Below are 121,896 nucleotides of genomic sequence, written 5' to 3'. Positions count from 1 at the left end.
AGTTCCCAGTTTGGAAGGTTTGGAAGGGGAAGAAACCCCCCTCCCTCTGGCCGCTCAGGTCAGCACCTCCCTCCCTGCAGCACTGCCCCCGAGGCCTGAGTCAGGAATCCTGCCCACCCAGGTGAGCCCAGGGGCCACAAATGCTAGGAATCTCATCTCTGCCAGCTCCCACCCATCCCTCTCCCTCCCCCCAACTGTCCCTGGAACACAGCCCAGGGAGAAACCAAAGCAAACTGAAAGGTAAAACAAGGCCGGCTACAAGTGCTTTTCCTTCCCACACGTGCACACGTGGGCACCACCGCCACCAGACACGCAGCTTCGCCCTCCCCAGCCGCCGCTTCTCCCAGGTGTTTTGCGCAGGGGGGCACATCTGGGTGCCTCTGTTGTTGTGTTTTGTTAGGCCCAGTATGTATTGCACTTCGTTGCTGAGTTTGTATTGGTTTTCCTCGTGCTTGTTGGAGAATGGTATTGACCGGTTGGAAATCAGGAAACCGCTCACAGCGCCAGCCTCCTTCCAGCTCCAGTCCTGCCCCCAGGCCCCTCAAGGCACCCCCCCCCCACCACCTGCCCTCTGGCCCCTGGGGTGCCTCCATGCCTCCCCACACCTGCTCCCCAGATGGCGTCCTGTCAGGGGCGGCCCTCCCCGGCCCCTGCTCTCCTCGCTCTTGTGCGTGCGTGTGTGGTCACAGCTCCCTCCCAGGTCTCTCCTCTCACACCGTCGTGACCCTCATGACCAGCTCTCGGCTGCCGCCCTGGGGGGTCCGCTGTTCATGAGGTCTTAAGTGACTCAAGATGTGCAGGATGGTGTAAGCACAGTGGTGATCGGACAGAGGGCCTGAGGGGTGGCCGGCCGCCCGGGCGGGGCCTTCCTCAGGGGCAGGGGTGCCCGCAGCCTCCTCTCCGGCAGGGGGCGCGTTGGCCTGGGTGGACGAGGACATCCGGGCGTTGGTCCTGCCTCCTGCCTTTTGATCCTCCAGGTCTTTCGTCTTGTCGTAGTTCAGCACTTTCCATTGCTGGTTGACAGCCTGCCACCGTTTAAAGATGCGGTACACGGAGGGCCCCTCGTGGATGATGAGGCCTGGGCAGCAGGGAGAAGAGAAAAACGAAGGCGAGTAAGAGACAGCAGCTCACCGCCGGGAGAAACGAGCCTCCCTCTGTTTGTAAGTGAGTATAGGCATTGGGTAAGCCAGATTTATATTGGTTTGATTTGTTCTTTTCAAACCTACCTTTCAGCTCTGGGCCACATGGCAACATCCTTACATTTCTAGGCTCAGCAAGTCTTTGGAAGTATGTGGAAGGCCGCCACACCGAGGGCGTGAAATAGTCGGGCACCTACATGCAGTGCTTTTTCCTCTGCCTCTGCTCTATCCCTCCTACTCCTTGGCCTGACAAAATCCAAATTCATTGTCCATTAAGGCGTAATACAAGTATCTTTTTCTCCCTCTGTCCTGTGTCTGTGGCACCTGGCACTTAGCAGATGTTGACTGAATCCTGTGCCTTTACCATAAAAGAAACCCTATGGTCATTCCATACCTGCTGAATGTCCGAAATTCCACTGATTACCTCTTGACTATTTAACAGAAAGCCCAGTGCTGCTAATATACACACATTGCTGGCAGAGCGAACTCTGGCATGGTGCTGTGGGCCAGGGGCAGTGCAGAGTCAGAAACGAGCTGTGTCAGACAACCAGGAAACTAAATATTGTGTGCCTACTCTGTGCTAAGCACTAGGGATAGCGCAGTGAACAGGACAGGCAGAGGCCTGCCCTCAGAGAGCTGGCATTCTAGTGGAGAGACACAGGACAGACACGGAAACAAACCAATAAGACTATTTCAGGCACGGACACATGCTGTGAGGAAGATAAAACAGGGGGAAGTAGCCACTGCCTGCAGACACTGAGAGTCCTCTTTGATGGAGACGGTAGTAAGGGCTTGTGAGGGAGGTGATATCTGAGTTGAGACTTACTTTCTTCTTTTTTTCGTTTTCTTTCTTTTTCTTTTTTTTTTCCGGCTGGGCCACGCAGCTTGTGGGATCTTAGTTCCCCGACCAGGGATTGAACCTGGGCCACAGCCATGAAAGCGCTTAATCCTAACCACCGGACCACCAGGGAATTCCCTTGAGTTGAGACTTAAATGATGAGAAGGAGGGATCCATGCAAAGTCTGGAGAGAGAGCACGTTAGTGGTAAGAGCCGTAGGCACAAAGGCCAGGAAGTGGGAATGGAAGGCAGCCGGCTCAGAAAGGAGGTCAGTGTGGCCAGGGCGCAGGGAATGAGTGAATGAGTGGGCAGTGCAGGGAGATGGGGGTCAGAGGCCAGTCTATGGTAAGGCCTTATAGGCCATGGCAAGGGATTTATATTCTATCTTGAGTATAAGGGGAAGCCATTGAAGGGCTGTAATAGGAGGACGATGTGGTCTGATATACCCTTCAGAAAGGCCATCCTGGTTCCTGTGAAACAATAGACTGAAGAGGGACCAAGAGTAGGTGCCGAAGACCGAGGAAGTGATGCAGTGATGCAACTCGGCAATGACGGACGCTTAGACTGAGGTGTAGCGGCGGAGGAAGTGAGAGGCCACTGGAGTCAGGATGTATGTCGGGGGCAGAGCTGACAGACTTGCTGGCAGGTGAGGTGAGTCAAGAGAAAACTCTGAAGCTGCTGGCCTCAGCAGCTAGATGAGTATTGGTGTCATTGACTGAGGTGTGGTAGGCATGAGGGTCAGGGGTGTGGATCTGTGTGGTGGTGGCAGCCACTGTATTAGTTTCCAATTGTTGCTGTAACAGATCACCACATATTCAGTGGCTTGAAACCACACAGATGTATTCTCCTGCAGTTCTGAAGATCAGAAGTCTGAAAATCAGTGTCACTGGGCTCAAGTGAAAGTGTCAGCAGGGCTGTTTTTTCTCTGGTGGCTTTGAGGGGAGAATCTATTTCCTTGCCTTTTTTCAGCTTTTAGAAGTTGCCTGTGTTCCTTGCCACTTCCTGGCATCACCGCCCTTTTCTTCTGATGTCACATCTCCTACTCCTCTCCTGTCATTGAGTCTCCCTCTGCCTTTCTCTTATGAGAACACTTTGATTACATTGGGTACACCTGAATAATCCATGAAACTCTACCTGTTACAAGATTCTTAGATTAGTCACATCTGCAAAGTCCCCTTTGCCATATAAGGTAACATTAACAGGGACTAGGACCTGGGTGTCTTGGGGGACCATTATTCAGCCTACTGCATTCATTAATAGTTATATTTTGGTTATGGTAAATTTAAGACACCTGATAGGAATCTCAATAGAAGGGCTAGGTAGGCAGTTGGACATATGAGTCTGAAGCTTAGGGAGAGGTCTTGCCTGAAGCTTCTGGTAATATGGAGGTTTGGTGGAGGCAGAGCCGGGAAGGGAGTTTCTGAAGGAGCAATAAATAGTGTCGAAGCAAGACCAGCAAGTGTGGAGACCCAGAAGTCTAGAGAAGGGCATGTTTCATGAAAGAGAGTGTGATAACTCCTTGAAATGCTGTTGAGAGGTCAGCTCAAGTGCAATGAGGATGAAATTAGCTTGGTGGGCACAGAGGAGGTAGGAGGAAAGATGCAATAGTGGGAAAATCAGGTAGTTCTCATCCAAGTGCACCTTTTTCTTCCATGAAGTCGTCAGCTAAGGTGGGAAGGGATAAGGCAGGAAAGTATTGAAGATTTGTGGGGAGAAGAGAAGGTGGAAAATAATTATCTTGCAGAGTGAGAGAATGAATTTACAAGGGAGAGGAGGTAGAATTATCTGACAGTGTTGAGCACCTATTTGAGATTTGTGGCCACAATTTAAAGTGGGTCTAGTCATTGGTTGGGTGGTTTTAATTAGCATAGACTGTCTTTCCAGGTAAGTATGGCAGGAGAGAGAGTGGGACATGAGAATTATGGATGTTTGCAAAGGGAGCTGTTATCACGTTGGCCCATGGAGTCTAGACCGGGAAGGAGGGAAGTAAGAACACAAAGGGATAAGGAATAATGAAAATGGAGAAGTGGAAAGTGATAGGGTCAATGCCAAGAGGTTTCTATGGATTTGGAGAATTGCTAGAGTCAGTGAACTACAAGGATAGGGGGTGATGATCAGAGAGTGGGGTGTTTAAATCCAGATTTTGAAGGGATGGGGTCCTTGGTGATGATGAGCACTAGGGAGTGACCACTTGAACGGGGCTGAGGTGGGCTGGAGGGAAAGTTCTGGAATAATGAGGAAGGCAGGGAGTGGGATAGATTATTTGCATCAGCCATCCTCATCCTCTGATAGAATATCCTCAGTTCTATCAGACCAAATGCCCCCTTTTTATAACAAATTATAACAAATATATTTTAATATCCCCTTTTCTGTTCCCAAATGAAACTTACAAAATAATCCAAGCTACTATGGTTTCTTTTTTTAATTAATATAATGCCCTAACAGATTCTGTAAAGAAGAACAAAGGGGACGTCATTTTATAACATGATAATATAAATTTCAATATAAATGCTGGGGCACAGCCACTTTAGAAAAGAAATCAAAAACCTCATACATTTGCAAAATGCCCCCTAGGGGCTGGGAACACCTCTTCCAAGGACCACTGATCTACAGAGATGCTGAGACAGGTATGGTGGGAGGGAGTGTGTGAGCCAGGTGCACAGGGGATGTGAGGAGTGAGTAGGCAGTCATCAGCCAGCAGCATCAAGAAGGTCAAAGGGCTGGTGAAGTATGATGACATTCACTTCAAAGGAGCTGGGGCTTCTGAAAGATAAAGGAAGAGAGGCAGTTTGCAGATGGTAATGGGGAGCAAGGAGGACTCAGCCCACCTCCAGGCCCCCAGGATACAGTGTCCTGGAGACAGGGCAGCCACCACTTAAGACAGCCATGCAAGAAACAATGTCCTCAGGAGACAGCTTTATTTCAATTAAAGGATGAGGAAAGGAACGCTGGGAGGAGAGGTTGCCAGTGGTGGACGATAAAGTCCAGAGGGCATGTGGAAGGGCTGGGAAGAAAGGGCCAGTAAAAGGATGAGAAACATAGGAAAGGGGTGATTGTCCATATGGTGAAGACGGTTTGGGAGGCTGGACTCACAGTGAGGGAGATGACTGGGGATGAGGTACAGTGGGATTCTCTTGCATCCCTGTAAATTCAGGGGCGGCTGGTCTGTCCCCTGCGAGGAAGAGCTGATTCATAGGAGCGAACAGCAATGAGTCACTCCAGCCAACTCCACGTCAAGCAAAGAGACTGGATGGGAACATCTCAAAGCCTCTGCAACCTCCAACACGCCGTGATTCTAGGAGACGAGACAGCCGCCCACTGCTACTCTTTCCTCCGGGACTCCGACAGCTCCTAAGATTGTACTTTGTACAGCAGGTCTTCGAGGGTTCACTGAAGGAGAGACAGCCTCCCTGTAGCCCAGTTGTTCCTAATCTTTTGGATCATGTGCCCCTTTGAGGATCTGATGAAAGCTAAGGACCACATTCCTGGAAAAAAACCCAGACACGTGAACTGTCGTTATGATTTTACTGGGTTCATAAATCTCCTTTGGACCACCTGTGGACCCCTTGATCTCCTGCCTGGCTCTGGACAAGGAGACTTCCTCTCTGCCCACTTTCTCACCCTCTCCCGATGTGCCAACTCTCATCGCTTCCTTCAACCTTTTGAATACATGCCTATGCACGCTTGGCACTGCAGTGCTCACTTGTTCATTTATCTCACAAGCCTTGTTTGAACACTGTTATGCCCTTTCCCCTAGATTGTAAGCCCGTCGAGGACAGGGATCAGATATGGTTGAGGCTTGGGCAGCTAATACAGTATTGGGAGCTTAATGAAGCCTTGGTGATGATGGAGGACATAGGGGTCTTTGCGGGGGTTGGGGGGAATCAGGATTTTTTGAAGCCCCAAACTCACTGTTTCCAATAAGAGTCACTACACTTGATTCTTAATTAGCTTCTTAATCAGACAATTTTACCCTGATTGAAGAGCGTGGCTTAAATTTCTGGTCTGAATGCTACCTCCTAATTATCTGTCTAGTGTTCAGGAAATAATTAAACCATTTTAATGGATAGATGGCTGAAGGGAAGGAAGGTGCACCTGTTTTTGTAGATAGTGCTTGTTTGGCAAAAGTTGGAAAAGCACAAACTACCTCATTCGCATCCACTCCCTAGCCCTCCCTCTGCTTCCTGCTCTACAGATTACTTATCCATTCCTTGAGTCGCAGAATCTTTTTTTTTTTTTTTTTTTTTTTCTTTTTTGCGGTACGCAAGCATGTGGGATCTTCCTGGACCGGGGCACGAACCCGTGTCCCCTGCATCGGCAGGCAGACTCTCAATCACTGCGCCGCCGGGGAAGCCCCACAGAATCTTTTTTAATGAGGGAAGATGGGTGGCACTCATTTGATAGGGACAGGTCAAGTGGGCAAAGTTGAAGAGATGGGAGAGAAAGAAGATGAATGGGAAAATGGATAGAGAGAAAGAGAGACTAAAGTTAGAACAGGAGGAAAGAAGGCTATTGGTGAATGGAGGCAGGGAAGTAGTAGAAAAACAAAATAGAAAATTAGAATACATGGCAATATCAGAAATTCAACACATTTTGATTCAGTCCCTTTCTGGGGTTTTCTATTTAATTTATCTAGTACCCACCTAACAAGGTGCCCAACCCTGGGCTGTATTCACTGATACAGTTCTAGAAGAACATTTTTTTCTCTGGAAACCAGCTGATTCTACACATGTCCCAAATATTCCTCTTTCTCACGTCTCCATCTTTCAGGGGCCCTCTTCCTGTAGGCTCCATAGGATGTTGGAAGCCTTCATTTGTCATCGTATCTTTCCCCGAGCCTCCAGCTGAAATGGCCCTTTGCTCGGCCCATGAGGATGGGAGGGAAGGTGGCCATTGTGAGCAGGTTGTCCTGCCTGCACAGCCCCCCTGCCCCTAACTCACCACAGTGCTGTCAGGGAGTTCTCCCTGACGTGGTATCCCAATCCTCCGCTGCTGAATTTTGGCCTTTGGTTCTTGCTGTGTGCATAGCGATGAGATACAATTTAATTCTGTTTAGTTAGCATTTCCTGAACCTACTGTGTGTTTCTATGAGCACATGTGATGGAACAAAAACAGATTCCCATAATGTATGGAGTTAATAGGCCAAGGCTGACTGAGAAGTATGCAGAGAAGAGCTCTGGTCCCCTCAGTGACACCAAATCCTGCTTCCCACCCTCACCTCTTCTCCTACTAGGATCCTAGTTTAAGTGGCATAAAGGTTGCAGACAACTAACTCTACAACAGCGCTTCTCAAACCGGAGAGTTTATGAAAACACAGATTCCTGGGCGCCACCCCCAGACAATCTGACTCAGTAGGTCTGGGATGAGGACTAAGAATTTGCATTTCTAAGAAGCTCTCAGGTGATGCTGATGTGTGGACCACACTTGAGCAGCACTGCTGAGAACATGGTCCTTATCCGGACCTACTGCCTCACGGAAGGCTCCGAATTTTGATCAAAGAGCTATAGGTAATTTAAAAAAATACTCTATTTCCAGATGTGACAGACAAGAAAAGCTCAGGCAGCTGAAGAAATGGATACTTCCTCTCCTAGACCCAAAGACTTTTGGGTCCCACCATTGAGGGTCAACTCACTGATGAACACGTATTGAACACTCAGAGTACCTACCACTTACTAGCCTTGTGGCTTGAGGTAAGTTAATTCCTCTTTCTGAGCCTCGGTTTCCTCATCAGAAAGTGGGGGCTGCTATCCCCTTGCTTATAGGGTAGTTATGAGATTAAATGAGGTAATGAATCCTGTATGCTGATGCTTGCACTGTGCTGGGCATACAGTTACACTCAATGCCACATGAGATTGATTGTTTGAGGGAAATTACAGGACAGAAAAAGTCCACTCATATCTCCTCCTCCTTTATTGCCAACCCCATTCCCAGCGACAAGCACCTGTTCTTCTGTCTCCTAAGTGTCCTTCCCAATCCTCACTCATTGTTTATAGATGAATAACATGCTAGACCTGAAAGGAGCTCTGGAAACCAGCTGATTCTACACATGTCCCAAATATCCTTGCATTGGTGTAATTGAGAGGTCCGTTCCTGGAAGTGTGTTTCTGAAGCTCTGCCCTAAGATACTGGAGATTTTTTTTCCTGTGGGTTTTTTATGAGGCTTAGATACTAACAGATACTAACAGAACTGCATTTCTCAGCCACGCTGGGTGGTGACGGTGAAGGTCATGGTGATGGTGACGGTGATGGTGATGACGGTGTTGGTGATGAGAGTCAATATTTACTGAATGTTTACCATGTCCTATCACTAAAAGGGCTTTGCAAATATGGTCAACTTGTCTCGCAAACCCAATAAAGGAGGTGATATTATCTCCACCTTACAGAACAGGAAACCGAGCTCAGAGAGCCCTCTGCACTCGGGTGGAGCTAGGTGACTGGCACTGAATGTAAGCATGAGTGAAGCCAGGATTTAAGAAATGGGTACTGAGGGGAAAAGCGTATGTGTGCGTGTGTGTGGTGTGTGCTCGTGCGCGCGCACGCACCTTATCCATGCCCTCTTGTATTTTCTATTAGATGGAGATAAAAGATTCAAAAGCCTAAGGAACTGTGAAGCCACAAGATGCTAGGGTCTTCGGTCCCTGAATCACTGTGTGGAGGAGAACCCCCCACTGACAGGAACTTCTGCTGGGTTAAAACACTGAATTTGGGGGTTTCATTTTTTTCTATCTACTGGAGTTACCCTAACTGAAATACCTTCAGTGCTAGATCAGGGGCCACAGAGAAAAGCAGTTGTGGCTCAATGGCACATTTCACGTGGTCCCCAAAATATATTAGCTGGCTGGAGCGTCCACTTTATTTACCGGATTGCCGCTATTTCTAGCCACAAACCCACCATCAACGGACAGACTTGCCACTTCTGAATCTATCCCAAAATGCGCTGCAGGCACTCAAGGCAGTTCCTAAGAGCTGTTCCTGAAATATCTGAGCCTTGTCAGCATAACTGGAATAACTGAACTGCCTCCCAAGGGGTCTCCTTGGAGGGGGGCAGTGAGTGCTTGGCGTGTCTACTTCTACATCGGTCACCTTCATCCTCCGAGCATCCAGCAGCTCAGGTGTGGAGAAGGGTGACCACGCGCAGGAAGCGGGGGTGGGGGGATGGAGGGGAGGTGCTTAAGGAAGGGGGTGGGGCGACATGTGTTAACAGTTAATCCAGGAAGTTGGATAAGCCACACGCAGGTAACGGAACATGGACTGAGCATCGTCTGGCCCATTTCTGTGGCGGATGCTTATGGGCGGTTCGGCCTGGCCCAGCAGTATTGGCCATCCCCGCAGTCACGATTGTCAACCTCCGACAGTCATGACCTCTCGCGATGGAAGTAATTCAAAAATCCTGGGATGTCAGACCTGAAAGGACCTTGTAGGTTATCAGGTTCAACCCTCTCGGTTTATAGGTATGTCAGCTGAGTTGTAGAGAGAGGCAGTAACTTGCCCCAGGTCACAGAGGTAGCTGGTAGCTTATCTGCTCATCAGATCTAGGTCTTCTGCTGCCTAGTCTCTTCTGCTGCACCAGGCTGCCTCCTCCATATTTTCAGTTTCCTAATCAGGGAATTAAGAGGTTTGACAGGTGAGGTCATTTCTACCCAGAAGGAGGGAGGGAGGGAGGGAAGGAATCCTTGCGGCATATATGTGTTTTTTTGTTAATGTGAAAATTAAGTTTGAAAAGCAGTGTTTTCACAGCCCTGCTGCCCCGACCCCCTGCCCACTTGCTGTAAACTGGGATTTGAATCCCTTTATCTCAGAGGGCAGGTATCAGGTACCTCTAAATCATAGGGAAGTTACTCAGTATACTGCACACAGAGGAAGTTTTAACAAAACCTTTCTATAACTTCATCAATTACCCTAAGCCACTGTTTGAAAGATTTGGAGCTGCTTCAGAATCTTGCTCGCTTTCCTTACCCTGACCCTATTTCACTCACAAGCGAAAAACAAACATGATGAGGATGAGGTCCTCATTTTTGCAGAGTTGACTTCTTGGTGGCCAATCTCTTGGGTCTGTGGAGTGAAAAAAAAATGTTTTTGGTGCCAGAGACCTTAATTAATTTGCTCTTGTTAAATCCTAATAACTTGACCCACTGGAGCAGAGAATGTCCCATTTGTTTCCTGGGTGGCTCTGTCAACTTCTCTGCCGGGGAAGACAGCGTCATTAGAGATGACGGAAGAGTAGGCAGGTGGAACGAGGACGCTCGATGTAATCAGATCTTCTCATTGAGGGGACACGGGTGAGGGAGCCTAAACCTTCCAGAAGAGGCACTGCTCCAAATAACAGCTGGTTCTCAATTATGGGAGGACTCCGGGTCAGCCTCTCCAGGCTGTGGCTGGATTCAGGTTTTAACTGTTTTGGCATACCTTTATTGAGTGTCTACCTCGAGGGAAATCTACCCTGACCAAGTACCTCCTACCCTGGTCACTGATACGTATAAGTGCCTGCTCCTTTACATGTGCCATCTTATTCAATCCTCTCAACAAACCTCTGAAGACAGTATTATCAGCCCATTTCACAGATGGGAAGACAAAAGCAGAGAGAGGTTATGCAAGTCACTTAAGGTCAAAAGGTTAGTAAGAAACTGAGCAACATGCAGTCCCAGACCATTATGTAGCACCACGCCTGCCACTTCGGAGACCCAGCTCTCTGGGTTTTGTGGCTCAGTCTCTCCTGCTGTTTTCTCATCTTCTGTCTCCTTCCATCCCGTAAGTGTTTAATGTTGCCCAGGTCTCTGTCCTTAGTTATCTACTCTCTGAACATTCCTCCTAAGTTATCTATTCAAAATCCACATCTTCAAACACCTCTGATTGTTGCCTTCCAAATCTGTCTTCAACTGCCTACTTTCCTTACCTGTCCCCCTTCCTATCATTTACCAGCCCTAGTCAGAAATGGTTCAATGCCCTCTACATCTTCCTCTATGTCACAGGAGGGGACCACCTGTGCACTGAAAGAAAGCCTTTCCCTCTTTCTACCCCAGCAAAGAGACACCTTCCTGGCCTTGCATTCTCCTCTTTGCAGATAATGTCCTCCACGTGCCTTGCATCTCTCCTACTGCAAACTCTTGACTTAGCAACTGCCTCTTGCCCCTCTGCCTAGATTTTAGGTTTAGGATGGTCCTTTTTTTTTTTCTGCTGCCTTTGCTGAAGACATGTACTTTGTTTCCCATTTGTTTCATCCATTGCCCACCCCATTCTCATGCTCAGCAATGGCGCCTAGTCCCCACTCGAGCCAGAGCCCCGGGGCTCCCACTTGCCTGAAGGAGTTCAGACAGTCCTATCAAGTCCACATCCTATGTGCTACTCAAGGTCATCCCATACACTTCTTCCCCATTGCCACTGTTTTGCATCTCTTTCCTTCTTGCTCAGACTATTACAAGCATGTTTCCAGCTGGCCTCTCCCAATGTCTAGTCTGTCCAGCTCTGATCCATCCTCCCCACAGCTACCAGAGCTGTCTCTTTAAAACACACATCTGGTCATAATTCTTCTCCGTATAAAATCTTATCAATCCCTCCCCATCACCAACAGGGTAGTCTGAGCTGCTTAGCACGTGATTCGTGATCTGTGAGATCTGGTTCTTACCAACCTCCCCATCCCCATGACCCACCTCTCCACCCTGGCTCTTTGCACCAAGCCATATAAATCTGCCCAAAGTTTCCTAAGCACACCTTTTTCTCACATGTTTCTGTGTCTCTACACATGTTCTGCCTGGAAAGTTCTCCACTTTTCTGGATAAATTTTTTTTTTTTTTTTGCGGTACACGGGGCTCTCACTGTTGTGGCCTCTCCCGTTGCGGAGCACTCCAGACGCGCAGTCTCAGCGGCCATGGCTCACGGGCCCAGCCGCTCTGCAGCATGTGGGATCTTCCCGGACCGGGGCACGAACCTGTGTCCCCTGCATCGGCAGGCAGACTCTCAACCACTGCGCCACCAGGGAAGCCCCGGGATAAATTTTGACATATCTTTTAAAATTAGCTCAAGGTTAGGGTTCCTTCCTTTAGAAACCCTTCTTGGACACCTCTAAGAGAGAGTTAATTGCTCTCTGCTCGGTTCTACCTTCCTCTATATCTTGTAAAACTCCTGCTGTGTTGTGATTTATTTGTAGACTGTGAGCTCCTTGAGGGCAGGGACTGTGTCTCATTCATCTCTGTGTTAATATTCCCTAGTTTCAGGAACAAAACAAGACATCCAACAAATGATACTGAATGAATGGATCTGACCATCCCAAGCCCACTCTGATTCAGTCATTTCCTGTGCTCACTCATCTCTGTGTCCCAGCTCTTATTATTGCCATTAGTAATCACCTTGTCTGCATCCCCAGTGAAGTGTAAGATCCTTGAGAGCAGGTGCCCTTTCAATAAATATTTCTGAGGAAGGAGTGGATTCCCTAATTCCATGCTAACCAGTAAATTTAGCCACCCACATCCCAAGTACCTTTCACCAGAATGTCATGGGGAGACAAACTACCCAAATTTCATCTCAACTTCTCAAGCCTCCCTCTCAGCTGGTGTCAGAACAGCACTGATTAAAAGGGAGGTACAACAACGGCTAACCTCCAAAACCCTGAGTATGGGACAGGAGCAGCTGGGGCTCACTGAATTTCTTATTGTTACCAGCCATTACTCTATGGGTCAAGGTATTACTGGACCAATTTCCCCTCAACCTGCCTCCTCATCCAATCCCTGCATCTGCAATTTCACAGCACAATCAGAGATGAAACAGGCGGTAAAAAGTGCCCAGGAATTGGAGCCAGGAGTTCGTGGTCCGGTCCTCAGCTCTGCCATCTCTTAGTTATGTTACCTGGAGCCCAACTGCTTTAAACCTATTCTCACCTGTTAAATATGGATAATACTTACCTTGCTTATCTTTTAGAGTTGTTGGCCCCTTTCTCAGTTCCTCTCTGTTGCAGGGGTTTGGTGGTTTGCTCTGTCTGCAGCAACTTACATCTGACTTTCACAGTGGCACAGATTGGTCTAGGGAGTTAGGACTGTAAGCCAACTGTAGAGGCAGCCCATAGCCCAGAATATACAACCCTCTGATAGGACCAAGTCCAGAGACATTGTCCACAACCCTGGACCCATGCTGCATCAAACAGAGAATCCGGGCCTTCCTGGAAACCATTTCAGGCAAAATCCTTTGGTGAGAACCAAAGGCCATTGTCTGATAGTCACTGCCTTCACTGATTGACCTGGAGGCCAGCCAGGTGGACACAGCCATGGATGGGGCTGACGTAGCTTCACAAACAGCAAGCTGACCATGTCCCAGACTCTGCGTCCTCTTAGCTTCATGGCAGAGAATATCTGCTGAGCTGGTGTTGGTGCTCAGTGGAGTTTCTCCTCATGTGCCTCTCCCACTCTCACCAACTTTCCCTTAGCACACCACTCTGATAGAAAAGCGAAATACATTTTTAAGGATTAATTAAACCTCTATATTATGTTAACTCAGATTTATACTATCTGAGGCCATTTAACAGTCTAGGGGATAGACCAAGGTGTCTGAAGAGTAGAGAAAGTTCAAGGAATTATTTTAACGAACGGTCTTATTCCTTTCTTACTCCACCTCTTGAGTTCACACGGGGCTAGACTCATTTTCCTTTCTCCCGAGGATAAAATTTCTATCCAGGTACTAAATTGCTCCATCTATCCAGGCAGCTTGGGTCTATGGACATGGGTTCTTTCCGTCAACATTTTTATTTGCCCAACATCTCTTGAAAACACCCACCTCCCTCATTTCCACTTCCACCCACTCTCTGGTGAGGATCCCGCCCTTCCTCCGCCCACCTTTTCATATCATCTTCTTCCACTCTCCCAGGACTTCTGGAAGGAAAGTTTCTTCTTTTCCAATGGAAGTGAGCTCAATGATTGAGTTTTAAAGCTGGTGACTGCCTCAGAAGCCTGTAGGTGCCCCCCCGTGGCTCTCTGTGGTTTCCATCTTTGTGCAGTAAAAGGACCACATCGTGCCTCCTCCTGGCTGGCCCAGCCTGGTCGCTGTCCCTGTTCTAGCTTCTCTGCCTCCCATTGGTTCAGTGAATCAGGCCAGAAGTGCAGATTCGTGAATGGAGGCAGGAGGTGTAGGAGAGAAATTACGGCACACTCTCCTTCTAGAGGAACAGACTGGACCCTGGGTTGGCATTCTGGTTTGTCGCCCCTGAAAACCTGCTGAAGGTGGAGCGTCAGCTGGGTTATAACATTGCCTAAGTTGGAGGTGACCCCTGACGGGTGGGCGCTTTACCGTGAAGACTGCTGGGAGGCTGTAGCATTGGGCTTTCTGAGTCCAGTGACTCTGGTGAATAAGTGTGGCTTTTGCGGGGACCCTGGACACTAGGCCAAGATGGACCCACTGTTGTGGATCTCATCTCCTCGTTTCTGAACTATCATTTGGGGGCTGAGAGACTAGCCCTACACTAGGATCGAGAGTGTGGCGAGGACTCGCCTGCAGAGGTAAGCTGGACCTGCCTTATGGAGGCTGTGGGTCCTGTCCTGCATTCCTCTAGGTGAATCTCATGCTCTCCTGTAGCTCCGTAAGTCTGAATGTCTAGTTAAGCCTAAAAATAAAGAGGCTCCACCTGACTTTCCCTTCCAGAGAGCCCTTAAAAGCTGACATTTTTACACCCACTTTTTTTTTTTTTTGCGGTACGTGGGACTTACACCCACTTTTGCAGTGCTGTGTGTTCCCCCCGCCTCCACTGCAACTGACCAGAACATGGTAGAGGAGAAGTGTCTCGTGCTTGAACTTCACCCTTACAACCACCATCATTACTCTTGATCATCATCATCATCAAAATCATCATCATCGCAACCACCACAAGAATGTGTGCCTTCCAGCTCCGGCCCATCACCTCCCACTCTCTTAACTAGATCACATATTACTTCCTTTTTAACTTTGTCTCCCAGCGTTTTCTCCTATGGACAGCATCTCTTAAAACAAACAAACAAACAAACAAACAGGGCTTCCCTGGTGGCTCAGTGGTTGAGAGTCCGCCTGCCGATGCAGGGGACATGGGTTCGTGCCCCGGTCCGGGAAGATCCCACATGCCGCGGAGCGGCTGGGCCCGTGAGCCATGGCCGCTGAGCCTGCGCGTCCGGAGCCTGTGCTCCGCAACGGGAGAGGCCACAACAGTGAGAGGCCCGTGTACTGCAAAAAACAAACAAACAAAAAAACCCTGAACCCTGAAATGAGAGCCCTACCGTGCTGCCTGAATTAACCTAAGACAAATTCTTCAGTCTCAGAGTTTCACCATCCGAAAAATGGGGGGAATAATCATTGCCCCTGGGGACACGCTTCTGAAACAGAATTACCTCCAGTTAGAATCAATAAAATAATAGAGCAGTCTGAACTTTTTAAAGGTGAGATAGTCTAAATCTAAATATATCTGACCACTTTTGGACGGCACCGAAAGCGATTAGGGTCCCTATGCATGCCCCTTCTATCCACTGGCTGTCTCCAAGCAGTCGCTGGCTGCCTGAGCAGAGTGGATAGTTCATGGTGTGGCTGTACACCTGGGAAAGGATGCTCTCCTGAGAGCTTGGAAGGAAGGACAGCAATGTGAACACTCTCAGTACATGGCTCCCTCTGCGTCTCCCATAAACGGAGTGACTGAGTGCCACGTGTATACAAGAAGAGAGAGAAAAGTGGGCCGGGGGCAGGCAGGTAGATATCGGGGCCAGGAAGAGACAGAGGAGATGGAGCTGAGGACCCCTCCTCAGGGGAGACCCCATGAGCACTGGGCAGGTCCGAGTAGGGGTGCTGGGTAGCTCAGAGCCCCAGGGAGCAGGCCTGCGGTGAAGGCCCCTCCTGTAAGTGGGCCCAGGTGCCTTCAAAGTCATAGGTGGCATCTGTAGGTACTCCACAAGTGACTCTGCAGGATTCCTGGTATCTGATGCAAGGATAATGGAAAGAGTATTAGACCGCCAGCTGGGAGACCTTGCTGCTAATCCCAGCTGAGCAATCTTGAGAAGATTACTTCCCTTCCCTGGGCCCCTGTTCTCTCAACTTCAAAACAAGGGAGTTGCACTGGTCGATCACATGACCAATTCTCTCCTATGTCCTGTTCTCTCCGCTTTCAAATCTATGGAGCCCTGACTGGGAGGTGGTATTTATGTTTCTCTCTCTCACCCACGCTCCCTCCAGGGGAGGAGCTTACTGGTGACTTCACTGGCCCATGGGCTGTGGGCAGAAGGGACAGGGTGCCAGTACTGAGCAGAAGCTTTGAGAAGCGCTGCAAGTTTCCACCCATACTCCTGTGCTCCTGTGCTTGGCTAGAAGAACACACCCCAGTAGTCCCTGCTCCTTTAGCCTGGGCCCCAACATGAGGAGAAGGCCTGAACCCAATACACAGTCAGAAGCTAAGTCCAGCCAAGCCCAGCAGAACCAAACCACCTTGCAGACCCATGAATGGGACATAGATGCTTGTTGGGAGGCAGTGCGATTTTGGAGCTGTTTGTTACTGCAGCCAAAGCTTATCCATACACCACGTGACAGGAAAGCATGTCTCACAGATGCGCACACCAGGGACTGATCAAAAGCCTGCCTGAAGGAGAACGAAGGGCAGCTGGAAGGGCCCCTACAGGAAGGCTTCCACTGCTTCCACCTCCATGCCGGAGCCACACACCTCCATATGGAGACGCACCTGGTTTTTGGCATCTACAGCCTGTGCCCCAGCAGGAGTAGGAAAGGAGTCTGGTAGGAGAGGGAACTGAATTAGAACGCCTCAAAGTCAAATTCCTCCCCCTCCACAGTCCTCTCTCTTGCACAGGCCTCCAAGCCTGGGCGGTCTGTTGCTTTCACTGCCTACGGGCCGGGCCGGGCCGTGTTTAAAAGGCTCTTGAACTTAGGGGGGAGGTACTTAGGGGGGAGTTTAGCCAGCAGGGAGAGGCAGCAAGACGCTTAGACAAGTTTACAAGTTCCAGCATCACTGGTCTCTGGCTGCTGTAATCGGTATGCAATTCTCCAGGCCTCTCTGATTCCCAGTATTAAAGGACCCCAAAGAAAATGAACACCCTCTCAGCCCAATTCTAGCTAATAGATGTTTTCTTGCCAAACAGAGTAGTGTAGCATATTTGACATCATACACAGACTGATGTGCGGCGAGGACAACTGTGGAGCTCTGGTACTCTCAGCCCTGCAGCCTGGGGGCTAACCTGAGAGGTCCAGGTTGGGGTGTGTGACCAGGGCTTGAGCATGCTTCATTCACTCAGAGAAAACCGGGGTCATTCCCCACCTCCTCAGTCACTTGGATGAAGACTTCAGAGTTGACAGCCACAGTCATCTGTTGGGAAAAACAGAGAGCCCTCCACCAACCAACCTGACATAATGGAAGAGGAGGGAACGTACATTTGGGAAAGGCATAAGGAAACAAGCAGGAACGGCAGTGGTGGGTTTCCAACCTTTTGCTAAAACACTGAAGGTTTTAAAACAAAACCTTACCTGGAACAGACACATATATAAACAGATGAAAGTGCAGAAGCTCAGGGTGAGGCAGGGGTGAAGTTTCAGAGCCTGTCTGTATAGCATTTCATTCTCCAGTCCTAACAGTGGCTCCTGAAGTTGTGTGTGGAACCCCAGGACTATATACACTTTGCAAACCACTAGGCTAGAGAAAGCTTGGGCATTAATAGGCTTAAAGAAAGCTGGGAAATGAAGGGAGCAGGTATCGTCATGGCTGTTTCTGGGCGTTTTGCTGTGAAGAGAACGGAATTAAATGTACAGGCATCCTTTGTCATGACTTGGCAACGGTGGTGCACACAACAGATAAGAGGCCTTCCACAACTTGCTTGAGGCAGGTAGACTGACCAACCTACCTTTCTCAGATATTTTTAGGACAAGGTTCCTTATTCTTATATTCAACTGGGAAGGGCAGATTTGCTTGGGAATCACTTAGATCTTCCTCCTTTGCTCTGCTTCCTCCTACTCTCTACTCACCCCTCAAATCTAAGCCTCTGGCCCCTCCCGAGCTCACAGGTCTCAAGCCTGGTGCCCTCTCTGCTTTGACCTTCAAGGGGGAGGGACCCTGAGGGATATGTGTAACTCATCAGTATGCAGCTCCCCATTTCCGGTAGAGACCAGCCCCAGACCCACCTATGCACACCACATCCATGAATCCATACATCCCGTAGCAGATCTGGAAGAGGAGGTCTTGGCGCTGCCATTTTGCTGAGGGGCTGAAGGTCGACCAGATGAGCCAAGAGATACTGGCGATGAGGAAGAGGGAACCCAGGATGGCAGCTGCGATCTGAACCTTCTCAATGACTGTCAGAGAGATGGCCTGCCACTGCAGAGAAGAGAACGGCGGGTTAGCGGTTGCTTGGATGCCCTCACCCCACGTCCATCCCATTCCCATCCGTCCTCCTTCTGCTGCCCCAACCTCTCGCCTCTGGATTTAAACCTGGGCTTTCCAACTTGTAATGCGATGGCTATATTTGCAAGTTCCTGAGGCTGACACTGCTTTTGATGTGGAGGAAACCTGTATCACACTAGATGATCGGAAGCCTTTACAGGGAGGGGGTTCTGGGCGGGCATGGCTGGGAAGGAAGGCCTTTGTGGTTGATGAGGATACAGACAGAAAAATGGGAAGAAAAAGTGGAAATGCAGAGTGTGGGTGGTGTTCCGGGTCCCCAGGATATTCTTTTCTGAGCAGCACATTATTTTCTCACTAACAGGTGCTGAGAGGGCACAGGACATTTTTATTGTTATTATTTTTTTCACTTGTTTTCTACAACACCACTTGGCATGTCATTTAATATACATGCTAGAGATTCCCAATTCAACAGACAAAGACAGGACACAGGATGTGGGGGAGAGGTAAGAAAAACAGTATAATTTACTGACCGTATATGAACACTGAGATTTCGGGGGTTTTTTTAAACAGAAAAAAGCACTATGCTAATAGCAGTATTGATGGATGGGTTGAAGGCTAGGGTGTGGGTGGGTTTCTACTCCAAAATTCTATGAGTCAATGGCTGGCCCAGGTAGCATAGGCCTAGATGAGCCATGAGTTGGATTTTGGTTTGGAATTTATTCATACTGTTGCTCAGCAAATATGTACTGGGTATTCTCTCTGTGCCAGGCATCCTGCTAGGTGCTGAAGACAAGGCAGTAAGCAAAAACATACAAGACTTCTGCCTTCACAGGGCTTTTCATCTAGGGAACACAGACAACCAAAGAATTATTTACTACAGCAATTCATCTGGAGTAAGAAAGGGAGGTACATGGCATGTGAGAGCCTACAATAGGGGGTTTCACTTCCCACAGGAAGCAATGAGTTGACTGGGAATTTACTGGGCAAAGAGAGGAGGGAGGCATGCTCCGCAGAGGGAAGAGCATGTGCAAAGGCCCTGTGACAGCAGAAAGCATGGTGAACATGAAAACCTGGAAGAAGACCAGAGAGGCGGGGAGCAGAGAGCAGGGAGTATGGGGTGAGACGACTGGGAAAGTAAGAAGGGAAGACCACGTGGGAGCTTGAAGAACATGCACAGATTTTTGACTTTATCATAAGAGTAAACATGATGCTCTTGAACAGTTTTTTTTTTGCGGTAAGTGGGCCTCTCACTGTTGTGGCCTCTCCCGTTGCGGAGCACAGGCTCCAGACGCGCAGGCTCAGCGGCCATGGCCCACGGGCCCAGCCGCTCCGCGGCATGTGGGATCTTCCCGGACCGGGGCACGGACCCGTGTCCTCTGCATTTGCAGACGGACCCTTAACCACTGCGCCACCAAGGAAGCCCTCTTGAACAGTTTTAAGAAGGGAAGTGACAGGATCTGGTTTGGGAAGGTGGAGGGAAGGACTATCTCCTGACTGTAGCAGTTTGCATAATGCCCTGCAGAGAGCATCCCCAGAAGGCATTTCAGGAGACATTTCAGGAGGCATTTCAGAACTCTCAAGGAAAGGCAGACAACCTTCCTTCTGCCAACAGTGAGCCTTCCCTGCACATTAAATGGCCTGGATGGAAGCACTGATTCTGGCTCCAGCCAGGACTGACCAGACGCCCCTAAGGAACTGTAACTACTGGAAAACATTTTGCTTGCTAGTCTAGATGTAGGACATTAGCCTTTGCACTTAATTATACAGATCGCATCCCATCACAGGTAATTGGGCCTTTACATTTTCCACTCTCCAGCCTAGGGTTACACATAACAAAGGCATTTTCCAGAAGATGGCCTGATCCGACAGGCTCCTCTCTTAGAGGACAAATGCTTCTTCCAGAGCCTGCCTCCTGACTGAGCTTTTTGTTTCCACCACTGTGACATCAATACCCTCCCTTTCTGCTCCAGATTTCACAAACCCCAAATGGAGAGGCACAGGAAGCTCCCCTTAATCCCTAAAGCCCCTTCCTACCAGCCCCTAAGCCACCTGAGGAAACGAAACAGCGCTCCCGACTACAATTTGAAGCAGGAAGAAGAAAGAACAGGACGGGGTGATATGCACAAGGCTCTCCTCCTGTCTGTCCGATGGGAGGCTCCACAGAGCTGCAAGGAGAAAGCAGAGGACAGGAGAGCTCTGCAATCTCCCAGGGAGGCTGGGAAGGGGAGAAGGGCTCCAGAGGCACCAGGCTGTGCCACCAGGCTGTGCCACCGCCAGACACCCAGAGCTTCGTCCCCAGCGAGATCCCGATCGCAGTGTCCTGAGATTTCTCCGTGCCCTGCTGTGCAGCAAATGGAGAGACAAAGAGGAAAGCGCATGAAGACGGGATGATTCCTTCCTTATAACAGGACGGGGAAGTGAGCAAGGGCCAGGCGACCAAATCCTAACCCAGCTCTTCTCCAGCTTGTGGACTGTGACCTGGGAGAAGTTAATAAATCATCAAGGGGACTTCCCTCGTGGTGCAGTGGTTGGGAATCCACCTGCCAATGCAGGGGACACGGGTTCGAGCCCTGGTCCGGGAAGATCCTACAGGCCACGGAGCAACTAAGCCCATGCACCACAACTACTGAGCCTGTGCTCTGGAGCCCGCAAGCCACAACTGCTGAGCCCGTGTGCTGCAACGGCTGAAGCCCGTGCACCTAGGCCCTGTGCTCTGCACCAAGAGAAGCCACCACAATGAGAAGCCCATGTACCACAATGAGGAGGGGCCCCGGCTCACCACAACTAGAGAAAGCCCACGCGGCAACGAAGACCCAACACAGCCAAAAGTAAATAAATAAATAAATACATTTACAAAAAAATATATATTTAAAAAAAAATCATCAAGACTTCCAAAAAGTGGAGATAGTTGGTACCTCCTGCTTCCTAGAGTATTGTGATGGTTAAGTGAAATTAATCAGTGCTCTGAAGGGTACACGCTGCCATCATTTCTGTTCTTCATTATGTTTCAGCAAAAGTACAGCTATGCATGTCAGGGTGGGCCTACTTATAACTGTACTTAGCAAACTCCGTGCTGGGCACTGCAGGATAGAGGTTAAGGGCCAGACTCAGAAGTCAGACCCCTTGGATGTAACCCTGCTCCACCAGGGTGACCTTGGACAAACTGCTGACCCCTCTGTGCCTCTACTGTCTCATCTGTAAACTGGGAATAATAATAGTGCATTGGGTTGTTTTCAGTATTAAATGTGATAATGTATGGGAATACCTAGAACATTGACTGGTCCCCAGTTAGCACTAACTAAATGTTCATTAATATGATGGCAGTTCAGGCGTAGCAAAGAGGATGAGAAGCAGCCACAGAGCCTTGAGGCCACAAGGCTGCCCTGAAACGCCTCCTTTCTCAGGGGCTCTTTCTAGAAACAGAGCTTGCGGAGGGTCACCGAGATAACGTGCTGTCTTGTCCACGGTTTCTCACAGCATCGTATGGGGCATGAACCAAGAGGTGAGAGATCTGAGACCTGGAAGAAACGTTCCTACTCTGACGGCAGAGGTCGCTCCGGCACCCCATCCATTGCTCTGCTCGCTCGTGGTAGGGCCTGCCTGCTCCATCCTGTACCACAGATGGTCGGGCTCGCCTGGGAGAGCAGAAGTTGCCCCGCCACGGCTGAGCAAGCAGCCGTCTCACACCTGGCTGAGCCCGAGCCCAGGACATGCAATTGGGACAATCTGGGCCACAATCACACAACACTGCTGCCAGTCCGGACTACATCCTTCTTCCGGTACTATCTGGAAAAGTGAAATGGCATTTACTGAGCACACACCATTGAATGCAATGGTCCGCTCCCAATCCAGAAGTAACAGAATCAGAGAGTCTCCAGTGACTAAAAACCCATAGTTAAAGGCACGGTAGTAACTTAAGAATAAAGCCATAGATCAAATTTGTCAATACTGCCATCTGCTTACCGCACTTATGAGATTAGAATGACCTTTTCTTATCTTTTCTTTACCCCCAGGAAAAAGTTATCCCTAAATGGTTCTTCATTTTTTGTGTCGAGGGCTGATTCCTGTTTATGAGCCAAGGGCGGGGCCAAGGGGGCACTTGGGGGTGAGTTTGTGGGTTTGGACTCTGACCCTTTTCCAAGGTTTGAATCAGCTGAGAAGGAAGGGAAGAGTTAACGCACTCCAGGGCGTGGAGTCAGCTGCCTCACGGCACTGCTATTTTAAGACACTTCAAGATTTTGGAATGAACGGCTAAAGATGGAACCAGCGCAGGGAGAAGCACTTCTTATTCTGACCCCTTGGTACACTGTCAGGATGGCCGAGGTGCCTGGGGGCTCTAATGCCTCCTTTCGGAAATAAGCCTCCCCGCTGGCCCGCACGTGCGGACACCGCAACGCCAGGTGTTTCCAGCTGCCCTTCACGCAAAGATCCCATGCCACCATCACCCCCAGAGCGCTCGCCCTCCTGGGGCTGCAGGATTGACTCCCTCCCACCCCCTCGGAGAGGAGGAGAGAGACAACGGCTGCCAAGCTGCTGAGTTCCCGCCCTCACTAGCGCGCCGGTTCATTGATTATGTGCAGCTTAACTGGCTGACCGTGCGTTTGTGGAGGTATTTTCAGAAGCAAAGCGCCCTCTCTCTCTGTGCCTCGCGGGGGGAGCTGTGTGATTCGGAGGATTTACGACATGGTGCAGGGCCTGCCAGCTGCTTGGGGGTGATGGATGTATCCGGGCAGGGCGGCAGGGTTCGGGGAGGACGGTGGGGGAGCCCTTAGTTCTGATGGGTCCAGCCCTGTGTGAATTTGTTTCGCAGAGCCCACCCGAGCCCTGCCCTCCCTGCCCTGGCCCTTCACAGACAACTCTTCAGAGTCTCTCCCATTTCTTTCTTCCTTGCCCCCTCTTCTCTTTTCCTCTGCTTCCCTCTCCTGTCTCGTCTCCATTTTTCTCTAATCCCTTATCACAGGAAGGATGGTCTGTGGGCCAGCCACATCCGCATCATTCGATAGCTTGTTAGAAACACGGGATCTCAGGCCCCACCCCACGTGCCTGAATCACAGTCTGTGTTTTGACCAGGTTCCAGGTGAAGGACACATTCAAGTTTGGGAAGTACCACTGAGTCTCCTCTCTCTCTGTTTCTTCTTTTCCGCCCGTAGCTTTACCACTGTCTTTCTCCTCACCCTCCCACCCTACCTTTTTCCCCTCCTGCACTCGTCTGTCCTCTGCTCTTCCTTGTTTTTTCCTCCCTCCTTCCCTTCCTCCCCTCTTTTCTTCCTATTCCTTTTCCTTATCTTTCTGATTTCATCCATTCATTCAGTCATCCATTAGCTCACTTATTCTCTCTCTCCCATCTGATTCTCCACATTTCTTTCCCTCTATATCTATTTCTCTCTCTTGGCCCCAATCCCTTTCTCCTCTTCTGGCTGAGCCTTAAGAGAAAACACAAAAATTCTTTCACCCCCTCCTGCCCGGTTGCCATCTGCCGTCTCGCCCACCTGGCCCATCTCGTTCTTTTTCTCCAAACCGCCCAGACTCTAAGGTGAAGTCGTCCTCCCGCCGAAAAGCAGGGGGTGTGGGAAAGCCCGGGCCGGAGCCCCAGCGTCCCAGCGGGCAGCCCCCGGTTGTACCTGCAGAGGGTTCTTTGTGCTGATGGCGATGACGTGGTACTTGTAGTAGCACAGCTCGCAGCTCCAGCAGCCCCGCTCGCTGATCCACTTGATGAGGCAAGGCTGGTGCGTGCACTTGACCGAGCCGTCGCAGCGGCACGGGCTCAGCAGCTCCCCCTGCAGGGAGAGAGGCGGAGGGTGGTGAGGCCCGAGCCCCGCCGTCTGGGGGGTGGCGTTGGGGGTCTGGCCTCCTGAGTGCTGGTTTGCCCCCCGGCCCTCCCCGTCTCGGGGCAGGCCAGACCACAGGCTTAGTTGGGAGGCCCCAGACACTAGCGCGGAGGCCTGGCCTCCAGATCCCCAGCTTCCGTGAAGTCAGCTAACGATTCTGAGCCCCCGGCTCCTACTCGGTACTGCCCAAGTCCCAGGATTTCTGCGGAAATGAGTCGGGGGCTTTCTGTGGAAGCCCTCTGCCATCCAAAGGGGGTGTCAGCCTAGACAGGCTTCTCTTTAAAGGCTCAGCCAGGGGTCTCAAACTCAAATGCTCTCAGGGCCAGACAGGCGACACAAGTGACAGAAGCCAGCTGGTGGAGATTAGGACGGATCGGAGGGCCCAGACCCCAGTTGCAGGGACAGCCATTACCGGCTGTACATGTGGGAATCTAGGTGGCACTTTTCAACGTAAAACATGCCCACAGTCAAATGTCAACAGCGAATCCGCGTTTTGAATACGGTGTATCGTGAGGATCATTTTGCCTGAGTCCGGAGCTCCGGTCCTGAGCTTTCGCACTCTTCTGAAGGACGGCCCGTAGAGACCCAGGTCCGCTCTGTGAAGCCTCTTGCCCCTGGTCCCAGAGTGACAAAAACAGCAGGCAGGCCTGAATCCTGGGGACCTAGGAGGCTGGGCAGATGCCCTCTCGGAAGGCCTGGGGCCCTCCGGGCACGTCCCTCGGGCCGGGTTGGGAGTGACTGGGAAGCCCAGTCTGGCGCAGGCCTCGAAGCAGGGAGGCAAAGGCGGTGGCTGGTTTTGAAGCCCCTTGTGAGTGGACCGCAGAGCTGAGTTCAGTTTCCAGAGCACCCCGCGATCACACGTCACATGACCATGACTGAAGCCTGCGTCTGCTTCCTGCTGGGCCTGATGCTGCAGCCCCAGAGGACCTCCTTGAGCCTCCCTCGCTGACTCCTCTTCTCTCCTCTCTCCTCCCTTTCCCCTCTCTCCCCCTGTGTGTTCGTTTTCTCCCTCCTCACTCAGGGTCTATCATTTCTTCTTGCTGACTCCTGTCCACCCAATGCCTTCATATACCTTCTCAGGGACTTCAGAAGTGGGGCCCACCCAACTCCCCACCCTGTGCTCCCTTCTGACCTATCCCATGGCCTCCCCCTTCCTTACTTCCTATGCCCTCCCTCCCCCAACTCATCTATTTTGGGAAAATGTCTTCTGCCTCACTCCTATCAAAGGACCCAGGAGCTGCCATGCACAGCCCCGTTCCCTACTCCCCACGCTGATGTATTTGAGATACGGCCACTTAAGCCATGTCTCTGTTAGTTTGGGGATTTCACTATTCAGGAAACCACATCTTGTTCCCAACTTTGAATAAACAGGCACAGGAGCTCCTGACCTATGGGTTACAGAGCTTCATTTGTATATTTAATCATGCTCTTGGCTGTAAACTGTAGAACCAGCCATTTTCTCCCAAGATGCTTGGAATCATCTTTCACTTCAATTTCTATCATTCAAAGACTGCCCCTTGGCCTGGATGTGTTCTAGAGTGTCCTTTGGCACCTGGTATACCTGTCAAACTGCTTCTCTGTCTTCATGATGGTTCCAAAGCCACCTCCTACAGGGAGTCATCCCTGATTTCTCTAGGTTGAGTGCAATGCCTTGATCGCTGAGGGCCTTATCAGCACAACCTTATGAGGCTCTCTGCATATGCCTGTCTACCTCCCAGAGGAAGCCTGGAAGGCAGGTATGGTGGGGGTCATTCATCTTTGCACCCCATTCCCCCAGCGCCTAGCTTACTCTCAGCAGGTCCTCAACAACCTTTGTGTTTGAGTGAGTGAAAACATAAGTCAGGTGTCTGCTCAGGTTTCCTGCCTGGCCCTGAGGAGCGGGGATGAGACTGCCCACTCCATAAGAATGGGAACCATGTCCATCTTGTTGACCTTGGGACCCCAGCACCCCACTCAGTGCCCAGCACTCCCTGTATATATGTACAATGAAGGAACATGGTGGCAGATATGCTCAGGGTGCCTCATCCCCATAAAGTCCTCCCTGTTTCCCCACTCTGATCCTCCAGTGTTAACAGGCCCCCTCACTGTGGCTGAAAGCCTGGAGCCTTCCTATACCCGCTGTGAGAGCACTTCCCCCGTGTGTCTCTGGGTCACTACAGTGTGACCCTTCACAGAAGCAATTGTATCTTATATCCATCTTTGCACCCTTAGCACTTAGTACAGTGCCTGAAACAATTAGACAATCCATCCTACTTTTTTTTTTTGTGGCCATGTCCCATGGCATGTGGGGTCCGAATTCCCCGACCAGAGATCGAACCTGCGCCCCCTGCAGTGGAAGCACAGAGTCTTAACCACTGGACCGCCAGGGAAATCCCACACTCCATCCAACTTTAACAGTGCAGTGCACACACAGCTGTTTGATGAATAAGAGGTTTTGCTCCTCTAGGACACGGCCAGCCTCTGGCTCCAGGTGGGCAGTGGTGGCTCCAGGGAGAGAAGTAGAACAGGCAGGAGATGCCCACATTGCTGGGCACTCACCACAGCCATTGAGGCCCTTGGTATTGAGAAGCTGCTGTGTGGTTCTGAGAAAAAAATAGGAGGGGGAGGTTGGGGAGAGGTGCTGAGGGAGAGGCAAAAGCCCTCGTTATTCATGGAAGTATCTCTTAGGCTCGTTCATTCTAAAGGATGAGCTGGGTTTGATTAATCGGGTTGTTAAGCAGCCATGTCAAATTGCCAATCAAGTAAGAGACATTACTTCCGGTCCCTGGCAACAGTGCCAAACAACAGCAAAGGCCGTTCTCCTCGCTTTCCAAACGGCAGCCACGAGACAAGGGAGGAAGAGCCGCTGGCCAGGCATAACTGATGACAAGACCTGGGCTCTCCATCGTGGCTGTGGATGTGGGACCATCACTGGAGCCCCCGAGTTATCTAGAGAAGGAGGCAGCATGACCTGGCCTGGTCCCAGTGCCTGGCCACAGGCCGAGAGGCCAAAGGTATGCTGTTTCCCCTGGAGCTCCCGGTCCCCCACGCTCTCCCTTGGCACCAGTCAACCCAAAAGGCAGGACGGGGACTTGCTTTCTTGGTGCCACGAATATTAGAAAGCAAGGACACCAAAGCTGTTAGAAAAGTTTACCTTCGATGAAGGAAGCAATCCAGGATTTTAGATAGGAGAACCTGCAGAGAAGCTCTTTTAACCTTGGCGTTCACGTAAGCTTTTTACCTTACGATTTAGCATATTTTCATGTACATTGGGGTGGAGGGCCATAATCTTTTTTGTGTTTAGGACTTCTAAGAGGTCTGAACCTGGACACTGTACCATCTTTGACTGGTCAACCTGTGCTTCTTCAAGAAAGGAAAAATGGAAATGAGCCAATAGCCAGACAGGTTCAGGTTAGACTGAAGGAAGGTGTTCTTTGCAGTAAACTCTATTAAAAGTTAAAATGGTGGAACGTGGAAATTGAGGTGATAAACATCTCTCAGTATAACAGAGACGCCTATTGAAAAGGTTAAATGACCAACTCAAGGTTACTCAGCCAGGGGCTTCCCTGGTGGCACAGTGGTTAAGAATCTGCCTGCCGATGCAGGGGACACGGGTTGGAGTCCTGGTCCGGGAAGATGCCACATGCCGCGGAGCAGCTAAACCCATGCGCCACAACTACTGAAGCCCGCGCGCCTAGAGCCCGTGCTCCGCAACAAGAGAAGCCAACCACAATGAGAAGCCTGCACACCGCAAAGAAGAGTAGCCCCCGCCCGCTGCAACTAGAGAAAGCCTGCACACAGCAGAAAAGAGCCAACACAGCCAAAAATAAGTAAATAAAATAAATTTATTTTTTTAAAAACGTGGTCACTCAGCCAACCAGTGGCATGGCCCGAATGTAAAGCCGGGTCTTTCTGACATCAGACTCTGAACCCACACCTGTGCCCATGGGTCTCTTCTGTGGTCCAGCTCCAGCCCTTCCGCCAAGTCTCCCATGACTGCCAGCTACAGACCCATCTTCTCTCCCTGCGTCACCACCCACAGTTTGGCCCTTAATCAGTCTTCAGCTGTTTCCTCTGGGATTTGGGGTGCTCCTGCATAACCCACAGCACTGGGCACGGCATAGCCGCACAATAAAGGTGCACTTACTGGCTGGACAGGCACCAGGGTAAGGCAGAGGACAGGCCCTGTGGCCCAGCTCCTGAGGGTCCAGCCTTTGCGCTGGAGGATTATTACGGACTTGTCTGCAGTGTTCAGTAAACTCCACAGCACAGAACAGCTCATTAAATGCCAAGGGCACCAGACACTTCCTCAATGAACAGCTTGGAGCTTTGGGGCCCAGAGACGACCCTGGGAATGACTAAGGCAAGAAAGAAGGATCTTCTCTAATCACCGGGCCCCCATGGGACACAGTGTAAGGGACGGGTGAAGAGCATGGTTTGGGGAGACCAAGTCCTTAGGTTTAAATGCCTCTTCAGCTCTTACTGGCTGTGCAAACTTGGGCAAGTCTCTTAACCTCTGTGAGGCTCTGTTTCTTCATCTTTCCGTTGCAGGCAACTCTTACCTCCTCAAAGCCTGTCTGTAAGAATGGAGTGAGATCATGCATGCAAAGTGCTGGACACAGAGCCTGGCCCAAGTAAGTCCTCTTGTGAAAATATTCCAATTCTAACTCGCCTTTCCATAAGGACTTTTGTTTCACAGTTTTTTCTACTACAACTCTAACCTATGCTCCGATGATCAAATAGGTAAGACGGGAGCCATGCCTTAAGTAAAGGGTCAACTAAGCCTAGAGGGAGGTTGAGATAAAAGAAATGCCTAAGAGAGTCCACCCTGGTGAGTTGGGTAAGGGGTCGGAACACAGGTCTCCCTTCTGGCCCAGGACTGTCCTCTGTGTTACCAGGGATCACTGAGAGTGTTTGGGGGCCCTCTTTCCCTGGGGAGGCTGAACAGGAGGCCGCTTGGATGGGTTAAGTGGGGTCATGCTAGAGGCAGGACGAGGTTATCCATAGCCCGTGGCTGTGGCTGAGCTGGTGTGTGGGGAAGAGAACAGGATGGATTTTCCTTGCTGCCAAGTAACACAGCAAGCTGCAGGCGCGAGACTCCAGTCATGTCTCCATTCACAGATTTCTTTCTGTGTATTTCTGCCTTGCTTCAATTCTTCTCCCCTCAGTCTGAAAGGACTTGCTTCTGGAGTCCTTAGGTTACCTAGTTGCCATGGCAGTGTCAGGTAAGCCAAAGACTTCGCCTTCCACCCACATGGGCACCAGGCATCCTTGCCACTGAGCAGAAAGAAAAAAATAGTCTAGTGAAGAAAAGACAGTCCCAGTCCTGCTGTAGTTTGCAGCTCTGGGAGTTCAGAACAAAGGAAACAGTAGCCTTGGGGTGCAGTTTAGGGACATTTCCCTTTATTGAGACTAACATGGTGGTTAAGAGCTTGGACCCTAATCCCACACAGATTCGGATATACCCAGGCTCTTATAATCTGTGTGATCCTGGGCAAGTTGCTTAACCTCTCTGGGCCTCATTCAATCATTCGTTTATTCATCAAATATACATCTAGTATGTTCCAAGTTCTCTTCTAGGTGACAGGGCTACAGCAGTGAATGCTACTAATCAAAATTCTCTAGTCAAGAGGGACAGACGTTTTAAGACGATAAACAAGTAAACTATAAGTACCTGAGATGTTGTTATGTGCTATGGAGAAAAATAAGCAGGGAAGGGCTTCCCTGGTGGCGCAGTGGTTGAGAATCTGCCTGCCAATGCAGGGGACATGGGTTCGAGCCCTGGTCTGGGAAGATCCCACATGCTGCAGAGCAACTAGGCCTGTGAGCCACAACTACTGAACCTGCGCATCTGGAGCCTGTGCTCCGCAACCAGAAAGGCCGCAATAGTGAGAGGCCCGCGCACCGCGACGAAGAGTGGCCCCTGCTTGCCACAACTAGAGAAAGCCCTCGCACAGAAACGAAGGCCCAACACAGCCAAAAAAAAAAAAGCAGGGAAAAGGAAAATGGAATACCAGGGAGGGGACAAGTTGAAATTCTAAAAATGGGGACATTTGAGTGAAGACCTGAGGATGATAAGGAGCAAGCCATGCAGGTCTATGGGGCTCTGGGCAGAGAGAACATCAAGTGCAAATGTCCTGAGGCAGAAGCATACCTAGCACCAAAGAGGCTGGTGCGTCTGGGCTAGAGTGAATGGAAGGACAGCGATTAGGACATGAGGTCAGAGATATAATGGGGATCAAGAATGGGGGACAAGTCAGACAAGGCTTGTGGGCCATTTTAATGACTTGGCATTTTTTGTGAAGGAAATGGGAAATCATGAGCTTGTTTCGAGCAGAGGAGAGTGACGTGATCTGACCACGTGTGACAGGATGCTTCTGGCTACTGTATTGAAAATAGACCAGGAGGAACTACGATCCAAGTAGGGAGCCAGGAGGCTGTAATCCAGGTGAGCGGTGATGGTGTTTTGGACGAGTAGGGTAGCAATGGAAGTTCTGAGAAACTTCTGGATATACTTTTGAAGATAGCAATGGAAGTTCTGAGGAAGTTTCTGGGTATATTTTTGAAGATACAGATATTAAGATTTGCTGATGGATTGGGTGTGGTGGATGAGAGGAGAAAAGTCAAGGATGATGAAGGTCTGAGCAGTGAGAAGCCTGGAGTGTTGCCTTCAGTTGAGATGGGGAAGACTGAGGTGGGGGGCAGGTTTTGGAGGGTAGATTGGGAGCTCATTTGGAGATGTGTAAATTTTGAGATGCCTGTTAAATGTCCAAGGGAAGACATGAAATTGGGATGGCAATATATATTTGTCTGGGCTTTAGGGGAGAGTTCCAGGCTCAAGATATACATTTGAGAGTCACTGGCATACAAATGGTGTTTCAAGCCATGAGCCCAGGAGTGAGTGCAGGTGGGAAAAGGGAGGGATATGAGGGATGTTTCCTGGAGGATGCCAAGATGTCGGAGCTTAGGAGATGGGAAAGAACCAGAAGAACCTGAGAGGGAAGGTCAGTGGGCTGAGAAGAGAATGTGATGTTCCAAAAGCCAAAGAAGAAGACAAAGCCTTTCAGGAAACAGGGAGCCCTGTCAGAAGCTGCTGTTGGGTCCAGCTGGATAAGAACTGAGAATTAACCGTGGATTTGGCAAGTTTTCTTTCTCTTTCTTCCATTTGCTAGATTAAGCAAAGCCATGGACTGAGAGTGAAGGTGATGGAGGGGGTGTTGGGGGTCTGAGAACTGGCATAAAACAGTCATCTGGGAGAGTTTTAATACCAGAAATACTATTTCTGGTATTAAGTCTGCTGAAACAAAAGAATTTTATATTTCTGGGTTGGAGCTTCAGGTTTCTTACCCTTGTGTAAGGAGAATTCACCTGTTTAAGTACATCATAGAAAGGCGTTGGTACAACACAGGTTAGGACAGATAAGCAAAGTAACTGTTACATAAGCTAGTCTGTAAGAAATTCTATAATATGAAAGCTTATATTATAAGGGTGTGCCACCCTGCCTGGCACGCAATAAGGTCTCAGTAGATGCCAGACGAACATGGAAAGGGTTATGACAGAGGTTATGGCTGATCTCCTTGTCTCTAAGGCCACCTTCTCACCTACTTCAAACACCGATCAATTACTTTCCTTCCTTTCTCTCTCCTTTGAATAAGATTCCCTTCTTATTAATAATCTTAATGTTATAAACATCTCACGGTTCTAACAAAGTGCTTTTATAGACGTTATATCATCTACTACCTCAATAACTGAATGAGGCTAACAATTACTTCTGCTTTACTCTATGAGCGCACCCACTCAGAGAGGTTGTTACCTGCTCAAGAGAAAGGCAGGGTGAGGCTCTGAAACCAATTCTGTCCATCGGGCTGCCCACACCCACAGCATCTCTGCCCACTCCCGTGACCCCTGCCTCCCATCCCTTCTCCCATCGCCAGCAGCCTTGTTCATCAGATCCTTACCTTTCCAGCCCTGACAAAGAGAGATGGCCTTGCTGAATCCCTGCTCATGTATGAATGCAATGGCAGAAACGCTTTTCCCCTTTGCCCCTCTCCTCCGAACCCAATTCCAGGCAGTGTTCACCGGGTATTAACTGATGTGGTGGCTACGGTGGGGACAGAGTGGTTCTAACTCCCCCTCTCACTCCCACCCTTGGCTGGGGGGAGACACTTGTTAAGTCAAAATTAAGAGTCAGTGATTTGGGGGAGTTCCCTGGCGGTCCAGTGGTTAGGACTCAGTGCTTTCACTGCCAAGGGCTCAGGTTCAATCCCTGGTTAGGGAACTAAGATCCTGCCAGCAGCGTGGCGTAGCCAAATTAAAAAAAAAAAAAAAAAGGAGACAGATTTTTATAAGCATAGGAATGCATTAAAGTTTTCTCTGAGATGTGGCCTGTATTAATAAGGAAAGTTTCACTTGCCTTGTAGATGCTCCACTGTGAAGACTCAGAGGACCTAACGCCTTAAAAATCAGAGTTTCCCCTCTTTTTTTTTTTTTTTTTTTTTTTTTTACGGTACGCGGGCCTCTCACTGTTGTGGCCCCTCCCGTTGCAGAGCACAGGCTCCAGACGCGCAGGCCCAGCGGCCATGGTTCACGGGACCAGCCGCTCCGCGGCATGTGGGATCCTCCCGGACCGGGGCACGACCCCGTGTCCCCTGCATCGGCAGGCGGACTCTCAACCACTGTGCCACCAGGGAAGCCCCTAGAATTTCCCCTCTTGAGTGGAGGGGAACCTGTGCATATTGGAGTGGGAGGAATGGGCACAGGAATAGGAAAGTTCACTGAGATTGTGGAGGAGCCTTAGGAGGAATGCCAAGGAGAGTCGAGACTCCTCAGTGCCCATGCTAGGTAGTCTCTATAAGGAAAGATGGTTGACAAGGAAAGCAGAGAACTGTCTGGTACCACTCCCGGGACTCCACATATTCCGGGGGACCAGCTAACAGGAAGGCTTCTCAATAACACATCCTCCCAACTTTATGGGCACCACCAAACTGGTCCATGATATCGACCAACTATTTGTGTAGCTGTGATCTGGGTTGGGGGAACAAAGCTGGGAGGGAGGAGACAAACGGGGAACACAGATGGGGTCAGTGAACAGAAGGAAAACCTAGAAGCTTTCAGTGTCTTCTTCCTGCAGGACACCAGGCAGTGATTTCTTGATTCCACAGACGGGACAAAGGTCAATGTACCCTGGAATCGGGATCAAGAAAGGTGACCTATCGGGCTTCCCTGGTGGCGCAGTGGTTGAGAGTCCGCCTGCCGATGCAGGGGACACGGGTTCGTGCCCCGGTCCGGGAAGATCCCACGTGCCGCGGAGTGGCTGGGCCCGTGAGCCATGGCCACTGAGCCTGCGCGTCTGGAGCCTGTGCTCTGCAACGGGAGAGGCCACGGCAGTGAGAGGTCCGCGAACCCCCCCCGCCAAAAAAAATAAAGAAAATAAAAAAGAAAGATGACCTATCATGAGGACGTGAGGATGTTCTTACCAGCAAAGGTTGTGGTAGATAAACAGGAGGGGGTGTGGCTCCTGCTGTCCAGGAGGGTGATAAAGCAAGCTTCCCGCTTCTCTCTGGGAGGCAGGTTGATTGACATGATGACCTTCAAAGATCCCCATGGCCCTAGAATCCACTATTACATACAGACAAGCCGTTCTGAATTCTCTGCGTGTTGTGTCAGGCCGTGTACAGGCAGCAAGTTGTTTTCTGGATGGAGCCATGGTCCATTTCCAGCCAGGCCAGGCCCAAGCTTCTCACTTCCCCTCTCAATGGCACCAAGGCCACAGCCTGGCTTTAGGAGACCCACAGTGTGTCAATACTGGTAGAATAAATAGAGAATTGTTGCAAGATAATTCGATTTAAAAAATGAAAGACTCTATTACTAAGTAGAAAAAAAAAAAGATTTAAGGTCTTAATGAGCTCTAGTTATCTACACTGAATTCAATTAACTGCATAATTATTTCTAGTTCTCTCATACCAGCAGCTTACTTTCACAAACACACACACACACACACACACACATTATCTGCCGCCCTCTTCATAGAAAATTTTCCAGCTTTCCTGTTCATCAGTTCTAAAAAAGGGATACAAAAAGAGACATGGAAAACAAACACAAAAACCCAAACCAAACCCTCCGAACCACGTTTTTCTATTTTCATGATGATTATTTTATTCCTGCAGTGCTTTTCTCCCTTATGTCTGGTATAAGACAAATGTACCTATTCCCTCTAACTGCCTCTAAATTTACTCAACTGGTACTAGGAAGGAGGACTTAACCTTACAATAATTGAATTTAAATAACATCCAGTTCCGTAAAGTCAAGCATGATCAGCATAATAAACAAACAAGTGCCCCAAGGGCTGGCAGAAAGAAAGAAGGTCATATGTTCTGGGGCTATTCATAATCATATCCGTATTTCTAATGACCTGAATGTACCATATACTGTCCATGTATCTTTCTGTACAACTTACCATGACCATCGCCATTGTTACCAAAGAGGTAAAATTAAAGGCTGATTTGCCCTCAGTCCTTTGCCTGACTTAATAGGCAAACATAACTTTGATAAACCTTGCTGGCCAGAATTGGACTATTTGCATACAGCAGTGGGCTGGGCCTGTTTCCAAGCTTCCAGGCCACCAGGCTGAAATTTCAGAGATTCCAGGTCACCGTGTTCTCTTTCTTTCCCACAAGTCAGGCCAAGCCAAGGGTACAAGTCAATGGCAAGGTGAGGGCAATTACTCAATCACCTCCTGCTAACTGCCTCCTTATTACAGGGAGAGGGAAGGATAAAACAGCTACCCCAGCTCTCCATCCACCCAGGTGTCTCAGTGTTTCGTAAGACCCCTCCCTCCCCAAATCTTCCTCCCTCACGCGCATGTGTCTCTACCCCCTGATACGGGGTAAAGAAAAGGTCTTAAGCTGTGAGCGTTTACAACTACCACTCCTCTTTCAGGTAAGGCTGTGAATTTGTGTGTTCATAGCCCAACTGAGAGCTTTGCGGTGCCCTTGGTACTGCAGGGAAGGAGGGCAGAGTGGCTAATATGATCTGTGTAATAGACAGCTTAGCAAGGAAAGGGAAGTATGAGGGGGGAAAGGAGATTTTTGCCCTATAATTTCCTCTGCCTGTTTTTTAAAGAAGCTGCAGTAAACGTTGAAATGCTTTTCAACTCTTTCTCTGTATAAGACTTGTATTTCTACTTCATGACGAACTTTGTTCAGATTATATTCCATTTAGACTGAAGCCCAGAGAGGGCAGTGGCCTTTTCTAGGGTGGTGCAGTGGGGCAACACTGAAACAGGAAAAAAGGACAGACATCTCCCTCTCTGGGTTCAGAGCTTCAAAGAGTTGGCCCCACATCCCTCGATACTGATGCCTCTCCCCAGGCGATACCCATTCCAGAGTCTGCTGAAAGTTCAGCCCAGTTCTTTTCACACCTCTCAAGGAAGTGTACTATTCCTGAAGCCTTGGCCCCAGTTCCCCGTCAGGAATAAGCCTGCTAAGGAGAATTGGAATTACTACGGCGGCGTGTGAATAGATGCCAGTCTGTTGACTCCAAGCTTCTGCTAAGCTGCTCCAAGTGGTTGTAGCTTCTGTCATCTTGGCAATTTTACTTTTTCTTTGAAAGAATTCTGTATCTCTTACTTCTGGAGCTGGGAAGGGGCGTGGCCTTCAAAGACCTTTCTCTCCATTCATCCTCCAGCCTCTGGTCAGACTGCCTGTCAAGGACCATCCTTGACAGATGGGGTGCTCCAGTTTGAGATAACGCTGGGGAGGGGGACCCCAGAGTCTCCCGTGCTTACCAGTGCTTCCAGTCTGCCCTTTCAGATCCATATTATGAAAACCAATGCAGGACAAGGCCAAAGCTTACAGAACAGCCTAAGCCTCTACACTTAAAGACGGGGGGATATTTATGGACCAGCAGTGCTTCCCTCCAAAGGATGCTGACTGTAGCCCACCGTCTCCCTTTAGGAGCTGTTTAGCATCCTTGGTCGAGCTCTGGCTCTCCGGCACCTGCCCAGGAGACACACACGCTAGGAAACACTTCCTCAAACCTACCCAGATTCTCAGCCTTCACCATGGTGTTTAGGCCTGATTTCATTTAATTAGTGGCGGTATGTAAAACATTACTTCCTTTTATTTGCCTTTAACCTCTTTCAGGTGACAAGGTGGTTAAGCAAGAAATCAAGACTTGTTTCAAAACAATTTTTTTTCTGGGATTTGGCAACCCAGTCCATGTTCTCTCTCTCCTTATACTTCATGATTGTTTAAAACTTTATTCATCTTCCCCTCAGCAGTGGTCCCTTCAACTGAAAAATTCTAGTTTTAAATCCTATTCCTAAGTTTCCCTGCTACGTCCAAGACAGCCAAGGATCCACATGTCTGGAGGCTGAGACAGAAAAGGCTATATCTTAAAAATATATAGAGATTTATAATAAATCAAAATTTTCCTCTTAACTATAGCCCCCCCATGCACACATAATTTCCCCCAAATCAGGATCATAATTTACAGCTAGTATTTAACTTGTATTTTTTCTTTCTTTTTTTTAATACTTTTTAAAAAATATTTATTCGTTCATTTATTTGGCTGCACTGGGTCTTAGCTGCGGCACGCAGGATCCTTGTCGCCACATGCAGGATCCTCGCCGCAGCATGTGGGATCTTTAGTTGCAGCATGGGGGATCTTTAGTTGTGGCATGCGGGATCTAGTTCCCTGACCAGTGATCGGACCCAGGCCCCCTGCATTGGGAGTGCAGAGTCTTAACCACTGGACCACTAGGGAAGTCCCTAACTTGTATTTTTCCTTTCACACTATGTCATGAAAAATTTCTCATGGTGATCTATGATTTTGTGCATCATATCCATGATTATTTCCTTAGAAGACAGGAATGAATGGAATTGCTAATTCAGAGTGCATGGACATGGTTAAGGCTCTTAATACATTCTGAAGTCCAAACTGGTCTTCAGAAAGACAAGCCAGTTTCCATCCATATTCTTCCAATGTGTCTGTACCTGTTGCTATTGGCCCCTATTTAAGGTCTTGTCCTTTTTCCACATTCTCATGAACAACTGTCAGTAGTGCCATGACTATGACCCTGAGAAGGAAGGCACAGAAATGCAGGCAGTCTCTTCCTCTCTACCTTTCTTTCCACCGTAGGGAAAGCACAGGAGGTGGCTTCAGGACTGGGGCTGAGTCAGGAATTTGCAGCATTGCAACCGAGGCAATCTTGGGGGAGAGTCTCAGCCATGAAAGAGAACCAGGGGGCACCGAGCCAGCTGGAGGCTGCAGAATCTTAGCCTGGGTGCTGTGGGGTATTCCTTCTCCAAGGAGCTGGTAGATGATAGGGATGACTCAGAGTATTCTTGTCAAGAGTCTCAGCGTGGCCCAGTCTCTGAGATGGCAATCTACGAGGCTAAGGCTCTTGGGTCTGAAGGGCCCCGCTCTTAAGACCCCGCACCTGGATGATTGCCCACCCCTCCTCTTTGAGATTCCTACATATGAGAATGCCACACCCTTGTATGACTGGGCAACTTGGTTGTTAAAAACGTATCATAATCGAACCTGTATTTTCCCTGCTACGATTTCAGCCTTTTCCTATTTTTTCATGACAAGTTTCATGACAAGGATGACGCACACGCTTTAAGATCAAACAACTTCTGACTCTGCCATTTATTAGCTGTATCAGTTAGTTCAAGCTGCTCTTGCATATGTACCCCAAAGTTAATGGCTTAAAATATCACCATGTATTATTTTTCACGAGGCTGTAAGTTGGCTGAGGGGCCCTGCTGGTCTGGTTTGCTGAGCCTTGGCTGGGCTCGCCCATGCATCTTGGAGTCGGCTAGAGTCTGGCTGATTCTAGGAGGGCTGGTCCTCCTCTGCTCATGTGTTTCTTAGCATCCAGTAGGATTGCTCAGTCTTGTTCACATGATGGGGGAAGAGTTCCCACCAACAAGAGAGGGCAAGCCCTGATGCACAAGAACTTTTAAAGTCTCTGCTTACCTCAAATTTACTAATGTTCCATTGGCCAAAGCAAGTCATCTGTCTATTTCAGAGTCAGTGTGAGTAGGCATTACAAAAGGAAGTGTCTACAGGGAAGCGTAAAGATCTAGGGCTATTTGTACAATCAATTTATCATGTTAGCTCTGTGACCTTGGATAATTTTCTTAACCTCTCTGAGCCTTTCCGTCATCTGTAAAAATGCAGTTTTTGTAAGATCCGTGCTGTAATAAATGTAAAATATCCGGCACATAACAAACTTCCCATATGTATTAATTTCCTTCTCCTTTTCCACCATTTTGACTTTCTCTTTTTTCTTAAATGCATTATTCTTATTCATTACCATCCACGTTCAAAGCTTCAACATAGAAACACTAAATGTTATACCTGTGGCTTCTGTTGAATCCCCAACTCCTAGCCTGTGCCTAAGAGAGTAGGCTTTCAATTTATTCCAATGATTTGGAATTTGTATAAAGGAATCAAGGAGTCTCCCCTTCCCTTTATTCCTGGGACTGTGCCGTTGAGAGATGATCTCTGGCTCTCTGATCCAACTCCACTCCCAAGAGTGAAATAGAAAGGGTTAGCACGTTTGCATTAACTGATGACTCTGAGTAGAGGCAACAAGATGGGGAATCTCCATTTCCTAATTTAAAGGTGGCCTTGCGGGTAGGATAAGTATCCTGGCCTCCCCTTAGCTAATCAGGCTCCAGAAGAGACATTAATTGCAGCCAGTCCATCCTGCTGGGGAGACCCAAAGCTGCCAACTCCCTCGCTGGGAATGGAATAGAATTTTAATTGGCTGTGAAAGCATCATGGCAGGAGGTGCGCAAAAGAGTTGGTCCTCTCCCCCAAAACAGGTGAGAGAAGCTTCAAGGGAAAGGCCCTGAGGAGGTGCATGGCGGTAAAGACCCACCACATTCAGGGGTCATCCTGGCTGCAGCACCACTGCTCCAGTTCCAGGGCTGGACTCCAGCCAGGGTCAAGGACTCTCTCACACAGTGCACTGGGGGTGGTCAGCACACGAGCACCAAGCCCACAGACCTCACCTCTGTGCTTCCCCTGACTTTCATGAGAGAAGCACTAGATAGTTACTGTCACTTGTATAACCAAGAAACCACTATCACCCACCTCAGAGAGCCCTCCATATATAAGCTTATCCCCCCAGTATGAGTGTGTGCGTGTGTCCATTCGTGTGGTCTGAAGCAATGGCACAACATTCCTGTACTGTAGTTTCAGAGCAATGTTAATAATTTTTAATTAAATAACTTAATGTGATCATGTGGGGGAAGACGTGTTCTGGTGGCAATGTGTGTGCTCTTTCTGCCGTGGCAATTCCTAGAACACACATATGGGGTGACGTGTGTAGGTCAGTGGACCTGACTATGAAAAACAAAACAGTGTGAGTTTGTTAGTGTACATACACAAAGATGCATGGTGTGGTTTTGGGGGACTACTGGGCAAGTTATTTAACCTCTCTGTACCTTACTTTCTTCATCACTAAAATGAGGGCAATAGTAGTACTTACCTAATAGGACTGTTGGAAAGAATAATCAGATTTAAAGGCTTAGAATAATGTAGAGACTCAATAGATGTGTTTCATGATTACTTTTAGTGAAGGGGGAGTGGAGCTGCTCATTGACCCACCCGTGCTCTGTCGACCTAGTGGTATAATGAACTTGTTGGTGAAAAGCAAAGCAGAAAAACAAAAAATACACAAGCAAAATCAATGCTTTCAGAAAACTATTTTGTGAGATAAAAGCTTGTTACATATTCAGAATTTTCAAGGAAACTGTGCTACATTAATACCTTAAAATGTAAAGCAAGAAAAAAATCATTTATAGCTACTAAAAAGTTTTATTGTATATTTGGTTTTTATTATCAAATTTTTTGAAAGTTTATCACAATTTCAGTTATGGGAGGAGGGATGCATTGAAGGAGACTGTTGAAAATGGAATTTTATAATTTATAAAGATATGAGGACAAGCCTCTAATTTTTAACCAACACGCAGACACACACACACACACACACACACACACACACACCCCCCTCAGTTTCTACTCTCACTGCCCTCTCCCCCTATTCATACCTCCTATCTCTTCATTGGGAAATAAAACATCTTTCTGGTTTAAGCTCAGGACATAGGAATGAAAATGGAATAAAGGAAGTGACAAATACACAGCATCCTCTCTGAAATGGTGAGAACTTCATCTCCTTAATAAGCAGATTAGCGACTTCCCTGGTGGCGCAGTGGTTAGGAATCCGCCTGCCGATGCAGGGAACAAGGGTTCAAGCCCTGGTCTGGGAAGATCCCACATGCCGCGGAGCAACTAAGCCCGTGTGCCACAACTACTGAGCCTGAGCTCTAGAGCCCGCGTGCCACAACTACTGAGCCTGCACGCCTAGAGCCTGTGCTCCGCAACAAGAGAAGCCACCACAATGAGAAGCCCGCACACTGCAATGAGGAGTAGGCCCCGCTCGCTGCAAACAGAGAAAGCACGCGTGCAGCAACGAAGACCCAACGCAGCCAAAAATAAATTAAAATAAATAAGTAAATTTATATATATATATATATATATATATATATATAAAAAGCAGATGAAAATCCTTGACCTTTGGGAAAAAGAGCCAGAAGAAGATGGAATGTTTGCATGATTTTAGAAGACAGAACAGGCTATTGGAAACAGCCCTTTCTGCCACCAAACCTGGTCCCCAGATCACAACTGGGTGTCCAGTCTCCTGTGCCTAATCTCTTCCAACTTGGACCATTTATATTTGGGAAATTAGCAGGACAGCCATTTAAAGAAGTAATTGGTTGCACAAATCAGCTCACCCCTTCAACGGATGATTTTTCTCACTTTTCTTGAGTCTGCAATAGATTGGCAGGGTCTCTGTAGAGAGAGCCTGTTTTTTCTCCGCTGTCCCAGGTACTGAAAAGCATGGCGGGGCCACTTGGCTGGGGGTAAGTTTACAGACGGTGGGCAACACTAGTGCCCCAGAGAGTGCCAGTGCCCAGAGTGGGTGCATCCCTAATGGTGTAAGAGGTGAATAAGAAGCACTGGGATGAAAGCCTGGCTTTGAGTCCTGGCTCCTCTACTTGCCACTGGGCAAGTCTCTTTCTCTTTCTGGGTCTCTGTTTTCTCATTGTTTAAATGGAGGACATAGGATTAAATAATCTCTACCAGTCTCTGACAGTGTCTGACTTTTTAAGATTCTATAAAGGCTCTGTATATGCAAAACAACTCAACGCGAGTCTAGGAATTGCTTGAAAGTGAACTAGGCCAAAGGCATAGGGACAGGAGCTCTTTGTAACTGAAGTGAGCACACTCCATGGACAGATGAAGAGAGCTACTGGAAGTGGCACAATAACCACTGGAAACTCCATGCCCATCTCGGAGCTCTGAAGCAGAGGATCCAGACAGAGCAATTTATGGTTGTGCATCTGTAACGCAGCAGAGGGAGAGACATGTAGCCATGGGAATCCTCAGGGCACTGGAAAGATTTGCTCCTCAGAGTGGAGAAGGGTAGATTTCTATTGCTTGACCCAAATTATTTTTAAAGAGTATCTAATTCACTTCTTCATGCCCCCATGTCACTAAGCAAGCTCCTTATCTTTTGTTTAGCTTCTCAGCTACATAAGATCCTACAACAAGCTCCCCTTGACGTGGGGACATAAGCACTCTAGGTATTGAAAAGGAGTGTCTTACACTGTAATTATAAATCAACTTTCTGATCTCTATCTTGAGTTTTTACAAGTTTTCTTGGCCTGAATTATGTCTTTTCAGAACATGATCACCCAGAGCAAAAGGTCATTAAATCAAGGCTCAAGACTTCCCTCAGCCCAACCTTGTGGGAGGGGAGCGGGGAGAGCAAAATTATTCTTATGGTTGGTTGCCCTTTCCTTCCTCTTTCTTCCTGAACCCTCATCTGACAAAAGGGATGAATTACTCCGATATGTATATTATGTAAGGTAAATATCATTTATTTTTGTTTTTATTCTGTTGTTTTTGTCTTTGCTTTTTAAATCCTCATCAGCTAAGTCTGTCCTAGACTGTAGGATAGTGTGGAAAACATTCACAGACTCCATGGAAACCATCCAACTCAGCAAGTAGGAATGCTACATGTGCCACTTCTAATCGTTCACCAGCCTCTCAGTTACAAGGAGCTTACTATCACATCCATAATGTCTACCCATTGCTTTTTTTTTTTTGCGGTACGCGGGCCTCTCACTGTTGTGGCCTCTCCTGTTGTGGAGCACAGGCTCCGGACACACAGGCTCAGCGGCCATGGCTCACGGGCTCAGCCGCTCCGCGGCATGTGGGATCTTCCCGGACCGGGGCACGAACCCGTGTCCCCTGCATCGGCAGGCGGACTCTCAACCACTGCACCAACAGGGAAGCCCCTACCCATTGCATTTTTAATAGCTCCAATCAGTGAATGCTTGTTGGAGGAATGATAAATATTAAGTTGCAAGCTGCAGGAGGGCAGGGCTGTGTGCAAGCCATGGTGAAGAGGCATTACAAAAGATCAGAGGATGATCAGGGTATATGGCAATGTACATCTGTGTTGGTAAGAGCGGTAGTGTGTGTGGAGCCGGAGAAGGGGTAGGCAGATATAAGTTCAAGGTTGTACACTATGGGTTTGTCTGAATGTTCATGTGGTCATGGTGCCTTTTCCATCACCTCTGCAACAATTTCCCCCATGACCTGTCCCACCTCCCTCTCCTGGAGTAAAACCCTATCCCTATTCACCATGAGCATCACCTTTCTTGCCCTGACTCTAACTCTCAGACAAAAATGCCAGAGGCAAGAGAAATGGAGGAGAGGCAGAGAAAAAGAGGGGGGAATAGATTGAAACAACCAAACTGGGGAGCTTAGGAGCTCCTAAAAGGCTCATCAAGGGGGACTTCCCTGGTGGCGCAGTGGTTGAGAATCTGCCTGCCAATGCAGGGGACACGGGTTTGAGCCCTGGTCTGGGAAGATCCCACATGCCGCAGAGCAACTGGGCCCGTGAGCCACAGCTACTGAGCCTGCGCGTCTGGAGCCTGTGCTCCACAACAAGAGAGGCCGCGATAGTGAGAGGCCCACACACCGTGATGAAGAGTGGCCCCCGCTCACCGCAACTGGAGAAAGCCCTCGCACAGAAACGAAGACCCAACACAGCCAAAAATAAAAATAATAAAAAAAAAAAGAATCCACCTGCCAATACAGGGGACACGGGTTCCACCCCTGGTCCTGGAAGATCCCACATGCCGTGGAGCACAAAGCCTGTGCGCCACAACTACTGAAGTCCACGTGCTTAGAGCCCGTGCTCCACAATAAGAGAAGCCACCGCAATGAGAAGCCCTCGCACCGCAACGAAGAGTAGCCCCCGCTGGCCGCAACTAAAGGAAACCTGCACGCAGCAACGAAGACCCAACGCAGACAAAAATAAAATAAATAAAATAAAATAAATGGCTCACTGAGGAATGGATGGGCAGGCTCGTTTTGGCTCCAGCCAAGACAGCAAATATCCACATACAGACTCAAACTCTGTGGGAAAGGGCTCCATCCCATGAATCTTTGGCCTATTACCTCTCAACCCAGAGTTATCATAGACCCGTATGGAAATTGAGCAACTTGTTCTGGGGGCTGTCATAGGTGGTCCAGTCATGTGGAAGGAATCAAGGGCTTGCCATCGCCAAGCATCTCCCTACGCTCTTCCCTTTTCCTTTTGTCTAAGTCCCTCAGAGGAATGCCACAGTATAAACCCTAAGGAATAAAGAGGCAGAGGGACCACATACCTCTTATGCTGGCGTCCCCTGTAGTTAAACACTCCTTTCTTATCAGGACATCCCAACACATCTACCCAACCGAATCCCACTCTTCTTTCACCTAAATATTTTTCATGATAGTCAACATCATCATCATTATGACCATGGTAAAGATTGTTTTCATTTCACCATTTGCAGCCCAAGGACATTCTGATTCTGTATTTATAAATGCAAAGTTTTAATGGGAGATATGTATGCATTATAACCTCTTTGAAAATGTATTTTCCAAAGAGAACTACGTTAAGCCAATTTAATTTTTGATCAATCTTTTTAAAAATAGAGCAGTTAAACTGTTTCCACTTTTTTCTATTTCTCATTTAATGTTATTGAAACTTTTCACTGGGATAAATCATTTTATAAGTAAAATATGTGTTAACTCATTGATTCGTTGATCTGGTTTGGGTCCATATTAAAATTAGCTAATTATAGCTTCTGTTGTTGAAAATTTTATTCTGTGGCCTTTACAATCCTTCCAAATTTACTGTTTTTTCTGGATCAAAGTTTGCAGATCTGAATTTTGTTAAGAAGCTGTGAGTCTTCTGCCAGTTTGTAATAAATTATAAATTTTACTGAAGGCAGTTTTTTTAGCCACTCTCGTCTTTCTTCTATTGACTGTTTCTAAATATCGTCAGAGTGAAGATATCCTGCCACGTAAGAACAAGCGTACTTGATTAACTGCCTAGTGCACGTGGGCATCAGATAAACACGATCTCCTTTAAGCCTACAACAGTGCCGAGAGGTGAGTAGTATTATCCCCTTTCCAGATGAGTGAACAGAGGCTAGGAGTCATGAGGTCATTGGTCCAATGTCATGCAGAGGCTATGTGATGTACCTGAGAATTGAACACTAAACTTTTGAATGTTAAAAGCTCTTATTTATTTTCTTCTTCTGTGCCATAGTGTCTCACTCTTCATTCATAATTGCACAGTGTCCACTGGCTGCACACATACCCCATGACACCTTCTGGGCTCTTGCTTATTTCTCTCTCTGTCTCTGTCTCTATCTCTCTCTCTCTCTCATACACCCACCCTGCTTACAAAGCACATCAGACTGCCATCTGACTTCAGGCCTCACGGCCCCTCCCAGGCAGTGTGACTCTCTTTCTCCCCCCTCTTGAGTAGGTGAGTCCCACAGCTGTCCCAGGGGACCCCTTGGGAGGAGCTTCTATTGGTAGCACCTTAAAGTATCCTCAGAGGTTCTTTTCAATGTGTGCCCGTGAGTTCCACCTGGAAACCTGAATGAGGTGGCCACATGGGGTGGGGGGGGTGCGTGCCCCCCAGGGCAGAGGAGCAGGCTGCTGCATAGTGACTCACGGGGGCTTGGCCACCAGGCTGGAGGGATACGTCAGTGTGTTGTTTCATTTAGTCAGGAAGAGCGTGTCTTTTCAGTGGGGCACATCCAGACGGTTTCCTTTTTTACAACAAATTATGGGGGGGATGGGAAGGAAAGGAAATGGAGGAAGAGGGGGAGGGAGAGGGGCTTCTATTTTTAAACCTTTGCCAGGCATTAGTTCTGTGGAAGTTTCTGTGAGGAAGGAAGAAGGGAAGAGAAGAGGGGAGGGAGCAGGGGATAGCTGACAGGAAGGGCAAGGTCTAGAAGAGTGGTTTTTAAATATACTTTTTTTTTAAAGTACCTGGAAACTTTTCTTCAAATGTATCCTATGAGGAATGCCAATATTTGAAACAAATAACAGGGGAGCTGTGTTCATTGACATGAGAGTGGGAGTTTCCAGAGCACCACAGTGCACAGCGACCCCTGTGATAGCGCTATTGAAAACAGGTTTAAGCCATTTGTCGAGCAGCGTGTAGGAAAAAGACCACATTTCCATGTATTCATTCATTCATTCATTCATTCATTCAGATACTTATTGATGCGTATTATGTGCCAAGTGCTGTACAAGATGCTAGGAGACATCGTGGCAAATAAAACAGACACTGGTTCCTGTTTCTGGTCTAGCAGGGGAGACAAACATTTATGAAATAATCACACAAACAAATGTAAAACTGCTGCTTTGAAGAGAACTCAGTGACCCAACAGGGGGCTGCCCTGAGGGTGCTACATGTGGCCTGAGGGCTGGAAGACAGGCACTAACTAGATGGGGAGGGGACAGCCAATCTGGGTCCTGTGGCAGGAGAGCGCATGGCAAGTCCCCTTGATGGAGACGTGGCAGAGCACAGTTACCGGTGGGTTCGGACTGTTCCATACAGATCTGAACATTTTCACTGCTGTAGAATGCTACGCTGTATGAATATGTCGTAACGTATTCTCCACTCTACTGCTGCGGAAGATTTGGATTGTTTCTAGTTTGGGGTTACTATGAACATTTGCATATGCGTCTCCATAAGAAGGATGGCCTCTTGAGGAAGAGGGGTCAAAGGCCACAGGGTCTCCCCACTGGCCTGATGGAAGCTCCAGACCCCCAGCAGCCGTCCTCTCAGCCCATCTGAACTTCCTTCTCCGGAAGTCCCTCCGGTGTCCCACATGTAGCCCTTCTCACGTAGCTTCAGGCTTGATCAGAGTCAGAAGATGGCTTTCCAAATACGGCTCCAACACTTAATGCTTAACTGCAGTTCCGGACCTTGCAAGTCTTGAGTTTAGACTGACCAAGATGGGACCACAGGTCCTCGAAAGAGACCCCACTAGGGTTTCACCCTCTCCCCACCCCAGGAATTTTCCTGGGATCTGGTTACCATGGCCCTGGTTACCATGCTTTGTCTTCTTGTCAACTATTCCTAGTCTTGACTTCTTGTGACTTTAAGCCTTGGGCATACCTGCTGTATTTTGGCAGCCCCTGTTGTGCTAGTCTAGCCCTGAACCTGACCAGTGGAAGAGAATTACACTTTTATTTCACAGACCAAGTTCTGGCCTGTTGTCTACACTATCCTGAAACCCCAGCATATTGTCCTATAATGAATGCCATGGGATCTTGGGCAGGTCACCAAGCCCTCTGAACCTCTGTTTCCTTGTCTGTAAATTGGAGCTAGTAATCCCCCGGTCCAATTCCAGCAGTTGCTGAGAGCCTAGCTTCTAGAGCTAGACTCCCTGGGTTCAAATCCCAGCTCTGGCAACTACTAGCTGTCTTAACTTGTTTGGGCTGCTATAACAGAATATCACAGACTGGCTGGCTCATAAACAACACTTATTTCTCACAGTTATAGGAAGCTGACAAGTCCAAGACTGAGGTACCAGCAAATTAGGTATCTGATGAGAGCCCGCTCCCTGGTTCATAGATGGCCATCTTCTCCCTATGTCCTCCCATGGTAGAAAGGACAAAGGAGCTCTCTGGGGTCTCTTTTATAAGGGCACTAATCCCATTCATGAAGCCTCTACCCTAACAACCTAATCACTTCCCAACGGCCCCACCTCCTATTACCAGCACATTGGGGTTAGGATTTCAATATGAACTTTGGGGGAACACAAACATTCAGACTATAGCACCAGCTGTAATAAGATTATTTTGTACAAGCGACTGAGCCTTTCAGTTCCTCAGTGTTTGTAGCTGCATAGTGAATAGTATGTGCCTCATTGGGTCATGGTGAGGATTACATGAGTTAATATACGGAAAGCACTTGGCACATAGCAGGTCACAAATAAGCATTAGCTAATATTATTAATACTTTGGTTCACATGATGTTGGAAGGATGAAAGGAGATGATGGTGGCAGTGAGCCATAGATACTAACACAGTGTTTCTAGAAGTCCTAAGAAAATAGATTGGTCTATAACCCTTAGGATAGGAGTGCATAGTCTTTGAAGTCTAAAGGGTCTTGATTTGAATCCCACACTTCCATGGCTGGGTGACCTTGAACGAGTTACCTCAGTGAGGGTTTTGTCGTCTGCCTAGTAGGATTAAAGGTGAAGTTTAAAGGGGAGTAGGTGACCTGGCTGGCACAAAATAGGAACGGGGCTCGTGTCAGTTTTCTGTCCTACCACGTGGCCCTGCTCTGGTGTAAGCAATGCCTGAGCCCGCTGTCAGAGTTCTTTAGCGTGAGTTTGTTGGTTTGCAGACAAGGTGGGGCTACAGGAATACTTAGCCTCCAGCCCAGGGTGTGAAGCACTCAGGTGCAGGTGACACTTAGGCTGGGAGGCTCCTGGCAGTAGCTGCTCTGTCAGAGACATCACGGGTGCCTCATTATATGATCTGTCAGTGTCTGTCTCTGAGTGCAAGGCATTTAGCGCTCTTTCCAGGGAAGGATGTTTATAAGCAACTAGTAACGATTAATAGTGAACTGAGTAAATCATCATTGGGGTCTGTAGATACTACAACTCTTCAGTGGAAATGGGTCAGGAATAAGAAGGAGAAGTTGAATGATGGCATATCTCTGTGAGCAGATACCACTGGGGAAATTGAGACAACCCTGAGAAGTCTATAACCATCACAGCATCTGGGGCCTCTCTGCAGTGTCCCAGCCTGGCTCCTCAGAGCCTGGGGTCTCTGCAGGTGTGACCCAAGGCCCCTGGGTACTCCGTCTCCACCCAAACTTCATTCAGAGTGGCTCTACTTTAATCTGCTTTATATATTAGGTTCCACAAATTTCATTTGAAAATTAAGTTCTGCTGATAAAAAATAAAAAGTTAAATACAGGAATTAGGTTTTTGTTAGATGTTAATTTCGTTTTATCTCCCACTTTGGGTTTTTCTATTACATAAGAGAGTAATTTAAAAGTACACAAACAGGGCTTCCCTGGAGGCGCAGTGGTTGGGAGTCCGCCTGCCGATGCAGGGTTCAAGTCCCAGTCCGGGAAGATCTCACATGCCGCAGAGCGGCTGGGCCCGTGACCCATGGCCGCTGAGCCTGCGCGTCCGGAGCCTGTGCTCCACAGCGGGAGAGGCCACAACAGTGAGAGCCCCGCATACCGCAAACAAAAAAGTACACAAACACAAAAAACAGTAATGATGCTTCCTTGTATTTTCATATCACGTACCAGTTTGCTCTGTGCCATTGATCATGTTTCTTATTTGAGTCTCACAATAGATCAACAAGCTATTCAGAGAAAGACTTATTTCTCATTTGCAGGTGAAGAGATTGGAGTTAGGGGCTCTGGAATTTTCTCAGGGAAATGAAATCCTGCTTGGGAACAGGGTCTATCAGACTCAGGCTGGTGATGTCAGTGATGGTGCTAATCAGAGAGCAAGCAATTTTTAGGTGCTAACTTTTGTCAGTTACTGTGCTAAGAACTTTAGATATTCTCTCTCTTGGTTCTCACAATGACCATATGAGGCATGTAATATTATCAGTAAGTTAAGGTTCTGCGTCAGTGAGTAACTTGCTAAAGGTGATGCTGCTAAGAGTTTATGCATTGAACTTGAATCTGATCATGAAAAAGTGATTAAACCTATCCAAATTAAGGGATACAAGTAAAAAAATTAAGTCTACAAGTAAACAACTGGCCTGGACTCTTCACTCTTCAAAAATGTCAATATCCTAAATGATAGACAAAGGTTGGGGAGCTGGATAGAAAAAGATCAGCTTAAAGAACATTATGGGGACAGTCGAGGTATTAGCTTTCAGCACTGTTATCAATTATAATTTCGTGGGTGTGGTAATTGTGTTGTGCTTACATAGGAGAATATGCTTGTACTTAGGTTCATAAAGAAATATTTAGGAATAAAGTATCATGAAGTCTGCAACTTACTCTCAAATGGTTTATTTTTTGTTTTGGTTTTTAAAATATTTATTATTTATTTCTTTATTTTGGCTGAGCTGGGTCTTAGTTGCATCATGAGAGATCTTTAGTTACAGCATGCAAACTTCTTAGTTGTGGTGTGCGAACTCTTAGTTGCGGCATGAATGCAGGATCTAGTTCCCCGACCAAGGATCGAACACGGGACCCCTGCACTGGGAGCACAGAATCTTACCCACCAGACCACCAGGGAAGTCCCACTCTCAAATGGTTTAGAGAAAATTTTTTGATAGCTAGCTTGCTGGCAATAGCTAGCCAGATAGGTAGATAGATAGATGTAGAGGTAGATATATCTAGAGAGATATATTGTGTGTATATATAGGTGTGTGTCTATCTACCTTTCTGCCATATCTACATCTATCTATTCATCCATCTATCTAGCTAGCTAGCTAGCTATTTATCTATCTATCCACCTATCTATCTATCTAATCTATCTATCTAAAGAGAGAGAGAGAGAATACACAATGTGACAAAACGGTGAATCTGGGTGAAGAGTATATGGGTGTTCATTGTACTATTCTTTCAACTTTTGTATATGTTTGAATGTTTTTAAACATAAAGTTGGGAAAAAAATTTTAAAGGAAAAAAAGTCAGGCCCATGGAGCTGCTGTCCTGGACTCTAGGTCTTGCTCCCTGGAACAGCCACGGAAACTGGTTTCCTGAAGGCTGATGATGGGCCCACGTAAGCTAGGTAAGCAGACTGGACAGGAGAGCTCTCCAGTGTACCCGGTCCTGCCTAAGGTGTGGCTTATGAGCCAGGCCTATGCTGAACCTGCATTCCACCTTCCCACTAAGCACTGTGCTTCTCAGCATTTGTCCCTGACCGTCCGCAGAAAAGGATCTTGCAGGTTGACAGAGGAGCCCAGACTATGACGTTTGCATACTGCCCAGACAGTTATACATCATTCATAGTTCATTAACCCGAGCTAAAAAAAGAAAGCACTCAGCATTGTCAGCTCCTAATCCTCAGGGCACTGGTTCTGACTTGGTTCAGGTTATACAACCTGCTTTGCCACTCCCAGTCTCCTGTTCCCAACTTCTCCTACTCCCTTCTTAGAGAAGGGTGTGGACACGCAAACCTATCATGGTTGTTCTTCATGCTTGCTCCTTGCGAATGGCAGAGGCAAAAGTATTTGGAGAGGGAAGAGAACAATAATCATGGTCAAAATAAAAGTCTCAAGATTATTTGCAGACTTCCATTTCCTGTCTTTTGATCCATCCTCCTCCCATCTCCATAAGCATAAAAAATGAAAGGTTGGGCTTCCCTGGTGGCGCAGTGGTTAAGAATCCGCCTGCCAATGCAGGGGACACGGGTCTGAGCCCTGGTCTGGGAAGATCCCTCATGCCGTGGAGCAACTAAGCCGATGTGCCACAACTACTGAGCCTGTGCTCTAGAGCTGCGAGCCACAACTACTGAAGCCCGCGCGCCTAGAGCCCATGCTCCGCAACAAGAGAAGCCACCGCAATGAGAAGCCCGTGCACCGCAACGAAGAGTAGCCCCTGCTCGCTGCAACTAGAAGGAAGCGCACGCAGCAACAAAGACCCAACGCAGCCAAAAATAAATAAATAAAATAAAATAAATAAAACATTAAAAAAAAAAGAAGGGTTGATTCTAATGGCAACATATCTTTACAAAGCATCTGGTTTTGAAGATCCCATGGCACTTTACAGATGGTTTCTGGAAAACCTAATTAATCCTCACAGCGTGTCTGTGAAAGAAGAGGTTTTGATCTGAATCTACCCTGAAGATGGCACAGAACAAGAAGGGTGGAAATTATAGCGGAAGGAATTCATGCTAGAAGAGAGGTAGAATTACCAGATGGTATGGACATAAAATAGATTTCTGTGGCAGCTGATACATCTCTTTTTCCAAAATATTTTTAAAATAGGAGAGAGCTCCTTATACTGGACATAGGACACTTTACATATCCTGCTCAACCCAGAAGGTCCATGTAAGGCTTACTTGCCTCCACCACACCTAAATTCAGGTGTGTACATGTAACCCAGCCTAACGAATCAGTGGACTACCTTGGACACAGTGATTTGTTTAGGAATAGGTCACACGACCCAAATCATCTAAGATGGTCTTCTTAAGGATTTTACTTAAGTTTTGGAGGAAGACACGGTCTCAGTCTGAATTCATGAACTGTAAGTACAACATAAACTCAAAGCTGTTGGACACCATCTTGCTTCCACATGAAGAGGCCTTTGTTATGATATCGCCAGACTCTGCTACATGGATCAAGGATGGAATTTGAAATTGGATTATACCTGCCATTTAAATGATTTGAATCAGCCCATGAATACCATGGAAATTGGAAAATTTTTACTGGTATTTCATTTTAAAGATTCATTGAAATTGAAATTGCTATAGTTAAGTATCCTTGGTTCCAACCACACTGCACCCAGTTCCATTCACTTTGGTTTCCCTGTTTTGGGGGCTAATATACCTCTTATTTTGCTTGATACAGTTTTAGTTGGCTTTTTGTCACTTACAACCAAGAGTGCTATATAGCTCCATTTCCCTCATTTCCAAGCCCCGTCCCATTCCATCCCATCCACAGACATAAACCACTTGTCTCAAAAGGCTTTGGTGACTTTCTGCTTGGAATTGAGGAAATAGCAGAGAGAGGGGAGAACTACTAAGTGATATCTCCAGGACTCTCCTTCCCATTTTATGATGGGAAAAGCATAGCATCATTGGCCTAGATGAGACCATAGAAAACATTTAACCAGCATGACCACTCAAGTAATGCCAGACCCCTCTCAACTTTGCCACCAGGTGGTCACTTAGCCATGACCCCAGCAGTGAATATCCCTCCTCGCTGAGACTGCCCTTTTCACTTTGGGGCAGTTCCAATCATTAGACAGTTCTCTCTTATGGTGAACCCAAATCTATTTGTCTGTTATTTCCAGCCATTGGTCTTGCTTTCTGGGGTGACACAGAGTAATTTTCTCCCTTTGCTTCATGATAACTTTCAGGTACTTATGGGCAGGCAATCTAGCTTCCTAACCCCCCCTATGTATCCTAGACATTTTTCATGTCCCATGATTTTAAGTGCCTTCTACATGTCACCCTTTTATTACCCCCCATCTGGAAGTATATGCTCTTAAAAGCTTCATCTTGCACCTAACAGGTATTAAGCTGACAAGAGAGATATATAGGAGGGCTCTTACTTCCCCTTTCTGGATTTCACACTTCAGTGAATGTAGCCCAAGATCAAGTTAGCATCACCAAGGAATAGGAAGGGAGAAGAGTGGGGAAGGCTTTTTTTAAAATTAATCTTGCTTTCCTTTTCTATTGCATACTTTAAAAAAAAAATTTTATTTATTTATGGCTGTGTTGGCTCTTCATTTCTGTGCGAGGGCTTTCTACAGTTGCTGCAAGTGGGGGCCACCCCTCATCACGGTGCGCGGGCCTCTCACTATCGCGGCCTCTCTTGTTGCGGAGCACAGACTCCAAACGCGCAGGCTTAGTAATTGTGGCTCACGGGGCCAGTTGCTCCGGGGCATCTGGGATCTTCCCAAACCAGGGCTCGAACCCGTGTGCCCTGCATTGGCAGGCAGATTCTCAACCACTGCGCCACCAGGGAAGCCCTGGGAAGTCTTTTTAAAAATAAAAAAATAAGGGCTTCCCTGGTGGCGCAGTGGTTGAGAGTCCGCCTGCCTGATGCAGGGCACACGGGTTCGTGCCCCGGTCCAAGAAGATCCCACATGCCACAGAGCGGCTGGGCCAGTGAGCCATGGCCACTGAGCCTGCGCGTCCGAAGCCTGTGCTCCACAATGAGAGAGGCCGCAACAGTGAGAGGCCCATGTACCGCAAAAAAATAAAATAAAATAAAAAAATAATATAGTCGATTACGAGGAATTTGGAAAATATTAAGAAGGAAACAGAATATTTCCTTTACCCCATCACCTGGAGATAAACACTGCTAACACTTTATTATCTCTCTTCTAATCCTTTTCCTATAAAAATATAAATATACTTTAAAAATAAAATTTGAAATCAAACCCTGGATACTTATTAGATTCAGGAATATATCCCATGTCATTAATTTATCCACAGAAATATTATTGGTAATGATTTCATAATAATCCATACTGTGACTGAGCTTCCAAGTTTTTCATGTCCTTATTGTCAAACATGATTTTTCTCACATTTTTATTTTAATAAACAACTACATGATGAACATTTTAATTAATTAATTAATTTTAAAATAAATTTATTTATTTTATTTATTTATTTTTGGCTGCATTGCATCTTTGTTGCTGCACACGGGCTTTCTCTAGTTGCGGCGAGCGGGGGCTGCTCTTCGTTGCGGGGAGCGTGCTTCTCATTATGGTGGCCTCTCTTGTTGCAGAGCACAGGCCCTAGCCTCATGGGCTTCAGTAGTTGTGGCACGTGGGCTCAGTAGTTGTGGTGCACAGGCTTAGTTGCTCTGCAGCATGTGGGATCTTCCCCGACCAGGGCTCAAACCCATGTCCCCTGCATTGGTAGGCAGATTCTTAACCACTGGGTCACTAGGGAAGCCCATGATGAGCGTTTTCAGTAGAGTTTCCTAGAAGTAAGATTAGGGGACAGTAGAGTATGGACATTTGTAGGATTCTTGCTTCTTCCTGGGAAATTCCATTCCAGATATATCCTCTCCATTTATTCTTCCATCCATAGTGTATGAAGCACTTGCCTTACCACATTCTGCTCAACATTACTTATTGTAATTTCTCACATTGCAATGAATTTATTAGGAGTAAATAGTATCTAACTGTGGTTTTAAGTTGCATCCTTTGATTATTCATATAGTTGACTTTTTTAGGTTTAATAAAATAATTTTTAAATGGAGTAAAATTGGTTCCTCTTTTGTGGCTTTTCCATTGTTTTTAGAGGTAAATGGTATCTAATTGCTTTTTAAAGTTGCATTCCCTTGATTATTAATAAAGTTGAACATTTTTAGATGCATCAAAATGGTTTTTAAATGGAGACAAATCAATTCCTTTGTGACTTCTTCCATTATTTTATGCCTAGTGTATTACTTTTATAAATTGGAAAAAATTTACTGGTATCCAATTTTAAACACTAGAAGTTACAGCCTCCACAGGCCTGATTTTAAGCTGCCACAGCTACTCCACAGGTAGTTGTGAAGGAGCAATGGCAGGGGACACGAGGTGGCACTTGAAGACTTTAAGAGCACATGTAAGTGGGTGTTGCCATCTTCCTCCTTCTGTCTCTAACTCTCCATTTCTCTCATCTTCATTCACAACTGTTACACGTGATCCCTAGATACGGAAAGGATGTAGAGAAATACAGTTTTTCAGAGCCGTGGAGGGAGCATAGACCTTTCAGGGCTTCCGAAGGCTGATGTGAAACTGTATGAAACACGTCAAAGATATCTGATTCCCCTGCCATTTAAATGATTTGCATCAGCCAGTAAATACCATTAGTTAAGAATCCTCTCTAGGCTGAGCCTTGAAATAGCATTATGGTAAGCACTTAAGGCTAAGGCAATAATGGAGAAAGGGAAGTTATCGTAGAGAGAGGAGACAGTGGGGCTGGAAAACCACAATTAGGAGAGTCACTGATTCTACCCCCTCCCATATCCCAGGCTTCATTTATCAGTTGCAAGTGAAACAGGGATTAAAAGAGAACTAGTCTGCATAGGGAGCTATATCCAACATCCTGTGATAAACCACAACGGAAAAGAATATGAAAAAGAATGTATATATATATATATATATATGTATATAACTGAGTCACTTTGCTGTACAGCAGTAATTAACACAACATTGTAATTCAACTTTACTTCAATAAAAAATAAATTTAAAAAAGAGAACTAGTCTGTATCATAGTTGTGTGTTGTAATCACAAGATACTATTTGGAAATACTTAAATTAGATCTCTAGTTCACACCTTATACCAAAATAAATTCTAGATGAATTTAACATTTCATGAGTTTTCACAAATATCTTTTGTATATCCACTATGTGCCAGCCCCTAGGGGAGGTGCTGGGAAAACAAAACAGATCCATGATTTCCATCCTTCATAGAGTTTACGGTGTAGTTGCAAATATTGCATAAGTAGACAAAATATGTAACTGCAATTCTGGATAAAACTCATGAAGGAAAACCATAGGGTGCTAAAAGAAAGAAGAACTGGGTTTTGGGTTATATAACCAGGAGAGGCTCCCTGAGATAATATTTAATCTGAGACTTGAGGAGCGAGAAGACACCACCCAGCGGCAGTGCAGAGAGAGATCATTTCTTCCAGGCTGAGGGGACAGCAGTCAAAAGACCACGGGAACTAGAATACACAAGAAGAAAATACAAATCCATAATTTTATAACCATGGGATAGAGAAGGCGTTTCTAAATGTGGTTCCAAAAATGCTGGGACCACAGAAGTTAGATAACATCAAAATTTTTAACCACTTCGTGGCAGGAACCTCATAAAGACACGTAGTAAACAAGGCAAAATAGTTATAACTTGTACAACAATAAGTTATTATCTTTACTGTATAGAAAGTACGTAAAACAAATATAAGAAAGGTTAACCCCCCAAAGGGGAGGGAGAAGGTCAAGAATATTCACAAAACAAGAAACACAATTGGCCAATAAACATAGGAAGAAATGTTAAACTCCTCATAAATAGAGAAATGCACATAAAAATGATTGTAAGCTACCATTTTTCACTCATGAAATTGGCAAAGATTGAAAAGACTTTAATCCCCAGAACTGAGGAAGGTAAAGAGAAACAGGTACTCTATTTCCTGCTGGTGGGAGTGTACATTGGTAGAACTTTCCTAGAGGACAGAGAACAAGTCTTAAAAATATGCCATGCTAACACATATATATGGAATCTAAAAAAAAAAAAAATGGTCCTGACAAATCTAGGGGCAGGACAGGAATAAAGATGCAGACGTAGAGAATGGACTTGAGGACACGGGGAGGGGGAAGGGTAAGCTGGGACGAAATGAGAGAGTGGCATTGACATATATACACTACCAAACGTAAAATAGATAGCTAGTGGGAAGCAGCCGGGTAGCACAGGGAGATCAGCTAGGTGCTTTGTGTCCACCTAGAGGGGTGGGATAGGGAGGGTGGGAGGGAGACGCAAGAGGGAGGGGATATGGGGATATATGTATATGTATAGCTGGTCCACTTTGTTATACAGCAGAAACTAACACAACATTGTAAAGCAATTATACTCCAATAAAGATGTTAAAATAAAATGACTACTCTTCACACTCAGCAATTCCACTTCTAGGAATTTATCATTAGGAAACACTCAGTTCTGCAGAAAGGTTAAACTATGAGACTGTTCATTATAATATATTCTATCATGATTAAAAATCAGAGGCAACCTCAAGAGGGTCATTCGTACAATGGAATACAGCGAAGTCATTAAGAATGAGTCTATTAAATGTATATTTATTGACATGGAAATATGTTCAAGATGTTAAGTGAAAAATGCAGCTTAAAAACAGTACCTATGATACGATTGCATTTTGTTTCAAAATATCATATCTATGCATAGAAATGTCCTTAAAAATGTTAATAACGGTTATCTCTGAATGATGGGACATGTAAGTTTTACTTTCTTCTTTATACCTTTATATGTTGTATGACCTTTTTAGAATGAACATGCATTACGTTTTACAATAAGAAAAAATAAAGCTGTTTTCCTATTGGGGTGGGTTAAAGGGGAGTCATTATGGTTCCCCTGGGCCAGAAGGGACTGGAAGATGAGCCTGTCTGTTTCGCGTCCTCGAGCAGGCCTGTTTGATCAGCATCACCTGAGCCCTCAGGAAGAGGGCTAATCCCTGGGGAGGCAATATCCACCTCCAATCCCTTTCTATCCTTGGTTTTGACACAGTCACCCCATCCACATAAGCCCCCTGCTCAATGTTTTCTCTTTTCCTGGGAAACAAAGCCCTTCGCGTGCTCTGATTCATCCTCCAGTTAGAAGCCAAGTCACCGGAGCCTCAGACGCAGGTGTCTGGGGTGACACAGCACGACACAACACCTCCAGGATAAGGGCAGCCCTTCCACCTTCGAGGCTGTGAACTGTCAGGCGTGATTAGAAAGGTCACTTGTCCTGACAGCTCTCTGTACTTCCCGGAGAGCAGCCTTCCTGCTGGGAACGTTCTTAATTGTGCTTCCTGTTGCGGGTCCCTGCCTGCTCACTCACTCCCTCCCTTACAGTAAAGCAGACCCTAGCCTCCCCCCACGGTCCTTGAACGTGAAAAAAAATGCCAGTGATGGCAAAACCTTGCAAAAACAGAGCAGCTCTCCAATTCAAGAAGAGAGAGAAAAGTGAATTTATAGGAAAAGGGTCGCATGGTGGAAGGAGGAAACTGCATTTTTGGAGAAAAGAAATATGCAGCCTTGGGGAGTGTGTGGAAGCCAGGGAGGAGAAGGGTCAGAGGAACAGAGGAGAAAAGAACACCCACCAAAGTCTTATTAGTAGAACTAAAGCAGTGCACGATACTACAAAGTACAAACTCTGAAGACTGAGGCAGAAGCTCTCAAAGAGCTCTGTGCTCCCGGCCCCACCCCCAGAAATGCTGATTCTGCCAGTCAGGGGTGCTGCCCAGGAATCTGCATTATAAAAGCACCCAGGGCATTTGGAGCAGGCTGTCTGTGCCCCCTGCTTTGATAATCCCAGTCTAAAGGATAAGGGTGAACACGTTTGAGGGACTAGTAGCTGGACACATCAGAGGAATCCAAGGGGTAGAAAGTGAAGGATGTGATGGGGTGGAGAGAGGAAGAATTGTCTGTAAGGAAAGGCAAGGGATGTAGTTATATAACCCTCTGGTTTCTTGAGCCTGAGCTTGGCCAGAAGTGGCTTCTGACCCCATCAGGTACATGGCTGATGTGAGTGCCCCCCAAAGCTATAAGCTCTAGTCGGTGTCTTTATAGAGGACCTGCATGCCAGTGAAACGTTGGCTGGACAATTGCCCTAGAGCAGCGCTTACATGTGCACACTACTCGATGCAGGATCCTGTTCAAATGCAGGTTCTGATTCTGTAGTTCCGGGGTGGGACCTGAGACTCTGATTTCCAGTAAGCTACCAGGTCACTTGTGGTCCACCCTGGGTAGCAAGTCCCTCCAAGGCAGTGGCTCACAATCCGGGCTTCCCAGTGTAATCACCTGAAGAGTTTCGGGAAACAGCTGTGTCCAAGCCCCACCTCCAGAGTTAGGATGGAATTGGTGTGAGGCACCTGGACGTTTAAAGCTTCCCACCGAGGCTGACATCCACTACTCAGGGAGGGCATCCAAGGAGGGTTGTGGAGCCAGGCAGGGGTCTGGAGGGGGCAGCCAGGTAGTATTCCCTCTTCTTCAGTAATCGCTAATAGACAGATAAATATGGAAACTCGGGATGTACATTAGAAAGTTCAGACATAGACTCAGACCCATGGGCTTAAATATGGCTTCAATTATATTTTACACTTGAGAATAATAATTATAATTATTATAATAATGTTGTAAATAGCTTTTTCATGTTTACAAAGTTCTTTCCCATACATTATAACACTTGATCTTCATTACATCTCTGTGAGGTGAGACAGATATAACACACGTTTTAAAGAAGGGAAAACTGAGGATTAGCTTTAATACTGAGAGTTGAGTGTCAAGCTCCACCTCACACCTGCCTGAGTCAGAATCTGCATTTTAACAGGATCTTCAGACGATTCATGTGCACAGTAATGTCTGAGTAACACTGCACACCACCTGCCTCCAATCCCCAGCTGACACCTGGAGGATTAAAGCAAAGGTTCTTGGGTCACCTGAGGGTCTTTTAAAAAAATGCAGTCTTAGCTCTTGTGAATACTATCTAATTATTATTAGAGAGTCTTGGGATGAGGTCTGAACTAAAAAATATGTTTGAGAGCATTTAGTTCAGTCTTTGGCAAAATGTGGATGTGGAAAACCACTTCCAGGGACTTCCCTGGTGGCACAGTGGTTAGAATCCGCCTGCCAGTGCAGGGGACGTGGGTTCGAGCCCTGGTCTGGGAAGATTCCACATGCCGTGGAGCAGCTAAGCCCGTGCACCACAACTACTGAGCCTGCACTCTAGAGCCCGCGAGCCACAACTACTGAAGCCCGCATCTACAGCCTGTGCTCTGCAACAAGAGAAGCCACCACAATGAGAAGCCCATGCACCGCGACTAGAGAGAGCCCGCGCGCAGCGAAGACACAATGCATCCAAAAATAAAAATAAGTAAATAAATAAATTTTTTAAAACTACACAATACACAAATCTTAATTAAAAACAAATAAAGAAAGAAATATATTCTGTATTTTTCCAGATTCTTTGTAGCCTTTGGAAGATTTTTACAGTCCAAAAAAAAAAAAAGAAAAAAGAAAACCACTGCTATGAAAATCACTGGCTGTGCTTGTGAGACAGGCAGGTTCCTGGGCCCCACTTCAAACCTCCTGAATCAGGAATCTGCATCTGGCTCCCCGTGTGGTTCTTACATTTAAGCTGAGAACCATTACCTTATATCTGTGGGGGAGAAGTAACATCAATATTAAATTGTTATTTTAGGGAGTAGACAACATTTTTATTTCTGGTTGATTAGATCTAAATTATCCATGTTAATATGATGCCTTGATTTATGGAGGACGTTTTTCCTTAACTGCCGCCGGAGTGTGGGCAAGGCAGAGGGGACCATGCTGCACTTTGTCAAAGGCTTTTGTGAAATATATGGGGGTTTGGGCAAGTGGAAAATGTGGCACCACCAGCTAAAATGAGGCTTTAGGGATCGTCTGTGGGTTTTAGTATCTCTATTTTTGCCCCCTTGGTTGGCAGTGTTATTTTCTCATCTTTGTAGGCGTTTCTAAGGTAATGGGAATATTATGTGTGCGTTTAGCTTTCATCAGGTCTTGTCAAGGAAGTGCAGCAGGGAGGTTGGGCTCTAAAGCATTAAATCCAATTCCTGTGTTCACTAAACCCCTTCCCCTCCCATGAGGAACTGTTGGGGCTCTGATGTACATCAGCTTCCTGTTTCTTTTAAAGCAAACTCTTTTCTTTTTACACTTCTCCATGGGCAGGTAAGGAAAGAAAGAATATGACCAAGTCGTGTGGGGATGGTGTGAAGGATATGAATAGAAGAGTGAACAATGGACACGTTGCCTTTCCAGAGAATGTTGCAATTCCACAGTAGTTTGTGGTGCTGGAAGACGAGGGAAACCTATCAACCATTGCTCCAGCTATCTGACACTGAGTACATAAAGAAAGCACAAGTTAAAATTACCAGAAATAAAACTATAAGTCATTGATGAGAGAAATTAAAGAAGGCACAAATAAATGAAAAAACATTCTATGTTCATAGATTGGAATGCTTAATATTGTTAAAATGTCCATACTATCCAAAGAAATCTACAGTTTCGATGCAATCTATCAAAACCCCAATGGCATTTTTTTTGCAGAAATAGGAGAGATGATCTTACAATTCGTATGGAACCACAAAAGACCCTAAATATTTAAACCAATCTTGAGAAAGAAGAACAAAGCTAGAGGCATCGTATCACAATTTCAAAGTATATTGAAGAGCTAAAGTTAAACAGTGTGGTACTGGCATGAAAACAGATATATAGACTGATGGAACTGATCAGAGAGCCCAGAAATAAACTCATACCTATATGGCCAACTGATGGTTGACAAGGGTGCCAAGAATACACATGGGGAAAAGATAGCCTCTACAACAAAGAGTGTTGTAAAAACTGGATATCTACATGCAAAAAAAAGAAATTGAAATTGGACTCATCTTACATTATACACACAAATCAACTCAAAACGGACATTATACACAAAAATCAACTCAAAATGGATTAAAGATTTAAACATCAGGCTTGAAACTATAAAACTTCTAGAAGAAAACATAAGGGAAAAGCTTTACAACATTGGGCATAGCAATGATTTCTTGGATATGAAACCAAAAGCACAGTCAACAAAAGAAAAATTAGGCAAATGGGTCTACGTCAAACTAAAAAGCTTCTGCACAGCAAAGGAAATAATCAACAGAGTGAAAATGCAACCTACAAAATGGGAAAAAATATTTGCAAACCAAAGTGCTGGAGAAGAGATTAATACCCAAAATATATAAGGAACTCCTACAACTCAGTAGCAAAAAAACCCTTAATTTTAAAAATGGGCAAAGGACTTGGACAGACATTTTTCCAAAGAGGACATACAAATGGCTGACAGGTATATAAAAAGATGCTCATTATCATTAATCATCAGGAAAATGCAAATAAAAACCACAATGAGATATCATCTACACCTGTTAGGGTGGCTATTATAAAAACAAAAGATAACTAGTGTTATCGAGGATGTGGAAAATTTGAAATCTTTGTGCATTGTTGGTGGGAATGTAAAATGGTGCAACCCCTATAGAAAACAGTATGGAAGTTCCTCAAAAAATTAAAAGTAGAACTACTATATGATCCAGGAATCCCACTTCTGATATATACCCAAAAGAATTGAAATCTGGCTCTTAACGTGATATCTGCACTCACATATTCATTGCAGCATTATTCACAATAGCCAAGAAATGGAAGCAACTTAAATGTCCAATGATGGATAAATGGATAAAGAAGATGTGGTATATACATAAAATGGAATATTATTCAGCCTTTAGAAAGAAGTAAATCCTGCCATATGTGACAACGTGGATGAACTTGGAGAACATTATGCTAAGTGAAATAAGTCAGTCACAAGACAAATATTGCATGATTCCACTTACATGAGATACCTAAAATAGTCCAACTCAGAGAAGCAGAGAGTAGAATGTTGGTTGCTAGGGGTTAGAGGGAAGAGGGAACAGGTAGCTGCTGTTCAATGGGTATAAAGTTTCAGTTATTCAAGACTAACACATAGTGATCTACTGTACAACATAGTGTCTATAGCTAACAATGCTGTATTGTGCACTTAAGAGAATAAGTCTCATGATAAGTGTTCTTACTACAATTTTTAAAAAAGATTACCAGGAAAACGAAGGGTTTTTTGGCAAGCAAATGCCACTAGCCCTTCCCCGCTGACTTTAGTTGCAAGCTGTGGAAACGACAGGAGGCTGCTCATTGGAGCATCTCCCCTTCTTGCATCAGGAAGCTCACGAGTCACCCACAGAAAGCAGAGGAGTCTCCGTGGTTTTAGGCTCCAGGCTCTGCAAGTTAGTGCTTACCGTCGAGCAGCTCGTCCCTAGAAGAATGTTATACCAAGGAAGGCGGGCAGCTCCTCACGACCTCCACTGAGCAAAATGTAAGGGGGAAGGGAGCCAAAGCAGAAGCATCTTTCAAGGGTCAGATGTGTGTCTCTCTCAGGCCAGCCACTGCTCTAGGCGCTGGGGATACAGGAGTGAAAAAAGTAGACAGTACCCTTGCTCTCAGGTGATTCCGTCCAATGGGAGGAGATAGACCACACCCAAGTAATTTAAAATACATATGTCATGAACATTTCGGTACATGACTCTTTTTGAATTATGGTTTTCTCAGGGTATACGCCCAGTAGTGGGATTGCTGGGTCGTATACTCCAATAAAGATGTGAAAAAAAAACCAACCATACGTCAGAGGGTCATAGGTGCTGTGAAGATGGTTAAATCTGGATAAGGGGATACAGAGTGATAGAATCTACTAGAGGAGGTCCAGGGAGGCCTCTCTAGTGACAGGAAGGAAGTGAAGGAATGAGCCGGGTGACGACCAGAAGGGGCACTGTTCCAGACAGAAGAGTGCAAATTCACAGACCCTGAGGTAGAAGCAGAATGGTTGAGCAAAGAACTACATGAAAGCTGCCATGAATGAGGAGAATGACAGGAAATGAAATCAGAGAGGCAGCCAGGGGCTCCATTACTCAGGACCGGATTTTGAATTAGTTAACGGGAAGCACTTACAACTTAAGAAATTTCCTCCCCAAACTTTAATGATGTGACTAAGAAGAATCATCACAACTACTTCTTTAGAGATTGTTCAAAACAAAGACATAACAAAAGAACACGCAAAAATAAAAGTAATCATGTTAGGGAGATGGGATTATGGAATTTCTTCTCCTTTTTTTTTCCAAAAACTAAATTTGCGATTGCTGCAATGCTTCCAGAATATAAAATATGTTTCCCTAGAAACAAATCTACTACCTCAAGGGCAGGTGGTGCTTCTGTATCCCCAGTACTCGGAGTTGCACCCAGTGCATGTCAGACACTCATCAATGCTCGTGGACTCAATGAACTGAACCTCTGGAGATGAGTTACACATTCTGTTTGGAGCAGGAGAATAAGAAACTCTCCAGGCCCTACCTGAATCAGGTCAATATAATCCTGGCTTCTGCACTTCATCCAGAGTTTTGCTATTTTCAAATTAGCCACGCCTGTGGGGAGTTTAATGTCTAGAGAAGTACAATAATTTTGAGCAAAGAGATTACAGACCTTCTACTGGCCTTTCGGGAAACACAACAAGCTTGCTGCATGGCTGCCCCCTGACATGCTCATCCAATCTGGAATCTCATATGAGTGTATCAGCTGTATCACCAATCAATGCCTTGGTTGATTTCTTCTTCACCTCTCCAGTGTGCTGGGTGGTGTCAGTGAAATGTTGAAAAAATCTGCTTAGAATTTAGGACCATTATATGACACAAAGGTAGATTCAGGGAACACAAGAACTGAACGTAAACAAATCTGTAAATTATACAAGCTGTTAAGGTTTTCCTTTTTCCATATTTTCTGGGAAATCAACAAGAAAGGCAGACGTCACATAGTAGCTCTTTTTGGCCCAACTCTTATGGGTTCTTAATTCTCCACCTCTTTTATGAGCGTTCAGTTTAGTTAATAATAAAAGCATCTACTGATTGAGCACCTACTATGGGTCAGGTTCTCTGATTAACACTGCACATAGCTTAACTCATTTAATCCTATGAGGAAGATATTATCACACCCATTTTAGAGATTGAAGTAACTGAGGCGAGGAGACAATAAACCATTTGCTCAGAACTACACAGCCAGCAAGTGGGCAACCCAGGTTTAAAATCTAGGTCTACCTAAGTCCAAAGCCCATGATTTTTATCACCACAGATAAGAATGTATAGTGTAGCCTCTTTTCCTTTAAGTAAGATTTTGAAACGTTTCTCTGAAGTTAGGTAAGAGTAGAGAGGAATGGCTACATTGGAAAGCCAGAGCTGTAATACACAGTTCAAAACTAGAAGGTAGGGGAGAGACAAGAGGGTTCATTTAGCCTAGGAAATAGGCTTCCTATCTTTTGTAGGAGGGTCTTACCTCCTCAGTCAAAACTCTGAGGCTTCCCACAATCTGTACTAACTACTTCCCACTCATCCATTCATTCATTCACTCATTCATTCAAGCAAATATATAATTGAACACCTTCCATGTGCCAGACAACTTGGATAAAATGATAAATACAGTGTTCCCCATTTGTATTTATACTTGAAACCTATCTATCTATCTATCTATTTTCATATCTGTAGCATTATCCAAAATAAATATTAAATTGCAAAGCTGGTGAGTCCAAGGCAAGAGAGCTGTGTGGTGCTATAAGAGACATGTAAAAAGGGGATTGGTCTGTCCTTGAAGAAGCAATGTTTGAGCCAAGATATGAATGATGGCTAGGAATTAAGTAGGCAGAGAGAGGAGGGGAAATGCTAATAAAATTATCCAGCCATTCCTGCCCTCTTTCCCTCTCATCTTGCCATAGCAGAAACCTGAATCCTGTGAAATGGAGATGGGGCAGTATAGGAAATGGATCCTTCAGGTCTCATTCCTCCAAGCAAATGTAGCCCTGGGAACACTGAATGTTGTATTCACTGAGGAGAAAGAAGAGACAAGGTAACTGGTGATACAAAACCAGAATAGAGACATTGTTATTTTATCCTCTGATATATCAGTCTTCTGGACTCCCTGGTGACACTGCTAATCAGAGACAGGACTGAAACTGTCCCATACCCTGCTTTTGTTTGATCTAGAAACAGATGCCTGTTCCTCTAGAAAAACCCAACCTTGGGCCAGGGCAGCTGGCTTGAAGAGTAAAGAATGGGCTAGATTTCTACCCCTACTGACCAGCACCCCCCCTCCAACCCAAACAGATACTCTTTCCAGTGAAAAATCATCACATCCATACATGGTGAACCTGTGGACAAACCTCTGTTATACAAGTCTCTGTAACTGAGATAGCTGTGAAACGAGGACTAGCCTGATCAAAACTGTTGTGCAGGGGCTTCTCTGGTGGCGCAGTGGTTGGGAGTCCGCCTGCCGATGCAGGGGACACGGGTTCGTGCCCCGGTCCGGGAAGATCCCACATGCCGCGGAGCGGCTGGGCCCGTGAGCCATGGCCGCTGAGCCTGCGTGTCCGGGGCCTGTGCTCCGCAGCGGGAGAGGCCACAGCAGTGAGAGGCCCGCGTACCGCAAAACAAACAAACAAACAAACAAAAACCTGTTGTGCACAATGATGCATAACTAGGTGTGTGTGTGTACTGGTGAATAAATGTAAATTACCGAAGATGACTAGAGGTGGCCAAGAGGAGTAACAGGAACGAGAATCAGCAAAGCCAGCTTCTCCTGCAATGTGTTACCGGACCAACTTTCCAGGAGACAAGGAGAAAGCAAGAGATGGACACCAAGCCACTAGGAGAGAAGAAAACTAAAACCACATGATTGGCAACTGGTGACGAGATGCCTGGAATCATCAGAGAAGCTGAAGGCTGAGGTCCCTGGAACATGGCCCCATCCTGGTTTGGAGCAAAGGTGTTTAACTCGGGGTCCGCGAATGAGCTTCAGGGGATCTCTGAACCATGAACACTATTTTTGTGGGCAGGATTCTTAGCATTTAGATTTGAGAATCAAATGCTCAAATTAAGAACCACTGGTTTCAGGTTATTCAGATGACCTCTCTGCCTGGGTCAGTGTGTATTCTGTACAGACAGAAACATCTTGTCATGAGATGTCCTGAAGAAAACAAAGCCAGTTACTATTAAGGCCAAAGAGGTCACAATTTTCCTTGAAGAGGAGCTACCAATGCTTCCAAGTATCCTTGCTTTCTTGTGGAATTGGAATTGGACTACCCTGCCCATAAGAGCCCAATGATACCTCTTTGGGAGGCTTGGCTTTTCTGAATCAGTGGACCTAAAACTGAATAAGCAAAGTGTGTTTATCATCAGGTGTTTAAGTTGGCACTCCTCCAGATTACCATCATTAATTTTCTTCTTCTTTGCAATCATTCAAATGATTAGAACATGGAATAGAATGGGTGAGAATCTGGGCACTGGAGTTCTTCAACCTGGAGTTTAAGACTTGGCTCTTCCACTTAACATCTGGAGAAATCGATAGGTTATTTCATCACCCTGAACTTCAGTTTCAACATCTGGCAAAATGGGGATAATAACTGTACCCACCTTAGAAGGTATTGTGAGAATAAAATAATTAAATTAATCCATGTAAGGTACTTAGTATAGTGTAAGTGCCTGATACAGGTTAGAATTATAATTTACCCCATGCCTCCCAAACAAAAATATTTGTTTTCACTTTGTGCTTTTAAAAATTGAGATATGGGCTTCCCTGGTTGGCGCCTGCTAATGCAGTGGACACGGGTTCGAGCCCTGGTCTGGGAGGATCTCACATGCCGCGGAGCAACTAGCCCGTGAGCCACAGCTACTGAGTCTGCGCGTCTGGAGCCTGTGCTCCGCAACAAGAAAGGCCGCGATAGTGAGAGGCCCGCGCACCGCGAGGAAGAGTGGCTCCCACTTGCCACAACTAGAGAAAGCCCTCGCACAGAAACGAAGACCCAACACAGCAAAAATAAATTAATCAATTAATAAACTCCTGCACCCAACATCTAAAAAAAAAAAAAATTGAGATATAATTTACATACAGTGAAATTCACAGGTTTTAAGTGCTCAGTTCAATAAGTTTTGAAAACGCCATGAATCTTTTTGATAAAAGATTCTGTTGTCTATATTGTAAAATCTTTTTGTTTCCCAAATGTTGAGTTATACTACAATATATAATTTATCTATGAAAAAATCTCCACCTTCACCTCCTCCAACATACAGAGTCTGAACTAGCTCCTGCCCACACCCAGCCCAATCTAAAACCTAGGAGGAACTTGGTACAGTCATTCTGCTTTTCCCTTGCATCCAGGAGAGGCTGCGCACCAGTTTTATTTTTTGGTCTCCAGGGAAAGTGTTTCTACAACCTCCCTCAGCTACCTGTTTCAGCACTTAGCAACCCTAAACACTAAAATTCTCTGTCCCTGTGGTGTCTGACTTCTAAATGAGTAAAAACAATTAATAATGACATAATGCTTTAGCAAGAGCCACAGATCAAGAAGAGGCGGGTAGGGCTTCCCTGGTGGCGCAGTGGTTGAGAGTCCGCCTGCCGATGAAGGGGACGCGGGTTCGTGCCCCGGTCCGGGAAGATCCCACATGCCTCGGAGCGGCTGGGCCCGTGAGCCATGGCCGCTGGGCCTGCGCGTCCGGAGCCTGTGCTCCGCAACGGGAGAGGCCACAACAGTGAGAGGCCCGCGTACCGCAAAAAAAAAAAAAAAAGGAAGAGGCGGGTAGAGATGTGTAAGCCTGGCAGTGTAAGTGCATGTGTGCACGTGTTAAGCAGGGGAGGGTGTGACACAACTGAGATTGTGTTGTGAGAGTGAGCTGAGAGTGAGCATGTTCAGCGCAGCCCACTGGCCATGTGTCTGATGCCAGGCCTACAGCTGTCAGGTTTTTCTTCCCAGAGGGAAAGGCAGAAGTCTGTATCTTTATGTGAAATATGACTTTTTAATGTTGTCTTGGTTAAAAAAAAAAAAAAAAGCCTGCTGCCTGAGTGCAGCCCATGTATTAGTTCACAATCTCTGCTCTAGAATTTATGCAGTGTTTTCACACTTGCTATCTCATTTAACCTTGAATATACCTGTACAACAGGTAAGGCAAGCAGGTATACAACCCAGCTGTTTAGAGCCGAAGAAACTGAGGCTCACAAGTATTAAATGAGTTGTTCAAGCTTCCCAGCTGGCAGATCCCAGGACTTATGGTTCTGCTTCACTGTGTCTCCTGTTAAATCCCAGTTTTGCCCTCCAGGGGCTGTTAGAGCTGTTGTTAGCATCTCAGCGGATGAGGCTGTCTCCCACAGTTTGTCATCTGTTTATGGAAAATGTAGGAAGGCATGATAATACGGTCGATCTATCAGGAATTTATAACAATTCTTAATTTGTGTATAACTTACATAAAAATCAAAATATAGAGAGCAAAAATGGACGGAACTAAAGGGAGAAGCAAACAAAGCTGCCATCACAGAGGAAAACTTAACACATCTCCCTTAATAACCGATAGAATAAGCAGACAAGGAAAAGAAAAAAGTAAGGATACGGAAGGTCTGAAAAACAAAACTGAATGACCGAGTTGACCTACAGATATAGGCAAAACACTGCTAATACTGATGACAAAATGTACATTCTTTCTAAGTGCACATGAAACATTTCCCAAATTTGAATATATATTATGCAAGTTCTAAGAAAATTCAAGAACTGAAATCACTCAGAATATTCTCTGTGTCAAATTAAACTAGGAATCAATAACAAAAAATGACTAGAATATCACCAAATGTTTGGAGGTTAAGTAATAAGCTTCTAAATAATCCACGGGTCAAAGAAGAAATCACAATGGAAATTTCCATTCTTAGTAATAAAAATATGATATATCAAAATGGGTGATGCAACTAAAGATTTACTGAGAGCCTTATACATTTGTATTAGAAAAGAGAAAGGCTAAAAAATCAGTAATTTAGGCATTCATCTGAATAATTTAGAAACAGAACAGCAAATTAAACCCAAAGTAAGTAGAAGGAAGGGAATCATAAAAATAAGATCAGAAGGCTTCCCTGGTGGCACAGTGGTTGAGAGTCCGCCTGCCCATGCAGGGGACACAGGTTCGTGCCCCGGTCCGGGAAGATCTCACATGCCGCGGAGCGGCTGGGCCCGTGAGCCATGGCCGCTGAGCCTACGCGTCCAGAGCCTGTGCTCCGCAACGGGAGAGGCCACAACAGTGAGAGGCCCGCGTACCACAAAAAAAATAAAAAATAAAAATAAGATCAGAAATTAATGAAGTAGAAAACAATTCACAACAGAGAAACCCAACAAAGCCAAAAACTGAGTCTTTGAAAAGAATAATAAAACGGATAGATCTCTAATAAGACTCATAAGACAGAAAGAGGAAAAGCACAAATTACCTATATCAGGAATTAAGTTCGTCACAGACCTTTAAGACATTAAAAAACTAATAACAGAATATTATAACTCCCTGTGCCAAAAGTTTTGGAAAATGTAGGTGAAATGGGCACTTTCTAGAAAAGTGCAACATATGAACCAACATAAAAGAAATAGATAATCTAACAACACTATATCTCCTAAATAAATTAAATTCGTAACTAAAAATCTTCACACAAAGAATGCTCTAGGCCCAAATGTCTTCACTGATGAATTATTCCAAATATTTTAAAAATAAATAATATCAATGTTATACAAACTAAAAAAAAAGAGAGAAATTACATTCTATGAAGCCAGTATAACTTGGATACTAAAATCTGTCATTAAAAGAAAGAAAATTACTGGCCAATCTCTTCCATGAACACGACACAAAAATCCTAAACGACATTAGCAACTTAAATCCAGTGATACACAAAGAGACGGCACACCAGGATCCAGTGGGTTTATACAGAAATGCAAGGATTGTTTAACAAATGAAAACCAATCAATGTAGTTCACCTTAGAAACATAATACATATGTTTATTTATTTATTTATAAGGGAGAAAAATCATATGACCATATCAATAGATAAAGAAAAAAAGATTTACTAAAACTTAACACCCATTCATGATAAAAGTTCTTAGTGAACTAGGACTGGAGGAGAATTTCTAAATCTTTTATAAAACACCTACAAAACTTCTAAAGCAAAAATAATACTTAATGGAGAAATACTGAAAGATTTCCCCCTGAAATAAAAAATGAGACAAAGAAACTCACTATCACCATTTGTATTCAAACTATCCTGGAAGTCTTAGTCTCTTCATCTATCAAGAAAAAAGTACAGCTCTTTATAAGAATTAGAAATAAAGAAATAAAATTACCTTACTTGTAGTCAATATTATTAGCTACCTTGGAAAAATTAATCTACAAATTATTATAATTAAAATAAGTTCAGCCAAATTTCTTGATTTTAGGGCTTATAAAACATCCATATATATATTAGTGACAAACAGAAAGTTAAAAATATTTTAATAATATCATTTACAATAGCACCAAGAATTTCAAATACTGAAAAATAAATCTTATGAAGGATGTGCAAGAACTTAATATCAAAAACTACGAAACTTTGCTGAGAGAAATTTAACAAATTTCTTTAACAAATATTATTAAGTAGATTTATTAAATTTATTTAATAAATTAAATAAAGAGGATGCTCCTCTCCCTAAGTACATCTATGGATTCAATACAATACCAATCAAAATCCCATCTTTCTATGGAAATTGATACATTAATTCTAAAAGTTATGTGGAAATGCAAAGGGCCAAGAAGAACCAACACAATCTTGAAGAACAAAGCTGTTTGCACTACCAGATAGCAAGACTAATAATAGAACCACAGAAATTAGTTCAGTGTGGTATTGAACTAATTTAAAATACTAGGGGAACAGAGCAGAATGTCCAGAAACAGGCCCACATATATATATCCACGGTTACTTGATTTATGACAAATGTGAAATCACAAGGCAGTGGGGGAAAGGCTAGACTTCTCATAAATGGTGCTCTGTCAGTTGCAAAAGGACTGGCAGCTGTTGCTGGCTTTGAAGATGGCAAAAGGGGCCCATGAGCCTCTGGAAGTTGAGAAGTCCCTCAGTTTACAACCAGCAACAAAACAGGGACATCGGTCCTATAAGCACAAGGAATTGACTACTGCCAACAGTCTGAATGAGATTAAACGAGATCTCCCTTAAGGCCTCCAGAAAGGAGCATATGGTGTGCTAACATCTTGACTTTAGCCCAGTGAGACCCATATTGGGCTCCACACCTACAGAACTGTAAGAAAATTAATCTGTGCTACTTAGAGCTACTAAGATTGTAGCAATTCCAGCAACAATAAAAAACTAATATAGTGGCAAGGATGCAAGGAGATAGCACCTACACAAGGAAGCAGACTGCCTTAAGAAAAGAATTTGATAAAACATGGATTTTCCCAAATAGCCGGTTAGTCCAATAAGTGGGCAAATTGACCAAATTCACCCTGAAAATAACCCATGGAATCTGGACTACTGTGAGGATTGGTGTGGGGATGGAACCTTCAGGACTATTCCCACTGTTCAAATGGCTAGTGATGAGGTACGATTTGTATGTCAGAAAAAAATAAACAGTAAGATCAATTTGGTAGGAATCTGTAGAAACTTTATATAGTTTACAATTCAGGACAAAACTGGTCAAAGTGAAGATATCAATGCAAAACAGAATCACAAAATTTGTTATACATTCACCATAACCATAAACCTACAAAGGAGCCAAACGTTAATTGGCCCCTAATCTTATAAATACCAAAAGACGAGCAAAGCAAGAAAAAGGCAGAAACTATCACATCAATTCATTCCAGAAATTCTAAATTAAAGCTGATACGCCATTTGAGGAACTGATAAAAGAATGCTCCCAATGACTAAAGATTGGATAAACAGAAAATGACATGCAAAAATGCCCAAAACAATCCTATCACACGGAAGAAATGCTGAAATTTAACTGCTGGAAGTACATGATATGCAATTTGGGGAATTGGCAAATTAATGCTAAAAATACATATAATTGAAAAAAATTAAAGAAATTCACTAGCACACTAAAGAAATCAGAGGAAACAGTTCCATCGGATATGAAATCTTGGCATTTTGGTTTCTAACAAGGAGTAATTGGAATATGATGACTTGTCAGAAGTTTGCAGAAGACTTGACATGAGAGAGTAATAAGCAGCAGAAAAAAGAGCACAAGAATCCAGGAGAGATTACTATAATCAACAGTATGACGAGTGTCTCAAACATGACAGACGCTAACCATCAATATTAAATCATTGAGGAAGGATAAAAAGCAAACTGTTTACTAATCCTAAAAATGCTAGAGAATTTTCAGCTAAGAGGGGAACTAAGAAGTAACAGTAGTATGCATATCCCATATCATATTTTATTTACTAATTGCTAGAAATAAATCAAGGGACTATTGAGAAATGAGTGGAAGTCTCATAAAAATGTTAAAAGTGTGGCAACAGAAAATGATGTTAAAAAGAATTCAGGGACTTCCCTGGTGGCGGAGTGGTTAAGAATCCGCCTGCCAATGCAGGGCACACGGGTTCGATCCCTAGTCTGGGAAGATCCCACATGTGGTGGAGCAACTAAGCCTGCACACCACAACTACGGAGCCTGTATTCTAGAGCCCACGTGCCACAACTACTGAGCCCGCGTGCCTAGAGTCCGTACTCCGCAACAAGAGAAGCCACCGCAATGAGAAGCCCGTGCACCACAACCAAGAGTAGCCCGTTTGCCGCAACTAGAGAAAGCCCACGCGCAGCAACAAAGACCCAATGCAGACCCTGCACCAAAAAAAAAAAAAAAAAAAGAATTCAAAAGAAAGAAATCAGTAAAAATGGAAAGATTCCCATTTAAAATGCCAACATTCTGGCTTCTAATGAGGAAATATAATTTTTTGATTATTAAAGATACTCTCACACACAAAACCCCATAGTTTCAACAAAGGGAGCAATCCTTAAACTGCTACTATACAGACAAAATGAAATCTAGTCCACTCACTCTAAATGGTGATCTCCAAAGCCACATGAAAATTTTCCCATGCAATAGAAATTGCTTTACAACACTGTTAATCAGTACATGTGTTAAATTATTTGTTCTGTTAATTGGTCATTTAATGAATTGGCTTTGCCTTGCTCTATCTATCTATCTATCCCCTTCTTTCCCAACTGGCCATTTTGCAAATTGATGAATTGATTTTTGGCAAAACAGTATTAGATCAATTCAGTGTTGGTAAGTTTACCCAGAACCATTTCCTCTATAGCAAATGGGGAATGCAAATAATTTTTTTAAAAAACTCTTTCTTGAAAGCAATTTGGCAATCCTTGTTAAAAGCTATAAAAATGAGCATGTTCTTTGATCAGTAATTCTACTTCTAGGAAATTATCCTAAAGAAATAATGACAATGTGCAAAAAGATTAAGCTACACAGATTTCATTATAGAATTTTCTAGTACAGTTAAATATTACAGACAAGCTAAAAATTTCAGTAAGTGGGGGTTGGTTAAATAAAAGTGAATGTGTACAGTGAACTAGTGTAAAGCTTTGTAATTTGTGCTGTAAGAGAGTATTTAATGTCTTGGAAAGTTGCTTAAGCATTATTGTTAAGTTTAAAAAAAATAGGTTGCAGAACAGACTGAAACTATTCTAGCAAGGAAAAAAATGCCATATGTGTATGACTGAGTGGATAAACTCCAAAATATTTACTGTGGTTATTTTGGGTGATTGGCATTATGGATAACTTTTATTTTCTTCTTTTGTTTACATGAATTTTCTAAATTTTCCACACTGAATATGTGTTTATTTTGGGGGGGGGGGTGGGTATAGTTATTTTACAATGCTGTGTTAGTTTCTACTGTACAGCGAAGTAGAGTTCCCTGTGCTATACAGCAGGTTTTCATTAGTTATCTATTTTATACATATTAGTGTATATATGTCAACCCCAATGAATATCTGTTTTTTTAATAAAGAGAAAAAAAATTCTAATCACCCACTAGCTTAGAAGCCAGGAGATCTGACAGTCCTCACTATGTGTGTGTCTGTGAACAAGCCCCTACATCTTTCTCCAAACCTTCATACTTCTCATCTTCCTTGAACTTAATGTTTCTCGCCTTGTTTGTCCTTTCCCTTCACTAAACTTCTAGAACTCCATAGCCCATGAACCCTGGAGACGGTTTTCAAGAGTTACATGTTGTACGTTGGCCTACTGGGCTTTCGTCCAATAACTATTGAGTGACAGGCGCTCCGAGAGCAAGGAATGCCAAAGGAGGAAGCCACCCCCAGGAGCTCATCCTCCGGTGGAAGAGACAGACATTTGATCCCAAACAGCACTGCAGTGTGATCAACACTCTACTGAAGATATGAGCAAGGTGGTGTCAGATCACAGAGGTCAGCAGTGACTTCCAGAAGAGGTGACATACGAATTGGACCCTGAAAGGAGGACTGGCATGAACCACAGTTATTGAATACTTACTACAACCAGGCACTGTGCTGTGGGCTTTGTTCACCTTACCTCGTGTAAGCCTCATCACAGTCACACCAGGTCAGTCATCATTCTCTCCCTTTCCCCACTTTTTCTTGGGCAGTTTAGAATATTAAAGCTTCAGAGGGTAAGTAGTGTGCCCCAGGTCCCTGTGCAGCTCCCTCCTTGCTTTGCCCTGTTCTGCTCTATGTTGGAGGGCATAGACCCCTGGAGACTACACTTGTTAGGCTTCCTTGCCAACTGGTCCAGCCAAGTGGGAGGTTGGAAGGTGGGAGTTGGGGAGAAGCTCATTTCCTCCCAGCTTCAGGTAACAACTTCAGCAGTAGCTATGTAGCCTCCTCAGTTCTAACCCCCACCCCATCCCCGATAACCCTTCCTCAGTGTTCCCAGATCCCACCAGGAAGCCTGGATTCCCAGGCTCCGGTAACCTTGCAGGCTCCTCCCTCTGTCCCTCCACCTTAGGGATGGTACCACCTTACTCCATGGCTTCTCTGACTTGCCTCAACATCTACCTGGACTTACAGCTCCACCAACACCTCCGTAATTAGTTCCCTCCTTGAAGTACCTAGCGGGGGCTCTGTTTTCCTGAACAGCCCCTGATCCATCTCGTCTCACAGCTACGCACTGGCTGAGCCAGGACACTCATGGCTCCGAGACTCTAGAGTTAAACTGATCATCCACGTCCATTGAGCGCCTACTACGTGGCAAGACCTTTAATCCTCACAACAACCCTCTGAAGTGGGTGCTCTTATCATCTCCAATTAAAAGAGAGGGTGACCTTGGACCAGTCTTTGACCTTCAGTATTATAATTCCTGAGCTATAGTTTGAGAGGATAGACCTTGGTCACCAAGATCCCATCCCCAGATCCCCCCCCAGCGGCAGCCACATCATGAGAGAAGAAAGTGCTTGGCCTCTGACAGAAGATGCCAAGAAATCCTAGGTGCAGTTAATGACCCCGCTTTCCTCAGCACCTCCCTCAGTTCCTCCATCCTCAATTGATAAAAGGCCATGATTCCCTTTGGAAAATCCACCCCCTCCTTCCAGCTCCGGCTCCCTTGGCATTTGCACATCGCAGGGAATTCAGGTTGCTCTGACTCAAATTAGTAGGTGCTAAGCAGTTTCCACGTTTCTTAGTAAATATGTCAAAACACAAAATCCATTCATTCCTTCATCCCCCCTCCTTCCTTGAGACACACTTTTCTCTCTTAGCTGGTCAACTGAGAAGTGTTTTTCTTCAGCAAGAGCTAAAGCGGCATTAACTCAAGGAGCCTGGCAGTTGTACAGTTCTTTGCAAACCCTCCCCTGCCCTCCTGGTCATTCATTTGCCCACCGTGGGGCAGGCACCGACTTGGGGCTCTGGGTTTTACTGGGGTCCCTCGAATATAAAACAGGCATCATGAGGGATCCCACGGAGACCCTCCAGGAGACCCCATTATCACCTGGGACTCTGCCCGGGTGACAGGGGACGAGGGAGCCTCGGGGAGTCGTGCACTTAATTTCCACCATCTCTCTAGGCCTCCTGCTGGCGTGACTCGAAACCAACTCCTTACATCAAGCAGCCGCCGGCTCTCCCCCGCTGGGCTCCGCCCCCAGCCCGGCCCCGTTTCCCTCGGAGCCCGCCTGGACGCAGAGGCCTCCTTCCCACACCTCGCCAGCAGCCCTCGCCCCAGACAAAGGAAACAGGAAGTCGAGGGGGTGGGCCCGGCTCTTCAGACCTATCACCGCTCCCTGGAGCATCTTCGCAAAGCCTGCTGCCTGCTTGGTGTTGCAGCCTGGGCTCTGGGAGCCATGCTTAGTGTTAATGGCCAAAATGAGGGACCTCTGGGTGGGCTGGGGGGAAACTTTCCCATCTGCGTTGTTGCAGTTTTTTTAAATCTAGGGTGACACATGAATATAAACCCCCAGGATTTTGCTGGGCTGGCCGTCATTTTCAAGCCAGGAACTGACACACATTGTCCTCCACAGCCTTCCCCCTGACGGTATCCTTGGGGGAGGGGGAGGGAGAGGGGAAACGGGGGGGGCTTCCAGGCCCGAGTCTCAGTGTGAACTAATGAAGCCCACGCGAATCCGGTCAAAGCCAGTGATTTGAACTAATCCTCCACCACGTCTTCCACTGTAAGTAGCCCGCCTGGCTGCTGCCTGCAATGGGCTTGGCCATCCCTCTGTCCATCGTTCTGTCATTCCAGCACAGACACAGAACCTCCCAGGCTCCTAGGACCTCATGACCAAAAACAGAAAGGAAATAATTCCTGGCATTGAGGAGGAGCTCCAGGCTGAAAGAGAGAGAGAGAGACAAGCCAAATAATTGCAACAGAGGAAATGGAGTTGGGGGCATTCATGACGAGTATTTGAGTATCAGGGCTTGTAGGGTCTTGGAAGCTCCACTAGCCCAGTCTACTCAGTGATGCGAACACTGGGGCCCAGAGAGGTGAGGCAGCTTGCCCAAAGTTACCCAGCCAGGAGCAGCGCAGGACTCCCATCGAAGCTTCCTGGCTTCTCAAACTGGATGTCCACGCGTTCCTGTCCAGGCTGTGGACAGCGCCACAGTTGCGCATCAACTCCCTCTCCCTCCCCCTCATTCTCCTCTGAGTCATTCAGCTTCTTGCAGAACTAGTGACACTCCCTTCCGCTTTCAGATTCACAAGTTTTTGCCCTCCCCGAGTGCCAGACCCCCGAGTGCCGGGCGCCCAGGGCAGCAGCTGCTAGAACCGTTGCAAGGAGGCAGGCAAGCAGTGAGAAGCACCAGCGGAATCATTTTCATTAATTTATACCATTTTGCAGCTCCTTCTCTGTCCTGAGATCGCTGTTCTGTTTCTTTATATTGTCTGAGAAATAAAATGGTTTCGATTACACTCGCGGTCTCCCATGCATGACTACCTTTGGCTGCCCACAAGGCAGAAGGCACTGTCTGTATTCCTCTGCCTCTGGCTTCTGGAGAAGGCCTGCTTGCTGCTGCAGGGCTTCCGCCAGGGTCACCACCAGACCCAACCCAACCCCACCCACAGCAGCCAGTGTGGATTGAGGGGGATTGAGGGAGGCCTGAGTGAACAGACAGGATCCAGGGTGGACTGGTTTCCTTCCTGTTAGCATCAAAGGAAGGGGAGGATGAGGCAAAGGAGAGGAAGCTAACATTTTTGAAAGTATAAGGCAGAGTCAGTTAGTCAGTCAACAAACAACACCTACTGTGTGCCAGGGCCTGTTCTCAAGGCTGGGGACTCGGAGGTGAACACAGCGGGGCAAGCTCCCATATGTCTGGGCTGTGATGTTGTTCAAAATATTTGGCAACAGGACCTGCACAGACATCAACCACTCATCTGCCGGGTAGCCCGAGGGTCCCAAAGACCCCCTGCTGTACTTGGCATTAACCCTTTAATTGCTGGATCTTGATGAGACCAGGGAAGCAGAGTCCCAAGGGAGGAACTGGGATAGCCAGGATGGTAGAGCCCCAGACAGCAGCTGCTCACCAACCGGCATGGAAGTTTTGGGATATTACAGCAATACTGAATTTTAGCCATGTACACGGAGCATCAGATCAGGGGGTTGAGGAGGGACTGTAGCAAACAGCCTACAGTTAGGGACAACCACTACTTAGCAACAGCCCACAGCGTCTCAAGGGAAGGAAGGGCCCAATGATTCTGGATCTTCCAGTTTTTCAAGAGTCAGTTCTGGAGTGTGTGTGTGGGCGGGGGGGGGGGGGGCGGGGGACTCTATATATTTTTTAACATCTTTATTGGAGTATAATTGCTTTACAATGGTGTGTTAGTTTCTGCTTTATAACAAAGTGAATCAGCTATACATATACATATGTCCCCATATCTCTTCCCTCTTGCGTCTCCCTCCCTCCCACCTTCCCTATCCCACCCCTCTAGGTGGTCACAAAGCACCAAGCTGATCTCCCTGTGCTATGCGGCTGCTTCCCACTAGCTATCTGTTTTACATTTGGTAGTGTCTATATGTCCATGCCACTCTCTCACTTCGTCCCAGCTTACCCTTCCCCCTCCCCGTGTCCTCTCTAGTAGGTCTACGTCTTTATTCCCGTCCTGCCACAGGTTCTTCATAACCTTTTTTTTTTTTTTTAGATTCCATATATATGTGTTAGCATACAGTATTTGCAGTGAGGTGGATGGACCTAGAGTCTGTCATACAGAGTGAAGTAAGTCAGAAAGAGAAAAACAAATACCGTATGCTAACACATATATGTGTGGACTCTTTTGATTAAAACTAACTATATGCCCAGCCCAGATCAAAGAAAATGCATCTTTGCCCACACACACCCCCAAGAGCACCCACTTTGAACCCTGTGGGCTTAGGATACCAGGAACTGTGCTGCACTTTACAGGTTAAACTGAAGTTAATTCTCACAACCACCTATCACGTTCATACTGTTCCCTCCAGTTGACAGATAAGAGGAACCGAAGGTGTTTTCTATGGGGCGGCAGGAGTCCACAAGGTCACTGGTACAAGAGAGGGCGGCTATTTGAATCCAGGATTTCCTGTCTCCAAAAGAAGAAAGGACGCCTTTGGGTGCAAAAATGTTCTGGTGCTCCAGTAGGCACGTGTCCTTTTGATGGATGGGCTGGTGCTGGGGGCAGACCTGCAGAGGGCCCAGCAAGGGAGCTGGGGTGGCTGTGAGTGGCAGGATGGCTATGGGAGAGGTCGGGACATAGGGGTGCGTGGGTACAATCTATATGTAGAAGTGGGAATGGAGTACGTATGTTAGAAAGATTCTGGACTTTATTCCAGCCAGAGGAATGAGCAAATCTGGGTCATGGTGGGAAAGGTAGGGACCCTGCAAAGAGAGTCAGGGGTGAGGTTTTATTTTCCACAAGCCTGCAGAAAGGTCCACATGCCACCTTCTTCTTTGCACTGGGTCCCAGGGAACTGATTACCATGTGCAGCAGTACACCCTGCCCTTGAAGATGCCTGCAGTGCCTGGGCTGAAACCCAGTCTGCTTCCACAGGTCTCCAGTGGAGTCACCAGCTGGTGTGTGTGTGTGTGAGGGGCTCCTGTGTCCCCTTCTGCAAGACTGTACTGTGATAACGAGGTCGGAGAGAGGTGGCATGGCATTGAGGGCAAGGACCAGTTAGGCAGAAGGCACTGCCCAGGAAAAGAGGACAGAGACGAGAATGTGCATGTCTGTGGGAGGAATGGTGAGTCGTCCCACTGTCCAGAAGCACAGGAACCAGCAGAAGGAGAAGGCTTAGACGGAAGGCTGTGGCTAAACTGAAGGACCCTTAAGAGACTAAGACCAGGATATTGAGATATTTTTTTTCGGTAGGCAATAGGGAGCCATAGAAGGTTCAGCAGCAGAATGTCTGATGAATTAGGAGGCTGGAGAGTAATATCTGAGTTCCTAACGTGTGCCAGCCTCTTGACATAGCCTTTATCCAGGTTTATACATATTCCTTATGTATCTTTCAACTAATCCTAAGAACAGCCCTAAGAGAAAAGTATTAAATATTTCCACTTTGCAGGTAAGGTTAGCTTGTAAATGACAGTTCAGGATTGTAACGGACTGGGGGGCTTTGTGAGACTGGAGGTTGGGAGAGTAGTTTGAAGGCTATTGTCATAGTTGGGGTATGAATAGCGATATCTGTAACTGCCGCTGAAGCCAGGAGAGATGTGTGGGGGAGGATGAATGCTCAACTCCTCGGAGCAGGACCTAGTGACAGTCGGTGTGGACGGAACGAGAGGGAAAAGTCACAGATGGGAGGATATTACCCTGGAGAAACCATCAGCAGAAGAGGGAGTTTGGGAGAAGGGCTCAGTTTTCAGAAGACAGTCTTACTGTGATTTTAGAAATGTTGCAGAGGTGTGGGAAATGTTGTTTTTACTTCCCAGCTTGGCAGTACAGAAAGACAAACTAGAATAGGAGCTTCTCAACAATACTCGCCTTCCCACATGTAATGCATGCAAATGTTTTCCTATCCTATTCTTGTCTATTTCACGGTAGGACAGTGGGAGGAGAAAGGGAATGCTGGTTGCAACTCAATCATGCAACTGACTTGAGGACCCACAAATGAGCGGCCTGAAATCTGGACAGGACTTCACAAGCAGCAAGGGGATGGGGGCTGAGCCGCAAGTCTTCATTTTCACTGCACACGATGTTAGCAAAAACGAAAGCGGAAACATAGAGGCGAGGAGTGGGAACTCCAGAGTGCCTAATGTACAGAGGAATCTAGGGAGGAGAGCTTTCTGAAAGGCCACATGTTTTTCGAATTAGATCACCAAGGACCTTCCAAGGAACATTTTCAGTAGGTGGTGGAGGTGGAAACCGGAATGCACAACTGGAGTGGGCGTGAGGAGATGAAAGCGGAAGTGCTGCCCCTTTAAGGGATATTAAAGACCTGAACACCCTGTATCCAGAGGAGAGGGAGCCAGCGGAGAGCACGTGATGGAAAGAGTCTGGCGGTGGCAATGGATGAAGTGAAGTCCCAGCGGAGATGGAGGATGCTGGGGCAAAGGGCACTGGTGTGGCCACTTTGGGAAGGAGGCAGCTAGGAGGGAAGGGGAGAGCCTAGGTAAAGACAGACATTTGCGGAAGTGAAGAGGGAGCGATGGCCCGCGGGAGGGGAGAGATGATGGCATGTGAATGGCTGACCCCGATTTTCTCGGTAAAGTAGGAGGCAAGGTCATCTGCTGGAAGGAGGTTGGCAGCTTGATGAGAATGGGAAATGTTGGAAACAGATGCTAGAAAGCATCCACAAGCAAGGAAATGAAAGAAATTCTGAATAGTTGGAGGACCGTTTAGATGACTCAGTCTGTGAAACCTGTGATTTGCTGATTTCGCGACCTCTGTTCTCTCCTATCAGATACTTTCAGAGCGGGACCCCCTGCTTCTCCCCAAGGTCGCACACTGGGCTCCATCATCCTGAGGGCAAGGGAAACATTGTTGATGCCCTGCTAAAAGGCCAAAGAACACAAACCATTATGCCCCCAATTTTTTAAAACAATTTTGCCTCTAGACTCTCCAAAATAATCTCCTTCTTTTAGATTTCTGATTCCACTTCCAATAAATCTCTTGACATCACAGCCTAGCCCACCTGGACCAATCAATCAGCCCTTATCATCAGGCAGAACTTTTCTCTCCTTCCCCTCCCTGGGATTTGCAGCCCTGTGTGCACATTGGAATCACCTGGGGAGAGTTAAAAATACTGACGTCTGGTCTCGCCCCTAGTGACTGACTTAATTGGTCTGGGTTTGTGGCTGCAGATCTGTAGAATCCGCCCCCAGCCCCCCCTCAGATAATTCTAAGGATGAGAACTACTGAGCCCCTTGATACTCAAATTGTGGTCTGTGGACAAAAAGTATCTGCATTGATCTGGGTACCTGTCGGGATGCAGATCCTCAGGCTCTACTCCAGATGCATAGAATCAGATGCTACAGTTCAACAAGGGCTCCAGGTGATTCATACGCACATTAAAATCTGAGAAGCTTTGTACTGGAGTTCTAACTTCTTAAGCCCTCCCTCCTGCCCTGTATGAGATCAAAAAGGAGGGTCTCAGAGATCACGCTTCCTTGACTCTAAGCAGCCCGGCAAACAGCTAATGGCCACTTTCTCCTAGAGTGTGAAAACAGTCACCCATCAGCCAATCAATCAACAAGTGCTACCCAACTTACGGCAGGTAGGCACTGAGCACCAGAGTTATTGTCCTGGGGTGTATTAGTCTACAGTGTAGTTAGCTGGAACATTTTTACAGGGTGATCGACTGTCCAGGTGGGTCTGGTACTGTCCAAGTTTTAGCACTGTAAGCTCCACATCTTGGGAAACTTATCAATCCCCAGGGAAACTGGAATGATGCCCACCCCCTACATTAAGTAACACTGAGTAACATTTAGAACCCCTGAAAACTATTGCCTAATTGTTTGCTGGATGCCCCTCAATTCTGGCCTGTCTGATGTCTACAGGTTTCTGCCTCTGGTATCGAGAAGGTAAGTCCTAGAGGGCAGGGACATTGTCTGACTCTCACTGACAAATTCCCAGGGCTCGGAAAAGGATGGACTCACTGTAGGTGCTCTATGTTTTGAAGGAGTGACTGGGAGGGTGACATGTCAGCTACTGAGATGGTTAAAAATGATACGTTTCATAAGTCTCCCCTCGCCCACTGTATTAGTCTGCTCAGGCTGCTATAACAAAATATCATAGGCTGGGTGTCTTAAACAGCAGACATTTACTGCTCACAGCTCTGAGAGCTAGAAGTCCAAGATCAGGATCGTTAGGTTTTTGTTTGTTTGTTTTTGCAGTACGCGGGCCTCTCACTGTTGTGGCCTCTCCCGTTGCGGAGCACAGGCTCCGAAAGCGCAGGCTCAGCGGCCATGGCTCACGGGCCCAGCCGCTCCACGGCATGTGGGATCTTCCCGGACCGGGGCACGAACTCGTGTCCCCTGCATCGGCAGGCGGACTGTCAACCACTGCGCCACCAGGGAAGCCCAATGGTTACGTTTTGATCAGAGCTCACTTCCTAGCTTGCAGATGCCACTTTCTCATTGTATTGTTACATGGCAGAGAGAGAGCCAGTAATTTCTCTGATATCTCTTCCTACAAGGACACTAATCCCACCGTGAGCCAACCCCCAACTCTTGACCTCAGCTAAATCTGATTACTTCACAAAAGCCCCATCCCCAAATACCGCCATGTTGGGGGATAGGGCTTCAACATAAGAATTTGGGGGAAAACCATTCAGTGCATATCACCCACTTTAGCAGAAAGGGGGAAATGTTGGTCAGAAAAAAAAGAGATTCTTTTCTTGAGTGAATCCGTGAAAGTATTCAAATACCTAATTGGCCTGGGTTGCATTAATTACATTACCCTTTTGAGCCCCTACAACTGCCAGGCATGGTGGGTGATACAAAGGGGAACGGGACCCACGGGACAAGCTCCTTTGAGCTTGCCTTTGCCCAGAGAGAAGGAAATGGCGGGAGGGGAGGGCAGGCAGTCCGTGGTGAGTAAATGCTATGGTGGCACAGCCGGAAAGAGATGAGGTATAGGATGGAGGAGGTGACGTATGAGGTAGGGCTTGGAGGAGGTTAGGGTTTGGGCTGATAAAGGAAGAGGGAAAAGGATGTCCCAGGCGAAAGAAAGCCTTTGTATGGAAATCAAAAGTCAGAGAGCCATGGGGTGTATTTGGGGAATGGCAGGCAGTGGGGATTGGCTGGAGCATCTGATGGGAAGTAGAGGCCATGAGGCTGGAGGCTGGATGGAAAGTCAAGTCCAAATCTGAGGAGTCCTTGACTGTTACTGTACGGAGGGCATTTAACTTTTTTTTTTTTTTCTCATGACAACAAGAAGCAGGAGAGTGAACTGCTCAGAACTCCTTATTATGTAGAGTCAGGGGGTAGCCTGGATGTTTCCCCAGCTTCCTTAGTGATAGGAGTAGATGTAGGGAGGCAGCAAGCTGGACATGCTCAGGGGCCTCTGGTCCTCAGCCTCCCCTCTCCTGACGCTCCTCACAAGTCCTCCTTTCACATGTCAGACCACCACGCTATGCCACACCCCCTCACCTTGGCAAGTGCCTGGTGCCCCTTTGCCACAGGTCTCTGGTGAACTCCTGCCCGTCCTCTTAGCAGCAGCTGGAGGTTCTTGTCTATGAAGCTGCCCACCTCTGACTCCCTCAGAGCTGGCCCTTCCCTCTTTTCTGCACATGTTGTAACTAGACCATCTCTCCATTGTGATTTTCGCAACAATTTGCTCGCATACTTACTTCTCTCCTGTTTGACTGAAAGACCACTGAGAGAAGGAACCACATTTATTTATCTGTATTCGTAGGGCTGGTACCATGCTTGGCACATCATAGGTGCTTGAAAAATAGCTGCTGAATTGAATTATGTTTAATTAAAGAGTAGAAAGAGCCCTGGACGTGGAGTCAGGAGCCCAGAGTCCAAACCCAGCCCTGCAAACCAACAAAGGTACCTGCCTTTTCTGAGTCTGTCTCCTCAACCATAAGGAATGATACTTTCTATTTCGTAATTTTATCCTGAAAGACTCTATTATATTCCTGGAGTGTGATAGCTGTACTTCTGGCCATCACACTTACCTCACCCATAGCTACTTGTTCAGAGTCTGGTGAGATCATAGAGGGGCAATATGAAAAGACTGGATGTTGCTACTGCTGCTGGGGGTCCCGCTGCCTGCCCGACATCACCAAGTGCAAGGGAAAGGATGTCCTGTGCATGTATGAAGCAGAAATGCAGCGGAGAAGGGACTAGAAAGCTGATCAAGAAATTGTTAACATTATCCAGGAGGGGGTGGAGGCTTGTCAGTGGAGGGGAGGCAAGAGCTACAAACAGGATTGTGCCAGGAGGTCAGAGCAGCTGCCCAGGTGGCCAAGGAGCAACAGGACCACCATCATGACTTGCGGGCCATGATCCGGCTAGACTTCCCCTCTAGACTGTGAGCTCCATGAGGGTTGAGGCCTTGTCTGTTTTGTTCATGGCTCTGTTACCTACACCTTGACCGGTGTCTGTGCATCTGACAGTAACACTGACGCATCACTTACTCTCTTTGGGCTTCGGTTTCTTTATCTCATAGAAGAAGGAAGGTCCCTTTCTCAGTGTACTGTTCTATGCTGTTAACATTTTCTAGCCCGACAGTAGGTAGGAATAATGCTTATGGCGATTTTGGAATGATCATTTCCAAAGGAATCAAAAGGCAAACATAGTACGTTGGTGCTGTGTCTACCAGAGCTCCACAGGGATGAGCAAGCACAGAGGACTGGGAGAACTGGTAAAGCTGAAGGTCAGGGAAGATTATGGGGGCTGTACCATGTTGATAACATTTTCTTTCAGCTCTGGCCAGACAGTGACCTCCAGGTGAGGGACCTGAAATGAAAGTGTTCCTGGGTCTTAAATGAGATGTTGTTTGCCACGCACGTTGGAGGGACCCTGCCGGGTTTAGAGCTCCTGTGCCTCTGCACTCTCCTTTGTCAACCGCTTGCACCCCTACCCCCGGCAACCTGAGGTGGTTGTTACCAAGGTGATCACCCACGACGGATGGACCCCTGTGTCCTCGCTCCTTAACTGGGCTCAGCAAGGCAGCCTCTTGGCGGAAGCAGGACTAGGTTAGGCCAGGACCTGCACAGGGGAAGCCCCAAGTTGAGTGAGGCTCACAGCTGCTGTAGCTGATGCCCTAGGGTGGCAGACATGACTCTACAGACCAGAGTACAGAGAACGGAAGATGAGGGAACGCTTGTGTATTGAAGCAAACTGGGCTTTTGGAAAAGCTTCTCCTTCTGCCTGGAATGCCCTTCCACTCTCTCATCTGGGTCAGCTTCAGGGCTCCCATAGCTGTCTCCTCTTGTGAGAAGCCCTCCCTGATCCTCAAGTCTGTGCATGCAGAGCACTTTGCACAATTCTTAGTCCTTTGCATCCTGCATTATAATGGCCCCATCTGCAGTTACAAGACAGCAAAGCTCCTAGGAGACAGGAGCTGTGGTCTAGCTCGACTCTGCTGAGGATCCTGTGGATAGCCAGAATCCTCAGCACAGTGCTGGCAGAAAGCAGCTGCTCAATAAATATGTGCTGGATGAATGAACTGGAAATTTTACACCACTCTTGCGGGAGAAAGATAAAACAAGTTGATATCACACTTTCAATAAAATCCACCTACTGATTTTTACAAGATATCCTGTGGTCTGTGAAGCTAAAAAGACATTCCTTTGCCTTCTTTTTTTTTTTTAAATTTAGTTTTTGGCTACGTTGTGGCACATGGGATCTTTTGTTGCAGCGCACAGGCTCCTCGTTGCGGTGTGCAGGTTTCTCTCTAGCTGCGGCACGTGGGCTTCTCTCTAGCTGTGGCATGTGGGCTCAGTTGCCCCGCAGTATGTGGGATCTTAGTTCCCTGACCAGGGATCGAACCGGCGTTCCCTGCATTGCAAGGCGGATTCTTAATCACTGGACCACCAGGGAAGTCCCTCCTTTGCCTTCTGTAACAGAACCTAACTTTAAGCAACAACACTTCAACATAAAGGGAATTTGGGGTGGTGTTCAAATACACTGCAAAGTGGACTTATGTTTTATAAAGATTGTCAGCAATAAAAGTTGAAATATAAATTATAGGGTTATCCCCAAATTCACTGGAAAATTAAATTAACCACAAATGTGTCCCATTCCTCCCCATTTTCCCTCCCTAATCTCATTCTCCAAACATCCTGATAAATTACCACTTCACTACAATATGTTCATCTGTTAGGAAGTGAATGAATGAATACTTCTGTAGCTGGTAAAAGGGTGGAGAAGGAAATGTCTTCCTCCTGTGAGGGGCAAATGTCTTCCTCCTGGTATTTCCCATCTTAGCATTTTGCCTTCCATTCACTTCTGTAGAACCTGGTTTCTTACCTCTAAAAATTAGGAAAATAAAGTTAGCTCTTTCCTCCCTAGCACAGGAATATGATCCAGTGCCTCTGCACGCATTGGAGGGTAAGGAAGCTTCTGGACCCACAAGTGAAGCTTTCAGATACAAACTCAATTCAGTCAGCCAAGAGAGTTTTTGTGGAGTTACTATTACCAGGTAGGTGGCCCCCAAGAACAGTCAGACCACTGGGATGCAATTACAGAAAGTCCAGTAGGACCAAACCCAGAAAGGCTGGCATTGAGCGGAATAGCTTCTAGAGAGGAGCTAATGCACCCCTCCCCCGTCTGCACGGAGCCCACGCTTTAATCCACCCAGCTCTCTGAGGAGAGCAATTCTGGGTCTTAGAGCAGAGAAGGGTGATTTGAAAAGCAGTGAAAGGCAGAGAGGATTAGGCTGAGTGGAAAATGTTCCTGGCGTGGAGAGTGAGGGTAGGTCTCGGATAGCCTTACCTTACACGCACTTCCACCTGGAGAATTCCCCCTACTCATCCCTATGTGGCCACTCAAGGATTAGCTTCTCTGACGATCCTTCTCTAGCTTTCCCAGACATTACTAGTCACCCCTTCTGTGAGGTCCTTCAGCACAATGAATGCAACCCTGGTCCAAGGCACTCATCATCATAATGTCATCTTAGGGTTGCTTCTTAGCCTGCTGGGCTCTTGCACTGGACTCTGAGCTCCCCATCTTATCTCCACATTCCCAGGGCCTAGCACTGGGTGCGTTCACTCAATGTCTGTTGAGTGAATGGTCACACTGATCCTTTTGCTGCCACCAAACCAGGTGGACCAGAAACGAAATGGACAACAGGACAATTTCATCCTTAAATCATGACCTTTGGGGACAGAACATCCCTTAAGAGGTCATCAAATTCATTCCCCTCATTGAGCAAGACTGATGAAGTGCCCCCTGGGATGCGCTCTGGTCCTGTCTTTGGCTCTGGCCCTCATCATCACTGTGCCCCAGGCTATTTTGTCAGCCCTCAGCTAGCTCCACCTCCCCTTTTGTAAAACCGGTTTAATAACTGTCTTTTCATAACATTTAATTAACCAGACAATAGGCCATACCTTTCTATTACAAAAAATTTCAAACAGACATAAAAATAGAATAGTAGAAGAAAGCATGTACCCAATCACCCGACCTCAGCATCTATCAACTCATGACCAGCCTTGTTTCCCCTCAAGTCACTGGATTATTGTGAAGCAAATTCCAGCCATCTTGTCAAATAAACACTTCTTTGAAACTTGCATTGCATTCGTAGAAATGATGAAAATTTATTTAAATCATGAGGAACCTCTCTCTATGTGTTTTGGGAGGGAGGAGGCATAGAACTTTTGAAATCATATCACATACATCTCCAAAAGCCTCAAACTGATTTTTTTTTGCAGACAAACACTTAATGGATGTCAGAAGTAAGAAACAAGCGATTATTGTATAGAATGTCAGTACTGACTTTGCAAGGACCAGACCCCGTGTGATCTCTCTGGAACAAAGATGACAGAAAGGCAGGAGCAGCTTAATGGACCAACCCCCTCAAGCACCTTTTTCTTCTGTGTTAAACAGTTGTAGTCATGTGCAGACACATACCCACTCGCTCGCTGTCACCCACAGACACACACACACAACAAGAGTGGACATCTCTTCACTCCCACTCACGCCTGCCCTCGTTCACCTGCAGCTGTCTGGTTTGGGCAGTTGCTTTCTGAACACACTGGAGAACTCAGAGCCTCAGCACTAGAAAGCTTTCTTTCTAACGTAGCACACTGCTTCACGGAGGCTTAAGTCTGTGGCTCCTTGAGGCATTGCCACAGGAGGAATCAGATATACACCCCACACTCACTCAGTATGCCAAAATGCTCCTTTTGGGATGTCAGGTTAAGCAGTGTTAAAGAACTCTGCATAATGGTCAATGCTATTTATGCTGATGATTATGAACTCTGTTTATATGCTTAAGATCCCGTACTGGGAAAACATTCCTGCCCACTCAATACTTTTCACTGCTCAGGTGTCACCCTGTCAATCTCAGAGCACTTAGCACACAGTACTTATACCCAGGGAAATGTGTGAGGAATATTTATCATCCTCTTCAGACAGAGGGGTAAAGAGAGACCAGAAAGAGAATGAATGTTTTTCGGGAGTCCCCTTCATGTACTATGGCAGGTGTTGTCTCCTCAAATTCTCACAATAATTCTATGATGCATTTCTTTTATTGGCTCCATGTTGCAGAAAGAAAACCTTGAATCTCAGGGGATTGAATTGATTTGCCCAAAGTTGCTTTTAGCTGCTAAGTGCTAGAGCCTGGATTCTAACCCAATTTTTCTAACCACCAAATCCATGCTCTTTTTTCTATACTTTTTTTCTTTTTTCTGTATTCTTTTTTTTCCAAGTATGAGAAACTACCCCCCATTTAAATTATTTTTAGTTTTTAACTTTTCATTTTGAAATAATTTAAGATTCATTAAAAAAACTTATAAACATAGCTTCCCATAAACCCTTCACCTTTCTTTTCCAAATGTTAACATCTTATAGAACCACAATAAAATGACCAAAACCAGGAACTTAGCATTGATACAATACTATTAAGTAATCTATGCACCTTATTCGAACGTCACCAACTGTCTCACTAATGCCCTTTCTCTGGTCCAGAAGCCAATCCAAATCACGCATTGTATTTAGTTATCATATCTCTTCGGACACCTCCAATCTAGGAAAGTTCCCCCTTCATTCTTCATCTTTCACGACCTTGACATTTTGGCTGGTTGTTTTGTAGAATGTCCCTTAATTTGGATCCCTTTTAATGCTAAAAGAGTTTCACAAACTCTCAAATGACTGTAGTTGTACTTTGAGTATCTGCTCATTGAGAATATATTTATTGACAAGAAGCTGCACTAAAGTGAAGGATGCTTTTGATTTTGCTCATCACGATGCCTTCCACATACATCTGAAAAATTGTATGTGTATCTGTGAGATAATTTTTATTTACTATACTGGCAATGCTTAGGTATATTTAGTTTCATCTACCCCTGTGATATTTTGGAAGCTCCTCCTGAGGTCAGCAGCCCACAATCATACACACATCAAGGCAGAGGTTCTCAAAGAAAGTTTGGAGAAGACCACTGAGAGTTGGTAGATCAGATAACATCAAGAGCTAATGTTCACTGCATCTTTGAGAATTTATTGTGTGTTTGTACTCTATTCTTTGCCCAGAGTTTTGCATGCATTATATCATTTGAGCCTCACAATAGTACCTCTAAGACAAGTACTATTATTAGCATTCCCATTCTACAGTGGAAGAAATTAAGATTTCGAGTCTGTAAGTGACTTGCCCAAGGTCACACATCTACTGCACAGCAACACTGGGATTTGAACACAGTTCTGCTTGGCTCTGAAAGCCCCATATTCTTATCCACCATGCTAATTTTCTCCAAAAACATTTCTGATTTTTTGCTTCCATTGTTCCTATGTCTGGAAAAGCCTTCATGTCCTATTTTCCAAATTCTTTCCCTGGTTCAGTCTTTAAGGCCTAGTGCTAAGGGCGTTCTTCTAGGGAGATTTCTTCTGGTGGAAAGAGAAACTGGATTTATACAAACCCCAGGTACAGCACCTCCACCTGATACGGCATAAAAGAGGACAACAGAATTAGAAGGGGCTTGGATATTCCTGAGTACAACCTCTTCCTTATGTAATAACAATAACTACTACTGTTTATTGCATGCTTTCTGTGGGTCAGCAGTGTCCTAAATGTTTGGCATGTGTCATCTCATTGAAATCCCACAGCAACCCTAAGAGGGAGGTACTAATACTGTGGAGGGGGAGACTTCTAGAGCTCACCCACATCTGGATTTCCTCTCTTTCCAGGTACCTAGGAGGATGACACTCTCCACCCCTGCTGCCGTTAGGCAGAGCCATGTTTCTAGATCCAGCCAAGTTGTAGGCGAGTGTGATGCGCCATTCCAGAGCTGAAGCACTTCATTGTTGGTATTCAGTGAGCTGTGAGGAAGCGGGCTGTGCACCATCTGTTGCCTTACTCTGGGACTCTGGGGCTTCCCCAGAGAGGCCCCTGCTTGGACTTTGCTCAAGATCGCCCTCTGAACATAATTCAGGAGAGGGAATTGATGGTTGTATTCATCAGGGAAATTAACATTAGCTGGGCAATGTCTTAACACAGTCAAAGTCTGCATCGCTCCGTCATGTCACGCTCCCACGGTGGTTAGACTTTTCCATCTTGTGGCTGCCCCATGTGAAACTTGTAGCTCTCAGATCACGGAGGCAGGGATGGAGGGGGATGCAAGAGGCATCCCTTCCTGCCTCTGCCCTGAGTGACACATGTCCCTTCCTTCTCAGTCACATGGTCCTGTGCCCACCCAACTACCGCCCTCTCCTCTACCAGTGCCCACACCTCTGTTTCTTATATGTGTGGGAACCTCAGGTCTGGTGGAAGCATTTCTCCTTCCTATTTGGCTTCCTCCTCAAACTGCTCCCTAATAAACAATGTTACTGTGAAGTAGTCACCTACTTCGGAATTGTCAAAGCTAATGGTTAGAAATGCAGATTCCAGGGCACCACCTCTGCATTTTCCCCTTCCTGACGCACTTCTTGGTGCCCACAGATGTCTCAGAACTATTGTAATGTGTGCAGCCCAGGTCAGTGTTATCCAAACTTCAGTCGCTTACACTGTTCGACATATTCATACTATTGTTTTCTTCGTACGTAACATTTTTCTGTAAATGTCTCATATTTTTACTTCAGTAAATTTATTTCTAAAGGAGACTTTTTGCCACTACCATAAGTGAAAAACCGGTATCATTAACCATAAAAAGAAGAGACAAGTTGTGCTAATACAATAGAATATTATTCAGCACTAAAAAGGAATGTGCTATCAAGCCATGAAAAGACGTAACCGTAAATGCATACCAATAAATGAAAGAAGCCAATCTAGAAAGGCTACATACTGCATGATTTCAACGATATGACATTCTGGAAAAGGCCAGACTATATTGCAGGTGTTCAGGGGTGGGGGCAGAGGGATGAATGGGTGGAGCACAGGGGATTTTTCAGGCAGTGAAACTATTCTGTGTGATACTATAATGGTAGATACATGTCATCATGCTTTTGTCAAAGTCCTTAGAATGTACAACACCATGAGTGAACTGCAGTGCAAATTATGGACTTTAGGTAATAACAATGTGTCAGCGTTGGTTCATCAATTGGAAAAAAAGCACCACTCTGATGCAGGATGTTGATGGTGGGGGAAGTAGGGAGGAGGGGTGAGGGTGAGTATATGGGAACTCACTCAGTGTTTCTTTGAACATTAAATTGCTTTAAAAAATAAAGTCTGTTAATAAAAAAGAATAGACACAAACAAATGCAAGCAAAACAAGATTAACAGATTCTAGCTAGATATTGCTGTATGTCCAAAGGCTCTGAGCCTGGTGCCTTCTCTCTTTGTTTGCAGAGGAGAATGACAAGTGTTAGAAGGGTGTTAAAGACGTATCATCTCTTCAATGAGATTTTCTCATGGACATAATCATAAGGCATGAGAGCAAAATGAGAAGAGAACAACATTCTCACTTGAGGATCTATGTTATTTAACGTCGTGTCTGTCTGGGGTATCCATCCTATGCCAGCTTCCAGAAACACTAGTCTAGGCATGACCCTGAATGCAAACACCTCGCTGTCACATGTTGAGCAGGTTTTTCCGCTGCCACTTCCTCAACATGCTCCTCCATGTGCATGGTCTGCTCCTGGCCTCTAGGGACTCAGAGTCCAGAAAAGTGTCTTTCTGCACAGTTCCTGCCAAGCAGACAGTGTTGCTTAACAAAGATCTGTCAGGGACATGGTGGTGATGGAGATGGTAAAGACAAATATGTTAGGAGTGAGGGACACAGGCAGGAGAGGACAGAGGTCCAGCAGAGTCAGGCAATGGAAGACAGAAAGTCAGCCAAACAGAGACACTGGATCTAAACGTGCATCCCTGAGGGTCAGACACAAAACAGCTGGCGTCTACTGTGGTCAAAGCACAGCCTTAATCAGAGTATCTGATTTTTTAAGGTTGTCGTGAGACAGTGTGGTAGAAAAGGCAGCAGTGTAATCTGGGGGCCCCACTCCAGGTCTCTGAGTTACACGAACAGAATGGGACAAATGTTGTTCCCATTTAATGAACAGCTGCTGTGTGCCTAGAACTTTAATCCTGCCCACTCCTTATGACAAGTGTTCAAGCTCAGTATTTTATTCCTGTTTTATAAACAATGAAACCTAGGTGCAGGGAGGTTAAATAAGTCACACAGGATCACCCAGCTGGGAAGGGCCCAAATTGTGACTTAAATCCATGTCTTTCTGACTTGAAATCCCATGTGCTTCCCATCCTTCTGAAATTGTACGAGAAAAGATCTGCTCCTGGTCAAGTGGTCGCAAGCCAGGATGATGATCACTGTGATTACTAGAACAAGAATCGTTGCTATTTGTCGTTATAGAATCAGAAAAGGAGGTTGGATGGGGTGAAAAGTATCTCAAGGGATTGTCCATATCCCCCTTGCTTGGCATTTTAATTTATATAGACACATACATACACATATGTGCCCATGTACACACAAGCAAATATGCCTTCTACTACGTGTACACTAGGAACCAAAGATAACTCTATCAGTCTGGAATGAACATGTACCAGGATGGAGGGGAAAGGATCAACAAGTACTGAATTCCTACTGTATGCAGAGCCCTATGCTAGCCACCGGGGTGGTTTCAAGAGGCTTCTTCTGGAGAAATTGATGTTGATTCTCTTCAACCACATCCAGAGTAACACCTCTGAGCACAGGCCCTGGAGATATTCTCATCAGAGCAATGAGAATTGCTCTGGGTGCCAGACTGGGGCTTGTGTGTCCCCTTTGTGGGCTTGGATCACAGAGTTGGACAGAGCTTCTATTCACAGATCCCCTTCTTTGCGGACAGTTTGCATCTACCTAGAACTCAAATTATAACTTATTCAATTTCACCTATTTTGTCATGCGTCGGTCATTCCCATGTGCGTCCCATTTTTGCTTTTAACATACACAGAGGGAGGTATCAAATGTGTACTATATGTAATACTCACAGAGTCTAAGTGACTCTATCTTACATACGATACTTCTTGAGGGGGGATGGTATACAGTTCAGCCCGCACAGTATTCACTTGCCAGCTCCTTCACATCCGGGCTCACTTCCAACTTGGCTTCCTTCTCATCAAACAAGAAGCAGCTAGCTCATTCCCACACTCCTTTGAGTATCCCCTCCCCGTCAAACCTACCCGCCTCTCCCAACTCACAAGCCACAACTGGGCTTCTCCAACGTACCAGCTGGAAAAAAGAGCAGAGAGAGAGAGAGAGAGAGAGATTGATTCCCAGTATCTCTCCTTTCTTCTTCCAGGCTCTTTTGAAATGCTTATTTCACTCCTGCTCTACTGGCTTTATTAAGTAATTCTCTGTATGGAGGCCTCAGCTAGAAGCCACACCCAATAAATTAGCCAACCACCACAAACAGATGCAGTCTGGCAAGTGAAGAAGGATTACTCCAAAGTGAACACCGTGCAGAGGATCTACAGACAGTTGAGGTGAGAATCACTCCACCACTGTCAAGACACCAGGTGTCTCCCCTCCTCCAGTCCCTAATTCTGTCTGTGAATGACAGACAGCTTCACTCAACACTTTACTCACATGTATGCACGTGCATGTAAAGAATAGATAGCTAAATATGGAAAATAGCCAGGGACCCAATGGTGAGGTTTGAACATCCTTACATCATCTCCCAATAAGTATTAGAGCACTGGTGAGAACCCTAAGGAAGTGGTCCTTGGACCTTCCAGTTTAAGTAGGACCAGGACTGGCAGATGTAGCAACTGAAAAACTACAGTGGGAAAAAAAATCTCAGATGGGAAAATGAAAACAGCTCACTCATGACTTTGGGGAAGGTGTGGCAAGTGTGCTTCCCCTTTCCTGGGATGGTTTTGCATTCTAGGTCCATGATGGTATCTGTTCCCTGCCATTCATGAAATGCTTGCTCTCCTATTGTATGTGCATGGTGTAAATTCAGGATTGCAGCAATCACATGCTTGCCAACAACTTAGGATTTCTATGAACACAGGACAGAGAATATTCTTTGTGATCTTTGCAGAAGATGCCATGGCGTAATACACGCCATGTATTATATACACGGGAAATAGATATTCTGGGACTAGATGACCCCTTGAATTGGAAGGGATGCAGACCCATCTCTTTGTGCTTAGATTAAAAATCTCTCTGGACCCCAAGAAGTCTCATAACGAACCCCAAGTCTCAAGCTCAAAAGGGATCTTGAGGGTCACTAGTTCCAGTTGCCCACTTGAGCCCTCTTTCTAAGGCGGCCTATACTATCTTGGGACAGCTTTGATAGAAGGTTCTTTCTGATATCAAAACCCAAGTTGGCTTCCCTGGAGATTCCGTCACTGGCCAAGGCACTGCCCTTTGTGATTCCACAGAACAGGTCTGCCCCTTCTTGCGCACAACACACGGTCAGCATTTGATGCCAGTGAATATGCTTCTCCCTTGCAGTCTCTTCTCCCCAGTTCCCCTACCTGCGGGGCTGCCCACTGGATGAACTCTAAAGGCTCATTCATTCAACAAATAATTATAGAACGTGAAGCAAGTGCCAGGAACTGGATTGATGAGCAAACACAACCAAGTCATTGCTTCCAGGGATCTTACAGTCCCTTCGCAGTACCTCCCTTAGACCCAGGCAAGAGGGCCCCTTGCTATAGAAGGTTCCACTCTGACCCTTCTTCAGCTGCATGCTTCCCATGGGGTGAGGCGCCTACAGGGTCAAGGACACACATCCTCCTTCTAGAACATGCTTCAGTTACCTGGAACCCTGGAATGCCTGCCTATTCAGCCATGAGCCTGCTCCCAAAACCTTCATGGTTCTCTTTCTTCAGAATCAAAGGGAGAGGGGCAAGAGGAAGCTCTTTGGAGGTGGTATAGATAGAGCCTGGACAAGCCAGTGGGTGTGCCCACACATGTGTGTCCAAGGCTTATTATGGTGCAGGATGGAGCCAGCAGTGGAAAGAGAATCAGATCAGAGTGGCCTGTTGACCAAGGGCCAGATATCCTCATTTGGCTAGTACAGAATTCAGAGGACTCGAAGAGTTTTAAATTCAAATCTGTCTTCCAGGTTGTTTTGAAGGTATATTTGTCAGGATAGAAGGATAAAATGCACTTTGTTTAACAGTTTGTTAGCTGGATTTATTACTTTTAAATATTTTGGTCTATGATATGTGGGCCTCCATCCATACTCTTACCCTGGGGTCCATAAATGTTAGGGATGGGTCTATTCTTTGTGGATACAGATATTAGTTAATTAATCACAGAAAGAAATGTAAAATTGAACCATATTTCTAAGAAAAATAATATACCATTTGGGTCTCTCCTAAAATGTTCTGCTTGATCTCCATTCCCAGGGTTCTCCTTGCATCTTGGGGTCTCCAGGTTCCCTTCAGCCCTGCAAAGCCCTTCTTTTATTTTCTGAGATCCCAAAACACTGACTAAAATATTCCACATACTCTTGCCCCTTCTGAACTCAGAGCTTCAGGGAAATGAACCCTAGGAAGCATAAGGGAGGCAGACCAAGATTGTTAATCTCTTACAGACTCATTTCCTCCTTTTCATTAGGTCCAAAACAGAGGCCCCATCACCACACTGCCATGGTAGATTCCATCTCTGTACCCACTCCAGGGGCTCCACAGCTGACCCAGCCTGGGAGGTGGTTTCACCTCTTTGTTAAGGTATCCGTGTGTCTCACATCTCTTCCGCTTCCAGCTGTCTAAACTCAGCCTAAATCTATTTCTTCTCACTTGGTCTGCAGCAGCAGGAGAGAAACCTTCTCTGACTAATTGGGGAAAAGGTAGCAAATTCATCCACTTGTCTCTCTGAATAGGCACCCCACACACTAGCCGCTTTTAAGCATGCATCTCTTTCTCGTCCCCGATATTACTGTAATTCACCTGCGACTCACTGTCTGTGTGCCCTTGATCTCTCTAAGCCTCTGTGATGTCTGGGTTAGATTGTGAAACTCCCTGAGGGGGCAGGGCCACATCTGCCCTGTGTCTCCAGACCCTGCTCAGCGGAGCAGCCCACATAGGTAGGCACTTAATATAGACTTTTGATGATGGAAACAGAAGAACAGCATCCTGTCTAGAGCATTGTGAGGGGGCAAGAAGCAATCTACTACCACAGACAGACCACGTCACAGCAGCCCTCCTGCCAGACTGGGAGCTGGGGCACACTTTTTCCTTTTAAACAAGGTGTGTGGGAGGGGCACTGTCTCTTGCCTCTGAGATAACAGCAACAACAAACACTGTGACAGCATGGCTCTAATTGTGTGGACTGATCTGATGCTCAGAATAACCTTATGAATTTGGGGACTATCATTATTATCCCAGTTTTCAAATGAGAAAACTGAGGCACAGAGAAGTTGTGTAAATTGTTCAGGCCTCAGACTGGGGCCATCTGGCTTCGGAGACCTCAGCTTGCCCACCACGGCACATGGTCCCTTGACGTGAACTAGTGGAGCTTCAAGCAGAAACGGAGAGTGAAGTGTTGCCGACCAGGCTCCTGTCCCACACTCTCGCAGATCCTTGATCGACTGACCCCTGTCCCACCTGAGTGACTGGCTGAAGGAAGGAGAGTGTCAGTCAGCTGTCCAGCCTGGAGCCAAGTTGGCCCTCAAGGCATTTGTTCACACCCCATCCCTCTCCCTCCTCCTATCTTTTCTATTTCTCAAACATGCTAAGCTTGTTCACACTTGGGTCTCCTCCACCTGGAAAACTCTTCCTCTAGACCTATGTATGCATCGTTGGGTCATTCTCATCACTTAGGTATCAGCTCAGATGGTACATCCTTAGGGAGGCTCTTCCTGGTCACTCTGTGTAATGTAGCTCCCAAGACCTCCCTTTCATTCTTGTCTAACTCCTTTTGTCTTCATCACAGCACTCAACGCCATCTGAAATCACTTTATTTGTCTACTAGTTTACTTGTTTATTTCTGCATCTTCACTAGAACTTTAGGTTCAGGAGAGCAGAGACCTCATCTGTTTTGTTCACTCCTGGATACTCAGGGTCTGAAACAACATCTGGCATGCTGTAGGTACACAACAAACATTTGCTAAATAAATGCATGTGTGAATGAATAAGTAGTAAGTCCTTTATAGATATGTACAAACATGGAACTAGCTGGATCCTTCAGTTTCCTGCCCCTCACCACATACATTTCAAGTTATTGGCAGGAAGACACCAAATTTTCGGTTTGGGCAGCCTTTTAGCCCCTGGAGCAGTGGCAAAAGACTGGGGAGCTGTTCAATTCCTTTGTCTGGGCAGAGAAAAGACCAAGACATTCAGCTACTGGGACTGCAGACTGTCTACACTCCATTCAGGGCCACGTGTGGACAATTGCTGGACACTCCTTCCTTGAACAGAAAACAAAATACTGAAATCTCAGCTTTTCACTTTCTGTGTCTGACTGTCTCTCTCCCTCTCTTCCTTCTCTAGAGAGTTTTCCCCACCTCCTCCTCTTTGTCTCCCTTCCTCATGGAAATCCTGTGAAGAAACACAAGCAAAAAGTGGGAAAATGTGTTCACATCTAACACATTTTACTCTTATTACTAATAACACAATCCCATTAAAATCTCCTGGCTGCTGTGCAAATAAAGCAAACCCCCAAAGTATAATAATATGCGGGGAGTGCTTGATTTGATCCAGTCTGAGTATCAACGTGGCCCCCTATCCCTCCCACATAATAACAGAGCCCATTCCTTTATTGGTGTTAGCTTTTTTCTTTATTCCACGCTTTATTTATGACACATTGTAAAAATAACTAACAAGAAAAGAAAGCTCCTAACCTCCAACCAGACCCTGTATCACGTGAGGGTATTTCACAATATTCCTAATAATCCTTTTTATTTAGCAAAATACTGCTTTTCCATGAGCAAAATGCATGCCATTATATATTAATCACTTTCAAGTCATTTTCAGGCTCATTATCTGCCGGATCCTCTCAACACATTTATAAGCAAATGAGGGGAACAGAAAACGGTTCCTCTAAATCACAGAAGTTGGAAAAGGGGCTCAAGGGTATAAAGAAATCTGAAGAAGTTCACACAACAGGTAAATATCCTCCAGAACAGGCTCCAAGTCCTGCCGTATTCTAGAGACAAGGGTGTTCTTGCCAGAAGCCACACTCCCAGTGGCCCCTGTGACATGCAGACCTGAACCAGGGCACATGGAAGAAGAAAGAAATAGCTTAAGAAGTTAGGAAGCTAAACAAATCCTTTTTTTTTTTTTTTTTTTTTTTTTTGAGAAGATGGGGCTTCTGATTGGGGCAGATGCTGACCAGGAGCGTCCTAAGGTGAAGCACAATTCTTGTTCTCAGCCCCGCCACTCCTCCTTGTGTCTGTGCTGGATCGCCAGCACTGGGAGAGGGGCACAGTGCAGGCACCCTGGGCCTTCTTGCCTAACAAGAGTCCTTGGCTCTGGGCTGCAGTCCAATTGGGACTTCAGGCAATCCTAGTCACAAGAAGGAGGAACCCAGCCCTCAGCCTCTCAGAGACATTTACTCACACTGAGATCAACATCTCCTCTCATAATGCCCAGGCCACGGCCCCAGTCATCATCTGTCCCTGAAGCGCCCTGCCCATTCCGGGCAAAGACAGAACGAATGAAAATGTCAGTGAAGCCTGACTCTCACAGAGAAAGCCTTCAACAAGAACCAGAGCCACTCAGGAGCACCAGCATGGCACCCTACTTCACCATCACTTGTCCAAGGAGCACCGAGCAGTCTTACCCCACTTCCGGGAAACTAGTGAAGAAGTGGCTGATGTGACCACATAACCCTGCCCGGGGTGCGACTGCATGTTCTTTCACCCGCATCACTAACTAGATCAGATGAACCTTTCTGATCTGGGATTCTGTGGAAAGTGTTGCCAAAATTCATGATTCTAGAAGAATGTGCACATACTCTCCAGCACTGCAGAAACTAGACTGAAAGTGGAGCTAGAGGGGGTGGGGTGAGTATGTCTGTGAAAATCTGAATGCATGTGGTAGGGAGAACCCTCGGCCTTGGGAAGACTCTGGTCCATAAGGTGCTAAGCATCTCCTATCCTGGATGGGGAGAGTTTAAGGGACTTTCTAAGTTTGTGTGCTTCAGGGCTGAGAAGGGAAATAGTTATGACAAGACTCCCTACTTCCTTCTCCATATTCCTTACACTCACTCTCACCCTACTTACCTACCTGCTTTCAACCTAGGAAAACTTGAGTCTGCCAAGAAGTGTTACAACAAACTGTATAGTCTTCATGAACTTACAATCCCCTCCATTTCCTCCTCAGTGATTGTGGATGTCAGTATAATATGGGAGGGGTTAGTATCAAAGTGAAGGAACAGGCATAGGCTTGCCGAGGACAAGGTCTCCACACACCATCAGAGAGGGAAGAAGTCTGAATCTGGAACTGAAGATGGGCTGGGGAAATGTCACTAACCACAAATCAGATACAAGGATACCTCGGCAACGAGCATGAATGTACCACCAAGTTTCTTCACTTCACCCCTTCCAACTTCTGAATCTTCTACTCTGAGGATGCTTATGGAATTTTTGGATGGAATTGAACATATTCCAATTGAGCACTGGAAGGAAAACGCAGAAATGGGGGACAACTGAGCCACCAAACAGGCTCCGCCAGGCACCAGACACCTCTTGGGCAAACTTAACCACATGAGACATCATTGAGGAGCCCTTAAAACTTACAGTCCTCACACTAGAAACATCACAGTCCCCAGGGCAAGTAGGCGAGTAGAAACCTGCCAGACCTGGAGATCCCAGAAGGAAGCAGGGAAAGGGAAAAAGGGTCTCACCTGTTCCGGCCCCTGGAAGCAGATGCGGCAGAGCGGGGTTCTCATGCCACTGTCCAGGCTGCTGCCCAGTGAGTAGCGATCCTCAGCCTTCCCCTTACAGAAGTCATCTGAAGAGGCACTGCTGAGCAGCAAGGCAGGTGGCTCTGCGGCTGGGCCACCCCAGTCATCTTCCGCTGAAGGTGGCAGGGGAGGGGTCTCCCTGCCCACGCCTTCTCGAGGCCCCCTCCAGCCTGCCCGCCCCCCGGCACCCAGAGCCGGAAGGGTGTTGTTGGCTGCCACGCCGGGGGGCTGGGGTTCGCCGTGCATGGGCAGGGGCGCTGGAGGGGGGCGCCGCAGGAGGAGAACCTTCAGGTCATTGAAGAGCATGCGACAGCGGCACTTGAGGAGACCCTGGTGGCGCAGCATCTGGGGGGCTGGGAGGCACAGTCCACAGCGGTACCAGGCACAGCAGTACCACCACCACCACCAGGGCAGCCCGCTCTGGGGCATCAGCATGTGCCCGGTGGAAGCAGAGAGACCGGTAGGGGCAGGCGGAGTCTTTGCAGAGGATGGGATCGTTTGAGGGGGTCCACGGTGTGTCTGTGTGATGGGGGGAGGCTTCGTTCGCACTGGCTCCTGTTACCTCCCTTCCACGTAGCAAATAAATTGCCCCCAGGACTGACGACTGCGAGCCACTGCCTCTGAACTCTACCTGGAAAGCCCAACAACAGCAAAAGTTTTCTTGCCCCTCCACCTCTACCCCAACCTTAAGCTTTGCTCAGAGTGTCTCCTTTTTGCTTTTGACCTGGTGGCACTGGTAGGGGCAGGGGGGGTAGAAAAAAAAATGTTGAGGGTGGGTTGTCAGGGCCTTGAGATCAAGGTCTAATTGTTAGAAAGTTCCCCAGGAGAGGCTTATTGGGTTTTTCTCAAATGCCTAGGCAGTGGGAAATCTTTTCTTTCACATAAAAGGGTGGGGAAGGTTATCAATAAAATTTGGAGTGGACTAAGCTGGGCTTAGGGCAAGCTAGCTCAGTGAAGAATTGAAGACTGCATGTGCTAGAGAGAAAAGGTAGTTTTCCTCAGGTGTAACGGGAGGTTGGTGGTGAGGGGCTGAGGGAGGTAAGGTGGGGAAGAGAGGAGGTTGGGAGAACTTTTAATTCTCCTGGGCAGAAAACTGGGGCAATTAACCCCCAGAAGCACCAGAGTTACTTTTAAGAGAGCAGCGGTGGGGGTAGGGAAGGGATTCAGGTGCAACTGGGCAAGGGGCTTGTGCTTTGCCTCTGCAGCCAAAGGGCTGCACAGAAGAGGGGAAAGCCAATTAGGAGAACAGAGGTGGGAAAATCAGGGACTGGAGGGCGGGGGGCGGGGGGCGGGGAAAGAAAGGGAAAAACCGAAAAGGCCGTTTAACCCTTGCAGAGCTACCTCCTTCCTGAGCTTTAAGATCCTGGCTAGAAGAAGGGTGTGTGCTTGGGGGGTGGGAGGCAGAGAGCGGAGTAGAGATACGGGGTAGAGAATAGGGGCTTGTGGGAGGGGACTAGAGGAAGGAGTAATTACATGGTCTCAGCCCCCCGCCCGCCCCTGCGGCAGTCTGTAAATCCTCGGCCCCCTTCCCGTGGCGCCAGCAAATGTCCCTCTGGGCGAGGGGCAAGGGCCGGGATAAGGGCAGGTCCGGGCGGGTGGGTGGCCTCGCCTTCTCCTCGGGGGCCTCCTCGGGGCCGCTGTCGCCCTGCTTCTCTGGCTCCGGGTCCGCCCGAGGCCGCCGATGCTGCTGCGGCGGCGACCGCTTGTCGGCGTGCGGGTGTCTCCGGGGCGGGGGCTGCTCGGGCTCGTCCTCTGGCTGCCGCTCGCCGTCCGACGCGGCCAAGACTCCCGGCCTCATGATCCTCCTCCCCCTCCTCCCCCTTCCCGGGGGGCCGGCCCTGCGCCCCCGCGCCCGGGCAGCGCTGCCATGCAGCCGGAGGCGAGGCAGGCGTAGGGGCGGGGGCGGCTCAGGAGTCAGCAGTAGGGGAAAGAGAAGACGAAATCACACTAGTGGAATAAGCATAATTCGCTTCTCAAATAATCAGAGCAGAGTGCTGCTGGGTGGGCGGGGGCGGAGGAGGGCGGCTGTCGGGTCTTCAGGGCAGCTCTGCCTCCGCGGCCCCTACCCAGGGCGGCCTCGGTCGGCTCTCTCCCCCCCGCCCCGCCCTCCTCTCCGTCGCCTCTGGCTGGCTGGGCTCGCTGTTGCTACCTCTCTTCCTAGAAGCAGCGAGGTGAGGCTTGTTTGCGGTGCCGGCTGAGGGTGGGGAGGGGGAACCGAAGCGGCGTGGCCGAGGCGGGAGGCAGCCAGCACTTGGCTCCGGCTTGGTCCTCGCGACCCCCCAAAACCATATATAAATATATCTCTTATAAAAGGCGAGAGGAAGCAAATCACATTCCAGGCTGCTGCCAGGTGTTGTCTTCCGCCGTTGCTCAGCACCCGCCCGCCGCGACTGCTGCCCCCCTACACACACCCCGGCTCAGTTCCCAAAGGGGTGGTGCTGGAAGGGAGGTGGCAGGCGGTGGGCTGACCGTCCGAGGTCTGGAAACAGGGTTCCTGGAGCAGAGAAGGCTCTCAGCTACCTCCGCCGCCGCAGCCGCCGCCGTGCATTCAGCACCCCGGGCGAGTGGACAGCTCCCACCCAGACCCTGAGCGTCACGCAAGTGGGGGCCTGACGCAGACGCCGGGGAGGGATTGAGGGAAAGAGGCGAGAGGGAGAGGGCTATAGAGGAGGAGGGAAAAACTGTTCGAGGCAAGGAGATGGGGAGGGATCAAGCGAGAGGGAAGGAAGGAGAAGGAGGGATTTAGGAAGGAAGGGAGGAGGGAGCAAAGTGGTGAAAGAGCGAGAAAGGCAAGCGGGGTAGAGAGGAGCGTTCGTGTACGAACTCGTGCATTTCCCCCCGCTGGAGAGTCTCCGTGTGGACGGGACCGCTGTAGAATTTCTTCCCTCTGTACACTTGCACGGGCCCCCTCAACGCACATACACAGAGACGTCTACGTCTCAACCGGAGTCTGTTTCCCTGCTCATAGACACAGTTTAAGCAGATATCAGTCTGCGAGCTTTGAAAGAGATACATTTTTGTGACTCTTGTACTGATGCTGGAAGTTGATGAAGACTAAGTCCCTCATGACTAGGAACTCATGAGAAGAAAATATTTCTAACAGGGAGAGGGATGCTAACACGTTTTTGCCAGTTTCTTCTAGAATTTAAGCTCCAAAGGACGGGATTTTTTTTGTTTGTTTGTTTTGTTTTTTTGTTTTTTTTTTTGTTTTTTTTTTTTTGTCTATTTAAATCTTATGTGCCTCGGTCAGAGGTAGCATGTGGCAGGTACTTAATACATATTTTTTGAATGGATTATGATCACCATCACCAAAGTCATCATTACTCCAAGCCATAGACCTCTTTCAATTGTAGTCATAAGAATCCAGAGCAATATTACAGGCTCATCTTAACCAACATCTCCAACCTCCCCTCTCTTTGAGACTTTCACTGAGCCACTGATAAGAGGTAATTTGAAATAGATGTTAATTTCCTCTCTTATTTCTACTTCTGACTCATGTCATCCTACTCCATCCTTCTCAGTGAGTTGCTAGTGAATAGAAAAGTGTCCCTAAATGTGAAGAAAAAGAAAATTTAAAGTGGTCTGTACAAAATACTCAGTATTTGCAGCTGTAGACCAGCTGTAGACTGGCCATTTAAAACTTAGGATTTCTTTCTTGCCTTTCCTCATAACTGCTCCCCCAACACCCCCTGACACACACACACACCTCCAAGGTCATAGACTTGGATAAGCTATCCCAATGAGTTATCTACACTCCTTTAAAAATGTTGGAGCCATAGACAGAGTAGCCTGCAAAAATGTCTGCTCCAGAATATCGTTGGCATGAAGTTCAGCCCTATGAATCATAAGGTCACTACCCCTTTGCCGCCATCTCCTTCGATGATTCGTTCCTACAAGATCTAAGGAGTAAGGACTTAAGTGTGGGTCTTGGTTAACCCAGGGTGGTTGCTTGTTTGAATCATGCCTCAGCACCCGCCATGGATGCTGACACCTGGCCCAAGGTGAGTGGTTGGAAAAGGATGGTGATGCTGTTAATAACTACAAAATAATATGTATTTTATTGATATGAGTATGACCACTGTGCTGCAAACTTTTTTCTTTGCTTAAAAATAGTCCATCTGCTCTCAAAGAAAATTCTCTGTGCTCCACATTACCCTGTGCTTGCCAAGGGAATTGTGTGAATTACACTCTATAATGATGATCTCATTATATATTCATCTCCCTTCACATGACTCAGAGCTCCTTGAAGGCAAGAATCAGTATTTATATTTGAATCATCAGCACATAATATAGCGCCTGAAGTCTGGTGGATGATCAAGGAAATGAACACTGAATGAATGAATGGCCTTTTTATTTCAGTGAAGCTACTGTATTTCTCCTCTTCGTCTTAGACACACACATGTGAATGCTCTCATATATGACTGAATATCTGCTTTACCTAAAATTGAGTTTCAGGGTTTTATGCCAATAAAATACTAGTTCCAAGTGTGTCATGCAAGCAAATTGGGGCAGGAGATAGAAAAGCCATATGAAGCTTGTATTCAGAGTCACTGAAAGGGGTGATATCCATAAGAAGACTATTTTTTTCCAACCCTTCCACTGAGAGCAAAAAGATTTCTAGAAATAGAAAGTTGCTAAGGATGGGAAGCAACAACAGGACTGTCTTCAGAAAACCTGGAAAGCTTGAAATTTCTGTTTTGAATATAATGTAAATCTTGAAAAGCGCCTCACTGAGTTGGATTCCTCTTATCCTGACGATCAAACAGTTGTTGGGAGCCCCCAAGAATAAAAGTCAGAGATCAATGGGTCTCCATTTAAGCATTCAAAAAATATTTACTAAACCCCAATCATAGGCAAGGAGTTGTATTGGAAGATGTGGGGAACACAAAAACGAATTGGTTGGAATTGCATCCTGTAGGATCTAGTACTATAAATATGTACACAATCATAATATAAGTTATAAAATAATAAATGCTACAAAGGTAGTAAAAGTTTTGGAGTGTTTAGAATAAGGAGATAATTAATGCTTACACCTTGGCAGCAATTAGGAAATGTGGGAGGAGGTGGAGATGCCAGAGCTCCAGGAAAGCCTTTTCTAAGAAGTGACATTTGGGACTTCCCCGGTGGTGCAGTGGTTAAGAGTCTGCCTGCCTGCCAATGCAGGGGACACGGGTTTGATCCCTGGTCCGGTAAGATCCCACATGCCGCAGAGCAACTAAGCCTGTCCTCCACAACTACTGAGCCTGTGCGCCACAACTACTGAAGCCCTCGCGCCTAGAGCCGGTGCTCCACAAGAGAAGCCACCACAATGAGAAGCCCGCGCACCGCAACGATGAGTAGCCCCCGCTCACCGCAACTAGAGAAAGCCTGCGCGCAGCAGCAAAGACCCAACGCAGCCAAAACATAAAATAAATAAAATAAAATAAGAAGAAGTGACATTTGAACTGAGTTAATATGTAGCATTCAGAGGAGAGAAGTATATTTCTGGCAATGGGAGTGCTGAATACTTTAGTTCTTCCATTTGTCTGGAGTGGAAGGTGCTTGAAGGTAAGTAGCTGGAAGTAGGGTCAGAAAGGTAGGCTGAAACCAGATTACAGAAGGCGCTGAACTACTCTGGGAGAAGATTTATTCATTGCCCAGGTACTTGTTTTAATGGTTTTAAAGATTTGGAGCTGAAGGTGAATGGCAGAAATAAACTTTATCTCTGAGCAGGTTAATTAACTGGATGGGATTTCACTGCTAACAGGTGAGAAGCAATCAATATTTTTCATTTCACGCCAGAAAGTTCTCAGCTCCTTAACAGATTTATTCTTTTAAATGAGGTTGTTTTCAGATATATTTCATTACATAGAGATGCTGGGGTCATATGAATTAGAAGAGTGGAAGAATCAGAGGCTCCAACGAATCGTCTTCAGGAAGAAATACTAGGAGACGCGGAGTTTCAGAAAAGACTTATCACGGAGGCCATTGCACTTGTTTCACCAACCAGGGGAGCCCTAAACGGATCCCGTCTAGTAGTTATTGTTCCTTTTCCTAGACAGAGAGTACTCAGGGTAGAAGGCATTTTACAGAGGCTGGGGGGAAAAGAGAAGTCCAGAAAGATTAGGTGACTCTGTGCCTAAGATTCCATAGCAAAGTAATCGTCAGACAAGGGCTACAGAACTTATACATCTTCTAATCCTCAATACAGTTTGCTTTCCACTAATTCACAGTTGACTCTTTTTTTTTTTTTTTTTTTTTTTTTTTTTGCGGTACGCGGGCCTCTCACTGTTGTGGTCTCTCCCGTTGCGGAGCACAGGCTCTGGACGCACAGGCTCAGCAGCCATGGCTCACGGGCCCAGCCGCTCCACGGCATGTGGGATCTTCCCAGACCGGACACCGGGGCACGAACCCGTGTCCCCTGCATCGGCAGGCGGACTCTCAACCACTGTGCCACCAGGGAAGCCCCACAGTTGACTCTGTTTAAGCATATAGTTCCTCAAGAATACTTGCAGAATTACTGTTGTCATGCAGATTACTAATAGCTACCATATACTGAGCCACACACATCTGCATACGTACTTATTAAAAATAACCATTCTTATGTGCCACTCCAAGTCTACTGAATATGAATTTCTTAGGGAGCAACCCAAGAATCTTCATTTTAACAAGCATCTTGCCCGAGTGATTTTTTTGATCCTCAAAACTCCTTAAGTGGTAGGTATTTTCCACATTTTTTGGACGAGAAAATCGAGGCTCAGTGAAATTAAGTCTAAAGTTAAATACAGTTGGTGAACACCAAAGCTGAGATTCTAACAGAGGCCTCTCTCAACCCAAAGTGTATGCTCTTCTTATGCTGGAACTCTGCCTTTTAAATTAAATTCCCGGGTGCCACACAGAATTCCCACACAGTTATTATCTGTCTGTCATACTGTGTCCCACGTCAAAAATAGTTCAAAACTCAGGCTAAGGTGTGGTAGGCACCTTCTAAAAGGGGTTCTAATGCTCCCCACCTTCTGGTCTTCATGCCCTTGTATAAATGCCTCCTTTGGAGTGTGGGCTGGACTTAGTGACTTGTTTCTAATAAATAGAATACAGTCAAAGTGATGGGATGTCACTGCAGAGATCAGGTTACAAACGACTGTGACTTCCATCTTGCTCTCATTCTCCCTCTGGCTCTTCTCACCTGCTCACTCTGATGGAAATCAGATGCTGTGTTGTGAGCTGCACTATGGAGAGGCCCACGTGGCAAGGAACTGAGGACAGACGGCCTCCAGCCAACGGCCAGCAAGGAACCAAGGCCCTTAGTCCAACAGCCCACGAGGAACTGATTGCCAACAATCACATGAGTGGGCTTGGAATCAGATCCTTCCCCAGTTGAGCCTTGAGCTTGGCTGACATCTTATTTGCAGCCTCATGAAAGAACCTGAGCCAGAGGACCCTGCTAAGATGTGCCTGGATTTCTGACCTATGGAACTGTGAGATAAATGTAGTTGTTTTAAGCCCTCCGTACGTTATCACAACCCTCACTCCCAACACATATATAGAGACATCTACCTCTCAACCAGAGTCCATTTCTCTGCATGTAAGCATTTTGAGTCAATTGTCACCTTCAAGCCTTGGGAACGATATAGTTTGGGGAATCTCTCATTGAACCTGGGGACTTGGCGGAGACTAAATCTCTCATGACTAAGAACTCCGGTGAAGGAAATGCTTCAAACAGGGAGTAACATGCTAGCATCATGTCCTTCCATTTCCTCTTCTAGAATTTAAGCTCCGTGGGGCAGGGGTTTTTTGCTTTGTTTAGTTTTGGTTTTTTGGTTTTGGTCCATTTTGATCCCATGTGACGGCACGTAGTAGGTGCTCAATACATATTTGCCAAATGAATTATGACCACCCCCACCATCAACATAGTCGCTGTTACTGCAAGCTATAGACCTCTTTCAGTTGTGGACTGTAAGAATCTAGAGCAATATTACAGCCCCATCTTGACCAATATCCCAGCCTCCTTATCCAAACTTTCACTGAGACACTATTAAGGAATAATTCGAAATGGATTTTAATTTCCTCTCCTATTTCTGCTCCTGACTCATGTCACTTTACCCTATTCCTCTCAAGGAGTTTCTAGTGAGCAGAAAAGTGTCCCCAAATGTGAGAAACAGATTAAGTTTTGGAGTAATTTGTTACACAGCAATTGGTAACTCATACATAGGGCACTGAGAACATCAGTCACTGTGTCTGTGTTTCTGTGCCCCGAGGCACTCTACTCTGACCTCAGATGAAGAGTTTGATCATTCGCAGGACAATGCAAGTGTACATGTGAGAGATCACCAGGCAAAAGAAGTACTTTGGTGTGCTTAATTTGTGGGCTGAACTTAAGACCTAGGAGAGTTCCTCTCAAGCCTTAGTGTGCCTTAAAGATCAGCTTGGGTGGTTGTTTAAAGTGCAGATTTCCTGGGTAGACGCTCATTTCCAGAGATTCTAACTTAGTATGTCTAGTATGGCACTTGGGATATGCCTTTTTGTCTAGTTCCTCTTGAGCTCCATTGCGGAGAATATCGGCTTAGAAGACAAAGCTCAGAGCCAGGACCTCACCCTCCCACCATCAGCCATCACATGAGCAGAGCTGGCCATTCCCCTGCTCTGAGTTGATATTCTTCTCCAGACAGGAGTGAGTAAAGAGCAAGTTCCAAATCAATATCAGAAAGAGGCAACACAGTGATATGGAAAAGGTGCTGAGAAGAGATTTGCCCATTTACTCCTGGAGTCTGGACCATTCCTGGTGACAGGAATTCAGTAGGAAGCAAGACAGATGAAGGTTTTGCTCTCACAATGTCCACATCCTAGTGTGGAAAACAGGTAAGTAGGCAAATAAATAAAACAGGCAATTTCATATGGTGATAAGTGCTATAACGAAACTAAACAGGTTAATGTGACAGGGAATGATGCACTAGCACGTGTATTGACTGGAGGGAAGTAGATGGTGAGGGCAGGGAAGACTTCCTGAATTTAGACCAAAGAGGTGAAAAGGAACTAATGATGTGAAGATCTGCGGTAGAATATTCCAATCAGAGAAGTCAGCAAGCAGAGAGCTTCAGGTGGAAATGAGGTAGCGTGTTAGGGGAGCAGAGAGAAGGCCAGTGTGACCGGAGACTAGGGAATGCGGGGAGGGGTGATGGAAAATGAAATCGGAGAGGAGGACAAGAATCGTAGCATGTAGAGTCCTGTAACAATGGTGAAAGAGACTGCATTTAATTCTAAGTGACTTGGGACACCACTGAAGGATTTTAAGTAATGGATTTCTATTTTTTAAAAGGTCACTCTGGTTGCTGAGTAGGGAGTGGATTGGAGGTCTACCATTTCTTGAACACTTACAATAGGCCAGACACTGTGGCAAAAATTTTATGGACTTTATCTCATTTGATCTGCACAACAAACTTATGCGTTAGATACTACTGCTTTTCTTATTTTATAGAAGAGGGAACTGAGGCTCAGACAGTTAAGTAACTTGCCCAAGATCAAACAGCTAGTATGTGGCTATGGTGACTAATACCAGTGGTCACCAAGATTTCTGATTCTCCTGACTGAGGGATCAGGACCAAGTCTTTCTGAACCACAAGTCAGTATCCTTAACTACTGGGCAATACTGCTTCTCCCTACCTCATTATCCATGAAGACCTCTTAGATAACGTTATGACCTTGAAAAGATGAGAGAAAGAGGATCTAAGAAATAAATGTAATCCTTATGAGGACAATTACTAGAGGAATAAAAGAAGAAAGATTAGTAGAAAATCATGCCTGTCTTTCCTTTTCTTACCATGTCAATTTAAAAAAATAAAGAAAATAAAAAGGAGAATTTCTTAGAAAAATATTTATAGTTAGGGTATCCAGGTTTTTTGCTCATGACCAAGGAATTAATTGTGGCTACTCCTCATTGAAAATAATTTTGCAGCCCATCTCTAGGGAAGCATAAATGGAAATGCTCTCTACTTTGGAATAAAGCCTCCAAGCTATGGCCCTTCTACTTGCAAGCAGGACGGAATCTCCATTTGTGTCACTGTCCCCTGTGTGGCCTCTTTCTTGCTTCAGTAAAGACCATTTGTTAGTTTGAGACTGTTTATTAATCTAAACCACCTTCCCTTTCAGCTTTCCATCACCCATCATTCTCAAATCCCAAGGATTGACAGTCTCTGTGTCTAAGTTTGGAAAGAACCCAGGTAATGAGGCCAGTGTCCCCATATCTAAAGGCGATTGTGTAATAAATTATAGTCTCCCACGGTTACTAGGAAACCTGAGTTTAAAGGGATTACATTGGTAACCAAGATGCTAAAATGACCCCATTTTCTTGACTTAAAAATATAATACTTTCTATCAGAAAAAAAAAGGAAAAGAAAAAAGGATTGACCAAGAAAATGGCAGCTATTACCCACATATTCATATACCTATGGATGAGAACACAGAGTGTCCGGTCTTAGCCACATTCCCAAACATGTCTACAAACTGGGAAGAGCTATGAGAGGATTTGCTAATTAGCCTCATGTTTACACATTTTTGGTCAACTATAATTACTTGTTTATTAGAACAGAGGCTTCCCTGTTTATTGCAGTCATTATAGTCTGTCAGTAAGAGATACTGTTCCTGAATTTCACAAGTATGTGTGAATTGCACAAATCTCGCCAGCCCTAGCTAGGACTCACTCTCAATGAAAATGCTCAGAGAAGATAATTCTCAAGGAGGCACAGAATTTTATTTCAGCTAATAAGGAGTTATCTTGCCCAACAGAACTGCAAACATTCCCCTAAGCAAGGAATTTGCAGCAAGCGCCTTCTTACTTGGCACTAATCCGTTCATCTCTTCAGCAATGTTAGGCACTTACCTGATATGTGTGTTCTTACTCCATTCTTACCACAAGCCTCTAACGTAGGGATCAGTCGTCCCATTTTCTAGATAAGGAAACTAAGACTCGGAGAGGTCAGGTAACTTGCACTGAGGGGCATGCCTAAGATCCGTATCCAGGCCTTTCTTTCTACAAAGTCCATGTTTTGTTCATTCTCCACACACACCTACCACTCATGTGGACTAGGTGAGTTTTTCTGGGGTACATAACTGCAGGGGTGTATATAAAAGGAATTGCTGGATGACAGGACCAGGACCAGCAGGTAGTCTTGAGACTAGAAAAGGAGAGGTATGACAGCATGTTAAGGCAGGGGAGCTGGTGTTGGGAAGAGGTTGTATTGTTTGCTGAGGAAGTTAGAAAACACAATGAGTAGCTGGGAATTTGGAAGACCAAACTTCATTTGTCTGGCTGTTGTGGATGAGGGTTGGACAACCAGGACGTTAATTAGGTCTTTGATTACATTTAATCCTTTTTACTTTTGCAGATGCTCGGGGAGGGACAGAGTTGATGCTTTGCGCTGAGTGGCCTCTGGCTGTGTCAGCACAAGGTGTTGGGATCATCGCAATCATAATGGGAATAGTCAACTGTTGCTGAGAGTTGATTCTGTGGAGACACCATGTGAAGTGCTTTACCTTCATTTTCTCATTTAACCTTTATACCACTTCTCAAGCTTAGTTCTATTTTTGTTTGCAGATGAGGAAACAGGCACAGAGAGGTTAAGTGGCCATGATCACACAACTTTCAGAATCAGGACTCAGTGTCCCACCGCTATCTGGACCAACAGAATTCTTAGACACGCCAATGCACTACATATCTTCCATCGCTCTGGCCCCAGTTTATGAGAATGCATGCTGGATTTCAAGAGGCAACTTCGTGTTTTCTTACTTTTTTGTACTGAGGTATTTACTTATACACACTCAAGTGCACAAATCTTAAGTGGATAGTAAATACAGTTCCTGAACCCAATTCCAACGTGTGTGTGTGTTTGTGTGTGTGTGTGTGTCTAGGTTTCCCCACACCAACAAGTGATTCTCTGACACCAATAGGGTGTCTGAGAATACAACTCAATTTTAACATTATCTACCCAAAGATGGCATCAGATGTCGCAGGTAAAGGGCTCAGTCCCACAAGACAGCCTTCAGACACCAGTCACAAGTCCAGGTTGTTACCTGTACTTTTGACCAACTGGCAATAAATCAGAGGTTCCCACAATCCCCTCCTCAGGTTCAATTAATTTGCCAGTGTTGTTCACAGAGCTCAGGAAAACCCATTTACTCACTAGATTACCAGTTTATTGTAAAAGGATATTAAAGGATACGAATCAACGGCCCAAGATGCACAGAGTGAGGTATGTGGGAAGGGACATGCGGCTCCCATGCCCTCTTCAAGAGCACCACTCCCCCAATATCTCCATCTGTTCACCAGCCTGGAAGCTCTCCAAACCCTTTTTTGGGTCTTAATGGAGGCCTCATAACAAAATCATGATTGATTAAATCATTGGCCAATGGCAATCGATTCAACCTCGAGGTCCTCTCCCCTCCCCAGAAATCAGGGGGTGGGACTAAAAGTTCCAACCTTCTAATCACTTGGTTTGTTCTCCAGGCAACCAGCTCCCACACTTTGATGGGATCCAAAAGTCACGTTTTCTGAAGTGTTTTCAGGAACTGCGGACAAGAGACCAAATACTATCCTGTTGCTCTTATCACTCAGGAAATTCCAAGGGTTTGGGGAACTGTGAGCCAGGAAGTGTAGATGATGACCAAATATCTGTGAGAAATATCTCATATTTCATATCTCATCTGAATGACCAAACGTATATTTTTCCTATAAATCACAATATTGCAGATAGCTTAAGGGAGTTTGACGCAGTTAGATACCCATGTAACAACGTTCTATGTCAGTAAACACATCTGATTTGAAAATGCAGCAATGATAAATATTGCAGGATGTGCAGATACAATTTTTTTTAACTCCAGATGACATTATTTAGAACATAATATTGTAGCATGCACATGGATGGTTTTACATGACATCTTCTTGTTATGATTTATAGAACTCAAGTCTCCCTTATTTTGGAAGGTATGTGAATCCAGATGTTCAAGGTATATGAGGTACAAGGTGACATAAACCAGGACGCCATGGGGGGCTTTCTATGTATTTATATTGATTCCACTTCACACGATATTACAGATAAACTTTTGTGCTATCCACACAGGGGAGACTTGACACGTCCTATGAATTCCCCAGGAGAAAGAAGGTATATAAATTCAAGGTTTTATTATTGCTACATATGTATCTAAAAATCAATATTTCTATCTGTTTAGCTATCGATCTACATGTGCACATTGAGTAGCCATTTAAAACGGGCTTTTTGAAAGCCACGTTGCATTAAGTGGGCTCTCTGTTAAAATAGGTTACATGTATGTACATGGCTAAAGGTTACAGGGTGTGGGTATCACTGTACACTATAAACTGGGAGAGTTTGTGGTATAAATATAGATTATTTTTCTATTTAGGACTGTGTATGTATCTGTACGTCTCAGATGCCCATAGTTCCATGCATAATCACATGTCACTCGAACGAGATGATATGTTACCAAGAGGATTGGTCAGTGGAGGACTTTGTCCACATGAAGAACAAAAGCCCTCATGTTCTGGAGCCAGATGTGGGGTGGACACATCAGAGGCAGGTCCAGAGGATCCTGGGGAATCTTCGGCCGAGACCACCTCTCCCTTTGTCTCAGCCTGACTCTGAGCCGGCAACTGCCCTCTCAGGACAACTGAGAAGAAGATTCCGTCTATCACATCCACTGCCTCACTGCAGGCTTCTTGAATATTTAATAATACCCTTTGCCTTCCTAGAAAAAGAGCTCGGAGAAGCCTGTGCAGTCATGGGTACCAGCAGTGGGCAGCAAGGCTGTGGCTGACACGGAGCAGGCTGGCTATTCATTCCCCTCCAGGAGCATCCCCAAATTGAACACCCCGACAGATGGCTCTGGATTGAGGATGTGGCAGAGAGGAGAGGCCACGTGGGTGGTGTCAGGCACCAGTCAGGAGCCTTGGAAAGGAGGAGGAAGTGCTGAGTTAGTATCAAGTGACCGGGGCATATGCAGTGAGAGGGAAACCATCAAGTCACCAGGGCATATGCAGTGAGAGGGAAACCAGAGACTTATTTTCCACTCACACATAAAAACCTGGCTCAAATTCAGGCAACCACAGAGTATTTCATAGAATGGCAAACCAGAATGAACCACGTTGCTCTTCCGATCCCAAGCAAACATTTTACAGACTGGGAAACTGAGGTCCAGGTTGTAACCAGTCTCTGAAGTCATCTAGCTGATTAGTGGCCACGCTGTTTATAAAATCCAAGACTCTGCTTCCATTTTTGGAATGATTAGGTTATGCTGCAATAACAAACAGCACCACTTTTTCCGTTTCTTAACACACTGAACGTTTATTTGACCTTTTCTCCAAGTCAGTACCAGCCCTAGTGACTCTGCAGGGCAGCTGCCTTCATGTAGGGGCTCAGCAGTCTAGGCTGCTTTAGTCTCCTGGCACCCCCATCTCAACACATGCTCCTGTGACTGAAGTGGCAGAGGAATCGGGCACTGAACACCGCATGCCAGCTCTAAAATGTGTCAGCGCAGGAGCACCTTGTCACTTGAAGTCACAATCCACTGGCAACCCTATCCACAAGACCCTGCCCGATTGCAAAGAGAGATGGTGAATATAGTTTTCCATATATCCGGGAAGGGGAAGAGAATCAGAAATCTTGGCGACCACTGGTATTAGCCACCATAGCCACATACCAGCTGTTTGACCTTGGGCAAGTTACTTAACTGTCTGAGCCTCAGCTCCCTCTTTTTTAAAAAGGGAAAAATAGTATCTAACCCGTAATTTTGTTGTGCAGATAAATGAGATAAAGCACATAAAGTGTTTGGCACAGTGTCTGGCATATTATAAGTGTCCGAGAAATGGTAGGCACCATTCCAAATATTGCGTGGTTAGCACACTTTCTACGTGCTTAGTCAAGAGGGTAAAGAGGTTGGCAGAGATTGGGAGGAGAGAGGAAGAATAACCCTTAAACCCATCATTTTAACAAGTAAGCTTCCCAATAAGGCTAGGTCCTAAGGAACAGGTGTGAGTGGCTATTCTCTAGGCCCACAGAATATTAGATGTGATCCAGGCACAGCACACCCTGGTGTGACCACCTGGCATGAGTAGATCTTGCACCTGCCACCTGCCTGTTATAACAGGTTCCTTGGGAGGTCAGGACAACACACCCAGAGACCTTCTAATGAAGATACTATATACAGATGTGTGGGTGAGATTAAGGGAGCCAGTGGGGAGTGCTGAGTCACCTTTAGGCCTGAGGACACAGGGAGGGGATAGTGTTATGGAGTCTAAATGAATGTGCACCGTGGAAGGGGAACCACCCAACAGAAGCTCTAGTGGGAGATAGACACTCCCAGACCATGACAAAACCGGGAGAAGTCAGGAAGAATAAATATCCAAATCTCTCTCTCTTCCCTCCTTTTCATCTCCTGAAGTCGCCAGTCATTGACCAAAGCCAATTGGAAGCCAGAGGCCAAGGGTGCCTGGTGGTCCACAGGGCTCAGCTCCAGGGCAGAGAAGTCATCCAGGGTTGGGGACGCACAGCACTCCTGTACCCCAGCTCTCCCTCTCTCCGCACCAATCTTAGCTGCGGCCTCCTCCTCTCCCTTCCCCTTCTCTGCTCCTCTTGCTTTCACTTTGCCAGGTTGACTGAGCATTTCCTTAGGTGAAAAGTGCTGCTTGGATGGAGGTCATTAAAGCCACAGGACTTCTAACCACAACATGGAAGAAGCAGTTCACAGGAGCCAGCCCAGAGTGTTCCTAGACGGTCCCATTATAGCAGCCTACTGCGGCTACTGCTATTTTGAGTCAAAGTACAAACACAATTCTTGCCTCTCTAGTCTGTCAGTGAGAGGAGTGGCGTAGTGGGCAGCTGGGGTTTTGTTTGTTTGTTTTGTTTTTGCTGCCTAGCTTCTACTCATCTCATCTTGATTACCATTCCCAGTTCTCTCTGGGGTATTACCCTTTCTTCCCCCATGTCTTCAGGTAGAGCTGACTTGTTCCTGGCTCAGAGGTGGAACATGTGACCTAGACTTCAACCAATCACTGCATCTAATTCCCCCATACACAGTAACTGGTTCAGGGATGGACATGTAACGCAGTCAGAACAATAAGATATAGTAAGATTTTGTTAGAAATGCTGGAACTAAGACTGTTGATGAATTCCAGATAGAACATTGTAGAAGATATTATGGTTGACTCTCCAGTAGCCATTGCACCCTAGATGATTTTCTAAGCAAGAGTTTCTCAACCTTAGCACCACTGACGTTTTGGACCAGATAGTTCTTTGTTGTGGGGAGCTGTCACTGTGCATCAAAGATGATTAGCAGGGCTTCCCTGGTGGCGCAGTGGTTGAGAGTCCGCCTGCCGATGCAGGGGACACGGGTTCGTGCCCTGGTCCGGGAGGATCCCACATGCCGCGGAGCGGCTGCGCCCGTGAGCCATGGCCGCTGAGCCTGCGCGTCCGGAGCCTGCGCGTCCGGAGCCTGTGCTCCGCAACGGGAGAGGCCACAACAGTGAGAGGCCCGCGTACAGCAAAAAAAAAAAAAAGATGATTAGCAGCATCCCTGTCCTCCGCCCACTAGATGCCAGTAGCACCCCTCACTTTATTTATGACAACCAAAAATGTCTTTGGATATTGTCAAATGGCCAATGTGATACATCTTCCCGGGTTGAAAACCACTGATCTAAGCTAACATGGTAATTTTATTCCATGTGTCAGTGGTTGGTTGAGGAATGGGCAAGTGAAGCAATTCTGCACCATAAAACATGAGAAGAAGTCTTCTAGGAGATTCTAGGGGACATTTCTTCTTTCTGAAGAAAGAGCTGTAGGAAGAGGTAGTTTTCCTTCTTTTCCTGCACCTTGCAATGTCTAATTATGACACTTGAAATTTCAATAGCCATTATGTGACCATGAGGGCTCTTCTTCTAGAAAAAGAATTGATACTAGAAATGAAGGGGTAGAAAAAACTTGGCTCCTTGATGACATTGTTGAGGCAATTAGTTAACCAGTCTGGATCTCACTGCATCTTTCGATTTCTTATTGTGTGAGGTGAAAACTTTTCTTATTGATCACACTAACTTGAGTCAGATTTTCTGTTGTTTGCAACTCAAGTTATCTTAAGTGACATAGACTTCAGAATGGATGTACGCAACCTTGGGAGCTTCTAGATGTTCTCCTGTGATCACGGAGGGAGATCCTACTTAAGACTTGAGAAAATACAGAGAATGCAGGACTGAGAAGAGAGAAAAGAAATGTAATTTAGTGACAATGGTTTGGACATATCAGAAAATACATTTTCTTGCTTGGCTTTAGTCCATTAGAGTTGGGTTTTCCGGGGACTTCCCTGGCGATCCAGTGCTTAAGACTCAGCGTTTCCACAGCAGGGGGCACAGGTTCCATCCCTGGTCAGGGAACTAAGGTCCCTGTGACACGGCCAAAAAAAAAAAAGTTGGGTTTTCTGTCCCTTGCAATAAAAAGTGATCTAACTGATACAGATGGAATAAGAATAGAGCCTCCAGCATCAGAAAATCACCTCAGAGCAAATGAGAGATTAAGTACTTTGGATGCCAGTCCCCCCAAATTAATCCAAACCCTTTAGCTGTGTCTACACCAGCAAAGAAAGTAGAATGAGGTACTACCCAACCTCTCCCAGCCCACTTTCCCAAATACAACAAAATACCTATGCCTAAAATATTAATAAAATTAAGGAAAGTATGAGCCTCGAATATGGACACTTGTCACAATTTCAAATTCCACGGACTCACTATAGATTTTGCCTGGATGATCTGTATAGATATTTGATCATCTGGGGTGATACTGTATTCATAAAAAGGAAACTTAGATACATCCTATCTGACTTTCTCATTTTTCAGAGGAGGAAACTGAGGCCCAGAGAGCAGAAATGATTACCAAGGTCACGTGGTTACCGAGTGGCAGAGCCAAGACTGGAAGCCACGCCTCTTGACAATTCCACTCTTCTTCATTCTCCCTCACCTCACTTACCTGATACTGGGTTCTGTTTTCTTTTTTCATATATAAATTTATTTATTTATTATTTATTTTTGGTTGCGTTGGGTCTTTGTTGCTGCGCGTGGGCTTCCTCTGGTTGCGGCGAGTGGGGTCTAGTCTTCGTTGCGGTGCGCGGGCTTCTCATTGCGGTGGCTTCTCCTGTTGCGGAGCACGGGCTCTAGAGCGCAGGCTCAGTAGTTGTGGTGCACAGGCTTCGTTGCTCCGCGGCATGTGAGATCTTCCCGGAACGGGGCTTGAACCCGTGTGCCTTGCATTGGCAGGCGGATTCTTAACCACTGCGCCACCAGGGAAGCCCCTGGGTTCTGTTTTCTGAAACGGTCCATGCAGACACTGGGGACTTGGCCTGGCTTTCCTGCAGCGGGAGAAGTTACTCTACCAGGATCCATATCTAATTAGTGGCACCCACGAGAACATAGGTTGTAAAATCTTTCTAGGACAGCTGCATCAGCAGCCCTGGGAAGCCCTGGGATGGGAGGGACCCTCACCCTCAGCTGGGACAGATGGCCGGTCTGGCAAGGCTGGTCTGGCCGCCTGTTCTTCTTCAGGCAGAGTTGGAGCCAGCTGGATGCTGGAAGATGGAATAACCAGAGACAGCAGAGTGGGAGAATGGGCCCCTCCCCATGGCAGGAGGCACCGAATCTTTTGTGCCACCAAAAATTCAGTCCAAATTTAAAGCCGACACACAAGTGGAGTGGGCGGGCCTCTGTGATTTGATGGGTTCTCCGAGGCTCTGGCTGCCTAAAAATATCCCCTCTACCCACCAGCCTAGGACACCCTCCCTTCTTATCGGGCCTGCAATTCCTACCATTAGAGTCACGAAGGTTTTAGATGACAAAGAATGGAGCACGTTTCCCAGCAGGTCACCATGAAAGCAGGCTTCCTGGCAGTGGAAGGGGGGCCCTTGCGTCTGCTCCTTTTAGCACAAAGAGCTAATACTGCCAGGAGCTCAGAGAAGACAAGAGTGGCCTACTTAACAGTTTTCGTCCAACTGAGACTGCAGTCACTCAATTCATTCATGCTCCTTTGACCGGGGCCTTGAGGAAATTATCAGGCTTTAGAGAAAATAAGGCAATGCGGCCTCCAAGCAAAGCATCGTTTTCTGTCTCTCCTTGGCACTCACATTTGGGCTGCCTCCCCGTGGGGATCTGGGTCCAAGTTGGAGAACTTTTTCAAGTGCTTGCTGCAGCCAGAATTCGGGAGCTTCCAGAGCTCTGCGGGCTCTCCAGTGATTGTTGTTGTTTTCCTCTAAATTCCTTCCTACTTCCTCTTGCCACCACTTTCCCTTGGCCAATCCCAAGGAAGAAAAGGTCTTTAATCCTGGCATGTTCTTGAGAAGTAGAGGGGTGAAATGGCGGGGGACAAAGCAAGGCAGTGGGAGAGATTCTTGCCCCTGGTTGATTTTGTCCACCCTATGCTGCCGGTGTGAACCACCCTCTACTCTGCTCTGTCAGGGCTGGGGCCAGGGAGAGAGGTTGACAGGGAGGGTCAGAGGGAACAGTTGCTGACAGAAAGGGCCTGGCAGGCAGCAGAGTGATTAATGATCTTGGGGTTAGGAAACGGACAACAGCCAAAGGAGAGGAGGCTGGTATTCACGGGATTGAGAGTTGGGCTTAGAATTTACAGCCTCTGCCTTGAAGGGGAAACTCTCTGAATACTTAAAAAGATGTTTGGTGTAGGCGCTTATTGGTTGGAATCGGGGTGGGTACCTTGGTTTGGGTCAGGTCGTTCATTCATTCATTAACAAGATGCCCATGGATAAGACTGGAGAAGCCAAATGAAAGAATGGACTAATGTGACCATTCCTGTGATTGCCAGACACACCCTTGTGAGGGAAGAGAGGAGGGCTTGTCCTTGAAGCAAAAGGATACTCTCATTGTCATTCATCCTGGCACAAATTTAACTGGATGCTCGCCCTAAGGATATAAGGAGGAGGGACTTATATTAGAAAGAAAAAAAAAGTATCTGTTCTCCCCTGAGTAGAATATCTCCTCAGCTGGCACCCCAAGAAGAGCGCCGGAATATTTCTGGTGTGAGTGTGTTTTGGGGCAGGGGGAAGAGGGCTGCCCTTTGTCAGTGGAGCCAAGCCAGAAGCGAAGCAAGGAAATAGGAATGAGGAAGGATGAGCAGGAGATTTTGATAATTCTCAGTTTTCCTAACTTCTTCCATTGATCCCAGACTTAGGGAAAAGTCTCCCTAAGGTTTACAGCCTGATCTCAGTGATGCTGTAGTGGCTGAAGGAAGAGGCTGGTGCCTGCTTGGGACCCAGCAGCAGAGCAGTGAGGATCGTCTCCTCTCCTGAGGTCAGAGAAGTAGCTAGAACTGTGGTAGCTGGAGGGCAGTGGTACCCAGTAGGAATGTCATGGAGGTCAGTGGCTGAGGCAGTGTCTCGGGGATGAGGCAGAGTGAAATAACCTCGTGGTCTTTTTCCTGGACGTCAGTAAGGCAACACCCTGGAAAGCACTCCAAGGTGGTCTGAGAGTCTCAGAAGGCTGGGGTCTCAGCGGAGGTCACTGTAATTTGAGGCACAAACATGTCTCAAGGGGCCCGGCGTTGTGTTGGGCTGCAGGGATACAGGGATGAATTAGACAAGATCCCTCCCCTTAGGACCTGCTGCCTAAGTGACTTTACTCCATCCCTCCAGGTGTCTGGAACCAGAGGACCCTGGGTAGGAAA

At 46.4% G+C, this 121,896-nt stretch overlaps 1 protein-coding gene across 1 annotated transcript; it reads right to left on the bottom strand.

The window, feature by feature from the left end:
- Nucleotides 1-575: 575 nt before the first annotated feature.
- Nucleotides 576-103,886, bottom strand: MARCHF4 (membrane associated ring-CH-type finger 4). The gene is made up of 4 exons (XM_030837537.3): nucleotides 101,141-103,886; nucleotides 23,935-24,090; nucleotides 18,094-18,286; nucleotides 576-1,078 (listed from the first exon to the last, which is right to left on the bottom strand). Exons 1-4 carry the CDS (start codon nucleotides 101,633-101,635, stop codon nucleotides 711-713), a joined length of 1,212 nt encoding a protein of 403 aa, XP_030693397.2. The 5' UTR covers nucleotides 101,636-103,886; the 3' UTR covers nucleotides 576-710.
- Between the last annotated feature and the right edge of the window lie 18,010 nt (nucleotides 103,887-121,896).

Source organism: Globicephala melas, chromosome 7, assembly GCF_963455315.2.
Source record: "Globicephala melas chromosome 7, mGloMel1.2, whole genome shotgun sequence".
Classification (NCBI taxonomy): Eukaryota; Metazoa; Chordata; class Mammalia; order Artiodactyla; family Delphinidae; genus Globicephala; species Globicephala melas.
Note: the sequence above shows the minus strand (reverse complement) of the source record. Positions and strands in the feature narration are given on the sequence as shown.

Bases quoted from the DNA above. Each gene is read 5' to 3' on its own strand.
- MARCHF4 (XM_030837537.3), bottom strand. From the start codon at position 101,635: ATGCTGATGCCCCAGAGCGGGCTGCCCTGGTGGTGGTGGTGGTACTGC. The intron at 24,091-101,140 runs GTGAGACCCTTT...CTCTCCCTGCAG, and splicing joins GCTTCCAGGGGCCGGAACAG to GGGGAGCTGCTGAGCCCGTG. The intron at 18,287-23,934 runs GTACAACCGGGG...TCTTCTCTGCAG, and splicing joins GCACAAAGAACCCTCTGCAG to TGGCAGGCCATCTCTCTGAC.